General features: G+C 46.7%; 7 protein-coding genes and 1 long non-coding RNA gene across 55 annotated transcripts in view; 6 read left to right on the top strand and 2 right to left on the bottom strand.

Annotated features, from left to right (window-relative positions):
* The window catches only part of HUWE1 (HECT, UBA and WWE domain containing E3 ubiquitin protein ligase 1), a 101,515-nt gene extending 99,769 nt beyond the window's left edge, over positions 1-1,746 (top strand). For all 21 annotated transcript variants that reach the window (XM_083419133.1, XM_083419145.1, XM_083419151.1 and 18 more), the window contains 2 exons: positions 261-451; positions 1,218-1,746. In XM_083419133.1, the coding sequence (XP_083275259.1) occupies positions 261-451; positions 1,218-1,320 (294 nt within the window). In that variant the 3' untranslated portion in view covers positions 1,321-1,746. The remainder of the gene's footprint in view (positions 1-260; positions 452-1,217) is intronic.
* Positions 1,747-14,391: 12,645 nt separating this feature from the next.
* Positions 14,392-29,090, top strand: LOC310667354 (uncharacterized protein). 2 transcript variants are annotated; one of them, XM_083419514.1, is made up of 13 exons: positions 14,392-14,594; positions 15,407-15,578; positions 15,767-16,011; positions 16,474-16,610; positions 18,088-19,786; positions 19,994-20,162; positions 22,141-22,391; positions 23,117-23,247; positions 24,228-24,465; positions 24,684-24,819; positions 26,572-26,819; positions 27,964-28,100; positions 28,193-29,090. In XM_083419514.1, exons 1-13 carry the CDS (start codon positions 14,534-14,536, stop codon positions 28,460-28,462), a joined length of 3,894 nt encoding a protein of 1,297 aa, XP_083275640.1. In that variant the 5' UTR covers positions 14,392-14,533; the 3' UTR covers positions 28,463-29,090. The 2 variants fall into 2 exon arrangements, with proteins under 2 accessions (XP_083275640.1, XP_083275641.1); XM_083419515.1 differs by having other exon boundaries at positions 15,407-15,485.
* Positions 29,091-34,337: 5,247 nt separating this feature from the next.
* On the top strand, positions 34,338-66,914 carry LOC310667408 (semaphorin-3F-like). 8 transcript variants are annotated; one of them, XM_083419693.1, is made up of 19 exons: positions 34,338-34,495; positions 35,262-35,455; positions 36,840-36,977; positions 45,373-45,533; positions 45,871-45,933; positions 46,473-46,592; positions 47,546-47,639; positions 48,296-48,415; positions 49,159-49,298; positions 52,576-52,690; positions 54,390-54,459; positions 54,577-54,721; positions 54,990-55,212; positions 55,718-55,806; positions 55,902-55,943; positions 56,205-56,362; positions 57,410-57,477; positions 64,454-64,587; positions 64,868-66,914. In XM_083419693.1, the coding sequence occupies exons 1-19, from the start codon at positions 34,353-34,355 to the stop codon at positions 65,330-65,332; spliced, it is 2,682 nt and encodes an 893-aa protein (XP_083275819.1). In that variant the 5' UTR covers positions 34,338-34,352; the 3' UTR covers positions 65,333-66,914. The 8 variants fall into 8 exon arrangements, with proteins under 8 accessions (XP_083275819.1, XP_083275820.1, XP_083275822.1 ...); XM_083419694.1 differs by having other exon boundaries at positions 64,457-64,587; XM_083419696.1 differs by having other exon boundaries at positions 34,478-34,835.
* A 2,178-nt stretch (positions 66,915-69,092) lies between these two features.
* KDM5C (lysine demethylase 5C) lies at positions 69,093-90,776 on the bottom strand. Of its 14 annotated transcripts, none has more exons than XM_083419322.1 (28): positions 89,740-90,776; positions 86,893-86,970; positions 85,876-85,998; positions 85,418-85,588; positions 84,987-85,118; positions 82,477-82,545; positions 81,944-82,067; positions 81,674-81,855; positions 81,119-81,277; positions 80,785-80,904; positions 80,419-80,577; positions 80,109-80,290; positions 79,369-79,531; positions 79,163-79,282; positions 78,773-78,967; positions 78,491-78,672; positions 77,156-77,280; positions 76,568-76,715; positions 76,209-76,305; positions 75,696-76,054; positions 75,394-75,532; positions 75,120-75,299; positions 74,884-75,024; positions 73,605-74,144; positions 72,118-72,175; positions 71,714-71,913; positions 70,061-70,264; positions 69,093-69,944 (listed from the first exon to the last, which is right to left on the bottom strand). In XM_083419322.1, exons 1-28 carry the CDS (start codon positions 90,256-90,258, stop codon positions 69,936-69,938), a joined length of 4,878 nt encoding a protein of 1,625 aa, XP_083275448.1. In that variant the 5' UTR covers positions 90,259-90,776; the 3' UTR covers positions 69,093-69,935. The 14 variants fall into 14 exon arrangements, with proteins under 14 accessions (XP_083275448.1, XP_083275440.1, XP_083275450.1 ...); XM_083419314.1 differs by having other exon boundaries at positions 84,987-85,121; XM_083419324.1 differs by having other exon boundaries at positions 69,093-69,941; positions 89,740-90,775.
* Positions 90,777-98,363: 7,587 nt separating this feature from the next.
* FAM3A (FAM3 metabolism regulating signaling molecule A) lies at positions 98,364-113,942 on the top strand. 7 transcript variants are annotated; one of them, XM_083420658.1, is made up of 11 exons: positions 98,429-98,699; positions 102,283-102,404; positions 102,652-102,762; positions 105,535-105,558; positions 106,587-106,700; positions 107,943-108,066; positions 108,305-108,363; positions 108,465-108,515; positions 109,874-109,958; positions 112,591-112,717; positions 113,010-113,942. In XM_083420658.1, the coding sequence occupies exons 2-11, from the start codon at positions 102,392-102,394 to the stop codon at positions 113,103-113,105; spliced, it is 804 nt and encodes a 267-aa protein (XP_083276784.1). In that variant the 5' UTR covers positions 98,429-98,699; positions 102,283-102,391; the 3' UTR covers positions 113,106-113,942. The 7 variants fall into 7 exon arrangements, with proteins under 7 accessions (XP_083276789.1, XP_083276784.1, XP_083276787.1 ...); XM_083420660.1 differs by having other exon boundaries at positions 98,561-98,579; XM_083420659.1 differs by lacking the exon at positions 98,429-98,699 and adding an exon at positions 98,793-98,893.
* Positions 113,943-121,389: 7,447 nt separating this feature from the next.
* Positions 121,390-123,339, top strand: SLC10A3 (solute carrier family 10 member 3). The gene has a single exon (XM_083420345.1). It carries the CDS (start codon positions 121,620-121,622, stop codon positions 122,910-122,912), a length of 1,293 nt encoding a protein of 430 aa, XP_083276471.1. The 5' UTR covers positions 121,390-121,619; the 3' UTR covers positions 122,913-123,339.
* A 3,249-nt stretch (positions 123,340-126,588) lies between these two features.
* Positions 126,589-131,460, bottom strand: LOC310667979. The gene is made up of 2 exons (XR_014506504.1): positions 131,323-131,460; positions 126,589-126,863 (listed from the first exon to the last, which is right to left on the bottom strand). It is a non-coding gene; the product is annotated as an uncharacterized lncRNA (long non-coding RNA).
* Positions 131,461-132,931: 1,471 nt separating this feature from the next.
* Positions 132,932-139,988, top strand: UBL4A (ubiquitin like 4A). Its single transcript, XM_083420828.1, has 4 exons — positions 132,932-133,224; positions 136,114-136,219; positions 138,401-138,606; positions 139,716-139,988. The coding sequence occupies exons 1-4, from the start codon at positions 133,177-133,179 to the stop codon at positions 139,824-139,826; spliced, it is 471 nt and encodes a 156-aa protein (XP_083276954.1). The 5' UTR covers positions 132,932-133,176; the 3' UTR covers positions 139,827-139,988.
* The last annotated feature ends 426 nt before the right edge of the window (positions 139,989-140,414 follow it).

Below are 140,414 nucleotides of genomic sequence, written 5' to 3' on the forward strand. Positions count from 1 at the left end.
GTTTGATTTTGGAACTATGTTTGCCGCTAATCACACAATGAGGTGGCGCTTCTCCTGTCGAGCATATATCACCACTACCTCCTGCTTGGAAGGCAGGAAATGTGTGACCCCATCCCTTCCGCAATCCTCTCCCCCTATTGGCTCCTCTTTGTGTTGGTCCTTCTGGGCCCTTCACTTCTGGAGGCCTGCAAATTTCTCATGTTCTCAGAAATGCCAGCATCTCTGACCCCGGTCTCCACTCCTTTTGTCCTTCTGCACAGATTCAGTGGTTCTGGCGAGCCCTGCGCTCCTTTGATCAGGCAGACAGAGCAAAGTTCCTGCAGTTCGTCACAGGTACATCCAAGGTGCCCTTGCAGGGGTTTGCTGCCCTAGAGGGCATGAATGGCATCCAGAAATTCCAGATCCACAGAGACGACCGCTCAACAGATAGACTGCCTTCTGCTCACACGTGGTAAGAGGCAAATGGATAAGCCCATTGTTAGTGTTCAAATTATAGTGTTGCATTATGCAGGAAATATTTTTATGTCAGTGGAAGTGTGTCATATAATCACCCTAACTCCAAGAGGCCCTCCAAGCTTCTGTAAGTGCTAGAATTCACTGGTTATCATCTTGAGCCATAACACGTATACCATGACACTGCTGAAGGTTTTTTCCTATGAATATCTGTAAGGGCCTAGGTATTTTACAGGAGCTTCTCTTCTATCAGTTGCTCCTATACATAGAAACACAATTGGGGATTTTGTGAGCCGGGAAGGGAGAAAGGGAGTGAGTGTGTTTCTAAAACAAAGGCTATCTATAATTTCAGTCATGAGTCAGTGGTAAAGTCCTAAAGAAAGAGGTGCCAGAACTCCAGTTTTGTGCCTTGCAAATCCAAATCCCAGATGGAGAGTTGGATGGGGTGACAATTGTTTGGGATAGACATTCTGCACATGTGCAGAGGATTGTTCATCACTTCCAAGGGCTGAATTTTGACCTTCAGAACAGGTTCTTGAGCTTTCCTGTGGTTGAAATTAAACATTGCTAAGAATCAAATGTGAGCAGGCTGTAGATCTGTAGGTTTTTGTCAGTAAAGTGAGCACATCCTACAGATTAAGATTTCTGGCCAGTTTGGGGAGGGTGAAAGTGTCTTTTGCTCTCATTATGAAAAAAGAAAGGCATTGACTTTGCAATCAAGCTGCTTGGCCCCACCCCCTTACACTGATGCTTTCTTCCTCCAGTTTCAACCAGCTGGACCTCCCTGCCTATGAGAGTTATGAGAAATTGCGTCACATGCTGCTACTGGCCATCCAGGAGTGCTCGGAGGGCTTTGGCCTGGCGTAAGGGTGGCTCCAGCTGCCATATTTTTCTACTGTCAGACTTGGGGAGCAACAGGAGGGAGTGGAACTGAGCGACGCTGCTCCCCCTTTTCCAACCACCTGTGTGTGTGTGTGCGTGCCCTGCTGCCCCCTTACTGAAGAGAGCCAGAGACCCCCAGCCAATCAGCCGTCTTCGGAGGTGGGGCCGGGGTGCAACCCGGAGAGAAAAAGACAAATTATATATATAAATATATATATATTTTTTGGTTTAGTTTGCATTTCTTAATTTGTGCTTGGAATGTGTTGATGAGGCGGCGGGAGGGAGCGTTTGGATTCTTTTGTTGGTCTCTTTCCTTGGCACCCATTTGCTGCTGGAAGGGAACCTAAGGTTTAAAAAATTCCAAAAAAAGGAAAAAAAATAAAAAAAATAAAAGCGCACTCTTGATAAGAATGTACTGTGCTTGTGTGTTCATTTTGGTAAGCGTGGAGAGTTCACCTGGCTTTGGGAAGATCTTCTGGAGATGAGGAAGGAGTCAGTAAGGCCATAGCTGAATGGTAACATACATGCTTTGCATACAAAATGTTCCAGGTTCAATCCCAGACGCCTCCATGTACAGCTGGTTAACACTTGTGACTGAAATTCTAGCAAGACGAAGATTACTCAAGTAGGATGGGAAGTCTCTTGACAACGTGCCCACCCCAAATAATGGTCCTCCATGTGGTTGTTTCCTGTCTGCATAATGTTCTGGCAAGCTGGGGTAGATCTTGTTTCTAGCACCTTTGACTGTAGTTCAGTGGTAGAGCATCTGCTTTCCATGCAGAAGGTCCCGGGTTCAATTCCCAGCATCTCCAGGTAGGACTGGGAATGTCGTCAATCTCAATATCTGGAGAGCCTCTGCCAGTCAGTGTAGGCAATACTGAGCTAGATAGACTAATGGTCTGACTTGGTATAAGGCAGCTTCTTGTGCCAGTTTTCACCACTAATTTTATTTGCTGGAAACGGGGTGTGTATATTCAACGTGAGAGGGAAGTAGCTCTCTTGATTTTGGCAGTTTCGGGAAGGCAGGGTGGCATCTCTTGTTATGTGTCAGAGGTAGCCAACAATAAATCACACAGAATATGTGGAGTTAACTCTTCATTAGAAGACACAAGGTGAGCCAGGCCTAATGAGCACAACAATTCTTGGTAGGTATTGCCCCTTTCAGAGGCTGAAGATCCGCACCTTCCCACAGCTGTCTAAATCTCGTCCTTTCCAAACAGTCTCTGCTCCTCTCCCTTCACCCCTCTTCTGGTCCTGGGCGACCAGGGAGATAGGTAGCTTGTTGCAGCAGGCAGTGGGGAGACATCCTAGCTTCTTCACCAGCCTGTCTCATCTCTGCCTCTTGGACTCCCTCCTCTGCTGCTTCACCTTCTGATTCTGGACTTCTCTCTGACACAGACCCTCCCTGCTCACTAAACCCTGTTACCTTTTCAGCTTCTGACACCTCCTCCTTCCAGGATTGGCCCTCTGACCACTCATCGTCATCCCACCACCATTCTCTGGGCTCTGAGCCTTCTTCCCTTGGTGGTTCCCCAGCCGGGGCCTCCAACCATTCCTCTGTGTCCAGCCAGCGCATGACATGCTTGTATTTTATGCGATCACTAGCCAGCATGCCATTTTGCATCCTGAGCAATCACACCCCACTTCCTTTAACCAGGTTTGTACCACACATCGCTTTGGCAAAAATACCTTGGAGTTATGTCTGAAAAGACAAGATGCTAAGAAACTGGCAATGCTTCTCATTTAACAGGTTGGGGCTTGAGTGTCCAACACAAGCTCCCTGTCCTCCACCCCACAATGCAATTTCCTGTCATCCTATTTCTATCCCTTCTGCCACGTGAGTCCTTGCCAGAAATTCCTCTGTGAACTCAGTGAACAATCTCGGAAGACCAGAATAACTTCTGAATCATTTATTCTGGGCACTGAATCTAAGAGTGGAGTGTTTTGTTATTTCCGAATACCTAATATTAATACATATTGCATCGCTACCTATTGTTTCTTGTTTTGGTAGAGGATTAAGACTCCCAGATTTTGAAATGGGTGGTCTGGTAGTAAGAGGGCAAAGGGGAATGGGGAAACTCTGGCTCTCCAAATCTTGTTGAACCGCATCTCCCATCATCTGTGGCCATTGACCATGCTGGTCCCAACATCACCTAGAGGGTCACTAACCCCAGCACTCCACCTGGTAAAACATCATTTGGAGGCAGTTAATGAGCCAGCAGAATGCTGATGAAACCTCTTGAATGGTTTTCTTATGTGAGAGGCAATGGCTTCTTGCCCACTCCTCCTTTCTGTCCTCTGAAAGTCTCTTTAAAATCTCCATGTCTCTTCCTTTCTGTACCCTGCTGTTTCATTTAGGGCAAAATTGAATGACGCTAGTACTTTCATGCTTGTGGTCAGCAGGGAGGAAACAAGTTTGTCCAGTTTCATGCGGGTGGCGCTGTGGGTTAAACCAAAGAGCCTAGGGCTTGCCGATCAGAAGGTCAGCGGTTCAAATCCCGGTGATGGGGTGAGTTCCTGTTGCTCGGTCCCTGCTCCTGCCAACCTAGCAGTTCGAAAGCATGTCAAAGTGCAAGTAGATAAAAATAGGTACCACTCCGGTGGGAAGGTAAACGGCATTTCCCTGCGCTGCTCTGGTTCGCCAGAAGCGGCTTAGTCATGCTGGCCACATGACCCGGAAGCTGTATGCCGGCTCCCTTGGCCAATAAAGCAAGATGAGCGCCGCAACCCCAGAGTCGGCCACGACTGGACCTAATGGTCAGGGGTCCCTTTACCTTTACTACTTTCATGCTTGTGGTCAGGAGGGAGGAAACAAGTTTGTCCAGTTTCTGTCTCCCCAGCTGGGCCTAATGTACAGATTTCTCCTAAGAAAGGTAAAACTATCATTCAGAGGAAAGGAAGATGAGCACTTTTCGGCAATCTGCTTGAACTTTTCAAAACGAAGTTACAGAGATCTGCACTGGGGAGGCAGCAGCCAATTTGCTGACTTTTTAACTAGTAGCGAGGCTACAGCTGGGCTTAACAACATGATGCCTATATCCTTAGGTTTTGTGAGTGGCAGGGGGAATGCTCTTGTCCTCTGTCCCCTTTGCCATAAGTTGGCAATGGGGATTACTGTTTCCTCCTCAAAAAAATGACACAAGAAAGCAAGTGGGAAGAGTGACTCCCACTTCCTCTTTTAGCTCTCTCTGCTTCTCAAGGCTCAGCTGAACAGAAAGTGGATGATGGGGGGATAGGAGGAAAAGGGAAGGGAAATGGCCTGACTGAGGAGAAGGCAGGGGCAAGATAGTGGTATGTCATGAAAAGAGACAGAGCAGGCTTCCTCAACCTCGGCCCTCCAGATGTTTTTGGCCTACAACTCCCATGATCCCTAGCTAGCAGGACCAGTGGTCAGGGAAGATGGGAATTGTAGTTTCAAAACATCCGGAGGACTGAGGTTGAGGAAGCCTGGAATAGAGCAAGAATGAAGGATGAGTGGAGAAAGAAAAAAGAGGAGTGTTGTCAGATTGGGTGAGAAGCAGAGGCAATGAAGAGCCAGAGAGAGAATTCATATGCGCACACGTTTAGCTGAGTCAGATGCAGAATCCTCTTGAAATTATTCACAGGTTACTCCTCCCCAACCCCCCTAAACAAAATATGTCTAACTAAACTGATTGAACTGTAAAAAATAATGGATCCAATGCTTTCCACCACTGACATGATACAAAAAGTGGATGGCCATAGACTCAAATAATATTTGCAAGATAGTCCCTCAAAGCCACCATTCTGTGATTTATTGGGTTTTTTGTTATCCTACATAAAAATCATGAGGATCCATGCCTTGAATCAGTGTTTTTCTGTTGCTGGCTAGCAGAAGATTAGTGTGGTGTTGTTGTTTTACTGTGTAGTACGCCAATGTAAGCTTTATTTCAGGAGGTTCCATTTTAATCCTAGTGGGACGCAGGTGGCGCTGTGGTCTAAACCACTGAGCCTCTTGGGCTTGCTGATCAGAAGGTTGGCGGTTCGAATCCTCACAATGGGGTGAGCTCCCGTTGCTCTATCCCAGCTGCCAACCTAGCCAGTTCGAAAGCATATCAGTGCAAGTAGATAAATAGGTACTGCTGTGGTGGGCGGGAAGGAAAACGGCATTTCTGTGCACTCTGACTTCCATCACGGTGTCCCGTTACGCCAGAAGCAGCTTAGTTGTGCTGGCCACATTACTAGGAAAAGCTGTCTGTGGACATAACGCTGGCTCCTCGGCCTGAAAGCGGTGATGAGTGACACACCCCATAGTCAAATTGGACTGGACCCAACTGTCCAGGGGTCCTTTACCTTTTTACATTTTAATCCTACTGGATGCAACCTTTACCCAGATCCTGTGAGAACACACAGAACGTGCTCTTGCTCTTCTTTCCATCTGCCAGGGGCGGGGGAAAGAAGCAACTGAAGAGGAAGTGAAGGCCATGGCACTCTCAAAATCCCAAATGGGCCCCAAACAGTTGGCAATCCTTGTGCCTCAGTATTGGCCATGATGTCTCTTTCCTGCTTACTCTGAGGCTGTTTTGCTAGTCGGGGGCAATACTCTTCCTGCTCAAGCAAAAGTAGTCAGATGCTGCAGAGTACAACTCCCATTACCCCTGACCATTGTCAGTACTAGTGAGGGCTGGGCTTTAGCCCAGTTTTAGTGTAGGCTATCCATATGCCAAAGTCTTCACTGTTTACTGTTTACTTCTTGGACTTGACAATCAGAAGGTTGGCGGTTTGAGGCCCCGCGACAGGGTGAGCTCCCATTGCTCTGTCCCAGTTTGAAAGCACACAGTGCAAGTAGATAAATAGGTACCACTCCGGCGGGAAGGTAAATGGCATTTCCGTGCGCTGCTCTGGCTTTGCCACATGACCCGGAAAAGCTGTCTGCAGAAGTGGACAAACGCCAGGTCCCTCTGCCTGTAAAGCAAGATGAGTGCCGCAACCCCAGAGTTGTTCACAACTGGACTTAACTGTCAGGAGTCCCTTTACCTTTAGTCTTGCTTCAGTTTTCCTTCCCATCATTCTTGGACAGTTTGCTCTTCCAGTCTTCATATGTTACTTTTTTTAGTCCAGATTCGGCTAGGCAGCCATGTTGGTCTGACTTTAGTCCAAATAACCTCATTCTGCCTGCTCTGGCAGCAGCTGCTCTCCAGCGCTTCCGGCCAAGGTCCTTCCTTCCCTGTCATGTTACCTTATTTAGCTGAAGATGCTGGGATTGAACCTGGGCTCTCCGCACACAAGGCATGTGCTCAGACCAGTTGGTTGGATAAAAATCATGTAAATAAGTAACAGAATGAATGCTTCCTCCAAATCATCCAGCACAATGGACATTGAACTCTTCCAGCCTAGCTCTTCTCCCCGACTCCCCCAGGCCTGCTGCCTTCTCATTACTGTCTCTTCCCCCACCCCTTTTTGGAGAAAAATATTAAGAGAGTCCCATAATACAGTAAAGTAATTCTTAGCCCTTACCACCCACAGTGGACACTTGCTCCTCCCAGGTCTCACCAGGGTCTTTTCTTTATCCTCCAGCCTCTCACCCTGAGAGACCGACCTTTCCCTTTCTCTCACATCCTCCATCAACCATCTACCACCCCTATGAGAATACAATCTCTAGGTGTTAATAAGGGCCCCAAACATAGGACTCTGAAGAAAGAAGAAAAACAAAAGGAGACAGGGAGACAAAAAGATACTAAAAGAAAACTGATTTTCCATCTGCTGGTTACATTAAAAAATATGATCATTCAGTCCATGCTAACATCCATCTTCTCCACTTTCTGTTAAACAATATTTATTTTAAGTCAAGGTATCTCATTTATTTTCTTTTTCCCGTGAAAAGACAAAGACGGATTCTCTAACTGTTATTATTGATAAATGTCAACCATTTTTTAAAACTTTACTTCTGTTAATTCCCACCACCATTACTCCATATTGAATGATAATAATTTCTTCTGTCCATGTCAATCTTAAAGTCTCCCCACTGTGATCACATGTTGGGCCAATATTCCATATTCCCCCCCCCCCCATTATACATGCATTAGGTCACCTCCAGTTCCATATGTTCAATTCTATTTCCTGTTGTATTTTCATTTCCTGTTGCGTTTACGAAAGTATCCTAATCTCATCATCTATGACCTTCCATTTGCTTTTTCTCCAGAAAGAGTAACCATAGTTTTAATAGCATCAGTCTCTAAATTCACTCCAGGTCATATGCAGAATATTATCTCCCTGCTAGAACTAAAGGAAGGCCAGGACTAAAGTTTTCCTAAAGTTTTTCCCCCCTCTCAACGCTACCAGTACCATATCTGAATAATTCTTCATCTCACCATTTTTATCTTCTCCTTCTCCAAATCTTTGTGTGGAAGTCATTTCCATTTTTAAAATTTAACTATTTCATGATCCAGTCCTGCCACTTTTTCATCAATTTGGTCTGAATTCTCTGAGTGTTCCCCATTTCCATTTTCCATATCATATCTCTCTGGCTCATTTTCTTCATCAAACATTGATCTGATCATTATTAATTGTTCAGCCATCAACTATTGAACAATACCAGCGGTCACTGGGAGATCCAAAAGTACCTTAACCATACTGAATGCTTTTGATGTACTAGATATTATTAGCAACTAAATCCCCCTTAATATTTCCACAGCTGCAACTGTGTCTTATCTCAAAGCAAATTCCTTTCTCACAGCTAATTATGATTGCTTTACTTTCAGCTTTTCCAGTTCTCTGGTGGCAGGAAACAGAAAAAGGATTAAGGATTTTTCGCATATAGGGGGTTCCTCTCATCTGTTTAATCTTTCTTGTCAACCATAAATTGGGCTTTTCACTCTGCTTTAGACACTTTTAACAATCAGTTTCCTTTCTGTTTTTCTCAATGACAGAAGGCAGTACTTTCAGATCCTAGATTTTATGCAGCAGATGGAGTGGGGTTGGGGTCTGTCCCAGAAGTGTTTCAAAAAGAGAGAGTGCAGTTATTTCTTACCTTTAAAAGGTGATTACTCGGCATTTGGGCAACTCTCAAGCTTGCTAGCTTGTTTTAACTCCCATCCAAGCCATTAGGCATAGACATTAGGCTTTTTGATCCAGGCATTTTGAGGTTGACTCTCAGTTCATCCTTATCTCCAGTGATTTAACAGTCTATCTGGAGATAGTCTGGAGGGGCATCCTTTTTTTTAAAAAAAAACAAATTTCTGTTGGTTTTTAAACAAATACAAAAACCATTAAGCACTCATCCAGCAGTACATCTAACAGTGTTTGTTCTATCCATTGACTCTTGACATAAACTTCCCATTCAACGTTCAAACATATTACTTAATGTAACCTCTCCAACTGAAAATATTGAACTGTTTGTATAACGAGGTCTTGATATTTGTCATTAACAAGCTTTAAAGAATGGGGTCCATATCTCTTGGAAGGTGTCTCTATTCGTTATGCCTTTAATTGCTCTCCTGTGTCTGGTGACAGACATTGCTGTATCTGGAGGGGCCTCCTTGGCGTCTCCATAGGAGGATTCTGATGTGTTTAACCAGATTCAAATCCTTATTCAGCTATGTTGTTCACAGGGTGACCTTTATCAAATTGCTATTGTGGAGTCCAACCTACCACCCAGGTCTGTTGTGAGGTTAAAATTAGAGAATCCTACGTATGTTGCCTGGAGTTCCTTCCAGGAAGGGTGGGAAGCAAATGCTATAAAGGATGTCCGAGACACAGAACATCCTGCTTAGTTTTCCTAGGCTGGCTTTTGAGAACTCTTGGGGAAGTTAGTACTTCATTATTGAGAAACATTTGTTATTTTTAAGTAAAGCTCAAGTCAAAACAAGTAATGCTTGGATGCAGAACAGTGTGTGGCTGTAACTAGCCATTTATGATATATGAGAGTGAGATAGCCTGTATATAAGCCTGCCTTCTAATTTGCCTCTTGGATGAGAAGCACTTGCCCGTAGCCAAACCACCGACATGCTAAGCATTGCAAAGCCCTCTTTAATTGGGGAGGGGGAGCAACTGTGTGAGCTTCATATATGGCTTGAATTTGTTCTCTCTCTGCCTCAAAGGCATATTGTACCTTCATGGTTATAGGCTAACAGTGCAGCATCAAAAGCAGCTGTAATAGAGGAACACACATCTTTAGTACCACCAGAGGTGCTCACAACCTCTAAGGAAGGAAGCAGCAGCAATACATTTGTGGCTGTTTTTTGAAGAGCCACCTAGTGCGGTTCAGCGCAGCATTCTTCCCTTAAGAAAAAGTTTTTATTGAAGACTTTGTGTTACAAAATAAACAAATAAGGGAAAATACATATAAAGGTAAAGGTACCCCTGCCCGTACAGGCCAGTCGTGTCCGACTCTAGGGTTGTGCGCCCATCTCACTTAAGAGGCCGGGGGCCAGCGCTGTCCAGAGACACTTCCAGGTCACGTGGCCAGCCTGACGAAGCTGCTCTGGTGAGCCAGCACCAGCGCAGCACACGGAAACGCCGTTTACCTTCCCGCCAGTAAGCGGTCCCTATTTATCTACTTGCACCCGGGGGTGCTTTCGAACTGCTAGGTTGGCAGGCGCTGGGACCGAGCAACGGGAGCGCACCCCGCCGCGGGGATTCGAACCGCCGACCATGTGATCGGCAAGTCCTAGGCGCTGAGGTTTTACCCACAGCGCCACCCGCGTCCCCTCAAAATACATATAGCATCTTCATTTTCGATTCATAGTCTTTTCCACAACTTAATGTTCAGTATGAGACACTAATGTCATGGACATATTGTGGTGGTGGAGAAGAAAGAGGGGGAAGAGATGGGGGTATCGTTCTATTGCTTAGTGCTAGACCGCTAGACTGCATCTGTTTGCATTTCCCCCTCTCGGCAGCTCTTAAGTTGGTCCAGTGGCCTTTTTGTTTAGGCAGAGTACCCAGGAATTGGGGGGGGGGGGGTTGAGAAGTGGCAGAACAGGATAAAACACATTTAAAGATGGAATCCTGCATCTTTGGCATGGAGTCACATTGAATTCAAGTCAAGTCAAGTAACCTTTATTGGCATCACATAAGAACATTCAGAATACATTCAGAATAGCTAGGCCAGTGCAATCTCGTCGCCACCCCAACGGCACAGTCACCCGCCAAAGGGCAGAAGAGGCGAGCAATCCGCCTCATCTCTGAGGGTTTCCAGCAAGGGCAGGATCCTGTAGCTTACTTCGGCGACAAAAAATCAAATAGAGGAACTTAGCTACTGTCTTGGTGAGCTCCTGGTCTCTCCCCTGTAATAAGAAGTGCATAACCTCCGTCTCTGGTTTCCATGTTGGAATACATAGATGGTCTAGAAATCGTTGGCGGAGATCATCATACATTTTACAGTTAAGGGCCATGTGAGCTAGAGTTTCCACCAGGTGGGCATCGCATGGGCAGCTCCTATCTCCTTCTGCCATACCCGCGAACCTACCCCAAAGGAGGTTAGAAGGATTAGAATTGAACCTAGCCAGCATAAAGGCCCTTTCTTGCAGATTAAACAAAAATTGCAAGTAATTAAGATTAAATTCCTGCACCCAAGAGAGTCGAAAAAAAGAGGGGAGCATGTTTTTTCCGCAGCTGAGATTAGTTCCTGGCGATCTATGTCCCACAGCCTAGTTTTTCACATGGTCTTGGCGACTGGGAAAGCCACAGCGCCCAGGAGATCCTCTAAAAGCCCGAGTTGCCGTATCTTTGTGCAAAACAGTTGTAGCCCTGGGGAAAGGAAGGAGTCACATTGAATTGAATGTGACTTACTTAGGAAACATGTATAGGATTGTTTGCATCCAGCACAGCTCTGTCCTGAGCATGAAGTGCCAGTTCTAAACAAGTCTCACACGCTGGATGTGAAGGGTAGAAAGAAGAATGTGCGTGTGTGTTTGTGTGTGTCAGAAGGATGACTTCCTAGTATGTCCTCCTGTCGCCCTTTTGGAAGTCCATGATGAAGACTTGTCATCCTCCACCCCATGAGATCTTTCAGCAATCTTTGCTCTGGTGTCCCGTTTTCCCTTTGCCACAGAAGCAACGTGAGGGTGGAAGAGGATCTAGCTAGACGGCGCACCCTCGTGAGACTTAAGCAGTCGAGGAATGCAATTATTTTGTCGCTGGAATTCAAAAGTATATTGGAATTTGAAGGGCAGCGCTTCCCCCATGTTCATGCACGTCCCGTCCCCCCACTCCAGTCTGCTGGCCGAGGACAGAAACACAAACATGTCTGCATCTTGCCTTCCCTTGCAAGATAGCCTCTGCCCCTAACTAGTCTTATCGTTCTGTTCCCAGTGAAGCAGCCATTCCTACATCCGCAGACGGTTCTGCTTGGGAAAACCTATGTTGCTTCTTCATGAACCGCAAAAAAAGCGAAGAGTTGAGGCGGGGAAAATCTTCAAGTGCCAGTTCCTTCGTAGCCATCTTGAGGGCGGCGGGGTGCAAAGGCGCCCTCAAGGAGAACAGTACGGGGCCGACGCCATCTTTAGAAGGGGCGAGGGGACAGATCCCTAGGTGGCTAAGGGCTTGCTTCGCCCACTCGCGGAAGGCCAAGTGGGAATGGCAGCTGTGGGGATGGTCGCCAGGGAAAGCACCCTGCGCTGTTGACTCAAGGCTCTCTTTTGAACATTTCAGGTGGCCTGAGGGCAAGTTGAAGTGTGAGGGGAAAGCTGGCTTTGCCCACCTCACTGACCCATGTGAAAAATGACTTCTCTCATGGTGGCAGTCTGAGAGGAAAAGCGGGGTGATAACAACAACAACAACAACAACAACAACAACAACAACAACAACAACTCAAAATATCAAACCCCGGTGACTAAGAGCAGGAATCTGAAGCTTGGGGCAGACCTTACTTTTTGAGAATAAACACAAAAATGCTATGTGGTATTTAGTTTTCAGTAGGCTGCTCTTTCTAAATAATGTTTAACATACACACAAACCTGAGCCCTTTGAATGTGTTGAGTTGGCAACTGAAAAAATAAGTTCAATCGTACCAGCACCCTAAAACCAGGTGACTGTAAAATTTGTGTGAATTTTCTCTTAATAAATCCTTTCTGACCCTCCACTATTTATTCCATTCTAGGTATGAACACAGGTATTTCTTTATCTAAACATGTACACCTAGAAAAAGATTGAAAGGAATTGCACAAGAGCAGATACAGTATTATAAACATATTTCACAGTGTGGGGAAACGAGGATTGTGCTTTGGGTGGGGGAGGACAAGGGAACATCAAATCCCACCCATCTATGGGTTCCAGATATAATAAGGGACCAGAATACAGCAGCTGCATTTAACTTTATGAAGATCACCAGAGTACTCAAAGCTTAAGCCCAGCTGAGCTAACTCTAGCTGTTTTCCTTCAACATTACCCCACTTCCAGGTCCTGCTTAAAGATAGTCACAATACATATATCAGCCTTTTTTTTTTAAAGGATCTTGTGCAAGTTTGCTCTCATGCAATACCTCTATCAAAATATTGCCCCTGCTCCAGTGAGGAGGTTCCTTCGACCAGCCATTTACTTTCCAAGAATGAAGCTGGAGCAGAATGAGTGCAAGTTTTCACAGCCTTTATTGGGGTTCATGGCTCCCACAGCCACCACTCCAGCCAGCCTCCACAACAGCCTGGTTGTGGCAAGTGGCCGTTGAGTTGCAGATATCAGTCGGGACATTCCACTTGAGCACCAGAAATAAAATGGCTAGGTTATGATCCTTAGCTGAGTAGCAAAACAGATCAAAGGGGGTAGCGATAGAAGCCAGCCGCATGACAAACTGCCCACTAAAACTAAGGAGCTTCAACATCAGTGACTGCAGATGTATAACATGTTATACTTACTGGATTTTGTGTGCTAAGGAGCAATTAATATTAAATGGGGTGGGGAGCATGGGCTAGTTTTCTGATGACATCACCTGGATACAGTAAAAAACTTGCATGCATGAGTAGCACCAGAGCTTTTTTCGGTCTGGAACTCAGTTCCGGCACTGCTAGAAAAATAGCACTGAGTAGCACTCATTCCACAAACTCATCTGGAAGTGCCCCTTAACAGCTTACACTGATATGAGTAGGAGAATTCCATTAATGAACAAGTACAGCTAAAGCATGCTAATTTGACAGTACCGTGGTACCTCGGGTTACAGACACTTCAGGTTACATACGCTTTAGGTTACAGACTCCGCTAACCCAGAAATAATACCTCGGGTTAAGAACTTTGCTTCAGGATGAGAACAGAAATCGTGCTCTGGTAGCGTGGCAGCAGCAAGAGGCCCCATTAGCTAAAGTGGTGCTTCAGGTTAAGAACGGTTTCAGGTTAAGAACAGACCTCTGGAACGAATTAAGTTCTTAATCCAAGGTACCACTATGTGTATTCACACAGCAGTAGATAACCCAGCCCTGTATTAAACACTAGCAACTAGGAATTCAATGAAAGTGAGAGAACAGGCCTGTGGAGGAGAGATGGAACACTCAGTACTCTCCACACATGAGAGAGCTCTCCATCCTTCCTGTCTGCCTCCCAGTAGGCTAGTAAACATTTTTTGCAGGTGATTGGTAACACCTGTGGCTTTATTTACAAGGCTCAGAGGACCCTTATTTTAAATGCATCGTATTCTAGAGTGTAACAGTGTCATAAACATAATTAGTATCCCTAATTTCAAACTACTGCCCTGTTCATAATTGCACAACAGTTCTGTTTTAACATACAGGTCACAGTTGGGAAACCTGTGGTCCTCCACATGTTAAATTCCCCCTGCTAAATTCCAATGTCTGGGAATCACAAATGGGTAGAGTGCTGTTACACTCAGGTCCTGTTTTGGCGCTTCCCATATGTTTCTGGTTGCCCACTGTGAGAACAGGTTGCTTGGACTAGGTGAGCCAGGTCCAGCAGGCTTTCCCCATGTTCTTATGTTTCTTGGATTCCAGCTCCCATCAGCTCCAGCCAGTGCTGGGAACAGCAGCATCTTTGAAAGAGAACATTCAAGGATCAGAAAAGGTACAGGAACACTGAAGTAGAGTCTTAAGGCATGCTAGAATTCAAAGCAGTTCTCAGGAGTTCTATGGAGTTGATGTCACAGGTGAGTCTTTTGTGAGCTTAAATGTTCCATCCCAGACACCCCATGTGCTGACTCCCTGCCTCAGTGGGGCCTGTGGATTTCACTACCTCTTCTCATCTTCCCTATGAAGCACCTTTATGATCCCAAAGCCTCCCTCTGCCATAGAGAGGAAGGATGGAGCTTCTCCTTGGGCTCTCTGCCCTTTCCCAGTTGTTTTTGTCCTCCTCCACCACCTGTAAGTGACCACAGTCAGAGCTAGCACACTTGAGTTCTGTTCCCCATTTTATGGGAAGCCAAAAGGCTTGTGCAACCCAGAAACTCTTTAGGATTAAGTGGTATAACTGAATGGGAGGTTTCAAGTACAGAACATTAGCCCCTGACAATGAACTATGTATAAAGCTTATTTTTTAAAAAAGAAAAGGTCCCATGTGGCGTTCATTTGCACAATCATTTGACTAACCTGTACCATATTGAGGGAGGGTGTGCAATACTGGTTTACATTAGAGGTTAACTCTAGAACTGGCCTGGAGTGTTGGTGAGCCATCAAAGACTCCTCCATTGGGGTTAAAAGGCAAAGGTAAAGGTACCCCTGCCCGTACGGGCCAGTCTTGACAGACTCTAGGGTTGTGCGCTCATCTCACTCTAAATGCCGGGAGCCAGTGCTGTCCGCAGACACTTCCGGGTCACGTGGCCAGCGTGACGAAGCTGCTCTGGCGAGCCAGTGCAGCGCACGGAAACGCCGTTTACCTTCCCGCTAGTAAGCGGTCCCCATTTATCTACTTGCACCTGGGGGTGCTTTTGAACTGCTAGGTTGGCAGGCGCTGGGACCGAACAACGGGAGTGCACCCCGCCGCGGGGATTCGAACTGCCGACCATGCGATCGGCAAGTCCTAGGCGCTGAGGTTTTACCCACAGCACCACCCGGGTCCATTGGGGTTAACCACAGCTCAATATCCAAAGCCCCAACTAAAGTATATATTACACATTGTACCACAGACAAGATGCAGGGAATGGGAGATCCTACAATATTCTACTGTTCCTCTGTAGTCTGTACCATCCGACATCCCTGGACGAATTGGGACAAGTCTCCCTCCCCAGAAGAGAGAGAAGCCCTGGAAGCACCATGGTTAGTGAACATATTTGGCAATGGCAAAAGGTGCCAAGGAGTTGTCCTGAGCAGCTGGTGGGTCCTGACAGCAGCCAACTGCTTCCTACTGATGTGAGTAATGTGAGAGATTGGAAGTGCTTTTCTCCTGATGGAGTGCTAGCTCTCGTCCTAAGATGGTTGGTTCTGAAATGAAATAGAGTGCCTGAACAATGAACAGGCTGTTGTGGAGTAAGGTCTCGCCATTCAGGATCTGATGGCTATGGTTGATTATTAAATGACCTTCCATGTTTGCCTTGCAGGCAGCCGAGCAATGTAGAATTCACTGGCGCTCACGGACGTTTCAGCACCAAGACAGTGAGCCAGTTCATTTCACACCGGGGTTTCAGCTCTTGGGATGCACCACCCAACAATGACCTGGGACTCATTCTGCTTGGCCAGCCAGTTGATTTAAGGAAACCAGACATATGGCCAGCTTGTGTCATTCGGAAAGAAAAACCCTATGACACACAAGAGGAATGTAGGATTATTGAGCGGAGACACGGCGGTGAGTTTGGAGGTGCCCTGTCAAGGTCTGAGGGGGTTGTGCTAGTGGGGAAGGTGACCACAGCCCAGAGTCAAAGTCATAGGTACTAATAAGTCTGCAAGTTATTTAAAAAGACTAAGTGTATGTGTCACATCTGTTAGAACCACTATACTCAACTAATGTGTATTTGGCACATAGTTTAATATATTGAGAGTGTTGGGGTGATTATTACTCAATTATATTATTGTATAATTATATTATTATATAATTATATAAATTATATATCTTAGGGCTATGGAAATATTAGAAAAAATATGGTCAGCGAAGGCTTAGAAGTTAGAGAAGGCTATGTAGGAGAATTTGATTTTTTTAAAAAACGCATGCAAACACACGCACAGCACAGAGACTGATGAGTGCTGGAGTGGATCCCTGGAGTTAGGCTAACAGGCCTTGCAGTTTATAGTCATCTCTCCTTCTTCACAGGCTCCTTCAGATGGTCAATGAAAGAGATCATTGTGCATACTTTGGTGACATCGGAATGTGCCAAGCAATGGCCTGACGTAGGCAAATCATGGAACTTGTGTGTTTCAAGAGAGGCGTCTAATGACAGAAACTGCATGGTAATCCCTTATGAATGGATTCAGGGTCGATTGTGTGAATGGACACACACACAAACACACTTTACACCAACCCTAGTAAAGGTAAAGGACCCCTGACAGTTAAGTCCAGTCACGAACGACTCTGGTGTTGCGGCGCTCATCTCGCTTTACTGGCCGAGGGAGCCGACGTTTGTCTGCAGACAGTTTTTCTGGGTCATGTGGCCAGCATGACTAAGCCGCTTCTGGCGAAACCAGAGTAGCGCACAGAAATGCCCTTTACCTTCCCGCCAGAGCGGTACCTACTTGCACTTTGACATGCTTTCGAACTGCTAGGTTGGCAGGAGCTAGACCTGGCCACAAAAAATCCTTCCCATTGATCACGTTGGGGAGGAGGGATTGAACAATGGCCACTTGCACATAATTTTTTGTCCAGACCACATCTCCACAACAGAGTATATGGGGTGCTTTCTGGTAATGGGGTGGATATGGGGTGACTCACTCATCAACCCATCACAGCTCATTACCATTTGTATATAAATCCCACACAGGGAGACCAGATAATAGGGTGCACAGCATGTGTCTGTATCTCTCTGACTTCATGTTGTACACATAAGGCTCACAAAAGGGAACCTTGGCCATGGGAAACAGGTAGAAAGGGTACTTTGTACAGAGAAGAAGCCTCTTGTACAAAGCAACCTGTCTCCAGAACAACCCAGGAGCTTAAGCATGGCTAACATTTCTTCTCTTCCTGGATCCCTTGCCAGGTGCCTTTTCTCTAGCAAATGGGGTATCAGGACAGAGCACTTCACACAATGCTATTGTTGTCATATCTCTTTGCATTTTGGGGTCCTTGTTCAAAATTCAAAAAGGCAGCGCCATATGAGAAGGGTAGCACTTCCCTCATACTTCAGCAACGGCCAGCAAATTGCGATTCTGTATTACAAACCAACTCTACCTCCTCAGTTCTCTAGTGGGTGTCCATCCTATACTTCCCTTTTCTGGTCAACATTTTGTATATGTGGGAAGTTAGATGTAGTCTTATGCTATTTGATAGGACCAATGTGATTAGAAAGGAACTATAGTCAGCAGAGGGGAAGGGAAGATTGGCCCAGGTTTGGAAATACCAGAATTCCAATGGGATTTTTTTTTAAGTGTGAACAAGTGTATAGGACACCAACAAACATTACCAGAAAGCACAAATAGTTATGTAGGAGAAATGAAGGGCGGGGATGACAGGGACACCTTTTCTTCATTCTGGACACATCCTGTCATGTTTCACCTGCTGGTGCAGACAGGAAACAGCACAATCAAACAAAATAATTGCCTCTTCATGCCAACTGCAGCATAGCTGAGGAGCTGGGGGAAAAAAACTACTGAGCTCCTATGCTTCCCAAGAGGCAGCCTTTCTTACTGCTTTTAGTGGCACAGACCCTTTTTTATCATCTGCTTTAGTTGTCTCATTCCATATCTGATTATCATGCTCTCTTTTCTGCTACAGGTGTCTGTAGGCAGTCCTGTGATTTGTCGTGACCCTGGCAGCGGGCACTGGGAGGTGATGGGTGTTGTGTCCCAGAGCTTACACGACTGCACAGCTCCTATCCTGGCTTCTCAGATTTTATCCCATTTGAAGTGGCTGAGTCAAGAAGGGGCACTTGGTCCACAACTGAAAGATAGCAAGACCACGAATGGTGAATTGTCTCCCCCAGCAATCACACCATTATATGCTCTGTCTGAAACAGGAGGAAAATTATCTTCAACAGCTGGAGAATCTGTAACATTCCCAACAGGCGTAGTATTCACATCAAAAGCACAAACAACCACACAAGTCCCACAAGCGTCTATAACACCCCCAATTGTAGAACAAGAATCTGAAGCAGTTGGACCTGTTGAACCATCAGAAGTAACAGAAGAACCATCAGAAGTGGCAACCAACCCCCCACTGTTGGATTCTACCTTTACAAATGAACTCTCATTGCCAGAAGCTACAAAACCATTGACTGTAATACCTACAACTTCAGTGCACTCTGCATCTGCACTCAACAGACTACAGTCAGTAGTCACAATAGTTTCAGCAGATAATAATGTAAAATTTACAACATCCACAACAATTCAGAAAACATCCACAACAACACAGTCCCTCCCCAATATCACAACACCCCATGTAACACTTACAACTACCAGACACTCCCCATTTTTATCATCTTCAACAACTGGACAGACATCTACAATGGCCAGAGAAACATCTTCTGTAGTGTCTTCCACACTTGAACATCTATCTTCTGCAACATCTACAATAGCACTAAAATCCACAACAATGCAGAAGTCGTCCACAACAACAGGGCATTCGTCCACAACAACAGGGCAGTCGTCCACAACAGCAGGACAGTCGTCCACAACAGCAGGGCAGTCGTCCACAACAACAGGGCATTCATCCACAACAGCAGAGCAGTCGTCCACAACAACAGGGCAGTCGTCCACAACAGCAGGGCAGTCGTCCACAACAGCAGGGCAGTCGTCCACAACAGCAGGGCAGTCGTCCACAACAACAGGGCATTCGTCCACAACAACAGGGCAGTCGTCCACAACATCAGGGCAGTCGTCCACAACAACAGGGCAGTCATCCACAACATCAGGGCAGTCGTCCACAACATCAGGGCAGTTGTCCACAACAACAGGGCAGTCGTCCACAACAGCAGGGCAGTTGTCCACAACAACAGGGCATTCGTCCACAACATCAGGGCAGTCGTCCACAACAACAGGGCAGTCGTCCACAACAACAGGGCAGTCGTCCACAACATCCTCTACAACCAACCAAATATCTGTAACATCCACAATACACTCAACAGAAATGTCTGCTGTTGTACAACCACATATAATAATAATACCTGCTACCACTTCACAGCCACAAACGCCTCCTTCAACAGCCGTAGCATCCATACCAGACACTTATATCAACCAAGGTGCTCCTGTTCATATTGTTGTAGCTAGGCCACAGTTCCCCAAGAGTAAACGCGAGGAAGGCCCATCTCCTGGCCCTTCCCTAGCATTACTTGCCCCACCTAGTGTAACCATAATGCCCAACTTGCAACTCCCTGTACAGGTGACGCTGAAACAGTGTGAGATGGGACTGGCATGGGATGCCAACTCCCATACCTACCAACTTAACAAGATGGCAGTTCTTACGGATCGCAAATTTGGTGAGTGCATGTACTCCCCACCCCCGAAAAATAATAATAATAATGGGGAGATCTGAGGAACTGGTTCTGTGTGTGCCACCAGTTGCTCCCCCATCATTCTGTCGGGAAATAGACTGTGCTGGATAATATTACTTCAGACTTCTGTTAGATAATCTGAGAACTGAAGGCAAGCAAATTCATTTCTAATATGTTGGTCTTTCCCTTCAGGATGTGGGCTGCGGCCTGGTTTTGTGCCCAAATGCCCAAGCTGCTCTGAGGCTGAGTTGGGGGAATTTCCCTGGGTTGTTGCTCTCAAGCTGCCCATCCAGCATTTCTGTGCTGGCTCCATTCTCAACCCCTGGTGGGTTTTAACCTCAGCCAACTGTGCCAACCTTATGTAAGTATCCTGTTATTCAGGTTGATCTAGTTCAAGATGGGTGCATTGTCTTGGTCTCTCTCTCTCTCTCTCTCTCTCTCTCTCTCTCTCTCTCTCTCTCTGCATTTTCAATTTTACAGTACACCATACACATTTTACCTTATACTATTTTTTGCAGACTTCCCAACCTAACCTTCAGTGACATTAACATAATCTTAGTTTACTGCATTTCCGTTGTTTTCTACACCTTATTTTAATTCTACCAATTCCTTCGTTTTATTTTACTGTTGTTCAAACGGTTGCTTGCAGGCTAGTTGTAATATCATTTCTTTTTAGGTACTCTCTGAAATATTCCCACTCAGCCCTTGTCCTCCCTTCATCACAATCCCTTATTTTAGAAGCCATGCTTGCTAATTCTGCAAACTGTCAGTTTATCGAACAATTGCTCTTCTGTTGGAATAGCTTTGTCTTTCCAAATCTTTGCATACACAATTCTTGTAGCAACCGTGGCGTATAAAAATAAGTTACGCATCTTTTTTGGTAGCTCCTCTCCTATGATGGCTAGCTAGAAGGCTTCGAGTTTTTTTGGGGGGGGGGTGGGAAGTGAATTTAAACATTTTTTAAAATTCTTCATAGACCATCTCCCAATATTTTTTGATTGCTTGCAAGGCCACCACATGTGTTCTAGGGATCCTTCCTCCTCTGCGCATATCCAACAGAGTTTAGAGCCCCTTTTGTACATTTTGATGAGTTTGATGGGCATCAGGTACCACCTATACACAATTTTTAATATATTCTCCTTCATCTGATAACAAGCTGTAAAATTAATTTTTCGGTGCCATACATGGCATGGCAATTGCAGAAGGGGGGGAAACAGAATATTATCAATAAAATTGCAGTGGTAGACCGAAACTCTAAAGATATAAGGAATGAATTTCAATGGTTTTACTCAAAACTGTACTTTTATCTGCCCTGAATCCTTCAACATTCAGCTTCACTGGATGTCTCAAAGTTCTAGTGTTATGAAACACCATCCACTTCCTCCATAATCTTATACATTTCTATCATGCCTCCTTTTACACATCTTTTCTTTAAACTAAAAAGCCCCAGATGTTGCAAACTTTCCTGATAGGAAAGTTGCTCCATCTCCTTGATCATTTTGGTTGCCCATTTCTGAACCTTTTTCAGCTCTACGATAAATACTCTTTTTGAGCTGTGGTGACCAGAACTGTACACAGTATTCCAAAGGTAATTGACTTGAATAACTGCATTATGATAACAGCATTTTTATTTTCAAGTGGAATTTACCTTTCCACAGCTGCCACACATCTTCATCAAGCTATCCACTACGACCCCTTGGTTTCGTTCCTGGTCAATCACCACCACTTTGGAGCCCATGAGTGTATAAGTCAAATGAAGTTGTTGTTGTTTGCCCATGAATACACTGAATTGCATTCACCGTTTTACTGCCGTTCACTCTTACAAAATATATTGCTGCCCCAAGCACCTGTTTGCTACCAGTATTGCATCCATTTTAAAATGCTGAATTTTATTGTATTATTATTATTATTATTATTATTATTATTTTATACTGCCCTTCATCCTAGGGTCACAGGGTGGTTAACTAGCATGCTAGAACAGTGTGCATTTTTATCCTTCCCAGTGATTTCCAGACTTGTGCTGAGTTGCGCCTTAAAAAGTTACCCAGCCACCACACTGGAACATGTGTTCATAATTCTGCGCCTACTGAAGTAGGAAGCCCTTATGTAGCATTAATAACCTTCCCACCCCAAATATATGTCATTTGTTTTACATGTTGTGCAGGTGTTATGGGGCCACAGAAGCACATTTTATTTGATTGCATTTTGTATAAAGTTCACAGTTCATATAATAAAAGTTCAAATAACAACAGTGTCTACAATGGAGTGCTCGATACCTGCTTCCGCAACATGTTGTGGGTAGTTGCTGAAACTATTATGTTGCTGTATCTCTGTTTCAGAAAAAATTCAGAAGCTTTGGCCCTGGTGCAGGCTGGTCTAGTTGACATCTCCAAGGCAACGTACTCAGTGCAGACCCGCCAGTCTCTGACACACCCAAACTGGTTGGAGCACAGGGACCTTCACAACCTGGGCCTTTTGCAACTGGAGGAGCCACTGGAATTTGGTCCCTTTGTTGCACCCGTGTGTCTCTCAGACAAGGCAATAGGTGACTTCACAAATTGTTGGCTACCAGGCTGGTCTGTGCTGGAAGGTAAGTGGTGCACTTGCTTTCTGCTTGTACACTGTGATCTGAATTGCACAGGGAGGAGCTCTCTTAAATGACCTTGTTGGTTCTTCCAATCTCTGTGATTCTATGAGCAAGATTGCATATCAGTTAGTAGTTAGGGTCCCCAGGCTGGGGCTTGGAAAAGATACCCAAGAGAGATAAGTCTGTCTGGTTTTGTGCAGTGCCCTCTCATGAAATGATGCATGAAAGGTATAATGCTAGTGTCACATCACTCTTGCAGGCAGCCAGAGAGCTGTCTTGTTGTTTCAGATAAGTCTGGGAACATCAACCTTCCACAACTCATCTTCATGGACGCTCCTGTCCATTGTCCACTCTCTGTCCCAATATTCCTTTTCTTTTGCCCTGGTCTGGACTCTTCTCCTTATTCCTCTTGCCCACTTCAACTTTCAGCCCTCCTGTTCCCATCTGCTCACTTTCTTTATCCTACTATAGGGGTGGGGAACTTGCAGTACTCCAGTTGCTAAGGGACTCCAACTCCCACTGGCCTCAGCCAACATTGTCAAAGGTCATGTATGATGGGAGCTGTAGTCTGGCAACAGCTGGAAGGTGAAAGGATCCTCATCTCTGTGCCCTGCCACATCCTCTTGTGAGCCCTACTGGTGGTCATCACTGAGCGCATGGAGATGGATTTATGCTGCCTAACTTGAGGGCAGATGGTGTTACCCCCATATGTTCTCTCCTTGCTGTAGGAGGCCCTGCCGTGCTGCTGAGACATCCCTTAGACATCCTGAGCGTCACCAGCTGCGACCAGCTTGGGGAGCGGCTCTCCAACGCCATATTCTGTATCAAGGCTCAAATGGGCCCGGAAGGAGTCTGCACGGTGAGAGAGAGCTTGGGAGTCGATCATCATTATGACCCACCTCCACCGCTTTTTGACTCGGTGCTGATATCAGCTGGCTGTGGATTTAAAAAGTCAGTCTCCTCACCCATTTGTTAAACTGAAGAGGTTAAAAGACATAATTCCTGCCTGCCACACATAGCTCTTTCAGGTGTACAACAGCACCTAGATATTGCATGTTCTCTGTCTGTCTGTCTGTCTCTCTGTCTCTCTCATACTGCTATCATGGATCCAGTAGATGGGTATTTACAAATTAGCTTGTGACATGGTTTTACATAAAGTAGAGGCGGCATGTCGAAACAGGAAGTGCCGTCTTGCCCTGCCACTGCCGCTACCATACCTGCTGCCACCAGTGTTGCTTCTCTACCTGCCCTGCTGCCAACAGCACCAATTTTGGGTGAGATATCACTGAAATTGCACAAGATGGTACATGCTCCACAAGGTCTTGCAAAATTTCGGATGTGATTTCAGCCAAAATCGGCACCAGTACTAGCACCATTTCTGTGCCAGCAGTGGGGCAGGTGGGGCACCTGCAGGGCTAAAGCCTTGTGCGCGCCTGCTGTTTGAGGCAGCTACTGAGCCAGCTCTAGCATAAAGTGCCCCACAGAAAGCAGGTCAACTGCTGTTTGAAAGTGTTAAGTTGTGGGTGAACATATCAGACGACACAGCGATTCTTCAAACAGCTCTTGTTTATTCACAAGCCAGGACAGAACTGAACTGAAGGGTTCAGTCAGCCTGCTTATATAGAGCTCCAGTACAATGTAACTGTAACAATTTTCTAAAACTATCCAATCACTGAACGTCACTTTCGATCCCTTATTTGCATAACTATCTACAGTATCCCCCTGCTGGCCCAGGGTGAGAACTTCAGTACATAACAGAAAAAGTGTAATGATTGGGAAGTTTCTTTTGTACCTACTTCTCTTTCTCATTTTCTCTTCCTTCTCCCTCCTCCTATCCAGGGTGATGTGGGCTCTCCGCTGATCTGCCCTGACCCCCAGGGTGGGGCCTGGCTTCAGCTGGGGGTGCTGAGCAGTTTTGATGAAGCCTGCTCTCGCCCCTATGTCTTCAGCAGTCTGCCCCACTACCTGCCCTGGCTGGAGAGGACCACAAAGTTTGCAGGGTATCGTTACAATCGCACAGTTCCTTGGAAACATCTGAGGCCTACAAAAAATCTTAGGCAGCTACAGAAACCAGAGAGTGAGTGATAGCTTGGAATTTCTCATGTGAGCTGCTTCAAAACACATGTCCCTTCTCCCCCAGGTCACTGTGGCCTGTACCTAGGATGCCACAATGCCTTCCAGAGCACCCTGAATGGCATTCCATGTACATTTCCTGCTGTTTAGAGTTAGCCTCCCTTGCTCTGCTATTGTCCTCTCCCCCACCACACACTGACCCAGCCTCTTTGCCCTCTTCAGCCCTGGCTGCATGGATCTCAGCACAATTGTCCTTGCCCTGGCAAGTGCTCATCGCCACATGTGAGAATCAGAGCTGCGGGGGCTCAATTCTGAACCGCTACTGGGTGTTGACTACAGCACAGTGTGTTCAACAGACGTAAGTGATGCCCCCATTCTCGTGGCCTCCTTCAGAATCAGTGCCAAATGGAAGAAGCATGGCGGGCCAACTTAGGCCCACAGGCTAGAGGTTCTCTAGCCCTGTGTTAGGAGATCAGAGCCCATGCCCTTTGGGGGACTCTAGTTCATTATCAATACAGTAGTACCTCGGGTTAAGAACTTAATTCATTCTGGAGGTCTGTTCTTAACCTGAAACTGTTCTTAACCTGAAGACCATTTTAGCTAATGGGGCCTCCCACTGCCGCTGTGCCACTGCTGCACGATTTCTGTTCTCATCCTGAAGCAAAGTTCTTAACCCGAGGTCATATTTCTGGGTTAGCAGAGTCTGTAACCTGAAGCGTATGTAACCTGAAGCATATGTAACCTGAGGTACCACTGGATTCAACCATTCCGTGCTACATGGGAGGGTAGGGAGACATTTCATTACAGGGTGAATGTGAAAGAGGCACACCTATTTTGTTCACCTAGGCTGTAGGACATGGGTAGGCAAACTAAGGCCCGGGGGCCGGATCCAGCCCAATCGCCTTCTAAATCCAGCCCTTGGATGGTCCGGGAATCAGTGTGTTTTTACATGAGTAGAATGTGTCTTTTTATTTAAAATGCATCTCTGGGTTATATGTGGGGCATAGGAATGTATTCATTCCCCCCCAACAAAAATATAGTCTGGCCCCCCACAAGGTCTGAGGGACAGTGGACCGGCCCCCTGCTGAAAATGTTTTCTGACCCCTGCTGTAGGATATAGCTGCTCAGAGGGCATACAGGAAAGGGAGATGGCTGTACTCCGCAGCATCACCAATGAGCTCAGATAACATGAACAGAAGCAAGAAAAAGGCCCAGATTAGTTTTAACATAGGTCAACATCAAGTCTACCATAGTTTATGAAGGAGTTGTTACTTTGAATAAACTATGTAAACATAGCTGAGCCTGCTGCCTGCCCTGTCCCATCATTATGGGTCCTAAAGGTAAAGGTAAAGGGACCCTGACCATTAGGTCCAGTCGTGGCTGACTCTGGGGTTGCGGCGCTCATCTTGCTTATTGGCCGAGGGAGCCGGCATACAGCTTCCAGGTCATGTGGCCAGCATGACTAAGCCACTTCTGGCAAACCAGAACAGCACACTGAAACACCGTTTACCTTCCCGCCAGAGTGGTACCTATTTATCTACTTGCACTTGACGTGCTTTCAAACTGCTAGGTTAGCAGGAGCTAGGACTGAGCAACGGGAGCTCACCCCGTCATTGCGGGGATTTGAACCGCCGACCTTATGGGTCCTACCAAGAGCAAAAAAAATGAAGAACAAGAGACTATTCCCTGTTAGTGATGGCTAGTGCCCATTTGGTGCTTGGCAGGGGGTTGGACTCGATGACCCTTGTGGTCTCTTCCAACTCTATGATTCTATGATTCTATGACTGGTAGGGTGGTAAGCAGGGAGGCCACAATAGAGTTCGAGTCAATAACAGCCAGCGCCAACTGATTCTAGTTTTGTCCCCATCCTGCTCCCTGCGGAGTTCTGCAAGGGCAACACAGAGACTGAGGAGGAGGAAGAAGCAGACGGCCAGTGCCATCACCTGAACTGGTTGTAGCTAAGAGGGCAGGTGGGTAGGGGCTTAGGGCAGACTGAGGTTGGTGGGGCAGTGCCCCATTTAATGGCCTAGCCTACACTATTCCCTTTGCCTTGTTGCTTTTCCTTTGACCCAAAACAGAGTTATTCCAGGCCCCTCTTTACTGTTTGCAGGGACCCAGCAAACATAGCTGTCTTTGTGAGGCTGACACACCCCAAGGGCCACGCCAGAGGCATCCATGTTGCTGCAATTTACCCTTATGAGGAGACGGCACAGTACAGTCTCGCTGGCAGCTACAACGTGGCTCTGCTGCTCCTCCAGAAGCCCATCGCCTTTGACCAACATGTGGCTGCTATGGCGTACTTCCCAAAGGAGCCCTGGGATAGCTGCAAAGTGATGGGTCTACAAATGATGCAATCTGGTATGCCAGGAGACTGGGTGGGAGTGGGGTGGAGGGAGAGGGAGAGGAGAGAGGGACCTTGCTATTGTATAGGGCTGTATGCTCCAAGACTATTTCAAACAGTCTCTGTTCCTTAACATCAAATATCCCTTAGTACATTCATTTGGAAGCCCTGTAACGCTGCATCAAGTTGCAGCATGATTTGTGCAGGCAGCCAATGGAGCTTAACCTGGCTTTTGCCCCCAACTACTCTGTGGGTGTGCGCGCGTTTGCTTACACACACACACACACACACAGAGAGAGAGAGAGAGAGAGAGAGAGCTTGTGTGTGAACTGTAAGGATCAGCTGTGCTGAGTGGAAGTGGACAGTTCTTGAAGACACACCCACCAGGGACACATCTACTCTCCAAATCTACCGTATATTCCATCAATCTTTATGCAATGGCCATGGCTGCCTGCAAAGAATCCTGAGCATTGTAGTTTGGCAAGGGTGCTGAGACTTCTCAGCGATCCCTCACAGAGCAAAAAATCCCCAGGGTTATCTGAGGAGAAGGAATGGCTATTAAATTAGTGCAAGTGTATCAGAAAGATGTTGAGAGGAACTCTTGACTGTCACTGCCTCACGGCACCTCTTGTGTCTCCCTAGTAACATTTGTTAAATGACATGTTACATGCCATCATCATGCACATCCTTCCTTGCAAACATCATCCGATGAAGTACAGTGAAAAAACACTGAAAGCAATGATGATATATATCATGTCTTTTGTAGTTAAATGGCAGGAGGTGACCATATGTCTGTGGTAATGTGTCCCTCGCAATTAGGCCCCACGTTTATGGTGTAGATATGATGAAAGCATATGGCTAAAAGTGTAGGGAAGTGGTGGATTTTTCAGTGGTGCTAAACTAGATTATTATTGTGGTGATGGAAGCAGAGGTGGGGTGAGGGCACAATTCCTGAGGCAAATTAGTTCAGGATAAAATGGTGTGATTCAATGGACAAATGTAGAGTCCGGGGATTTTTGGGAGTCAAGGCTGGATTCTGACAGGGTGGAGCTTGGGGCATAGGATGCCATAGGATGGAGGAAGGATTCTGGAACTTTTCTTTCCCAAAAGTGGGAAGTGAATTGGAAGCAGTTTGCTGGCTAATCACCCATCTTTTGACAGGTGAAATTGGGGCTGACTCCAGCGCATACCAAGTCAAGGTGCTGATGCCCTCAGACTGTGCCAAGGAACATCCTGGGGTCAATCCAGGCATGTACTGTGTTGTAAGAAATAGCTCTAGCTACCTGCCTGGTGCTGCTGTGAGTATCTCTCCAAACAGCCTCCAACCAACCACTCATCTTCACACCTTGTGATAGGCCATTCTTGCTTCATTCTTTTCTTCTTCTCCCAGGTAGGCGAGGGTGCAGCCTTGCTGTGCCACTTGGAGGCCAAGAGCATGACATGGAGCCAGGTTGGCTTGATGAGTGAGCCCTTTCCGGGATCCCAGATGGTTGTTCTGTCCTCCAGCATCACCTCCTATGTGGACTGGATAGAAAAAACCTCCAGACAAGCGAAGCACCCATTTTTCCTGCCCCGTGGGAGAGCAGCAGCAGCCTGTGGACCAAGTAGCTGGATGCTCCTCCTGATCCTGTCATTGTTTAGGGAGGCAGAGTTAGGCTGAACACACATATTAGTGTGTTCTCATTCCTATTGAAGGTGCTGCGTTGGACGGTTCAGCTTCTGCAGTCGATTACCGGGTGCATGACTTTCCGTGCTGGAGGTGGCCCCGCTCTCCTCATCTCTTCAGGCATCATGGGATATCCACAACAAATTGCCAGGTGAAGGGCAGCTGCTACAGATGCCTCCAGCAGTGGTCTATCAAGTCTCAGCTGGGATGGCCCAGATGCGCACCTTTCTGGACAATGCCATAGCTAGAGGCCTGTCCCTGGGAGTGAGAGTCTAGCAACAAGTCTTGAGGCTACTGTGGACTTCTGCGCCAGCTATTGCTTCAGTAAAGGAACAAGCAACAAAAATGAGATGGAGATATTTCAAGAATATGTAAGGCATCATCCTAAGGACTTTAAGGGAGAAAGATAGAAAAACCATGGTAGACGTTCTGGAGAATTTTCCATACAATACATAGTCGACCCTCCAGATAACTTCTGATTTGTGCAGTCTCCTGTTACTTCTCCCAAGCATGGTATTCGCATAGAATATGTGTCTGCAATTGGGAAGTATAGCTGATATCAGCACTTGGACTATAATCTTATAATTAAAACTACGAATCAATTAAAAAAAATTCTCTCAAATACATTGTAGAGTTCAAGTCAGTACAAGGCCAATATAGGGCCTAGCGCTGAAACTTCAAGTTCTTCTTTTCCTTGTTGGTGGCAAGGAAAAAATACGGAGGTGGAGGTGTGTGTATGTACACACTTTCCAGATGCCATTATCCAGGTTTTAGGCAAGTATTCTTGGTGAGAGAACCCCAGCAGAGATTTACAACCACAAAACATGCAGCAAAGTAAAGCATTGAAATATAGGTTCTTAGACCTTTAAAATATGCCCTTGTGAGTTCCAAAATAGTCCCCTCTTTCGTTAGCATAGAAAAAGACCACATGTTTGGTAAGTTAAAAATGATTTGCTTGCAAACTCTTCAAAGGTTGGATTAATGCACTTTCCCCTATGGCATTCAGAAAATGTTACACAGGCAGTAAAACTTGGTTTTGTTATAAAGTGATGAAACTTCCTAAATTATTGGTATAGGAACATAAGAGTGGCTTGTTAGAGCCATGCGGTCTGAGCTTAGAGCAACCGGCTCAGACCTCTTTACATGCTTAGCTTCTCAGGTAGACTGAGGTACAACAATAGGCTTGTTTACCCTCCTCCCAAGGAGAGGGGGAGTGCCCTAGCCAAGCCTGGCAGAACAGCTTACTCTATGGCATTTAACCCCTTCATGCATTACTTAGACTTAAGCATGTTGGCTATATGAGGCTGGTTATCCCACATTTTTCATCCAAAGGATTCCCCCACAGGAACCATTTTCAGCCCCTCCCCCTTTTCTGGCAGAAACCTCACAGAGGCATGCAATAAGCTGTGAGGAAGTGGTTGGTGTGTGTTTGGGGTTTGGAAGCAAATATCTGTATGTCTGTACCTGGAACATGGCTTGTTGCTTCCATGGTCTGTATATCAGCTGGCAGTCTTTTGTGGGCTAGATTTGACTTGGGGGCTGTCAGTTGCTGACCATTGCCTTAAAGCAAGGGCAGGGACAGGGGGGAACCAAAGGACACTGGGAAATGTGGCAGGAGCACTTGCAGGGTCAGAGAAGGAGCGGTGGTGCATGTAGGTTAAGAGCAAGGGAAACAGCCAAGCAGACAATTACTGCAGACATGGAGGGGGGGGGGAGGAATACCTGGCATTCCACAGCCAAGGCCCTTGGGGCTGGAATCTGTGATTTACCTTCTTCCCCTCTGAACTGCCATGTAATTTTGAGTTCTCTTCCCTCCTCCACACCTTGCCTACTTCCAGCTTTTATGTCCTGCCCTTCAAGCTGTTCTTGGTCACTTGCAGGCAGCCTACTTATTGAACACTCATTATTATTCATTTGCACAAAGGTTCTGGGGACCTCCTATGATGGCAGCTATTTACTGAGCATTCATTCTGATTTGTTTGCAGGGAATCTATACAATTGTTCAAGTCCACACCATAAATTTAAAGCTCTGTTAGACCACTTGAAGAACCATGACTTCCTGCAAAGAATCCTGGGCACTGTAGTTTGTTAAGGGTGCTGAAAACCCTACTCACATCACAGAGCTACAATTCCCAAAGTGGTTTAACAGCTCTGTGAGGGGACAAGGGGTCTCCTAACAACCCTCAGCACCCTTAACAAACTACAGTTCCCAGTATTCTTTGGGAGAAGCCATGGCTCTTAAAGTGGTAAGATAAAGGGACCCCTGACCATTAGGTCCAGTCGTGACCGACTCTGGGGTTGCGGGGCTCATCTTGCTTTATTGGCTGAGGGAGCCAGCGTACAGTTTCCGGGTCATGTGGCCAGCATGACTAAGCCACTTCTGGCAAACCAGAACAGCGCACGGAAACGCCGTTTACCTTCCCGCCAGAGTGGTACCTATTTATCTACTTGCACTTTTGACGTGCTTTCGAACTGCTAGGTTGGCAGGACCAGGGACCGAGCAACGGGAGCTCACCCCGTCGCGGGGATTCAAACCGCCAACCTTCTGATCGGCAAGTCCTAGGCTCTGTGGTTTAACCCACAGCACCACCCGTATCCCCTTAAAGTGGTATAATGATGCATAAAATGTATGTTGTGAATATCACCATTAAGCAATTGTTATCCCACATTTCCCAGTGTATTTCCCTTTTACTCTCATTATTTGTTATTTTTTAAGCCTGAGCACCAAATCCATCTTAACTGCATGGCCTGAATTTCCCAGTATGCAGCTGATTCCCACTTGCAAAATTATCAGCTGTCTGGAAGTGCCCTGTTCTCACAGACACCCTCATCTTCTGCTTTCCACTTTATGCAGGAGCCAAAAACATGTACCAAGTTCTTCTCAGGAAAGGTGCAAAATAGTGTCTTCTGCATACATTAGGCATAGCTACCATATTTGGAGTGTGCAAGTGACAGAATCCAGGAGTTCTGATTCTCAGTCCTGGCCTCTGCCCTAACTCCACCAGATCCACTGTGTCAAGGGTTGCCTTCACAGTATAATTAACTGGGCGATTCAGCCAGACGTTAAAGACAAAAGTCACACCCACACCAAACATTTAAAGCACATGTCTATCCCTGAAGAATTTATCCCCAAACACCCTTAACAAACTACATTTCCCAAGATTCTTTGAAGGAAATCATGTGCTTTATATATACTTTAAGTATAGATATAGCTGAGAGAGAATCTATAAAATCTCATCAGAGACCTTCTACATTTACAGGTTTTCAACTTCACCTCTATTCTCTTCCAGACCACAGTCTTGGGATAGTGAGGAAACCTTCAGTGTAGATCTGTATTTGGCCCACATAACGGTTAGCCTGAACGCAATGTAGACAAGGTCTAGAAGTCTCTTTCTGGCTTTTCCAATAACAGGCTCAACTCCCTTGCAAATTTACCTGCAAGGGTCGAAAGTGAAGCTTGGAGAGTGCTTCTATGAAGGGCGAGAATGGATGCCCAAGTTGTTTTTTTCTCTGGGATTTGCCTCTGTTGTGGATTGCAATAGATTTCCTGGCCCAAAGAATTTGACCTGGGACCTAAACTCCTCTAGGGGGTGTGTAGGTTCCCCCCATTCCTTGGCTGGTTTTTCAGGTCCCATCTGCCTCCGCCCAGTTTGCGCTTCAGAGAGTGTTGCTAGGCACCCCCATCCCCATGGAACTCCTTCCGCCGGCACCTGCTGGCAGTGGGAATAATCAAACCCTCCTCCCCTAATCAGGCTCATTTCTCTCTCATCTCTATCAACACATCCTCTTCCCTCTCCCTTTAGTGATGCCCTCCCCTGCAGCCCCCTTCCATGAGGTTGGGGGGGGGGATGACCAGGAACCGTGGGAACCATTCCTGCTGTGTGTGGCATGCACACAGGATGGGGAGGGGGACAGGAATAGCTCATGCTTGGGCAGCAATTCCTAACAATAAGGCTGTAGCATGAAAAGAGGCATTTGCACTAGTCTGGGAAATCTGGGCATGGGGTGGGGGAGGGGAACTCTTTAGCACAGGGGAGGGAATTGGATTTTCCCAACTCTGTGCAGTACTGTTTTTCCATTTTTATTTTTGAAGGGCAACCTTATAAGTGAGCATGTTCCCATCTTTCTTTGCCTTTCCCACCTGCCCTGATTCTGTTTTTTTTACATTTGTGTTTTGAAATAGAAGGAGGCTTAAGCAGAAGGAAGGAAGGTGGTGAGAATGGTCATTCAGAAGCCCAATGTACACAAGACATTTGAAATCCTTCCAAACATACAATGCACAACTATAATCACTCACAAATATTATCTTCTGGCGTGATATTTTCTTAATACAAGAAGGGTGTTGGCTTCCTGTGCCTTTGAACAGAGTATTTTTTTTCCCCTTCTCAAGGTCAGTTTATACTGAGCCTTCCTGGGGAGAAGGTCGTATGAAGAACATCGGAAGCTGCTTTAGACTGAGTCAGACCTCTGGTCCATATCGCTCAGTATTGTTTTGCGGTGACTGGCATCAGATTTCCAGGATCTCAAAGGGGTCTTTCCCAGACCTGCTGCTGAAGATGCCAAGAATTTAATCTGTGTTCCAGCACTGATCTACAGAGTCTCTCAAAAAATGAACCTGTTATATATATACTAGGACTGTTTATCCATCAATCCCAGTATTGCTTTCTTCCTCTGACTGGAAGCAGCTCACCAGGTCTCAGGCAGAAAGTGTTCTTTCCTATCATCTGAATAATTTTAACCAGAGGTTAAAGTTGGGACCAGTGTGCTCTGCCACTGAATTATGGCTCTTCCCTATTAATTACTTAAATTTATATACCACATTTCATCCAAATTTAAATACCACACTTTATCCAAAGATCACAGGGCAGTTTACAACATAAAAACACAAAATGCTAACAACAACAACAATATGCATTCACATGGGCTGGAAGGTTGCACCCAAACTGAAGAACTACATGACTCATATTGGTCAATCAATTCAATCTAGAAGGCTCATGTTCATGGGCACTATCTGGTACCCAATAAATCAGTACTCTCTAAGTATTAGCTCAATAAAGTATTATTACATGACAATGTGATGTGCAATGTTTAAATTATGCATCCTCATCAATAGGCTAATGCAATGAGCAAGCTGCTAGGCCTCCCTTTTGCACTGTCCTAGACCAAGGTTCACAATGACACACTTTGTGAAAATATAATGGGAATCTGTGGTCCTCGATGTTGTCAGAGTGAGACGCCATCTCCCATCAGCCTCAGACAGGTAATAATCAGAGGTGGTGGGAGTGATGGTTCACCAACATCTGGGGGGGGCCACCCGTTCCCCATCCCTGCACAACACAAGACCATATTTGGTATAAATCATGTGTGCTGTGTTTCTTTTACAGTTCACTGACTCATGTTTTTTACATAGTTTTGTACTGCCTGTGGTTGACTACATTTACAGGCCTTTGCCTTTGGGGGTCTTTCGTTTAGAGTTCAATGTTTCTCCTGTACTGTAGCAAAGGAAAAGATGCAACAGCCTCACCAGAGATGACCCTGGAGGCATCATTAGAGCAAACTTTCAGGGCTGGATCTTGGGCTCGCTATGCCTTGTATGTAAGATGTGGTCCAAAGCTCAGAAAAGCAACCTCAGAACAGTGGTATGTTTGGGCCACCCTAAATGGTCTTACTGGGCAGTCAAACATTGAACAATAAAGTATATTATTTCGCTAACTTCAAAATGCGGTGAGTCAGCCCTGCGGTGCTCTGGGGGCTCAGACCTTTCCTGACAGCCCCACTTTCTCAAAACCCACTGGGTCATAAAGAGTAGAGATGCATGGGGGGGGGGGGGGAGGTTGGAGAAAGAGACTTTCTTCGATTCTGCGCCCATTGAAGGAGGCAAGAGATGTGCCGCGCTGCTCCTGTGAGCTGCACTCCTGGAAGCTACATCCTGGGCTCTGTTGTTGTGCAAGAGCTGCCCCATCCCATCTCCGCTGGATGCCAAAGTAAGCCTGGCGCCATCCTGTCTTTTAAGAGGAGCTCGATCAGGTGGGTCGCCCGGCGCGAAGGGTGCGCTGGTGGGAAAGAGCTGGATTCTGGAGGGGGGGGGGTGTCCTGCCCACCTGTCAAGGCGTCTTTCTCGCCTCTCCTCCTCCAGCCGGATCTGCCCCGGGCTCCTTCCAGCACCTCGCACCCCGCCTTCTCCGGCTCCGCTGCCAGGGACCCCCCTCTCCTGGCCTCCCGCAGGTGCCGCCCTCCTCCTCGCTGGGGAGAGGCCAAAGGTGCGGCTGGCAGGATGCAAAGCGCTCCCGAGGAGGAGCGCGCCCCGGAGCCTCCTGGGCCCGCCTGGCACGAGAGGGGGCTGTTGTGACACACAGTCCGGGCGCAGGTAAAAGGCCTCTCTCAGCTCCTCCGGACTCCGGACTTTGCTCCTGGAGCCAGATTCTCTCCCCTCCCCCCCCCCACTACCACCCAAAGGCTATGGGGCAGATTTGGAGGAGCGCCCCATAGAAGGCAAGGAGGCATCAAAAACACGGGCGCAGGGCTGAGACCCCCAGCTGGGGAAGGTCTTCCCCACCCCCCGCCCATCTGCTCGGGGAAGGAGGGGGCGCCACCCCGCCCGCCCGCCCTCCTCGGCAGCGCTTCCCTCTTCGGCTCCGGGAGCAGCGAAGGGGTTAAGGCGTCCCGCCTGTCTCGGGAGAGGCGGCTCTGCCGCTCTGGCTCCGGGAGGCAGAGGAGGAACTTGCGCGCCGCTTAGCGCGGGGGGTTTGCCCGGTGGGGCGACGTGCAGCCGCTTCCCTTTCCCTCCGCGGAGTGACAAAAGCCAGGACCCCCCCGCGGCTGGGCAGGCGGCGGGCAGCGATGCGCCTCTTCCCTTCGCGGCGAGCGGCTCCCCTCCGGAGGAACAGCACCACCGAGAAAGTTTCGTGCGCGCCGGCCAGGGGACGCGCCCGCGGGCTCTGAGCCGCCGCGTTGGTCGGGAACCGGGAGCAGCGCGGGCGAGGGGTGGTGAGTGGCCTCTGAGCCTTGCCTTGCCGGGGACTCCGCAGCCCTGGCCACGATCCTGGCCCTGCTCCTTCGCCCCTTCTGTGTCCCAGGAACACCCCACCAACCTCCACTGCAATCCTCGCTTGCAACATTCCTCCTCTCCACTCCTGTTATTTATTTTTCCTCTAAAGCTGGGAGCGGGGGGAGCGCACACACTTTGCGCCGCTTCTACTTCGCTTCTCGCTTTGGCTCTGCACTTGAGTAGGACTCGCTCCCGGGAAAGCGCACGTTGGGGTTGCAACTTTGGTCTGAGATGCAGCCGCTTTTGGGCCAGGCAGCAAATAACGGGAGGCTTCTGTCCTGTTCAAAACAAAAGCGTGGCGGATCTGGGCTCGGGGGGCGCGGACCTGAGTCTGGCACCCGAGGGGGACACGGAGTTCTTGCGCGTCGAGGGAGAGAGCGAGAGACGTGGCCCAACATGCAAAGCACGGGCCCTGGATTTTGGGGGGTGAGCCAAGCCCCTCTGGCCCCTGGGGCCATTTGGGACTCCATGTCCCGGCATGCCCCGCTTCGCTTAGCTGCACCTGGCTCAGGTATGGAAGCGACAGGTTGCAGCACGTCGGCGGAACTAGGGACAGGACGGGGCAGAGAGAGCCGACGGGACGGGACTGGCAGGCGGATCAAAGCGCCCAGCCCGAGCCCCGCTGGCACGGCGTGGGAGCTGCGTGTGCTGGCGGGGCGCGCGGAGGGGGTGCTGCTGCTGGCATTGTCCCCTGGCACCTGTTGTGTGGCATGGGGAAGATTATAGCCCGGCCGGGGCTCGGGGAGGGATTGCTGCCGTTCCTGCCCCCTTGGGCTGAGAGTGATGGCGGCAGGAGGCCGCCGCAACATCGGTGCCCTCTCCAGAATGAAGGGGGCCGGCCCAAGGCCAAGGGCTCCGGGCGGGGCGCCGGCAGGGGGCGCCATTTCCCGGGGTCCAGGAGGAGTCCAATGAGGTAGAGTTTTTTTTTTGGGGGGGTGCGGTGGGCTGGGATCCAGCCCCCATTTGGGGACTCCCAGCCCGCGTCCCCCAACTTCAAAGTGCCGCTGGCCTGAGGGAAGGAGGGGAGAGCAAGAATGGCGAGGGGGGAGCGTGCAGGCCAGGCGGGCAGAGGGAGAGCGAGCCTTTGAAGTGCCCAGGAGCCGCGGCCCCGCTCGGGTTACAGCGCCTTGGCCGGGCGCCGGGTGGGTGGGCCGGGCGAGGCAGCGCCTTTGATCTGGCGCCCTCGGACGCAGCGCCCTCTAGGCCTCTCCCCGCCAAGCGCCCCGGGGCGCGCGCGTCTCCCTCGCCCGCTCCCTCGCCAGGTGCCCCCGAGTCCGGCAGAAGGAGGGCGCGCCTCCAGGTGTCTCTCTCTTCCCGCCACAGGTGTCCCGAGGACTCCCTCGGCCATGGCGCCCTGGGCACCCCCGCTGCTGCTGCTGCTGGCGCTGCTGCTCCGCTGCTGCTGCTGCCTGGGCCAGAGCAGCCTCGCCGGCGCTCCCCGGGTCTACCTAACCTACAAAGGTAAGAAGAGGGCGGCTCAGCGGGACTCAGGTGAGGCCCAGGGCTGGGGGTGGAGGAGGACAAGGCCCTGCGGGCGTCGCCTTCCAGGTGGGCACGGAAGGGAAGCGGGGGGTGTGGCACCACCGGGCAGTGCCGGCGCCGGGCTATTTTGCCCCCTGGGCAAGGCTAAGTACTTGCACCCGGCATCATCCCGCCTCCCAAATTGCTAACTTCACTCTTCAGAAACACATGTCTTGTAGACATAAGATTCTTCAAAATATAAAAGTAAAACATTATCAGGAATTTATAAGATGTAACCAAAACTAATCTGTATCAAATCGTGCCCCTCAGAGGTCTGCACCTGAGGCAGCTGCCTAGTTGGTCTAATGATAGTGCCGGCTCTGGTCCTGGGGCAACTCTGGGAAGTGGCGCTGCTTAGAACTGAGAACTCTAATGGAGGGGTGTGTGATTTTCATTGCGTTGTATCCAGTGTTAGCCCTGCTCAGAGCAGACCTGCTGAAATTGATGGACATTACTAACTTGGGTCCATTCATTTCAATGGGTCTACTTTGAGTAGAACTTAGTTGGCTACAGCCCATTGCATTTATTTTTTATTTTATTAATATCCTGTCTCGAGGTTCAAGGCAATGCATTGCACACAGTTCTGGTTCCCCTCCTTTTTATGCTCTCAACAACCCTGTGAGGTAGGGTTTAGGTGAAGAGGTAATGACTAGACTTCGCAGCTGAGCAGAGATTTTAATCAATCTCTCCTTAGTCCAACACTAACCATTACACAACACTGTATTTCCATACTAAAATGTGTATGTTTGCTTCTGTCAGCCAACCTAATATGGGGTTCTCATGGCAGCAGGCAGCACCAAAAGAGCAGGATAGTTAGGGCTGTCAGCTGGTGAAAGAAACCCGTAAGCTGATTAAGCCATGCAAGATTTTTAATCAATTGAGCAACTGACTGTATCTGCATATGAATAAAACTACAGTTCTGAGGCAGGAGTGTAGCATTCTTTGATAGCGGGTGCATGTGGGTGTCCCACAGAAGGTGCCCACCCCAGAAGAGGCATTGCCTCCTTGGGAGAAAGTTGGAAGGCGGTGATTCCTCTCATCTGAATGTGCTTGCTGCCTGTGAATTCAAAAATATGTGCATGGGTAAAAACTAGTGAATTATTCTAAATCTGCTGCCCAGTTAATAATAGTGCAGTATTACAGTGCAGGAGCCTGGTTATAGCTGCCAACTTTTCCCTTTTCTTGCCAGGAGTCCTATTCGGAATAAGGGAATTTCCCTTTAAAAAAGGGAAACATTGACAGCTATGAGCCTGGTGGAGGGGGTGTTTGGGGAGAGAGATCTTTCACTCCTTGAATTTGCACTTGAGTTCATCTTGAGGATCTCCACACGTGGCTTTCTCTTTTTTTATATAGTTAATTTTTATAGGCTTTCAAGAAGCTTTGTGAAAATGATTGACTGAAATGTTGCTTGAAAGATATGATAAGATTGGTAAAGTGCAATATAAATTTAAGAAATGTGAGTAGTAGTGATAATATGGAAAATTGTCAGATAGGCTGAGGGAAGTCTAAAAGATGTATATGTTAGAGGCGGATGTTAAATATGGATGGAATGTATATTGGAATCCACACGTGGCTTTCTCTATAATGTTCACTTGTTGTGTTTGTGCTCCAAGCTCCTTGGAATTGTTTGAAGTCATAGCCATTTATTGAGGAGGAGGAGATTGTGTGTTGATCAGTCAGAGGGCAGGCTGTATGGGAGTAAGCAGTGACGTGAAAGGAAAGAAGAAAAACAGGGGCAGATTCACAGGTGCTTGTGGCACTGGTAGGCAAGGGCTTTGGGTTGTGTGTGTAAAATGTAGGCAATCATTTCACAACTCTGGCATGATGCAGGGCCACTTGGGCTAGAGAGATACACAATTGGCTCTAAAACTTCCTGCATGATGTTGGGCCAGTCACTATCTCTGCTCCTAGCCCGCCTCACAGGGAGACTGTGAGGATATAATGGGATAATCTCCATGTGTGCTGCCGTGAGCTGCTCAAACAAAGGTGGACTATAAATGTTGATATCTGCCCGTGTGCAAGTGGAGGAGGACATGAAGATGCCCTTTTTGCATGCGGATGAGGCCCGTAAAGAACAATGCCACATTTCTCATCTCGAAAGTTGGTTGACGCAAGGAAGCATGGATGTTCCTTTTTGAGAACCACAGAACCCACAGTAAGGTGTTCTAGAGCAGGCATGTCCAACAGGTAGATCGTGATCTACTGGTAGATGGTGGGGTGTACCTGGTAGATCCTGGTAGATCTTTGGCCCCTCAGTGATCTCCTCCCCCCCCCAAAAGGGGGGGGGACAACAGTGGCTCAATAACTTTCCCAAAAAAGCTCAACAACTTTGGTCCATCCAATGACAGGGATGGGTAGATCGCTGCCAGTTTTTCTATATACTGTGAGTAGATTGCAGTCTATTGGGAGTTGGACATTCCTGTTCTAGAAAATAGGTACCCCTCTCTACCTATGTTTATGCTTGTGCAGTGGGTCCCTCCATGGGGCAACAGGAAAAGGTCTCCTGTCAGATCAGGAAATTTGTTTGTTGGTATCTGACCGATGGCCTGGATTTTTTTGGCTTGGAATTCTGGCAACAGCAACCAACCAGAATCCTCAGAGAGATTTGCAAGCACAGTCTGATGCCCATGTCCACCCCTCATTGTTAAGCCTTCTGATGTGGTAGCCAGAGAGATGCTGTTTTCCGTTATGGTGGCTGTGTTTTTGGCTAGTATGCCTAGAAGCCACCAGCGAAGTCTGTTTTCCTTATATTCATCTAATTGTGATTTTTTTAAAAATTGCTTTTGCTCATTGTAGCAGCCGCACCACCATGTGGCAATAAGTTCCATAGTCACCACATAATCATGCAGCCTTATTCCGGCAGCTGTATGTGTGTAGTCTCACAATAAGCAACACCTTTTCGTGTGCTGGCAAGTGTGTGAGCAGTTGGTTACACTTAAATGGGAACGTTCAGCCACAAGCAGATCTTTGGACAGGGATCGTCAACTATATATGTGAACTATAAAGCCATTCACACATAAGCAAAAGTGAACACATTCCCACAATGGTTGCCATGAGTTGTATGTATATAAGCAGCATTTTGTGCCATGTGTAGGACAGCATGAGTGGGCCATGCAGTCAATGTGCACAGGGCCAAGTCTGCTTGTGTGGATATCTCTCCCTGACGGCGTCCTATGCAGCAAATCATGTCAATTCATGTGCCAATGACACCTGCGAATTTGGCACAAGCGTCACCTTCAAGGCATGCCCTTGCATGCTGAGATACCGCCAGAAGGCAGGAAAATCGCCTAGACTGTGTTCTTGCTGTGGAAAGTGCCTTACTGCAGGTATATTTTTTCCCCAGTTGCACAAACGCAATGCCATTGTATGTGTGGGTCCTCTGCTGTCATGTTGGCTTCTGCTGCTGCCCTCCCCCCATCCCCAAATTCATCTCCTGTGACCTTGCTGGGTTCCCCCTACACTCTCTGTTCTCGGGGATTCCGGGATCTGGTTACTTGCCAGTCACAGGGGGAAAGGATTTCCCAGAAGGGCTTAAAATACCCAGCATGCCATACAGAGAGGAGGCTGCAACACACTTGGATGGATTCCCCTTTTCAAAGCACATTGTTGGGAAGGGGAAGTGAGAGAGATTGGGGCAGAGAGGAGATCGTTTAATTGCTGGGGGAGTGCGTGCCACAACCCCCATTACGGGCGCCCAACCCTCTGTTCTCTTTGCAGCCCCTTTCCCCTCCTTTCCTTCAGCTCAGGCATTTGGTGCCAGCCCAGCCCTTGAAGTGGATGGGTGTGCATGTGTGTGCAAGAGAGCGAGCGAGAGAGAAACATCCTTGGCCAAAGGACAATTCATTCCTTTTGGCAGCAGCAATCCTGCCTATAAAAGGCAAAGCCCTGAACACCACTCTGCCCAGTGTGTGCGTGCGCATGAATGCACACATGCATAGACACGTGTGTTTGCCTGTGTCTGTGTGCACCCATAGGACTGCATGTGGTGAGGACGCATGTCATGGATTGCAGCCTTGGGGAGTCAGTGATCTCATGTGGAGCCTGCCCAGCTTATGTTTCATGAAGGCAGGAGGGTGTGCAGTGGAAGTATGGCTGGGCATTACTATTTGGGAACAGTGTGGGGAGAAGAGTGTTGTGCAGTTGCTCTTTGTGAGCTGAAGCCGCTTGGTTGCTGCAGCCTAGATTGCACCGTGGGCTTGGCCAGGGTGTGGCAAAGATCTGTGCTGGGGGCGCAATGTTCTTTGTGGCTGTTCAACACGTCTGCCGCATGAAGAGCCCATGCACCTTTACAAGGCGGGTTCTGCTTGTGTGTGCCTTTGTGGGTTCTCCTGCTGTTGCACAATGTGGGAAGGTCACTTTTTTGTTCATGTCCAACTGATTGTCTACCCTGTGCCAAGGCATGGAACAACATTTTATTTTTTAGTGATATAAAATAGAACCAGTGAGCTTGGGGCAGAGGGGACATCAAGTTCTATTGCAGGGTCATTTGCCACTCATGCTGACTTCCAGAGGCTTGTCAAAGATCATGGCTTTCCAAAAGTGTTGTGGTCTTGCTGTGCTAACAGTAGTATGTGGATGCAGGAAGTGTCAAGGCAGTTTTATTGGGAAAAGAACATAGACCCAACTAGCACAGCATCCTCTTCCCACAGTGGCTAGGCAGATGTCTATGGGAAGCCTCAAAGCAGGAGCTGAGAGCAAAGGCATTCTCCCCACTTGTGATTCCCACCCACTGGCATTTCAGGAGCATCCCGCCTCTGACTGTGGAGGTAGAACATCGCCTTGGTGGCTCATAGCTGCTCATAGCCTTCTCCTCCATGAATCTGCCTCATCCTCTTTAGAAGCCGTCCAGGTTGCTGATGACCATCACTGCATCTTGTTGGAGTGGATTCCATGGCTCAGCTGTGTGAAGAAGGACTTCCTTTTGCCCACCCTGAATCTTGGAACGTTCAGCTTCATTGGGTGTCCCCAAGTTCTAGCGTTATGTGTGAGAGAAAAACTTTTCTCTGTTCACTTTCTCCTTATGCCATGCTAAATTTTATACACCTCTGCCATGTACAGTGGTACCTCGGGTTACAGACGCTTCAGGTTACAGACTCTGCTAACCCAGAAATAGTACAGTCATACCTCGGGTTGAAGTAGCGTCAAGTTACGGTAAGTATTTTCGGGTTGTGCTCCACGGAGACCTGGAAGTAACGGAGCGCGTTACTTCCGGGTTTCGCCGCTCGCACATGTGCAGACGCTCAAAATGACATCACATGCCTGCACAGAAGTGGCAAAATGTGACCCACGCAGACGCATCTTACGTTTACTTCAGGATGTGAATGGGGCTCCGGAACGGATCTCGTTCATATCCAGAGGTACCACTGTACCTCAGGTTAAGAACTTTGCTTCAGGATGAGAACAGAAATCGCGCGGCAGCAGCGGGAGGCCCCATAAGTTAAAGTGGTACCTCAGGTTAAGAACAGGTTTCAGGTTAGGAACGGATCTCCAGAACAAATTAAGTTCTTAACCCGAGGTACCACTGTTTTCTCTTACTTGCCTTTCTTCTAAACTCAAAGCCCCATATGTTGCCACTGTTCCTCACAGGGGCAGTTTGGTGGCCCTTTTCTGAACCTCTCCTAGTTCCACCATATTCTTTTTTGAGGTGAGACCACCAGAACTGCACACAGTATTTAAAGTGCTGTTGCACCAAAGATTTGTATAATGGCACAATGATATCGACAGTTTTCTTTCAAATTCCTTTCCTAATGGTTCCTAGCATGGAATTGGGGGGGGGAGGCAGCGGCGGCAACTGTTCCACGCTGTTTACACAACGTCTTAATTGAGCTATCCACTACGAACCCATGGTCAGGTAAGTGAATAGGTGTATTGGGGTAGGTGTTCAAACCATTTAAACATGTTTTCCACCAACAGTTATCCAGGGCTAACAACCAAGTGCTTTATTTGAGGAACAATGAAAATAAATTCAGTCAGCTGAAGTCTGGGATGAATGCAATTAGAACTAGTAATCTCCTAAACACATTCCCACTCAGCTAATCCCCTCTACCCTTCATCCTCTCCCCCCCTCCACTGTCAACCGACAAAATTTGATCACCATCCCGACTGTCAATCCACAACTGCCTCCCACATTTCATGCCCCAACTGATTTCCTCCAAACACTAACCCCAAACGTGGTTCGTTGAAAGAGGATACCCACCTGGTTCTAATAAATGTCTGGTGACAGTTTTTAATACCTTCTCTGTGTGGAAACGGACAAAAGGAAGTACTTATTCCCACAGCACTTACTCAAACTGTGATATTTGCTTCCACAGGATGTGGTGACAGCCACCAATTTAGACGGCTTTGAAAAGGAGATTAGACACATTCATGGCGGATAAGGCTAGCAACGACTACTCGTCATGATAGCAGCTATGTGCTCTGAGCTCCAGTCTTTGCAGGACAACAGCAGGAGAGAGAGCTATTGCACTCATATTTGGTGTGTGGGCTTCTCAGAGACCTCTGGGTGGCCACTGTGACCACAGAATGCTGGCCTAGATGGGCCTCTGGTCTGATCTAGCAAGGCTCTTATTAGTGGCACATCTCTGGTCTGGATATGCATTTCAGGGAGTCTTCCTGTACACTCCTGACAAAGTTGCCCAAATGCCTGTGTGCGAATACAGGAAATGATGCCTGTTTTTTATTTGTTTGGTTTTTGGCTGGTAGAAGTGTCCCTCCACCTTGGCTGTGCAAATTAGGGGCAGCTTTCAAAGTATTCTGTGTATTGTTGTGGTGGAGACACATCTAAAACACCATCCGTTGCCACTGGTGGGCCCAATCAAGGAGAGAAGACGTGAGGGGTTTTCAGAGCCCCAAAAGGTCCTTTTCCTTGCAGATTTGTGTTCCTTAGCAACTATGCCTTTGTTTACCCAGCAACAGAATCACCACATGAATTTCCCCAGACAGAAAAAACAACAGCATGTTATTTCCAGAGAGATTCCAGATTTATCCCGTGCAAACGTCATAAACACATTCTTTCTCCAAAGTCTCTGGGGACCCATATAGACAGCCTCCCAAACTGCTGCTGGTATGGCAAGAGCACCCTGTGGTGTTTCTCCCCTTCCTGTCAGAGGAGAATATTAAGGAAGTTGTACCTTCACCTAACACCTAGTAATTAATTATCATAACTGACAGTTTCCCACTGGTCATTATATAACACCCAGTTTTCATATGGCACAGTTGGGGAGTGTGTGACCCTCCAGATACTGTTGGCCTCCAACTCCCATCAGCTCCAGCCAGAATGGCCAAAGGCAAAGGATACTGGGAGTCCAGCAACATCCAGAGGGTCACAAGTTTACCGCCACCACGTCGTTTATGACTGAAAAACTCTCCCATGCCCTCTCAAGTTGCTGCTTATAATGCCTAAGAAATAATCCAGTATTGCTTGGTTGTGTGTATATCCCTGAAAGGGGTCCCCAGCACTGCTGGTGTATGCAGTGTTATATAATGGTCATTGTATACATCAGATATGGGTATGCGTGACACACCCTGCCCTGGGCATCCTGCCATGGGGCTGCCTGACATTTATTGCAGGGTGGGGGATGATAGTCTCCCACCTGCCATGTGTTAATGCTTGGGGAATTCCACCAGGTTCTCCGGGTTCTGTCTCCGGCGTTCAGACTCAGTCGGTCGGCTGAATTGGAGCAGAAGGAACAGAGGAGAGGGCCCTGGAGTCCTGCTCCTACACTTACTTTTGTTCCTTCCATTTTAATTGGCTCTCAATCCCTCATCCCACTCAGGCTCCTTTCCCTCCCCGCTCCCCACCTGTCTCCCTCTCTGAGCTCCCCGGAAATCTGCTCTTCTGTCCACTTGTCCACAGGGATTAGGCCAATTTCTGTCCCTGGTCTCTGAATTCTTGTCCAGACTTGGCTGCAGACAGTAGCTGGGCAAAGAGGCTGATTGTCCTCTGGCCACATCCCCAAGGTCACCGCAGGTGGGAAGCTCACCAGGCCACTCTCTGATCTTCACCTCTGGAATGTGGCCAGGGGGATTGCTGGGGGATTTAGGCTCTTTGCTGTACCAGCCGCTGAGCACCCTCCCCCCACCACCCACGTCGGCTCCGCCTTAGCCACTTCATGGGACCAAAATACCCCCTGAGCTCAGCTCAGCTCGGCCTGAGCCCAGACCAGGGATCACATAGATTAGCTTGCTCCCGCTGCTGCCCATTCTATGGGGAAGGCAGCAAGAAAGAAGGGGGATGAGGACGCTTGAGACTTGCCTTCCTTTTGGAGGCCAGTGGGCTGAGGGAGTGGGCTGGCTTGTGGGACTGACCCTTGACTCCGAGGATGTATCTCCCCAGAACTGCTGGAGACACGCACTGCCCGCCCCTTCAGCTTTTCCTTCAACACAAGCGATTATCGGATCCTGCTGATGGACCAAGACCAGGAGCGGCTCTACCTGGGGGCACGAGACTTCCTGGTGGCCTTGGATCTTCACAATATCAACAAGGAGCCGCTCATTGTAAGCCCTGCTGCAGAGGGCCTCAAGGAGAGTCGCGCTGGGTCAGAATGAAAGGGGCCACATTGCCCAGGATTTATGGGGTTGGGCTGTGGTCCGCTGGATGCGTCCAGAAAAGGCTGGGTTTGGTTGGTGGGGGTAACATGGGAGGAGGTGAAGAAGAACATGGGATAGGCTGGAGCAGAGGCAGCCAGGGAGATGGGCACCCTGGATTCTTGGCCAAGCTTCAGAAGGCAGCTAACTGCAAGTGCGTGAAGGCCTGGCATGGAGGGAGAAATACCTCTAGTCTCTCAAAGCCAATCCCCATCCTGTTCATCTCTCTCTGTCTCTCTCTGCACAGATTCATTGGCCAGCACTTCCCAGCCACCAGAATGAGTGTCGCCTGGCAGGGAAGGGGCAGAGGGTGAGTCGTAGTTGCTGCTCCACTGCTCTCTTCTTATCACCCTGGGTATCACCTCACAACCGCTAGTGGGGTTTTTGGTCTAAATGCCCCAAATCCCTGTGGAAAGACCATTTGTCAATGTGGCTATGGCTGTCCCTGAATCCATCTGACTCCTTATTTTAGTTTCTTACATTTCTATCCCGCTTTTCTTCCATTGTGGAACCTGAGGAGGTGGCATGCATGTGGTTCCCAGGACTTGCTTACCTTCAACAAGATGATGTGCCTTCAGGAATACCCCTGGACCTCCCGGGTTTTCTTGTGTACTTCTAAGAACAATATTACCAAAAAAACCCAAAGCTGTTACCTCCATGGCATCATCTTTGCTATCCATTGATCCTGCATAGCCTGTGTTTCTGAGCAATGCCCCCCACCAGAAGTCGGCTCCCCTTCCTCTTTATTTTTTGGGGAAGGGACAGGGTAAGAAAATGGGGGTTGAGCCAACTTCTGGCTGCCAGGAGGATGTCTGCCAGCTCATGCCCTGTTTCCTCTTTACCCTCCAGGGCGAATGTTTCAACTACATCCGGCTTATGCAGCCATTGAACCGCACTCACCTGTATGTGTGTGGAACAGGGGCCTACCACCCAGTCTGTGCCCTCGTCAACCGTGGCTGGCGCTCTGAAGTAAGCAGAGAACCTGGATTGCTTCCCGCTGGGAGGAGAGCCACTGCTCAGTGGTAGAGACATGATTTGTATGCCCAAAGGTCCAGGTTCAATCCTTGGCATCTCCAGGTAGAGTTGGGAAGGATCCCAGTCGGAAACCCTGGAGTGTCACTGCCAGTGAATGTAACTCAGGTGTGGGCAACCCATGGCCCCACAGATACTGCTGAGCTATAGCTCTTATGATCCCTGATCATTGGACATGGAGGCTGAGACGGATGGGTGTTGGCAGCCAACAACATCTAGAGACCCACAGGTTTCCCTGTTGTTGACCATAGTGAGTTAGAACACAAGAAGAGCCTGCTGGATCAGGCACATGACCCATCTAGTCAACCTTCCTGTTCTCCCAGTGGCCAACCAGATGCTTGTGGAAAACCTACAAGCGCGATTCGATCACAAGAGCACCATCCCCTCCCATAGTTTCCTGCCACTGGAGTTGAGAAACATTGATGCCTCCAGCTGTGGAGACAGAACATAGCCGTCATGGCCAAGAGCCATTGATAGCCATCTCCGCCATGAATTTGTCAGATTCTCTTTTAAAGCCTTCCAAGTTAGAGGGACCAATAGTACGCTGGACAAATGTATACATCCTATACCGCTAAAAAACATTCTGGGTTCTATAGTTTGCTCAGGATTTGGGGGCATTGTAGCTCTGTGAGGGGTGAACTACAGTGCCCAGAATTCTTTAAGAGGAAAGAATGTTCTACAAATGTGCTTTAGTGAGTACACAGCCTTAGTTTAAGGCAGTTACCTGTGTGAGCTTCTGAAGAGAGAGGGTACTTCTGAAAAGGAGAGCAGGTCAAGAGTGGGATTTAGTCCCTCCACAGTTTTGGAAATGAGCTGGGCTTTAGGTTAGGTGTTCAAGGTAGGTTTCCATGCTCATATTCATGCTCTCTTCTTTTTTCATCCCTTCAAAGGAGTACCTTTTCCGCATGGTGCCTCGTTCACTGGAGCCAGGGAAGGGCAAGTGCCCATATGACCCCCGGCAGCACAGCACGGCTGTGCTTGTCAGTAAGTGACTTTGAGTGAGTTTGCATGTGTCCCTGGATGCAACCCTGCTACCAGTTATCTCTATGAAGCACCAGTAGTGTTGTGCATATACGTGTATTTGTCTTTTAACTCTTGTTTTTCTTACAAGAGAGCTCCAGATGAGTGTGATCCATCTTGCTTGTCAGCATATAAATGGCCACAGGTTGCCCAATGGAGCCAGAGACCATGTCATTGTGTGTTTACAGCCACCATTGTTTGATGACTTGTCTTTCTCTTGCATTTACTAGACATGCTGCATTAGCTAAGCAGCCAGTTAGCGCTAAACAGCTGATTGGCAGGGAACAAGAAGCTGCTGAGGATGTTGCAGGCCAAGAAGACATTTTCCACTGAGGGGCCATAACTTAGTTTCAGAGCACATACTTTGGAAGTATAAGGTCCCATGTTTAACCACAATTGAAAGGAGATTCGAAAGCAGGGTTAGGAGACCCACGTCTAATGTTCTGGATTGCTGTTTCTCAGTTAAGGCAGACAATACTGGAGCAGATGGACCAAAGGTCTACGCTCTTGTACCCAGTTCCCTTGCCTTCAGGTTTGCATCGGCTATATGTCTACATGTGTCTCTGTGTCTATTCGACTAATGCTGCCATGTGCCTCTTCCACCATTCTCCTCTCCCCAGATAACACACTGTATGCTGGAGTTCATGTGGATTTCATGGGCACTGATGCTGCTGTGTTCCGAACGATGGGGCCTCGACCGGCTGTGCGCACCGAGCAACATGATTCCCGCTGGCTCTATGGTATGAGGCTGATGGAGGTAGCCAGAAGTGGGTGGGGAGGAGTGCTGGGATAGCACACTGTGGATAATGGCGAGAATTATGGCTCACCTCCTGTGGCGCGAGTGGCACAGGTAGCAGGGTGCGTGTTGTGGCACACCTGGAGAGCCTTGCACTTGGCAGTGCCATAGAGGCGAAACCTGCAGCCCAGCCTGCTTCTCCTCTGTTAGGCTGCTGCCTGCCGCTCAGCTCAGCAGACTTACGCCCATCCTCATCCTCATTATTATTTGTGTTCATTTGTCACTTTTTTCACAAAAGTGAGTTAAAGTGATTCGTGGCATTAAAAGAAACATTAAAACTGAGTGTACAAAGAGCAGACTATGAATCTGAATGCTCATCATGCAAAAGGACAGATCCAACTCACCCACCCCGTTGAAAAAATTAGCATTACCCCAATGCATAAGAATATGTGTTATAACTAAAGCAAGCTTTCTCAATCTCAGCCCTCCAGATGTTTTCGGCCTACAACTCCCATGATCCCTAGCTAGCAGGACCAGTGGTCAGGGATGATGGGAATTGTAGTCTCAAAACATCTGGAGGGCCGAGGCTGAGGAAGCCTGGACTAAAGTGTAGAAAATGTCCTAGATGTTGTACTTGGCTTGTTGTGGCACGCTTTCGCCCAAAGGTTGGCAGCCACTGGGCTAAAGTGTTTGCTTGCGCTGCCTAGTGGCGGACCAAGGTAACGGCACTTTTCCCCTCCCCACCAGACCCTGTCTTCCTCCACGCCCGCGTCATCCCCGACAGCTCCGACCACAACGATGACAAGCTCTACTTCTTTTTCCGTGAGAAAGCGCTTGAGGGTGCCGTGGGGCCTGCTGTGCTCGCTCGGGTGGGACGGGTTTGCCTGGTGAGCGACGCTTGGAGTGGGGGAGACACCCACCCACACGGTTGAGTTTTGGCTTGAGGCATGGGGAACCAGGCTGAGAAAGATGGAGCAGGCCGGGGGCTGCCGCCTGAGGGGTGTGTGAGCGTGTGTTTTGCTGGTGGCGATGGCTGTGTCCCCGCTCCTGCAGAGCTAAAATTGCACCTGGAGATCCTAGAAAAGGGTTCCAAATTCTGGGCTGCCTTAAGTGTAGCTAAGTCAAGTTCCCACTAGCCTTAGGATTACTGCTTGCTCAATGGGACTTCCCCCCATCCTACCTTTGAATACATCTAAATTTCTTCTAGGGTTCCTCCAACCCCCTGGAGCAAATTTTGGGGCACGTGTAGGGGGAGGAGATGGGGAGGGAGTCCTGTTGTGCTAGTGGTAACCCACACACTTACAAGATGAAGTAGTTGACTACAATACAGTGAGCTGGGTTTAATAACCAGACAATGCTGTACCGTACTATAGGAATTCAGAGGCAGTATGGCAGATGCTGCTGTTGGGGAAATCTAGCGGGAGCTGCCTCATGCCTTGTTTGTAAACTCCCCAAGGAACAGGATAATGGACTAGAATTGTCATTGGTCTGTTCCAGCAGGGATCTGCTTTGGGCCATATCACTCCCTTTCAGCTAGTGGACTCTGCTAGTCAGTGTCAGCAGGATTACAGCACCAAATTAGGCAACTGAGGAATAAAAGGGAGGTGTCAGCATGCTTGGGAGAACCTCTAGAGTTTACAGAAGTGCAGGCTATCTTTGGCCGGGCATGTGTTTGTGCGTCAATGAAGAAACCAACACAGAAAAGCTAACAGCTCAATGAACACTCGGTGTCTGTTGCTGTTGGGTGTGTTGTGGAAGAGAGCACTATTAGCGGGCTGGAACCCTGAACAGGAATGCTCCCCACTTCCACATTACTCTCTGCACTCCCACAAGCACACAGAGATGCAGACACGCAAGCAAGCACGCTGGTCCTGTGTGCCAGTTGTGGCACATCTGTGCACCATAGCGAGCCTGTGGAAGGTGTAGGTATATGCACAGCCATTCTGGTCTTCGTTGTGCACAGGTTGTGACCACAACTAACTCAAATGTTTTCTTGCAAAATCCCTATTGAAATTCATGGGAGCTTGGAAAAGAGCCCAGATTCCCTCATCCTTTCATTGTGGCTTGTGCAGGGAACTTCCTGGTAGATTGTGTGTGATTAATATTTTAAATTTCCCTGACAACTCACCACATGGCCACTGAAACCCTGTCATGTGATTAGGGAAGAGCCATTACATTCTGAGTTACAGGACATTCATGAGGTTCAAACTGTTGTTCAGGTCTGAAAATGCTCTCAATTACATTAAGTACAGAACCCTACCCAGCGTGGGGGGAACCTGTTTTACTCAGCCTAGTGATTTGCCCAGCAGCACTTAATAAAGGCTGCCTGAACTGGTTACCCCAAATCCTTGCTGTTTTTTAAAAAATAATTTTATTTTTTATTTTGACAAAGTAATAATAATAAATAAAGAATAAAAATGTGCACCCCACCCGCAAGACCATTCCATTGTAGCTATCCAACATCCCAAGATTTCAACACCCCTTTCCATTCTAACAGTACAAATTCTACAAACCCCTTCCATATCTCCTCAAAATCATTTCTCTTGCATATTCCCCGTCTTACCTTAATAGCACGTTAATTTATCATAAATAAATAAATAAATAAATCATTAACAAATTTATCCCACACCTCTTTATACCATTCTTCCATTTTATATTTACCTTGCCCCTTCCACTTCCTGGCTATAATAATTCATGCAGCTGTCAATAAATTTGTGAGCAAGTCCTTCATAGCCTGTGAACCTTCCACCCCATCGTAAATTGATAATAATGCTACCTTTGGACTTTCGGTCAGCTTTTACCCAGTGGTTTCTGTTATCTCCTTAAACACCCTTTGCCCCCAAAATTGTACGTATTTATACCTCCACCACATGTGAACTTAATTCCCGGTTTCCTGGCATCCCTTTTACTTACACTCTTGTCCCTTTGGCCAGTTCATTTTTATTTTTAAACTTTTCTTCCTTATTTTTCAATAATCAATAATCAAGGTATAATCAACGAAATAATCAACGAAAAGTGGGCCAGACCCATGTGCTTTCTTTTTGTAACCTCTAAGTTTTTCCAGAGTGTGCTGTGAGTGGGTGGTGGGGCCATATATTTATAGCACCGTAGAATTGTTGGGACCAAGGACAATCTAGTTCAACCTCCTGCAATGCAGGAATCGCAACTAAAGAATCCCTGACAGATGCCCACCCAACCTCTGTTTAAAAACCTCCAAGGAAGGAGAGTCCTTCACTTTCCAAGGTCCACCATAGTTCCTGATTCTTTTAACTGTGTAGATCTTGAAATGGTGCCACTTCAGATACCAGCAAATTCAGGTCACACAATTAAAGTTGATTGTGAAGAGCTCTCCTCTGGAAATTAGTGCTCACCCAACTGTCTTCTCTATGGGTAACAGTGCTATTGCTGAAAAAGAGTTAGAGCAGGGGCAGACAGAAAGACCAAGCTGTGTTGATAGATCTCTGGCTGATTTGCAGTGGATCAGCAAAGGTTTCAGAGAGTACCCTGTTCCTTATTTCTGTGTTCCCCCGCCCCACCCACCAGCCACTATTTTGCACACTGCTCTGATGGGTGGACCTTGATGTTTTGGTTAAAAAAAAAGATACAGTTAAATATTTCAAGCCTGAAGCCTGCCCATCCCTGGGTTAGAGAATTTTGATCCACCCCCTAATTGAATCAACTAAGAGTCTCCTGCTGCTCTTAGATCTCCAAATCCTAGGGTCTCTGTTTGGCTTTCTCTGCTCCTCTGTGATAAAACTTTCCTACCATTTCCTATTCCATGCCCTCCATGTTCTAATTTTTTTTAAAGCTTTCTGATTCTTGCTTTCATGCTGGTGTTAAGGCAAGAGGTCCCAGTACAAATGATGGCTTTCTTCATCTTCCAGCCCAGAGGTGGCTGCTGGATCTATTGTTCTTCAGGGGTGAATGAAAGCTTCACCCCTGACCCAATGCAGATTGCAAGTACATCACCCTCTTTTCTAGAATGGGAGCATACTGGATGGCGGGGGAGAACTAAAGCCCCCCCCCCCAATATCCTAATCCAGACTGGGCTCTACATGCTGTCTATTTCTGCAAGAAAAGCTGTGCACTCAGAGACCAAGCATGTGATTCGCTTTGGCCACTGTAGGGATTAGCTGACAGACCCTTGTACATTTCCCTTTTCAGAATGATGATGGCGGGCAGCGCTCTTTGGTGAACAAGTGGACGACTTTCCTTAAAGCTCGGCTTGTCTGCTCGGTGATTGGAGAGGACGGCGTGGAGACTTTCTTTGATGAGCTCCGTGAGCTGCTGTTTTGGAGAGGGATTTTGTTTTGGCGGGGCAGAAATTATTTATGTTGGCAGCGGGAGGTTAAGGCCATAAGGATTTCAGGTTCCACCCTTGGTGCAGAAACCTGAGGCTTAGTGATTGTCTCTGTGTGTGCAGGTGACTGTAAGAGGGTTGAGGCACAGGAGACAGAATTGCACCCTAACCTCTGGAGAAAGAATTAGCTTGAATGACTTAAAGCCAGGCGTAACCACAGAGTGGCCATTGAAATATCTTGGCTCTGTCAACTTCAAGGGGTTCTTGAGGCCATTCCAAAAGACATCTGCCAAGATGCTTCTTGTTCTTAGCATTCCAGGTCAAGGTGGAAGATCCCAGCCCTGTGTATTCCAGTGGCCATTGGGATGAAAAATGTTTTTCTTCATTTGGCCATTTGTAGATCTCCCTAAATTCACTTTGTAGGCAAGGATGGGGATCCTGTGGATTCCCAACTCCCATCAATTCCATCTCCAATGTAAGCAACCTATTTCTCTGGACTTGATCCATTCCTATGACCCTTTGGAAGGAACCCTTGGATTTCCATGTGTGTTCATAGAATCATAGAATTGGACAGTTGGAAGGGATCTGGGGACCACCTGGCTTGAGAGCAGTACATGTGAAAAGGATCTAGGAGTCTTGGTTGACCACAAACTTGACATGAGCCAACAGTGTGACGCGGCAGCTAAAAAAGCCAATGCAATTCTGGGCTGCATCAATAGGAGTATAGCATCTAGATCAAGGGAAGTTATAGTGCCACTGTATTCTGCTCTGGTCAGACCTCACCTGGAGTACTGTGTCCAGTTCTGGGCACCACAGTTCAAGAAGGACACTGACAAACTGGAACGTGTCCAGAGGAGGGCAACCAAAATGATCAAAGGCCTGGAAACGATGCCTTATGAGGAACGGCTAAGGGAGCTGGGCATGTTTAGCCTGGAGAAGAGGAGGTTAAGGGGGGATATGATAGCCATGTTCAAATATATAAAAGGATGTCACATTGAGGAGGGAGAAAGGTTGTTTTCTGCTGCTCCAGAGAAGCGGACACGGAGCAATGGATCCAAACTACAAGAAAGAAGATTCCACCTAAACATTAGGAAGAACTTCCTGACAGTAAGAGCTGTTCGACAGTGGAATTTGCTGCCAAGGAGTGTGGTGGAGTCTCCTTCTTTGGAGGTCTTTAAGCAGAGGCTTGACAACCATATGTCAGGAGTGCTCTGATGGTGTTTCCTGCTTGGCAGGGGGTTGGACTCGATGGCCCTTGTGGTCTCTTCCAACTCTATGATTCTATGATTCTATGATTCTAATCAAACCCCTTGCCATGCCATTTGTTCGCTGCCATTTGCTTCGGTATGTCCCCCTAAGCCACAGCACAGATGTAACTGAGAGATACATGCAAGGTATAGGCACCAACTTCTAGGGGCTGAGGTCTATTTGGCTCCCAAAAAAATATTTGAGGGGGCTGCCCCCCTAAAGTTGATGAGCATTGCCATTCAAATGGTGTGTGTGCGTCTTGCGATTGATTATGCAGGGCAGAGCTTACCCCCCTCCCCCAAATAATTGTATTCAAGTTGTCACACCTGATGCAGGGGGTGGCCATAGGCTAGATGGGGACTGGCAATCTTTCCCGCACAACCTACCCACCTCCCTGAAGAAGCTCTGCCTCTTTGTTTCCCTCTTCCAGGTGACGTTTTCCTGCTGCCGACTCAGGACGAGAAGCACCCTCTGCTCTATGGGGTCTTCTCCTCATTGGGGTGAGTGAGCACCCCGTGGTGGGGGCAGCTGGGCTTCAGTGTTGGGGCCTAGCCTGCTCAGCAGGCCTTGGGCCTCACACAGGTGTCTGCCCCTTTCTCCCTTTTCCCTTCCTCCAGGTCCGTGTTCCGTGGCTCTGCGGTCTGTGTTTACTCCATGGCCGACATTCGCACAGTCTTCAATGGGCCCTTTGCCCACAAGGAGGGACACAACTACCAGTGGGGCCCTTACACAGGACGGGTGCCCTACCCGCGCCCTGGAGCTGTGAGTCACCAAGGCCTCTCACTCCCCTGATGTGTTATTCCCCTCAGCGCCTGGATTTCACTGTCTGCCTCCCTTTTCTCCTCCCCTAAGCTCCTTGCGATTTCTTCCTTGTATTTACCCCCTCTCCTGCTTTACACTCAATTGTGTGTTTCCTTTGCATTATGGGGTACAAAGAAGGTTAGCAGGGTAGGGTGGGGAAAGCTGGACCCCTACAGTTCCCCCCACCCTGGCCAAGATTCTGACTCTACTCCCCGGCTCTCTTTCTCAGTGCCCAGGAGGAACCTTCACCCCAGGACTTCGCTCCACACGTGAATTTTCGGACGAGCTGGTGACGTTTGTGCGTGCCCACCCTCTGATGTACAATGCTGTTTACCCACTGCAGCGCCGCCCCCTGCTTGTGAGGACCAATGTGCCTTACAGCTTCACCACCTTGGCCGTGGACCTAGTGGATGCAGTGGACGGGCGCTATGAGGTTCTCTTTCTTGGGACAGGTAAGTAATGGGTGCTATAGTTGCTGGAGAGTGCTTAGCTAGGGATGCTTTCTGACATTGTCACTCTTCAGCCACCCCCACCGCCCCCATCAGACAGGCTGTGGTGGAAGTCACCTAGAAAACTCACCTCTTGACCTGTTCTTGTTAAAGGTGCTAATAGGTGCTTCAAGTGCATATTGAATACCACTGAATTCCCAGCTGTGACCTGAGTGACTTTTCTTTTTCTTAATTTCCCCGGTTGAGTGGGAAAACTGTGACTCTCCAGATGTTCTCAGACTACAACTCCCATCATCTCTGACCATGCTGCTTGGGGCTGAGGGGAGTTGGAGTCCCACAACCTCTAAAGAGCTACACAGGTTCCCCATCCCTAGCGTAGGGTTTTGAAGGTAAACACCAACACCTTTGAAGTTGTCCCTAAATACCGTCCACAAGCAACCAGTTCCGCACTGGAGTAAAATGTCCTCCATAGCTTCTGAAGGAAGATGTCTGGGTCTTCTTCCTCCAGACCAGGGCACAGTGCAGAAGGTGATTGTGCTGCCGAAGGAACAGGGCAACTTGGAAGAGCTGACCCTGGAGGAGGTGGAAGTGTTCAGGGTGAGTGAACACGTGGCTCCCTGTTGTTGCTGCCCTAACACTGACACCTGTCTCTGCCCTTCTCAACGTTGGCCTCTCCTCTTTTTGCCTTACAGGCTCCAGCGCCTGTGAAGACCCTGTGGATATCCTCTAAACGGGTAGGTGGTTGAGGTACCTGTTGCTGAGGAGCAAAGTAGGAGATGAGCACTCTGGGTCACTGCTCTGACAGGGGTGCAGGTGCCTGAAGGACCTTGTGGGCTTAGTCCTCCAACTCTGAGAATGGAGGTTAGGATTCCGCTGCTGTTGCACAGAGGCTGAAGACCAGGCTTCGTCTTGTAGGAGGCAAGCGGGTGGTCTTGCAACAAAAGGAGAAATCCAGGTTCCCATTCAGCCGCTGCTCTCTCCTCTCTGCTCTGCAGCAACAGCTGTACGCCTCCTCAGACGTGGGGGTCTCCCAGCTGAGCCTCCATCGATGCCGCGAATACGGTGAAGCTTGTGCCGATTGCTGCCTGGCCAGGGATCCCTATTGCGCTTGGGATGGGCAGCGCTGCACACGCTACAGCCACACAGCCAAAAGGTAACATCCTGAGAGTGCTAAGTTGGAAATGCAAATGCCGAGGGAAGGAGGGAGGGAAGCGTGAATGTAAGGAGAGGTGGCAGGTTGGATCAGGGCAGTGGTCCATTGAGTTGAGCGTTCTGTTCTCACAATGGCCAACCGTGTGCCTGTGGGGAGCCCCCAAGCTGGACCACAGCAATTCAGAGACATACTTCCTCTGCCAGTGGAGGCTAGCAGCCACTCCATGGATTTGTCTAATCATCTTATAAAGCCATCCGTGTTGGCGGTGACCATCACTATATCTTGTGGGAGCGAATTCCATTCCAGGGTTAGGGCTTGCTCTTTGCTCTGGCAGAGGCACCCAAAAACACCACTGGCAAGGCCACTTCTACAAGGGCTATTTACTGCCATCAGGTCTGATCCCTGAGCAAACGTACAGTGGTACTTCGGGTTACAGATGCTTCAGGTTACATACGCTTCAGGTTACAGACTCCACTAACCCAGAAATAGTACCTTGGGTTAAGAACTTTGCTTCAGGATGAGAACAGAAATCGTGCGGTGGCGGTGCGGTGGCAATGGGAGGCCCCATTAGCTAAAGTGGGTTAAGAAAAGTTAAGAACAGTTTCAGGTTAAGAATGGACCTCCAGAACAAATTAAGTTCTTAACTAGAGGTACCACTGTAATGTGTGACTGTGGCTGTGGCAGGAGCATCCCTGGCTTGACGGTTCTCTCCTCCACTCTCAGATTGGTCTGGGCTGCTCTGAAGTGGCTTCCCCAGCCCCCTTGCTGCCACCAATACTGAGATTTCCTCCCCTCCCTGCCTTGCCCTATTTGCCTGTGGTGTGTCCCTCCAGTGTGGACAAAGGGCCAATAAATCGAGATGAGCGCCGCAACCCCAGAGTCGGCCACCACTGGACCTAATGGTCAGGGGTCTCTTTACCTTTACCTATCATCATGATTATGGTTGGTCGTTGTTTACTATTTTCCCTTAGCTGCTCAAAAGAAAGTCTCAAAGAAGTCTCCTGGGTTGGAAAAGGGAATGAGTTTGACCTCTTCCCTCTCATTTAGGAGGAGCCGCCGTCAGGACATCAAACATGGTGACCCTTTGCGGCAGTGCCGGGGCTTTAATGCCAAAGGTAAGTTTTCACAGCACCATCCCAGCCTTATCCTCCAAGAGTTTGTCTAATCCTTTTTTTAAAGCCATCCAAGCTGGTGGAGATCCATAGTCCATAGTCCAGCTGTGTGCTGTGTGAAGAAGTGCTTGCCAGCAAATGTGCCGTTTCCCTTAACGCAAATGTTGACAAAATTTGGCAAGTCTCGGGAGGGCTGCGTGGAATGGGAAGTCCGGCTCCTCTGGGGATCAAAAGGCAGAGGGGAGCTCAGTTCCTAATTGCCACAGGAGGAAAGGGTTATCTCAGCTGCTCAGACCAGGACATGCCTGCTCAGCACTCTCAAAAGAAAAACAAATCCACTGATTCTGTAAGGAAGGTAATGTAATAAAGGTTGAGAGAAAACTCTCTGTGGTTTGGCTGCTGCAGCAACTCCTGGCTTTATAAAAGCCAGCTCTGTTGCTGAATGAAGAGGCCATAGCACATAGGATGAATACAGAAGGTGTCAGAATCAATCCCTGGCATCTACAGGTTTTTTGAAAAGAAGGGTTGGTTTAGCAAGTGATGGGCAAGGCTCTTGGCTGAGACCCTGGAGAGCTGTGGCCAGAGTACTATACTGAGCTGGGTGGATAAATATTCTGACCTGGCAAAAGGCAGATTCCTTTTCCCCTAAAAGTAATGTAATTCCAATTTAGAAGGGTAGGATTGCATATGCTGTGTTAAACATAATGAGGATTTAGAAGATAAATTTGAAGGTATTTCTTCTCTGCATTAAGTGTCAGAGGACGATCTAGATTAGAGATTGGTGGGGGTGGGAAATGAACTGAATTGACCATTGAGGATTTACTAGTGCAGGGGAGGTGGGTGCCAGGATCTTCAAAAGGGGAGCACAATGACCTTCTAGTGGATTAGGAATGCAGAGTGGGATAATGCTAAGAGCCAGCACTGAGGTTGTGCAGGGGAAAGTGGCATGGGCAAGCAATGTGATCTCCACACATGGGAAGCATTTGGGAAGCATTTGTCTAAGTTGGCACGAAGCCCTCCTGATATCTCTGCCTGGCCTTCAGGAGTCTTCCCAGGCCACTTTTGATACCCCTTTTGTGCTTTTGCCTGGGAATGTGGTGGGAATGTGTCCTTGGAGCGTGAGAACTCTTGCTTGCTCAGATAAAGCATGGAGAGAGGTTGGGTGGAGGTAGAAATCTTGTCTTTTGGCTGGCTGGAATGTAGTCCGTTGGCAAAAGTAAGCATCTCTGCCCCCTTTGGCTTCTGTCACTGCCAACCACCAACAAGCCTCCAGAAGGTTGGCCATGGGGGAATGAAAAAGATTCCCCACCCTTGTGAGACATAAACATTACTACCCCTATGCATGATACTCCTGTAATGGAAGAGTAATTCTTGCACAATGGCAAGATGGGCTGCCCCACAAGAACTGCTGCGAGTTACCAGAAGAAATGCCACCTGTGATGGGTTGTGTATGCTGGTTCTGAAAGAGAGTCTTCCTCTCTAATAAAGTTACAAGGTGCTCCAAACCTGTGTTTCTGTTTCATCCTTTTGGTGACAAAGGTGAAAGATGGGAGAACCTTTTAGAGTCTTGTTTTTTAATTGTTTATTTTGAATAATATGCTCAATTTCTTTGTTAAAGACCCTTGAGGCCATGGAAATCATATAGAAGTATAAGAAGAGCCCTGCTGCTTCAGAACAAAGGTCCGCCTAAGTCTGGCATCCCAGTCAGATTCTCCTGGCAAACTGGCAAGCAGAGCATGATGCCAACACAGCTCCGCTGCTTGCCCCACAGTAGTTGAAATTCAGCCTCTGAAAGTGGGTGTTCCATATAGACCTCATGGCTAACAGCCATGAATGGAGCTACATCCTCTGTGACTTTGGCATAAATGACTTTAAAGGAGGATTAGACAATGGCCTTCACCTTGTTGTGAGGCAGTGAATTTCATAAACTAATGATGCACTGGTTGAAAAAAGTGCTTATTTTTGTCTGTCCGGGGATCTGCTGCCCATGAATTCCATTGGGTGGCCTAATGTGATGACAGAGGGAGAAAAACCTCTCTACCTACAACATGCGTAATTTTATGAACCTCTGCTGTGGTTCCCTTAGTTGTCCTCCTGCATTGTAAGCCACGAAGCAATCAGACACTTTAGGCTTGTAGTGATGATGCTTTAGCCCCTTGATCATCTGAGGTTATCTTTTTCTGCACCTCTTCCAGTGCTGTGCTCTGCTGAGGTGGGTTCAACTAGGACTGTATGCTGCTCTATCCTAGTGACCTCATTGCTACTTAGGTGTAGTCTGCCTCCTTCCCTCCAGACAAATCTCCCTAAGGATTTGAGGGTGGCCTGGTGGGTCCACAGGGCTTTGCTGAAGTAGATTCAGACTGATCAGCAATAGTCTGGGGCTCAACACAAAATCTTCAGTACCTTTGACATAGGGAATTTCAGCAACAGTAAGTGGTATTCATATGTAGCGCGCACACACACACACACAACCTTTATGTACCACCAACCTCTAAGCAGTTTGCAAAAAAAAAGTACAAATATGGCAAATATGGCACCTATGGCAGTGCTAATTCTGCAGATCAAAGTGGTTAAGTGGGCATACATGGTGTGATTCCACAAGTAAATAGTTGTGTTGCACAAATCCACACACGCGCCCTTTTTCATATGAACACTGGTACATGTGTAGATACGGCGTGTGCCTATGTTCAATGTGACATGTGAACAACCCTCTATTCCCAAGACCTTAATAATGTGAAGAGAGCCTGCTGCATCATGCCAATGGGGCAGCTAGCATCCTGTTTTCATAGTGGCCAACCAGATGCCTAAGGGAAGCCCAAAGGACCTGAGCACAACAGCCCTCTGCCCAGCAAATACTTTCCCCCTTACACACTTCCTTGTGTTATTATTCCTTGTGTTAATATCTAGTTCCTTGTGTTCAGTCTAGTTCCAAGATGTCTGGGAGGGTTTATAATTTTTTTGACAGGGGTTAGTCAGATTGCTTACACCTATGCAGCTCTTGGGCTTCCCTGCTTATGAAGAATACCTGAGGGACATCATCGCAGAAGGAAAGACAGTCTACTTTAGAGGCAACAGAAGAGAATGGGGCCAACACTATCAAGGCTTATCATCAGGAAGGCTTACTAAAAGCCTACTCCTCTTGCCAACTGAGTAGAAGCACTTGCCAAGTCATTTCCTTCCTTATTGTTATCAGTGGCAGCTTCTGACCAAGATTCTTGCAATTTATTTACTTTTTCCAAAGAAATTTGTCTAAGGCTGGCCCCAGACGTTTTGGTTCCTGAGGCAAAGAACAAGATGGTGTCCCCTGCTCCTCACACACAAACAGATTGGGGCTGAAATTGAAACAAGCTTAGCACTAGCAATGGGACAGTATCTTCCAGTTTAGAGGTTGCGGGGTAAGCCTTAGGCCACACACAGCTCTGGTTGGCAACAGAGGGGAATGGCTGATGTTCTCAGGTGGAACATAGGCAGGCACTGCTGCAGAACACACACTTGTTGCCTGCGATGATTGCCCGCCTCCGAGTGAAAACACTGGTGGAAGAATGTGAGATGCAAAGGTTATCTTGACTGATGCCTGTCTTCATGTTGGTGTTTCCAGAAATACTGTCTTAGTCTGTTTCAGCAAAGACAACAAACGTTTTGTGGCACCTTAAAGAGAAATACTTTATGATGGCACAAGCTTTGATGGACTCAAGCCTCCTTCCTTAGATACAGTGGTCATTTTTGGTGTACTTTGCTTTTGGAGTGTGGAAACTGTCGCAATGAACAAGGCCTTCTCAAGGAATAGGAATGGAGGAATTGTGGTCCTCCAAATGTTGTTGGACTCTAACCCCCATCAGTCCCAGACAGCAGAGCCAATAATGGGAGCCAGGGATGATGGGAGTTGTAGTGCAGCAACATCCAGAGGACCATAGATTCCCTATCCCTCTTGTAGTTGGGATTTTGCACCTCTAGGCCAGCTCTGAGAGGATTTGGCTGTGATATCAGTCATGGTCAGGATGTGTTAGTTGCTAACTCAGTGGCTGACAGTTTCATCAATGGGAGAAATGGTATGCAAAGCTTAATTTATTTTAAAGTTGTTTTGTACTTTCCCTGGAGAATGTTTCTTTATCACTAGCCTGCCCCTTTAGCAGTCTCCTGGGCCAAATCTTATGCAAATTGTGGCAAAGCAATCTACCTTTTAAGCCAGATCAGGATGGTCAAGATGTAATCATACAGAGTTTTGCTGAAGTGGTGTTTCCAGCTTTACTCGCTTTCCTGCCTTAGCTGGCGCTTCAGTGGGGCTGTGAGATTGTGAACATCCGGTTACTGCTTTGTCAACTGTACTGCAGGATCATCTCAAGCTTGGTAGGTTTGAGGATCACAGGAATCTCAGCTATCAAAGCAGGGTGTGTGTGCTAGTACTTCTTGCTATTCTCAGCTTATCTGAAGGTTAAATTCTTCTATTAAATTCTTGGATATCAGGAATTTCTAAGTGTTGCTTGCTTGCTTCTTCTGGCTGCAGGAGTGTGTTTTTGTCATATGCCTATTCAGATGCAGAATGTTTTATCTTGGGTATACTAAAAAGATGCTACATCAGTTCCACAATGAAGGCATTCCCTTATCTCAAATTGTCAGTGAACACTTCCTAAGAGCTAACTCTGTACATCCCTGTTCCTGGACTTTTCTACATTAATTTGGCAATTTTGGCAGTCTTTCTGCATTGTGAGGTGTGGTATCATTGGTAATGGTTGTCATTCCTCTTGTCCTCCACTTCAGAAATTAGAAAAGTTGGAGAGGGGAATGAAAGGCATTTTTGATGGCCCAGAAGATACAGGATACAAAATGGAGTCTAACTAAAAGGAAGGTGGGCTGAAATGTGGTAGGCAAATTTAGTCTCCACAGCATTTCTGATCTCTAATAGGAAAGCAGCAAATTTCTGTTTTTTATTTAATTTTTGTAATTTTTGCAACTGAGGATATGTCCCCATCCAAAGCAACACATTTTTAAACAGATATGGTGGGTATTTTTTGTCCATGATTAGCCTCTGTTGAAGTTGTGACAAAGGACTCTCCTAAATTTTTGTAATACTGCTTGAGCCTTACTTACACTTTGGTCCAGAATCCAGCACTAGCTCTTTTCCTAGTGACTGACTTGGCTCTGTCACATTTAATGCAGATTCAGCAAAGTGTGATCTCCCAACGTATTTACTGCTTGCCAGGTGGTTGGCAGCTTTACTAATCCTCCATTGGAAGACTTATTACGATGTATCTAAATCAGGCATAGGCAAACTCGGCCCTCCAGATGTTTTGGAACTACAACTCCCATCATCCCTGAAAGCTGGTCCTGTTAGCTAAGGATGATGTGAGTTGTAGTCCCCAAACATCCGGAGGGCCGAGTTTGCCCATGCCTGATCTAAATCAAAGGCACCATTGGCTTTTCGTGTGTTTTTCGTGGGTTCTTGAACAACTAATTCCTATCTGGTGGAAGCACTGGAGAATGAGGGCTGCTTGTAGGCGTTCAGTAAGGCATCACTGATGTGATCCATAGCTCCTAATGACCGAAGTGCTTTTAATATAGTTCATAACATGCTGTTACGGCTTTAGATAACTGAACCCACACCACTCTCATCTAACAAGACTGGGATGAAATTATGTTAACTTTAGAAATGTCTAGCAGAAAAAAGCATTGGTCCTCCTGGATTTATATTCCCAACCATTGAACAAGCTGATCTGGTTGGGCCTCTCATTAACTGAGCTCATTGCTTTGCTTTTGAAGACTTACCAGAACTTGGCCCTGTCTGCACATCTCCCTCACAGGTGCAGAAGTGCTCTGTTTTGTGCTAAGCTATAATGCTTGTCATTTTACTGCCTTTCCAGGAGCACTGCCTATATTCTACTCAACATAGGTGTAGCCTAAAACTGGCTGTGCTGCAGGTAGCTGTACTTAGTCACGGTGCCCAGTTCCAAGGCTGTGGGGAATTTCTACTGCTATCTCTAACTACATGGAACAGAGATGAAGCTTTGGGCAACACAGATGTGGTGTAGGCATGGGGGACTGGGTGATGACTGCTGAATTCTTGAGTTAACTATTTCTGCAGCAACAATTCTGGAAAAGCAAACCTATGTGCTAACCAAGTAAGACAAATTTGCAGAACATACATGTCAGGGGTTCATGAGCAGAGGCACAGGAAAGGGAGGAAATAGAGAGCGAGGGGGAGGAGTCCAAAGGAAATGTTAGCGATGACAGCGGTCCGAGGTCTCCGAGTCTTTCCAGCGAATCGGAAGATTCACAGAAAGGGGCCCCCATGGTCAGGGCAAGGGGGGTGCCGAGGGGGACACCCCAGGAAGAAGGGGCCAGAGGGGACTCAGAGAGCAGCAGTTGGAAATCAGGACCAGCGTCCACACCAGAGTGCAGTAGGGGGGAGGAGTCCCAGGCATCGGGATCAGGAGGCACACTGCCAGCGGGAGGACATGAAGCAGGATTGGCCACGCCTCCATCGGGGAGCGAGGAAACGGTCAAGAGGAAGGTTGAAGGCTGCGCGCGCGCGCCAAGTTCAAATGTGCAGGAGGGCGGCACAGTTGGCAGCCCGGATAGGGAGCCAGGTCCCAAAGCCCGCCGGAAAGAGCGGGAGGAGTCAGAGGGGTCAACGTCAGCGTCAGAAGAATCCAGGAAGGAAGGGACCCCGGGGGGTAACAGGACCCAGAGGAGAAAGGAGAGACGGAAGAGGTGGAGTAAGGCTAGAGTCTTAAACTGGTGTACAGGGGGCGGAGATTCAGATGGAGCTTCGCCGATCTAACCCTAGACGTAGAGCTGGGGCGCTGCGGCTGGAAAATGGAAACTGTACTTCAATAAAGACTTTTGTACATTACTGCCAGCTAGCGTTGGTCCTCTGTGAGCTGGGACCTGGAGCCAGCTCTGACAATACAGAATTACAGTGGGGTTATAACACTCAACAAATCCTGGACTTATTTGCAAACTTTTTTTTTTTTTTTTACAGTAGAGCAACAATTACATGAGCAGATTCAATATGGACTAGAAGGCGGAAGTGTATTCCTAGAGTGTGAACCACGATCTCCCCATGCCTCCATCAAGTGGCTTATGCAAGCTGATAATTCTGACAAGCGCAAGGTGGTAAGTCCCTCATCCTGAATAACCTTTAGCTATGAGTGTGTGGACTGTGGAGATGTTAAACTTTTTCGGGGGGGGGGGGGAGTAGTCACACTGACATTTGTCTTAAAAAAAAAAGCAGTCTGATAGCATCTCTGACATGAGGAATGTTGGGAGCAGCTTTTACTTATCTCACAAAAACTGCAGCTACACTAACTGATGCAGGAATTTACGGACAGAGTGCAATTTCTAAAGAGAAAATTTAAATCCCTTCAGTTACCTCACTCCCTTCTTCCCTTTGCAGCTGCCCCGTGATCGTGTGTTGCTGCGCACGCCCCAGGGTGTGCTTTTAGGCCCGGTGACACCGGCTGATGGTGGGCTCTACCAGTGCATAGGCACAGAGAACAGATTCCGCCACACACTGCGCCGTCTTCGTTTGCACGTACTTCCACATGCCTTGCTGGAGGGGGCCATCACCCAGGAGGCCCCTGCTCTTGGCATTTGCGAGAGCTACTGGCGACAGCTCAACAAAGGCCAGGATACACGGCGCAGTCGGAGCGGCCGCCAGTCCCACACTGGACCTAGTCTGTGGGACTCGGAACAGCAAAGCAGCTGGTACAGAGCCTCCCAGCACTCTCTGAACTGGACCAGAAGTAGTCCCCAGCACTCCCAAAGAAGCAGCAGCAGCATCAACAGCAGTAGCCGCCGCCGCCAGCACCACCACCGCTCCAAGCCATGGACAGGCCACCATTCCCCTCCTCGGAGTTGAGCTTCAGGGGAGGGGAAAGAGCGGGGAGAGGATTTGAGCCCACGTTCTCTGGCGTGAGAGAATGACATTCCAAGGGACTCTTTGTAAGAGATGGGTGGATACAGAGACGGGGGAAACCTCTCTCCTCCTCAAACTGAGGGGACAGCACTGATGCTAATAGTGTGTGTTGTGTTGTGTGTCCAGGCTAATTCCAAGGTTTTGCAGGACCAAGGCTCACTGGCTTTTCCCACAGCTGTAGATATATGACCAGTGCAGATTCCAGGGGCTTTGGTTTTAGAGTCTATTTTTTACAATGCTCGTTCACTCCCACCCACCTACCATCACCACCCCCGCTAACATGGCAAACTGTTTTTCCTACTGTGATAGGAAAATGGTGGGGCTTCCTTTGACATTAACCTCGTGGTTTATTATCCCTCTGTTACAGGAGCAGACTGCAGAGAATAAAAATGCCAGTTTATTTTCTAAACAAAATGCAGAGGGCCATGGTGAATTTCTGAAAGTAACAACATTCCTGCACAGTGATCCTAAAATTATATTTAAAATGTAGTTGTAATGCCCCATCCAGTTAGATCAAAGACCTACCGAGAATGGGAGGGGTCAACACCAGAGAAGGATAAAAAACATGTTATTAAGCTGACTTTTACCTTGGCTACAACACAGGTATAAAACTGACCCTTACCCTTGAATGGAAGCAATCAACAGACAGATCTATCCTAGGTTTTGTCTGGTCTCTGGCCAAATAAGCAAATACAGTTAATTTGCATGAGTGGGAAGACCAATTGCTCTGTATATTTCAATATCCAACTTAGGAAAATACTTTTATTAAGTGAACCAAAATGTTATAAAGGTTTCAAATTCTTTAGAATGCTTCTTCAGGTAAACAAAAGCAGGGAGTGGAGAATTGGCTAGTGCTGAAACCACGGAGACTACATTTAGTCAGAATTGTAAGATGGAATGTGGGAGGATGTAGCAGACATTCAAATGAAACACAGCTAGGTAATTTGCAGGTTTCATCCATCATGTGTGCCTTTTCTCCCAGCAGCCATAGATGCAACCTGAAACCTGCAACTATAGCATTTTATGTAATGTGCTTTATATACCGCTTAATCATCAAAACCTCATTGAATCATGGAGTGTTCCCAAAGTCATCTAGTCCAACCCCCTCCAAGGAAGGAATCTCAACTAGATCATACGGTTCTTTGCCTTGGCAATGGTTCCCGCAAACACTGCTGGTCACCAGCAGAATGGGTGCATTTATGCCTTTTGCCATCCTTGGTGGATTGACTGGGCTCTCATTTCATAGTCTGGGGAAACAAGTCATCAGGCTCAAGTCTCTCATTTTAATGTCTGCCACCTCCTTCTACATGCCACCATAAGACTGACAAATGCTGACGTCTACAGTCCCCCCTGCTTTGCTTGCCATCTAGCCTGATGCGAGTGTTCTGGATAACAATTTTGTGAGAGTTTGGTTGGGTTAAGTTGTTGCTCTAATGTGAAGTTTGGAATTTTTCTTATAAGACAAGGCTACTTTTGCTTATTATTATTTTTTTGAGTCCTGTATAAAATGCTTGTTGAACTGAAATGCAGTAGCAGGCTTTGGACTGCAGGTTATTCAGATGATTGGAGTTCTCCAGCTTTTCTGTTTTGTCTACAGCAGGAAAGACACCCTTTTACATGTTCTGTGTGTGCAGACTCCTTCTCCCCACGGTAGGGGAACTGCCTTATGCCTCAGTTGTAAGAGGGTTCTGCCTACACCCCTGCAGCCCCGCCTTCAAGTGCTGGACCAAGGAGGAAGGGTAAGGGGGAAAACCTAGCAATGGTGCTACAAAGGCTCCAGAAGGACATGTATCCAGCTCAAGAACCAAAGGTTTCCCTGATGGATCAAGCCCCATCTAGTTCAACATTGTGTTTTGCAGAAGCTGCTGGAAACAATACCCATCTTACCATCTCCCCCCGCCCCCCCGCCAAAAAATCTGGTGTTCCAGAACACTGTTTCGGCACATGTAATTTCCATTAAGCTTCTATTGTTGATGGGTAGCAATAGCTCTGTCCTCCACACATTTATGTAATCCTTTTTAAAAGCCATCGAAGCTTGGTGCTATTATTATAACAACTAAAAGCACATTGTGTAGGCTAGTTACACATAGCATAAAATAGTATACACCTCTGTGGAGGCCCCTTTTGAAGCTTTGCCCTGACTCCTTGGAATTTCACCATTTTGAACAAGTTGGTGCTATTTGCAGAACTTGGCTACTTACTATTCCCTGCCTATAGTTTGATTAAAAATATTACATAGCATCAATTCTAAGAGGGACACTTAAAACACTACCGGCTGCTCTTCTCCATTGTGAAAACTACTCAATCACATCTACCCTTTGCTTCTCCCTGCTTTATAGCCAGTTACTGGTCCATGGGAAAATTCTTCCTCTCATCTCTCACTGCAAAGCTTTCCTACGAAGCTATGGGGAGGGACAGTCAAAAGCATTCTGGAATCCCAAGCATCTAATGCTGATTGGTCTTAGCTCAGTGTTCGAGACACTGAATTCCAAAGATGTTAAGGAGGCAAGACTTCCTCCATGTTGATTCATCACCAGCAAGGCCAGTCCTATGTAGACTTAAGTATCTTAGTCTTAAATAATGCTTTCTACCAGTTTACCTGGGGAAATGGCTTTCTAATTTCCTGGATGTTTAAAAACCCTGTTATTCCACTGCCTGCCTTCAACTCCTCTCCAAAAAAAGGAAAAAATTAATTTTCCTGTTTTACACAAAATATCAATGATTTAATATTGGAGGAAAAATGGCTTGGTTAAAGTGTCATGCAGCCCAGCCCAGCTGATGTTAATATTTTATTTGACAATTGAGTTCTGAAATATTATCCTTTCTCACCTCTCTTTAACATAGCTTTTCAGGTGCACTCGCTGTTAAGTCTCAAAGATCATCTGACACAGAAAAATCTATTAACCTGGCTCTTTCTGTCTTTGTTCAGTACCCTTCTGTCATCTACTGCTCCTTCTACTTCTCTGGGCTTTTTGGGGGGTGGCAGGGCTTCTGAAGTATTAAAAAAAGTTTTAAATATTCATTTTCAGAGCCATAACAATTTGCCCCTCAAATTCCTTCTTTGTGTCTTATTGGCAACGTATGTAGGTTTGGCCTAAAGGACTTTCTCTTTTCTTGGTGATGTGCAATTCACTACTGGAGGGAGAGCAGGGCTTGCTACAGCTAGAGTATGGGAAACTTTCAGTCAGGAACCATGTGCCAATGATGGGCCAGGCTGCTGCCAAAAGTGGGCAACCTTTTTCTCTATTTTCCTGACACCCACTTCTCCCTAGAGACTGCTACGGAAAGGGACAGATTACATTTGCCACAGGACTGAACTGATCAATTGTGGAAATTTCCACTCCCCTCCTTCTCCTCTTCTGGTAGGTTCCCCACCATCACCAGCAGTATGGGATTAGGCTGACAGCTACATGCGGCCCTTGGGCTGCAGGTTCCCCACTCTGGCTCTACAGTGACTATAGGCACCTGGAAGAATCATGTCACACTATTTTTTTACTGAAAACTAGGGTGCCAGAACTCAGAATTTCAAAAGGAGAAAGCAGCTAATCAGGGCTTCTCAGTGCTCCACAGCTACCCTCCTACATAGCAGGAAGTTACAAGACAGGAGCAGTCACTAGACCTGTGCATGCCTACATTTTACATGACAACTGCTAAAAGCACCCCTGACGGATGAGGTGGCACTCACCCCCAAAATCCAAGTAAGTTCGTTAACCTCCAAAGTTTAATAATAATAAAAAATCATAATACAATAAAATAACACACCCCTCCCTACCCTCAACAGCCCACCCTCCCCTGCTGGAAAAAAGGAAAAACACTAAAAAGAGAAAGACAAAAGGACTTTAGTGTCAGAGCCTGAGGCAGCATGGGGCCCATGATTTGGGGTAGGAAGGTCAGGGTGGAGTAGAGGCTGGAGTGGATCGGGAAGATTCCTTGCCCCGTCCACCACCCTAAAGAACAAAGTGGTTACCCCAGTTCCTATAAAACCCAGCAGGTACCAGGAGGAAGATAAGGGTGTTTGGGGAGAGCTGCCCCTCTGTGCAACAGGAGGCGCTGCCCCTGTTGTATCTAGGGAATGCTGGTACGAGGAGCAGGGCACTGCCCTTAAGAGGGCACCTGACTCCTTTTACTGCCAGAAGCAAGGAGCTGGGGGTTTTCCCAGCACACACTGCTATCGCCACCCACAACAGGTCTCTGCAAGGCTCTAGTCCTCACAGCAACAGGGTGCACCCTGCTGCTTCCACCAAAGGGAACTGGCGGGTCCTGCATTTGGTGCCCATGGTGACCCCTGCAATGCCTCCCCCTGCCGAGGTATCAACAATACAAAAGGAGGAAAAGAAGAAAATGAAATATTACATCATCTGAAAATAGTCTGGTGCAGGGCCAGTGCTGAGTCCGGGTGGGGGAGATTGTAGCCTCCAGCTTCTGGGACTAGGTGCCTCCCCCCCATGCAGAGTGCTAGTCAAACCAACAGGGTGACATGGGGCTGCCAGAGTCCCTTGCAGTGCAGTATAGTCCAGGAAGGGGAAATCCAGGCATCATCTAGCCGTCACAACTGCTAGGAAAAAGGAAGACAGTTACTACACATTAACTATTCGCCTGACTTAAAAAAAACAAACACCAAACCCCTGAGTGCCCACTACTAGCTCAGAACATGCCCCATTCCACATTTACCCCAACTCCATTGTGGCTGCAATCTGTGCCTGCTGCAGGGGGAGCCCCACCCTGAGGCAGCGCTGGGTCTGCCCCCCGGATCTTCTTTGGCTCTAATTCCTCCTTGGGCAAGGGTGGGTAGTCGCCGCGCTCTGTCTTCCGCTTCCGCCTTCGCTCAGAGTCTCGGCCTCTCCCACGGGTGCCACGCCGCTCTGCTTGCTCCAGCTGAAAAGGAACAAACAGGAAAGCAGGGGCTGACAAATCCTGTTTTTCTGATGCTTATGTGGGGTTATTACATAGTTTATGCCTCTTACAGATACACAGTGTAATATCCTAGCCTACTGCAAGCTTAGGGACGCGGGTGGCGCTGTGGGTTAAACCAGAGCCTAGGACTTGCCGATCAGAAGGTTGGCGGTTCGAATCTCCGCGACGGGGTGAGGTCCCGTTGCTCGGTCCCTGCTCCTGCCAACCTAGCAGTTTCAAAGCATGGCAAAGGGCAAGTAGATAAATAGGTACCGCTCCGGCGGGAAGGTAAATGGTGTTTCTGTGCATTGCTCTGGTTTGCCATAAGCGGCTTAGTCATGCTGGCCACATGACCCGGAAGCTGTATGCCGGCTCCCTTGGCCAATAAAGCGAGATGAGCGCCACAACCCCAGAGTCGGTCATGACTGGACCTAATGGTCAGGGGTCCCTTTACCTTTTACTGCAAGCTTTGGCTTAATTTCATTTTTTTTTTCATGGCAGAACTACACCACAGATACAGATCTGTCATGAGGGCACTCATCTGTGCCTGTGAAGTTGCTGCAGCCAACTCACTCAAGGCTTTGCAAAAGTATTCAAACTATTCAGAAACCCAATATTGGGAAAATGTGAGAAATGTACAAAGTACAACAATGGGCAGGGTTGATTTCCTTGATGCCATATACAGCAAGACCAGGGTGCTCCAATTCTGCCCCTGGGTGACTTCCAGAGAATATCACAATTGCTGCAGTTACTGCAAAATGCAAAAAGGAAGAAAAAGGATGGATTCAAAGCTAATTCCAAGATAATCCTGTGCAGGTAATTCTAATACCTACATAGTAATCAGTTGCTTCTACAATGCTGTTAACTTATGACTCAACCCCTCTGCACTGACCTGCATGATAAGCCCTTCCTCAGGCCCCTTCACACAGGTAATGCAACTACAGGCGCACTTATTCTACATCTGAAGTCTACCACTTTTTCTAATAAACTGCCTTCAGCTTTTCTGGATTCTAGAAGAAGCCATGTTAGGAAAAGAAAGAATGTTGCTGCACTTTAAAGACACAACAAATACGACATTTTTAAAGGTGCCCCAAGGTATTTCATTGTATTTTTGTTTATTGCTGTTAGCTGAGCACCTTTTTTTTTGAAAGGATGGATACAAATGTAACATTTTTTAAAAAAAAGAACAACCAGCTGCTCAGTTCATGAGCGACTCCAGCTTTGATAAAGAGTCCCTTGAGGTATGAATCTATTCCTAATTCACTGACAAATGCCACATCCACGAGTCGTCCTCCAACACTCCTGTGATGCAGGAGGCCATAATGAATTCATGGCTAGTGAAAGAAGTCCCAACAAATAAGGAATCAGATCAGGATTTCTGATGATAATTAGAATATGCCCCCGGGGGGGGGGGGAAGCATGGTCACTTACATCTAGCAGTTGGTGGAATTTGTCGAGCTGGGGAGCAGAAGCAGCCTGCAGCAGGCGCCAAATGCTCTGGCTCTCATCTAGCGTCACCTCCAGAAGATCTCCCTCCATTAGCAGCTCCTCCAGGGGTAGGCGAATGGCATCTGTCACCTCCAGGACAGGGCCCTGCAGCCGTGGCAGGTAAGAGCAGAGTGTCTCCAGGTCTGTGAGAGGGGCAGAAAGGCAACTGAGGAGAAGAAACAGCTAGAATCCTCTGCTGCACAACAGGGCTAGGACTAATTTCCCCAAATAATTGTTAAACCAGGCAGACACCAAAGGTGCCTAAAAATAAGGGGAACACTCAACTACAAACTTCCTAAATTCTACGTAGGGAAGCTGGCAAAATAAGGGCTTTACTAGAGAAATACCTGAGGCACAGGAGCCATTCTTTTCTGGAGCTGTGGAGTCTCCGTTCTCCAAGGAAACCTGGTTGAGGAAAAAGAAGATGCGTGATGAAATGGACTTCCACGTCACAAATGCAGTTTCTGCAGAGAGATTCACTTGAGATCATGGTAGTCAAGGCAAGGCAATTCAAAAGATGTATATTACATCACACTTTGTCATGTTCAAACCTTTGAGAGACAGAGTGGCTAAACTGGTGTGATAGATTGGAATGCTCAGCTGTTTAAAGAACAAAGCAGTTGGCAAACCAGCTTTTGAGGGAAGAAAGTGGTAGGTTTGGGCGAGGCTGAAATCTCACACACAGTCTGAGGACTGTAAGGAGGTCCCAGGACATGAAATAGCTACGGAAAGAGGGGTTCAGAATAGGCAATACAATGAGAGACCTGTAGAAAGTGTCAGGAGAAAAAGGCTTGCAGAAAAGCAGAGAAAACTAGGAATTGAGGCAAGAGACTAATCAAGAAAAGCAGAAAAGGGCACTGAATGAACTTTTCAGTGCTTAAGGAGAAGTGCTGCATACTAAGTGAGGGAGAGAGAGAGGAATGCTGGAGGTGGTGGTCCAGAAATAGGGTGGCTAAGACCAAGTGGGACAAACTAGACAGTGGCCTGAAGAACCAATGGGTGATGGATGTGGGGCAAAATAACACACAGTGTCTGGCGATAGGACAACTGCGCATTAATAACAGGAAGTGGGCAGGCAGGGGTGTATAAGGACTAGATGCAGGAAAATTCTGGCAGCAGTGGCTTCTCCTGTTATTACAGCAGTGTGGCAAGGGAGATGAAGGCCAAGCAATAGGGGTGGGAGATGAATTTCACATAATGATCTGAATCAAATAATTATTTGGTTTCCAGAACAGATGAAAAGATTTAAGATGCAGAAGCTGGCAAAGAATTGTATTTTTCCAAGTGGCTCCATTCTCTTGCATATTAATGGCTCCAGCACTTCTTTTTGTAAAAAAGAAAGTAGATTATTGTTCCTCCTTATCTCCCTCCCTACAGTATCTTTTTGTAATTTATATTTTTTTTTAAAAAAAAACAAAATTACCAAATTCTTCGAAGGCCCCAAATACAGTAAAGTGTATTCAGAATTCTGCCAGTAGGCGTGGGCACTAACAAATATACAACAAAAGAAGTTTCTTATTGCAAAGGCTGCAAGGATGAACACCCACCATACACCGACTGCACAACCGTACGAAGATTTCACTGCCCTTTCTACACTGGAGCATGTGGATTATAACCATCAATCTCATTTAGATACTTATTTGGACAGAAAATCTATACATTTACTTTTTATTGTTATTGCTAAGCTGACGTTTCTACAAAATAAGAACATTCTGCCACTGGAAAGCAAACACACCTATGTGAAAGACAAATACATGCCCCACACTTACGCTCCCAATCCAGACTTGGCTAGTTAGCACTAAAAACCAACCCATCTCCCCCTGTACTCACTTACCTTGGTCTGTTCATTACAGCTGCTCTCTTTGAGAGCACCTGCCTCCTTGGCCGAATCTCCAACCAGTCGCTGCCGCAGCCCCGCCAGACGCTCCAAGGCAGCTGCTACATCTGAGGAGGCTAGGAGCTGGCGGGCACGGTCCTGCCATGTAATGGCTCGCTCTGTCAAGCACTGTAGAGCTTCTCCCTCAGGCAGGCGCACAGGAAGCTTTTGTAGGGCTACAAGCAGAGCCAGGATCGTCTCCAGGCGGGGCCGGCGAGAGCGCTGGCATAGTGGGCAGAGGAATTTTGCTTCCCATTCCCACCATGCAGGAGAGGGGCGGGGGTTGCCAAGGCGGGGCCAAGCCACACAGGTGGTGTGGAACCAGTCCTGACACAGTTCACACTGCAGCATAGCAGGGCTTGGAGGCTGGGAACATACACAGTACTGGCCCCCAGGAGAACTGTGCGTTGATGGCACAGGCTTCTGGGCATTTGACTGACGTAGGCGTAGGATCCCCGCTTTCTCCTTCTGCTCACCTTCTTTGAAGGCCAAGATCTGCTGGCACAAGGTTACATAGTCGTGATTACACAGAAGTAAAAACTTAAGCAAAATCCCATTCTCCTCACTAGAACCTAATTTCCCCTTCTCCAAACAAGGTACTACTAGATTAGAGATGGGAAATCTGTGGTCCTCCAGATGTTGCTGCACTATCTGGCTGGGCATTTATAGGAGCTGGAAGGTTACAGCTACCTCATCTCTGAACTAAAGTAAGTTATTAGCAGAAATCCAGACATGCTACCCATTTCCCAGATTCTTCAGTACTCATCTACAAAAGGACAAGTCCATCATATCAATTTTTATATTTCAATATTTCAATAGCAATGCAGTCCTACTTACTTTCAGAATCATTAAAATTTAAATATGGACCTCAGCAATATCTAAAGCATTGCTATGATTTTATTTATACAATTCAATAAAATCATAGCATAGCATTGCTAAGATTTTGTTGAATTGTATCAATCATTTTGATGAATTTGTTGTTTGCTTTATTGATGTGTTACTGTGTTTGATGGTATAGTGATTGCAATGTCTGTTGTTTTTTAATGTTATTGTGATGATTGTGAGCTGCTTTGAGCTCAGAAATTTTAGATCAAATCAAATCCATCACCATTGCAGGTGAAGGTATGAGAAATAATCCTACCAACCTGGGGCTAGTTCAGAACCAACACCTCTCATAGGAGAAAAGGCCCCAGATCCCATTCATAATACAAACAGCCCTCTCAAGCCAGCCACTCACAACGGAGCCAGGGTCCCTGAGGTCTTGTGCTGAGAGGCCCAGGCTTTCTGTATCAGATTTGTATAGGCCTGGTTCCTTCTCCCGCTGCCACTTGGTGCGTTTGACACTGTCCGAGTCGGCATCAGCACATGGGCACAGCACCTGGGAGAAAGAGGCGAGGTATGAAGCCTTTGATTCAAGAGGTCAGGCCCTAGAATGGCATCCACCCATCTCACATGCACAACACCAGCACTAACCTCAAGTAACGTGTAACAGGAATTCTTTTTGAGAAAGGTTTTGGAAGCCTTTTCCCGCCAGGAATGTGCAGTAGCCACTTGCACTTCTAAGTGACGCAGTTCCTCCAGACGCACCGGCAAATCCCTACCCACAGCTACAAGCCCCTCCAGGTCATCCAGGCAAGGATAATGATCCCCATTCTGTAAAGAGGTTATAGTACATATTGAAGAGGTTACTGTGTGATTCTGAGGCCTTTACAGCAAAGTTACCCAAATCCTCAGGGCTACAGCACACCTGGATCTCCTCAACATCAGCAATCCAAGCCTGTGCCTTAGAAAGAGCCTCCTTGAGTGACAGGATATTGGGCAGGTGCACTGGGATGTTCTCTGCCTCTTTGATGATGGCCTCTAGTGTAGCTGGTGGGTGCTTCTGCCTGCAAGTGATGGGGAGGGAAGTCATCAGACAAGGATTTTCATGGGCATGTTTTGGCACATACACAAATAACTAAGTTCTGTTGAGGTGAACCCTCCCAACAAGAGCTGTGGATACCCAGGCATCTGAACTCTTCCCTGTCAACAATGGTGCTTAAACCTCACCTGGCCTCCAGGCACATCTGGGCTTTTTCCTCCCAACGCTGGGCAATAGTGAGTAACTCCTGTAGTTCAGCCATAGCTTTGTCCACAGCAAGGCTAGGTGCAACCCCACAACCAGAGGTGATGAGTGCTCTCATAACAGATAGAGTGACTTTATCTTGGGGTGAACGCAGAGTCTGCTTGACCTCCTCCAGCCAGACAGCCTGTTGCACCTGTCTCTCCAGTAGTTCCATCTCTGGCACCTCCACCCCTAGGCATGTTCCCTGAGCCAGCAGTCTGTGCAGCTCTGGGGAGTTGCCTGGGAGATCCTGTAAAGCTTCCTGAACCTCAGCTTGGAAAGCTTCCACCTTCTCCAACACACCCTAGAATATGATACATATCATCAAGTCAGACAGATTCCTTTACAGTCAATGTTTCACCTAGAAAGCAACACCAGTCATCATATTGTGCTCCCAGTGGAGCACAATATATCTCCAGTTGTGGCAGGGGGCCACAATACACCACCAATTATCCCACCTGGACTTCTTTGATTTGGTGCATGACACAAGGCAAGTTGCTCATTTGCTCTAGGAAAACACGTAATTCTTCCACTGTCATATGGACTGATGGTTCCCTGTAAGAGCAAGCAGGAAAAAGGACAGAATGCACTTAGCAGCTATAAAGAGAGAAATACAACAAAACTTGATCCCACAGAAAACTACTGAAGAAAACAGCCACCTCACCAATTAAGTACAATTAAAACAAAGAAGAGTATCCCTGCACCCTGGAAAACGGACTGCCTCAGCCCAATGGACATATAAAGCTGGATGCAAGACTATGCCATCCACACTTTATATTGTTGTGTATAAAACTCATTATCTGCAGTCTTCACTCACCCAGTTTCTTGGCTGCTTATCAGACCCAGGGCCTCTGAGACACACTTCTCTGCTTCACTCAAGCAGCTTTTGAGTCGATGAAGGAGCTCATTCTCAGGGAACTTCCTCTCACGTGCCTCGGACTCCAGGGCACGCAATTCCTCCAAGGCTGCAAGAGCAGACACACTTCATGAAGTTCAGAGCCAATTACACCTCTTCAGCTACACCTCCTGCTATTAACCTCAGGAATCCAGGTCAGAAAAAAGCCCATGAGTTGCCAAAAGCTTTCCAACGATTGTGGGATTCTTGTCTCTCAATCAATGGGTGACACATTACCTGATTCCCAGCTCCATCACTCTCATTCTGAATTTTATGCTTCAGTTCCTACTACCGTGTCCCACTTGTCACTGCTTTTCTCACATTCTGCTTTACAAAAGGAAGCCCTAATGCTTACAGCAAGGGTGCATACTTTCTGCTCACATCATACCTCAGCCTGTATGCAGGGCCTTGGGGGATAATTGCACACTTCCCCACTGAGACCATAGAGATTAACCTTATTTGTTAGAAGACACCAGTGCCTTATGAAATAAGAAGCCCAAGGTCACTTACTTCTTTTGCGTCCGTCTTCGACCTCCAAAGCAATTCGAACCTTGTTGGCCCACATGTCAAAGCACTCAGCTCGAACCTTCAGCTTGTGTAACATGGCTGGGAGCTCATCCAGAGTGTACCGATACCTGAATGGAGGAGTAAAAAGAAGGGATCAGTCTGATCTAAAAATCAGAGCAAAGCCCACAAAAGTCAATTCATCAACCCTCAAATCATACCTAACAACCTGTACTGAAACTATTATTTCCTCCTCTCACAAAGCAACACACCATCTTTTTAAGACTTTGAATGCACCTACAATTTATTTTAGTGTCAATCTTCCTATCACTTTCATTGTGTTGTAGTTACTAGAGTGGCTGGGGAAACTCAGCCAGATGGGTGGGGTATAAATAATAAATTATTATTATAATAAATTATTATTATTACTAATGGCTACTGCTTATCACTTCCAAGTTAGCATCTCTGAAAAAGTGAAACCTTCAGCATTCCTATTCTGCAGCCTTTTTACAGACAATAGGTTTATAGGAGCACTTCAGAGCACTCTTAACATAGTAATAAGGTATCCTCCAAACTTCCACATGCAAGCCTGAAATGTCAGGCAGGCACAGATGTGCCATTATCTTGCAATGCTCTCAACAAGTTTCCCAAGCCCACCCACCCCTTTTCCCCATGGTGTCTCCCAACCCCAACATCTGAGTCAGGGTACCAAGATGCTGCCGTGTGGACCATTGGGGTAAACACATCACTCCTAGAACAGTTGTGACTGTTGCCAATTTTGTGTGCTAGACAGATGGCTGCCTATGTTAATTTCGTTTTTGAATGAAGCGTGACAGTCATGACGATTTCACCTATACAGAAGCTGAGCCTAGTAACACTTCAGGAGTCATAAACCATACATTTCCCTGTGTCCAACTCAGCACCTCTCCTCTAAAGTGACACCAAGAAAACAGTCTTGAGATCTTAGCTGCTTTTAAAAAAAAGCAGTGTCACATGTTTCCAATGCTACAATACTCAAATCAATGTAAAACACCTAGTTCAGGCCTTCAGCACTGAAAGGGCCAGTCAGCCAGATGAAGGGAAACAAATAAGGGGTGGAGACAAAGAACTTGTTCAAAATAACTCGTTTACATGTCTTGCATTTACATGTCTTTTTGCTCTGGCTGGTTAAATTACCTGATTTCTTCTTTTCATGTGCTTTAAACTGATGTTTTGTTGCTTTTATGTAATTTTTTGTTTTTGTTTTCTTGTTACACACTGCTTAGAGCTTTTTAGAAGTCTAAAGTTGTTTATAAATGCATTTAAATGAATAAACAAAGCAGTCTACTTCTTTCTGCCCACCTGAGGTACTGCTTGCTGCTGGGGCACTTGCAGAGGTCATTGATGTGGTAGAGGCAGACAAGACAATCTGGACAATCATAGCAAGCTAGTGCTGACAAGAAGCATGTTGTCTTGCACTTGTCGCATTGGCGCTCATCATCTGGGAGCAGCTCAAAGGCCTCCCGCTCTGCCTCCGTGATACCCTGGGGTGGGAGGAAACAATGATCAACTGCTCAGGAATCCACAGCTATCATACAATTGTTCCCTGCCCCTGCATCATATAACCATCATATTTCCCTGCACCTTGTCAAGAAGAGCCTTGCGCAATTTGCGCTCCTCTTGCACCAGAATAAACATCTCTTTGTGCACAGCAGCTGCCAAGTTCAGGTCCAGCTTCTCAGGGCAAGCAGCCATCTTACAGATAAGCTCCTCATGTGAGAACACACAATATCGACGGAGGCGGCGGTAGTGCTCAATGCACTGGCGACCAGCTGGCAACTAAGAAGAAAAAGAAAGAAGTCCATTCGTCAAGACAACTGAGGATCTCTGGCTCCCAGGATTGTCAGGTGAACCTTACATACACCACAGTCATAAACTGCAACCCACGTTCCTCACCCTGAAGTCCTGCTTTGGTAGCCCACCACACTCTTTCTTACAAGAAAAATATTCTAAAAATGCAGAAATATGACTCACCCAGTCAGCAGTACAGAAGTTTACTGCTTCAGCAAAGTTATAGCCCTGGTTGAAACCACTGTGGTAGGCTCTAGGGAAGGTAATGACAAACTCTCCAGCACACTGGTTGGTTCGGACAACCTGCAGAAGCATACAGGGGGAAGCAATGAGAACAGGGCAGTGCAAGGGAGACACACATACATGCTACAGACAGATAGATTACTCACTGGGACCCCATGAGCCATGAGTGTGTTGGGGTTCATGAGCGTCACCAACTGGTGCAACAAGTCTGGCTGACTCTCAAACAGTTCTGGGGTCAGCTTCTTCATTACATCTTCCAGATGTTCAGCAGCAAATGATGGGACCCCATACCAGGTTTTGGGTTCACCCCTGAAAACGAAATTGAGTCAGGAAGTGCTGCTTTCAGCTATCCTTAAAATGTGGGAGAAGGCAGCCTGAGCATCCATTGATTCCCAGCCTCAAAATGCCCCCTCAAGACATATGGTTACTGAAGTGTATAGAAAGAGGGAAATTTTATTTCAGGCAAATTTTGTCTCCCAAACTAGTTCACATCAAGGTTCAAAAACAGGTGGTAGTGAAGGAAGTCAGAAAAAGAGAGGAAAACTGACAAAGTAACAACAGAAAGCGTGCTCGCTGCACTGCTTATTTTAAAGACTATATAATGTGAGCTCCAATATAGCAGAATTCTTTCTGGGGTCCTCTAAATTCCATGCAAAGTGCCATGAAAGCGGACGTGTTCACTGTTTTCTCTTTCATTTGTCTTTCTATTTAGATTTAATAAAAACAAAACAAAACATTCTTTCACCCTTATTTTTAATTTTTAAATGTTTACTGTTTGTAATAGTGACTTTCTTACTTCCAACTTGGGCAGCCTTTAGAGAAGCCTTGCACTAGACAAAAAATCCGGCCTCAATGTCCCCTCCCCTCCCCACACCAGATGTCTTACCAGTGGAGGTAGTTAATAGAGTAACTCCAATGATCCTCGATGTGCCAGCAGAAAGCAGAGAACACCATGCCCACGTAGAGCCATGGAACTTTCATGCCCGATATATCAGCATTTATGTGGCATAGCACTGATTGCTTCAGCACTGGCATCACATTGAGGTTCCAACCGCTAGCTGCATACTCCTGCAATCACATGTAGAGAGCTAAGAAAGAGGGTAAGGCTAGTAGTACAATGTAAGCCTCAAGTTACAAAGGGTGAGGGGCTTAAGATATGTAGGCAAGACGACATCTGCCTTCAATAGGGTACACACCGCTTCCTCTGGAGAGAGCTGCCTTTTGCCATCATTGATGGGGAAGCCACTTCCAAATTCCTTGGAGTGGATATCAGCCCCATACTCCACTGTTACATCTTCTTCAATGCTGTTTACTAAGCGCCAGAACTCCTTTTCCACCAGCTCTGTTGGCACCATCTGGGAAAAGAAGCAGAGGAAGAAGTCAAGAATACAGACCCCACATTTTTAAACTCAAGACACTAGAAACTGCATGGTAGAATCTGCAAAAGAACAGGATGCTGTGTTCCTTCCTTCCAGCACCCAGCATGTTCCACAACCTTCCCAGAAATAAGTTGGGTCCTACTAGCCCATGGCCTAGCCTACAGTGAGGGTACTGTGACTCACATGTACAGGCATATTGAAATAGTCTGCCTTGAAAGAATCTGCCATCTCGCCAAAGCTCTGTAGTGTGTACTCTCGAGTGGCCTGCTCAAACCCAAAAGCCTCTGGGGGGCGCTTGCATTCCTATGGAAGAACAAAGACAGAAAAAAATAAGTAAAAGGATTCAGACATGGCCACTGCCCCCTCCCACCAAATTATCAATGATGATCAGGTTAGCAGTAGAGTCATAATTATTTTTTAATCAAAAACAGATCCATTTAGATCCATTCTTCACATCTAGACATGCAAGAAATGTTCCACTGTGCCTGCTGTCAAGAGGCAGAAAGGGACCCCTTACCGCCATGACACATTTAGGACACCTCCAGACGCCTTTTGGAATTTCAGGTAAGGGGGGCAATAGGCAGAAGATGTGGTAGTTGTCATCACAGCCATCACATAACAAGAGCTTGTCATCCTCATCTCCCCGTGCACAGATACGACAAACAAAAGACTCAATCTGGAAGAAAATGGAGCAAACCCTAAGCACTCATATAAGAATCAAGAACATGTGTCTGCTAAACCCCATCAATGGTGTTTCTTTGACAGCAGCCAACACTGCATGTTCCAAAGGAAAGTACAGGGCGGTGATTCAGCTATTGAATACAAGCAGGCAAAGTGTGACTGAGGTCACATCTCCCTGCAACCAGCATTTATTAGTCAGTCTTGATCCATCCCATCACTGATAAAGAGGAAAATGAGATCCTGAGACCTTGAACGAGAGAGAGGAGGTAACCCGCCCTAGATGCCCTCCTCCGCCAACTTAATGCAAGGATACTTAATGCAAAGGCAGGATATAGAGGGGCAAATGGAGGCCACCTGACTAATGAGTAGGAACGCAGAAGATTCCACTTACAAACTGAGTGTTGTGGTTGCGACGCAGGCGCATTGTCATCTTGGTGCAAGGTTCTGGACTGTGCCTCAGCTCCTCCTTCATGTTTGCATAGCGTCGGGGTGATGCGGGCTCCAGCTTAGTCTCTGGAACAGGGGCCTCCTCTTTCACTATCACTGTTGGAGGGCACTCAGGCATCTCCTTGTCTATATTTGGGGAGAAAAAACCTTAGGAATGGAGAGGGCCGACTCTGCCTCCGGCTTTTCAAATGCAGGGCTAGCTCCCAATTCCCACCTTTCTTGCGCATATTCTTGTCCTTGGCCACAAGCCCCAAACCGAGCATTTTAGGCCCAGCACCATAAATCTGCAGTTTCTTCAGTTCTGGATTCTTCTCAATGTCTTCCTCTGTTGGCTCTGGCTGCAAGGAAGGTGTAATTAGAAAGGGGATAACTATATAAGGTTACCAGCCTTAAACGGTGTCACAAACACTCGAAGAAAGCAGCAGCAAAGGAAAGCAACAATAGAAGATAGACTGGGGAGAAGAACTGTTGCATAGGGAGAACAGGATAATGCAAGGATAGTGCTAAGCTGTGACTGAGCTCCTGGGGCAGAACCTCACATTGTGCAACAGAATTCTTGATTACATACATCCCTGATGTGAAACATGCCATACTGCAACATAAACAAAAGTCAAGAGTGTATTATGGGAGATTTAGTCTCCTTGGGCCGTATTTCTCATTCTATGTGGTCTATGGACTTCCAGCCATGAAGCAGGATAAGTAAGAGTAAAAGAGAGGCAGGAGAGATGGACAGAACAGGAACTGTACCCATGCTTGAGGCGCTCGCTCAGGTAACAGAGCTGGGGCGCTGGGAGGCTCAAGGCACGATTCGGATTCCTGTAGGAGGACGACAAAATGTGTGGGGAGTAGGGATCAACAACAGGGCTGCAGGAATTTTAATGAAGGGAGTAGTACTGGATTGTAATGAAGGAGATGGCTGCCTGGTCTATGACTCCTTTTTCTTGAACATCTAGAAATGAAAGGAATTAAGGTGCCTTACAATTGAAAGCCATCTGCTACAATGGAGCTACAACTGGTTAGGCTTTACTCTCCCCTGGAATTCCTCAAGAATTTCAGGGTAGTCATGGTGGGGGAAGGGGCAAGAAGAAAAGGGGAGGAAAATAACAACTATTTTTTGGCTCATTTTACTGATGGGGAATCAAGAGGGGAACTATTCAGCAACACAGCAAAGCCTAAAACATAGGAAGGGAGAAATAATCCTGAAATTTTAATTCTTACCATCACCCCTCATCCTCTATAGACACCCAAGGCACCGTAATGTAAATTAGCTGGCCCTTCACATCTTTAAACCATGCTGTCACCCTAGTTCTTTCAGTAATTTGAGAGTAGGAAAATGTGGATTTTGAGCTATCCTTTCACTGTAAACAGACAGTGGGGATTCTAATCCATATTCATGATGAAGACCATGGAATTATGAGGTTATTTCAGATTAATTCGTGCCAAAGATCTAACTTTGTTTGCGAGACATAACCCAATAAATTTCCATGCTTCTAAAGATGAGCAACTTCCAACCCCTTTACTATTATCGGCTGTGTCTTTCATTTTATAACTGAAAACAAAATATATGAGGCTACGCTCCAATTGCACACTGTTAACCACAAGACTCATGTCCCTGCCAACCCTGAGAAAAGTTCTTAAAAGGTTGGGCCAAGGACATCCAAAATGTTGTTTGCTCTTCATAATCCTGCTCACCCGCTGAGATATGGCAGAAAGGTCTTGCTCCATGTTCCACCACTGCCTAAAGCAGGGACGGGGAACTCCCAACTTCTGAACCAGATACAGAACTCAGTGGAACTCCTTCAGGCTCGCCAGTTCCACTCCCACCTATCAGCTGTTCATCAGGGAATGGCTGAGAGGGAAAACTGCTTTGGTGTTGTGCAAAGTGTGCAAATGCAGAACCTTTCTTTGCAAGAAGATCAGCCAAGAGGTAGTCTTGTGTTCCTGAATGCATGAAATGAGGCATTGAATACCTGCAAAGCAGGGCCTGAAGTTTAGTGATGCATTGAGGTTTTCTGCATTCTTTGGCTGGTATTATAGGGTGTTTTTTGTTTTTTGTGTGCTTTTTGCAGTCAGGATAAAGGGTTTTGAAGAACTTTTTTTTTACACTTTTAAAAACAAACTAGAAATGGTGAAACTAGAGCAGATTTACTAAGAATTAAACATACGTCTCTGTTTCCATGGAAAATAGCTTTTCATGTGAGTGTGTGTGAATATGACTGTGTGGTCCGGCTCCATCCACTTTTGGGGCTGGTGCTCCCCGCCCCGCCCCCCCCCCCCCGGTACTGGAATGCAGCTGACAACTTCCCACTGGGGTAATATGGTTTTTCACCTATGAGTTTTCCCTACCTCTGGAAAAAAGGATAGCAAGTGGCTATGCAGGACAGGGCTCCCTCAAGTTGCAGCACCCACACTCTGGAATGCTCTCTCTTGTGAGTCTGCTCTACCCCTTCCCTCTACGAAAGACAGCCTCTTTAGGCAGGCCTTCATCTTGGAATAATCTGCACTCCACAAACCAGCATATTTTTATCCAACTCTTAATGACATGGTGTCTGCTGTTCTCTTATTGAATCTTTATCATATTTTAGTAATTTTATTGCATGCCACTTTCAAAGAAGCTGCTGCAAAGCAGCTCATGTATTTTAATTAATAAAAATGCATAAACACACCTGTCCCTTGAACATGCTCTAAACAACTAGATTCAACATTTACACATACTGTACTATACAGGTACAAGAACAGTAAGATTTTGCTTTCTTAAAACCAACCAACCAACAAAAAACAACAACTTTTTAAAAAACAAACAAACCCAAAACTACATTCCAATAAATCTTTAGTGGTTCTCAGCTGACTAAGGCTTAAACCTACATTGTTAGCTCATAAAGATGAAGCACGCACACAAAAATTTGAGGCAATATCCCTTCTATAGAAAAGAACACCCACGTTTGTAAACTCTCATTTACTTGGTCTTATCACCATTCCTTTCTCTTCCTGCCATAGAAATTTAAAATCACTGAGCTTGTTCCTTCCAAAAGCAATGCTTTGTCCCAGAAGAGCCAAAGACAAACATTTCCAGTCTTTAAGACCTGTGAGGACAAGACTTCTTTATGTGGGAGGGATGCACCCCAGCAGGTCTAGGAAGAAACAAGGCTTTCTGCAGAGTCAGGGAGATGCATGTGTGTAACAGCCCTGGGAGTTGGTGACTGGCCCAACCCAGAACAAAAATTGTAATTAGGGCTGAAGGTGTGTCTTATACTCACCTCCTGCTGCAGACGCTTGGCCCGGCGCCCATAGCTGTTGAACTTGGATGGCTGAACCGATTGGCGCAATGGGATGCTGTGTGGCTTATACTCCTTGTCTTTCTCTTCGTTGTCAAATGGATGGGTATTGCACTGCTGGGGGAGAGTAGAATTAGCACCAAACAGACCTCATGACTACACCGACCCCATCACTAGGAATCAGATAGCAAGTGCTTAATTCAGCTCTCCCACAAGAGCAAGAGACTAACACAAGGGAACACATGACATCTTTGTGCAGCTCAAGTCTCTGCCTTCCTGCCTACAAAAAAATCATTTTCCAGAACAGAATAGTTCCCAAGGGGAATGCATTCATGAGGTTCCAATCTTTCCTATAAGCATCTAAAATAAGGAAATGGCAAGCGCAAAGAGGTTTTAAGAGATCTGCTACTCACCACCAGGTTGGCACCGGACTGGTACATTTCATAAGGGTAGATTATGCGCTCATAGTGGGAGCGAAGAAGGGATCCAATGTTCTTCCCCGATGGATAGGAAAGGCGTTGAGCCACTCGTGCCCACCGCCGATCCTTGCAGATGGCTTCATATCCACCTTCCTCCATCACAATCTGGAATACAAAAATACTGAGAAATACTATTCCTCCCAAGCTTGGCTAATTTCACACAATCATCACACAAAAGGAATGCATATTCCAGTATCATACTTGGTTTTTCCTATCCCTGTCTCCAAATCACGATCCACAGCAACCCAAGGCTGAGCCCTGGCAGTCCCTTCACCAAACCAGTAATGAAATCCATCCATTCTACCATCCCTTTTAAACTTTACATATTATCTCCCATCTCTGTTTTAAAGGAATAGCTTATTTTCAATGGAGGAATTTAGTTTCCAACTTACTTTGCTGAGGCTGTACAAGTCAAGGATTCGCCTCTCTACATTGGGGATTTTCAGTGCAGAACCTTGGATTTCCCAAAACTTTGCAATCTGGTCTAAATAGTTCAGCTTCACTCTGGTCTGTGCCTGGCAATAGGGACATGACAAACTGCAGTCAGCTTTTCTCATATCAATGACTTACATTAGTTTCCGACTAATCATGGAATCTTTCAATCACCAATTACTGACCTCTAACATATTTTCATGGTGCCATGATGAAATCAGTTTTGTAGATAGCAGACACACTCATTGAACTGGGCTTAGACATGTGCACTATAGTAATATTTCAACTTTTCTCATCTACATAGCTAAGACTTTAAACTTTGACTACTTCACTCCAAAAAGGAAGCTAGAGTGCTAGGTCACTATCTCACACCTTAATTCCCTACAGCACAATCCTATGTAAGTAATTCTCAGTGCCTCCAACAGGGCTTAACAAGGGCATTTAGGATTGCAGCCTCAGAATGTTCACTTATTTCACCAAGTACAACTCAAGCTGCAATCCTATACACATTTATGTGGGAGAAAGACTCACTGAATTCAATGGGGCTTTCTTCTGAGTAGACATGTATAGGATTGTACCATCTTGCCAGTACCTTATGCACATAAATCGTTTGAAAAGTACAAGAGAAGAAAGAACAAGAGCAGAGAATCAGAGATACTCTAATTAAAGCAATGAAGATGTGGGGAAACCCTTAAAATAAATTGTAATACAATTACTACAATACAAACAAATATACTACATACAAAATTGACAGCCATTAAACCCAGAAATCCCACAATTTCTCATTATCCTCCAGGATGCTCTCATATTTCTCGATTATATTAATTTTGCTGCAATTGATTAAAGGCTTCTCCTGATAACCTTTTCCAGTACCAAAAAACAAGAAGGCACGGCATCTGTCTTAGCTAGCCTATTCATTCTATCAAAAATATGCAAGGAACCTTACAGTCCTCTGTCTCTACACTTGCAAGACTCACCTCTAGTTCATTGAGCCTTTGTATTCGTGGGGTAAACCGGAAGTTATCCACTTCCACAGCAAAGGGAGGCTGCCAGTCCTAAGAATGAGAGGGAAAGATGGTGTGGTTAGGATCCCAATGCTCTGTGTGCACACATGTAAATCTTTTAAATCTAAACAGCAAGAGATTCCAGTACTTTTGCTCACAACACACCATCATGAGCAAGGATTAAGCTAAATATCTACGTGCCTTGAAACTCAGAAAGTAGCCTCACAGGATCCCATTTGATTTTAAGCTTAGACTGCTTAAGCACATTAGTTAGATTAAAAACAGGAAAACTTTGGCAGAAGGGGGAATACCCTTGATGTAACAACAAAACAGCCCCCCATACACAAGAGAGATCAAGCAGAGACACAGCTGACACTTGAAAGAGGCCTAGCTTTCCACATGGATGCCTCCTAGTGAAGCATGAATGCATTAGGCAGTGTAAAGTGGTGCGCATGTGTATGTCTTCATCTTGACCATTTATACAGATAGAAGCACAGGACATCATCAGTGTCTCTTTCACCCATTAGCAATATTCTTCCCCAAGGCACCGGACATACAGGAACTGAACTATGCTGATGCTGATACACAGGCACTTCAAGGGTGGGGCAACTGCTTATGGTCATCAAATGCCAGACATAAAGACAAGGAAAGGCCTGTGAAGGAGAGTGTGTGCGTGAGAGAGAGAGAGAGAGAGAGACAGACAGACAGACAGAGACAGAGAGATTCCAGGTCTCGTAAGAAAAGTGGGTCAAATTGATGGTTACACATTTTAATTTCGATCAGCTTGAACAGCCACCAGGATTTGTGTCCCCCCCTTTCCGATATGATTCATATAAATATGGGCTATTTCTTGGACTTGTGGCAGCAAAGAATAGTATTTTATTGGTTTCTAACAGCATAACTCAACTAAAAAAAACAAACTTAAGAGGCAGGCTAAGTTGGAAAAATCCTGTTTTCTCAGTTGTAAGGCATTTTATCACATTGCTGATTTCTAGTGAAATGCTTGCTTAAGGAATCTACAGTGCCATACATTCTACTAAATGTTAGCACACACAAAAAATCATAACAAAGATATCAAACAGTAATGCCTCTTAAAATTCCAAAACCTAAAAATGGAAGAGGAAAACCAAACATGCTAACAAGACAACTCTTAGGCACCATTGTCCAGACTCACATTGTCCAGGTTCCCATCCTACATCAAGCTTGACTACAGCAGAAACAGTTGATATGGAGGACACTGACTAGTTTGAACTACAGCATATACCTCTCTAGAAACAAATGTGGAACAAACCACTTGTTCAAAATGTTCCATTTTACCTTTACAAAAAAGCTATTCACTGGACAGACGTTGGTACACTGACTAAAAACCACAATAGCTTCTCAGTGAAGAAGAGAAAGAAGGGTGGGTGGAGTTGTTTCAATAGCTTAAGTGCGACCAGAAGGCAAGAAATGCTAAAACAGATGGGCCCCCTCCTCTAGACACACCTACCTGAATTCCATTTCACCATCTCTTCTGGTCCCACAGAAGAATCAAAACTCTATGCAATGCTCCGTTTGATACAATCTCTGCTAGAAAAGCAGCATTGCTCTAATAATACTTACTAGCCTTTCCCTCTACTGCTTTTTAGACAAAGTTTATGTCACTTTGACATTACAGAAATGCTTTCTGTTTTTGGGGTTTGAAATCTTTAGGCTATGACCAGTTCCCCTGCATCAAAATAATACAACAGGGAAAGAACTAAATAACATACATGCAAATCAATAATATAAGCTTAACCTCATCACTGTTGAATGAAACTGTTAGCTGTAGTGCAGTTTACAGCTGAGGCCCAGCAAGGGAAAAACTAAGAAATTAATGAGACACCAGAATGTAGAAATAATCATGAAGTAATATAAGCAGGAGATAACCCAATCTACAACTTCTACAACTTTGCAAAAGAACAAGCTCTACATCAAAACACACATTTCACCACATCTTGACAACTCAATCAGAAACTGAAGCCTCTTCCAAGCCCACAAAAATATGACAAAGGTTGATACAAATACTATGAAGACAGAGAATCAACATTCTTCCAAACAAAGCCAATCACTCCATCAACTTGCTCATCTACTCAGCATCCATTCACTGATTATGTCACAAGTGATGCTCCAATTTGAATGCAGATGGCTCAGCTCCCAAACAGCATGCTGGGCATCACTGCCTCTAGCATCCACAGATGCTACGTATCCATTCTTATTATCATGCCAAGACAAGCATCCCAAAGACTAAAAACACCTAATGTGGTGATCTCCAGATATTGTTGGACTACAACTCCAATCATCCTTGATCTTAGGCCACCCTGGTTGGTGCTGATGGGAACTGGAGTTCAACAACCTCTGGTGGGCACTGGGTTGGCTCCCACTGCTATGACTTGCTGGAAGAACCCAAATATTTCAAACCCACCAAGGCCATACATCTTCCACACCACACTCTACTCCTTCCATAACTATGACAGCTGTCAATAATTCCTTTCAGGAGTTACAACAGCCCCATACATCCTTAAAGTCATGTTATCCACACCCAAGCTCTGTCACTGGTGCTTCTTGAAATTGAACTCTCTCACCCACTGAAAGGGGAGCACCCCAATATAATTCCCACTCAGTCTACTCCACTTGCGGACACTAGCCCCAACGGCCCTCACCTGCTCTAAGCACCTGCCTGTCGCACACCAGGAACCTGCTGCTCCAAATTCCGCATGCCCACTGGCAGGCACGGGCTACTCCGAAATCCACAGGCGCCCCCCAACTCGTGTCCCCTTGCCCACAGTATTCCATACTTACGGCAGGAGGGCGGATCTTGCAGATGCCGCTCTTCTCTGCGATGGGCCGGATTTTCGCAATGTAACCTAGTGGGTCGCTGAATTCAGCCCAACTGGGCTCAAAGACGGGACACTCGGGCGGCGGCAAGAAATCCTCCGGGGGCAACGGGGGTTCGGCTTCCCCTGCCCAGGCCGGGCCGCGCTCCACCCACTCGCCTTGCTCTGCCCCCCACAGCCCCCGGTCCGCCTGGTCCGCCCCTTTGGGCGCCCGAAGAGCTCGATCTCCCCGGGGACCCCCATCCCCTTGCTCAGCCTTGTCGCCCCTGGGAGCCCCTCGCTCCCCCTTGGCAGCCCGCTCGGCCTTCTCTGACCTGGCTCCACGCTCCCCACCATCCCCGTGCTCCCAACTCTCGCCTGAAGGGCCTCTCTCCGCCCTCGAACCCCGCACCCCTCGCTCCCCTTTCTCCTCGCGAGGCGCCCAGTCTCCCGGGCCTTGGTCTCCCGCCTCGGTCTGCTCGCCCAGCTCCTCCCGGGACTCCATGCCCCCCGCCCGCTCCTCCCTCCCGGGGCCCCTCAGGGGGCCATACCCGGCCCCTCCCCCTCACTTGAGCCGCAGGCCTGACTGAAGAGGGTTAACTAGGCCGCTCGGCCGTAGCGGTTCCCCGGGGTCGCCGCTCCCCTTAGCCTTGCTCCCGCCTCCTCTCCGGGGTCTCCCTGGCGCCTCTCCGGGCCCGGTGCCGCTCTCACAGCCCTCCCTTCCCGGACTCAGGGCCTGCCGGGTCCCCTCGGCCTGGCAGCCGCCGCCATCTTGGACTTTCTCAATACCCTCCGCTGAGGCTGTGCCATCAACAACAAAGCGTCTCCCTCCGCCACTCTCCTCAGGTACGAAAGGAGCCTCCCCCAAATGTCGCCGCGCGCCTCTAAAAGGACCTATCTCATGCAGGAACCCCCATCCAAACGGCTCAGCTAAGTGCGTTGAGTTACGTCGGGAGCTCCAGAAGCAAAAGAAAGCAGAAGAAAAAGTCCCTCAGGGCCAAGGCGGAAGGATTCAACCAGCAGGGGAATGTGGTTGCTGGAACTCCTTGCGCACGTTTAAAGGGCCGCATCGCGCCTGCGCCAGAGAACAGAAAACAGGAAGAGGGGGGAGGACGGTCGAGTGGGCGGGGCAAGTGCTAGCCCCACCCATTCAGTTGTCAGAGCAGCCTGAACCTCGCAGCTGGTTCGATTCAGTTCAGTTTCTATCAGCAGGATCACTAGCTGCATATTGTTGACAGACTACCTCATGCGGACTCCTTTAGGCGTATGTGCGATGCGTTTAGGAACAAGGCCAAGTCAAACTTTTGACTCCCGATTCTTTGCAATCTATTGTTCAAATATATCTTGGTCCAGCAGCTGGCTTTTCCATTTTAATTGCAGTCCATCCAACAGAGTTCAGCATGAGCTTCTTCAGCGCACGCAGGGCAAGGCAATCTTGTCCCTAAGAGAATTGCTATAATATAGAAGTTTATTTCTTGGAGCTTGACAATGCTGGAGGACAATGGGGGTGGCGACAAGCAGGGTAGCAACTAAGATGTTGGCATGTTGCTGCTGTATCCTGGTTTCATAATTTCAGAAAAGTATTCTATTAGATGTTCCTTTCTACACTCATAATGTCTACAAGGGTGTGTTGCATACTGCTTGTGGAACAGGCCAATGCTTATCACTGATGCAATCTATCCTTATTGTTTTTCTTTTTTTTCTTTTTTTTAAGATTACATGGAAATAGTGAAGTTATCAGGGGCCCTTTGCCAAATATCAGTGGGCAAGGAAAATTACCAAATGCCTAAAGTAACTGGGGTCTCAAACAGGTAAGAGACTTTCTCAAAATAGATTAGGGAAAATAACTTAGGATTCTGCCTATATCATAAATGATATAGAGTGGCTGGGAAAACCCAGCCAGTTGGGCAGAGTATAAATAATAAAATGATTATAATGATTATAATGATTATTAATGCTCATTTTTGTGGCTATACCACTTCAAGAACACTGGAGTATATTTTTTTCATTTTTTATATAAAACAAACAAACAAACAAACAAACCTGAAGTTCATTCCCATGTTTACAAAAGAAAAAAAGGGAGGGAGATGTGACAGAGCACTGCTGAGATCCACTGAACCCAGAAGTAAATTCCACTCTAGGGAGTCATGCAGTGCCAGGTTAACTTTGTCTTGACACAGGAGTTGTAACACTGATTTTGGGTATTTGAGTAATGTTAATTTGGCAGGGAGAACTTATTGAAGTTATTTATTGATCTGTTTATTTATATTCTGCTTAATGCCAAAATAGGCTTCCAATTGGTTTTCAAGTAAAAAAACCAATTAACAATGAACTCAGTATTTCATCTAGGCATTTTTTGTTTGTTTTCTCTTCTGCTATGAACCCAAAATTTCACTTCTGCTGTACATCTTCTGTTTTTTCTCTAGGGCTTCCTGATAGCCTAATGAGGAATTTAAATTAACATTGCAGGGTCTAACTTACCTCAATAATTTTTTTTGTTAAATTCTACTTTTGAAGCATGTTACTAGTAAAATTACTTTTTAAAAGTTAAACTGTAGTCATTTTGAAATCAGTCATTTACTTTATTTCCAGGTAGGTCTTCAAAGGGGGCTTTTCAACCACAATAGCAGATTGATAGTGGCAAAATTTGGGGGCGGGTGAGATTTGTGAAGGCTTGATATATTCCACCATTATAAAAGCCTGGATGTTCTAAAAAACAATAAAATGAAGAAAACATGTCTAAACTTTCTGTGATTTATCATGACATACCTACGTGATGAGTGCTATGAGCTAGCCATGTTTCAGGCAGCTATGTTGAGAAATGGCTAAAATGCAACACTTTAAATCCATTTCCTTTCTTCAGCAATTTTCCTTTTACGGCCATTACTCCACATAAAGTTCCTTCTATCTCCCTCCCCCCCCAAATACATATATTTTGAAGAAAAATGGTAGAGAATATTGCAATGGTCTTGGTTTTCCCATGTTTGTGAAAACCATAATGCCCTCATAAAGATATGCATGTTTAAAGCTCCCATTGTAAAACAGGGCAAATCTTTCAACCCAGGCTCGGTGTCAGATTTGTTTCTTCTCAGATTTGTACCTCGGCCCGGCAGTCGTCTTGGTGCTGGTCAGTGGCAACCTGTGCCTTGTGCATTCAAGTAAGTGCCAGGGCGGGGGGGGGGGAGGTGGAGAGATAAAAGGCCCCTGGTGGTCTGGATTGGCAGCACAGAAGCAGTGCCTCCCACATGCCTGGCACGATGCCCCCACCCCCTAAATCTTGGACCTAAGCTGGCACCTCTGGTTAAGGGAGCTAGGTATGTTTAGCCTGGAAAAGAGGAGACTGAGAGGAAATATGATAGCCATCTTCAAATATCTCAAGGACTGTCACATGGAAGATAGAGGTGAGCGAAGAAAGTATACCTGTCCTTAAGCAAAGCAAAGCAAAGTGTGTTGAGTCCTGGGGAGAGCTGGGTAAGTTGTCCTGTTGAATGTGGAAAGCTAACTGCCTACTAGCAGAGCCAACTGCCTACTAGGAAACTTTCCCTCCCATAGAATTATAGTTGGATGATCATCTAGTCCACCCTTCTGCAATGCAGGCATCTCAACTAGATCATACATGACAGATGGCAATCCAACCTCAGCTTAAAATTTTTCAAGGGAGGGGAGTCCACCACCTCTTGTGGGAATCTGATCCACTGTTAAACTGCTCTTACTATCAGAAAGTTCTTACTGATGTTTAGTTGAAATCTCCTTCCATTGGTTTCAGTCCTAGCCTTGAGAGGAGAGGAGAAAATAAGCTTGCTCTGTCCTTGTGTTGAACCGAAGGTGAAGTGTTCCAGCTTTGCTAATGTAACCTTGGTAGTCAAAATAACCCCACCATTAATTGGTAGCAATGAGGTCATATATGTTTATATTCAGTTGCTTTGATATAAGCTACCATACTTTTCACTCTATAAGATGCACCAGACCACAAGACGCACCTAGTTTTTGGAAGAGGAAAACAAGAAAAAAAATATTCTGAATCTCAGAAGCCAGAACAGCAAGAGGGATCGCTGTGCAGTGAAAGCAGCAATCACTCTTGCTGTTCTGGCTTTTGGGATAGCTGCGCAACCTGCATTCGCTCCATAAGATGCACACACATTTCCCCTGACTTTTTAGGAGGGAAAAAGTGAGTCTTATAGAGCAAAAAATACGGTAATTGGCTTGCTGTGATGTTATCCTTATCTGTGGGCTTGGGGTGCTGGGCTCTGAGCTCAGAAAGGCGAACTATTTGTAAGACTTGGGTATTTGCCACCTATGCCATCATTTGGGCAGGTGAAGTGATGGAAAATCCCAGACAAAGAGGGTATGGAGTTATGCAACCCCCAAGCCAAGGAGAGAAGTAACTTAAAAACCTTTAAGAAGACATTTGAAGGAAGCCCTGTGTAGGGACTTTTTTATTCTTTAATGTTTTTATATATGTTGGAAACCGCCCAGAGTGGCTGGGACAACCCAGTCAAATGGGCAGGGTATAAATACAAATTTTTGTAAACCTAATTTACCCTTCCTACATATTTAGGGCTTCTGAATGAATACTGACTCCCACTGTCCCCAATTATCATTTAACTTTTTCCTGCCCCCCCCCAGCTGTCCCAGCTTCCTTTTTTTTGTTTAGTCATTTAGTCGTGTCCAACTCATCGGGACCCCATGGACCAGAGCACGCCAGGCACTCCTGTCTTCCACTGCCTCCCGCAGTTTGGTCAAACTCATGCTGGTAGCTTTGATAACACTGTCCAACCATCTCTTCCTCTGTCGTCCCCTTCTCCTTGTGCCCTCAATCTTTCCCAACATCAGGGTCTTTTCCAGGGAGTCTTCTCGTCTCATGAGGTGGCCAAAGTATTGGAGCCAGCTTCCTACTTACGTACAACAAACTCTGGGATGGGTAGTTCATGAAAGACAGAGGAACTATTTGGATGCCGTGCTGCCTCTTACCTTCCTTTTGCACTTTTGAGCAGTGTGCGTGTATGTGGCAACAGTATACAAGGTTTGAACCACTGTATTGCAGGAACTCCTGGAGACCAGCAGTACACTGTGCAGTGGAGGGTGCTCTGTCATCTGGAAGGTGCCATGGGAGCACAGTCCCATCAGTGCAAGTGGATTGGCTCCTTCCTTGGAGAAGTGACACAGGGATGTTGTCACCACCATAACCCATTGTAATAAGAATTTTAAGGTCTTAGGCATATAATAAATGTTCATAAATGTACCAAGCAAACACATACATAAATATATAAACCACATGCGGCAGCTGTAGCATACATGAACAAATTTTGATCTCCCATTTTAATTTCTGTTCCTATTAAGCCTAATAGACACGCTTCCGGTCTTTTGGGGAAAATATATCTAAATTTTTTTTTAGTTCATTATAAATTGATTCCCAATTTTTTTTACCATATCGCAGGTCCACCATATATGAAAATAGTCCCCATCTGCCTTTTTACATTTCCAACATTTTCTTTCTTTTTTTTCTGTACATTTTAGCTAATTTTACTGGCGACAAATGCCATCTATACATCATTTTTAGCAAGTTTTCCTTTAGAGCAATGCATCCTGTAAATCTCGAACCCTCCTTCCATAATCTTTTCCACGCATCCAGTTCAATGTTATGCCCAATATTGATTGCCCATTTTATCATTGATTCCTTTACTTCTTCGGCTTTTGTATACTATTCTAGCAATAAACTATACATTCTTGATAAAATTTTATCTTTACAGTCTATTAACTTGATTTGGAATTTCGATTTTTTATCTTCGAACCCATTTCTCTTTTTATCTTCCTTTAATAAGTCACTAATCTGGTGGTATTGCAGCCACCCTGTTAACATCTTTTCAATTTGGTCATATGGTTTGAGCTTTATCCCTTGATCTTTTTTTAGTAATATCCTCATATGTTACTCTTTCCCCTTCCATGTTTACTTTTTTTGTTGTCAGCACCTCAATTGGTGATATCCACCACGGTGTCTTTCTTTCCAGGAGGTTTTTATTCCGATCCCATACTTCATATAAAGATTTCCTAATCACATGGTTCAGAAAACCTTTATGTACCTTTACTTTGTTATACCATAGGTACGAATGCCAACCATATCTATTATCGTGGCCCTCTAGATCTAATAGGTCAGTGTTTTCTAAAGTCAGTCAATCTTTTAACCATACCAAGCACGAAGCTTCATAATATAAAGTCAAATCTGGTAAATCAAAACCTCCTCTCTCTTTCTTATCTACTAGTATCTTCTCCTTGGCCTTTTCCCCTGGCCCAAAGTACAAGATACCAACTATCCAGGAGTGGCAGGTCAAGTTGACAGAATATGCAGAACTTGCCAAACTGTCAGGGAGGATCTGTGACCAGGAAGATCAAAGATACCAAAATAACTGGTAAGAAGAACTGTAAAGAGGTCAAGACACTAGCAGGATTGACATAATACCTCCAATGTATAATAGTACTAATATGAGAATGATGTGCGCGATGGAAAGGGGTTTAATATACCAGTTGTGGGGAGGGAGGGGGGTCGCGACTCTGCAGAGGCAAAGGGAATGTATGGTGTCATTACAATTTATTGGAAAAGAATATGTAAGGAAAAGAATAAAAATTTACTATATACACACACACACACACACACACACACACACACACCACATGTCTGAAGCAGCACATGAAGACAGTCCTGAAACCATTTTAACTCTCCCAAACTGACCAAATGTTTCTGTGCAAGGAAAGAGGGAATGAAAAAAACCTTCCCCTGTCTTAGGAATTAAGTAATTACCATCTCAAAGGAATGAGAAGACTACCAGAAAAGGCAATCAGATAAGGCATTATCAGATAACCTGGCAGACAGGAAAACAACAACATTCAGATTTCTGTTGTAGACCGCCTCTTCTGTGATCTTTGTATGATGTATGGAGAGGTGGTCTTGAGCTCCAGGGCAGGGAATTTCAAAATGGCTATATAACGGCAAGCACACATGGGTCGTGGTCCTCCTCCTCTCTCCTGCGTGTGGGGGGAACACCCCGTTGCAACAGTTTAATAAAGATCAGGCTTAGTAGCTGCTTTGCTTCTCAATATTCTCTGGTTGGCCTCTGTTATTTTCTCCTACCGATGGAGAACCTACAAAGGACTCAAGATTTTGTTTACAACACCATAAATGGTAATAGACAACAGTGTTGCCACTACTTTAGGGTTGCCATATGTCCAGATTTTCATTGTTTGAAATATGGCAATCATACACTAGTTTTGGATGTGTGCTTTTTTTTTTTTTTTTACTGCGGCTCTGCCCTCTCTCCACTTATGTGCTGGGAATATATATAGTGCATGTTGCAATACCACTATTGTGCTGGCATAAATGTCCCTCCTCCCTTGTGTAAGTGGAGTAGAAGAGCCTGTGCTTGTGGCAAGGTGAGGGATGGGGAATGCACAGATGTTCAGACCTTATGCCAAACCAGTGATAGGGATCCTGTGGCCCTGCAGATGTTGTGGGACTAAAACTCCCATTGTGTAATAGCTGCCCCTGGTCCTATTAGTGGTGACCCCCTTAAAATACTGAAACTGAGCTTGCAGTGAAAAATGAAATCTGAATTTTGGAGGATAAAACAATGCAGCTAACACCAGCTACAGTCCCAAATGCATGTGTATAATAAAGCTACTTTAACTTGCAACACCCTTGACAAAGTTCAGCATGAGTCACCCAGATGTCACAGTGCAATATCTTAGGTAGTTAGCATTATAAAATTTTAGGTTGCACAAACATAGCAGATACACACTCAACAGAAAACCAATCCTTCACCCTTCAAAATTTAGGAAATGTTCCCTAAGAAAATTGCACCTTATTTTAACACACAGAGCAATCCCAAAAAGTCATCTTGGCTCTCCTGATGACTCTAAATATTTCCTCTACAGAAGAGAAACCTTTTCCAATAGTTCTTTCACTTACAAATCCTAGGGGCATATTTTGTACATGAATAGGGTAGGCCTGTGACCTGGATTCAAGAACCAAAGCATTTACCATCTCAAAAGAATGGTCAGACTGCCCAGGTAATGTAATCAGTAAAGCATTATCAGAAATCTTGGCAGACAGGGGAGAGCCTCACTCTCAAATTTCTGTTGTGTAGACCACCTCCTGTGATGTACACATGATGTCTTGAGGGTGGTCTTTGGCTAAGGGGTTAGGCAATGTCTTTAAAGGTTCCTGCACACTTTTGCTCTGGGTTGCTCACCTCCTTGCAAGAAGGTGGGGGGACTCTGTTGCAAACAGAAGAAATAAAAGATCTGCCTTGCTTTCTATGGATCTCGCCTCCATCCATTCATCTCTGACCCATGATGGACTTAGGGGACTCAGTCCCTTGGGGAATTGGGCAGCAAAAGCCACCCCCCCCCCCATTTTTCCTGCAACAATAGCTATGCGACTTTTGAACATTTATTCATTGGAATTTTTTTTTACTGCCTTTTTGCTAAGGCACCCAAGACACTTTACCATTGTAAAGCACTATATAAAGCGTCGAGAGGCGGAGACCTCTCATGCCAGCATTGGCGCCCGCCCTGCCGCCTTCCCTCAAGGCGCCCAGGTAGCGGCAGCCTCAGGTGAGGTGGGGGAGCAGCTGCCCCGGGACTCCCGCTCTCAGGCCTCGCGCGGTTGATGGTCCCGTCAGGAGCAGGCGGTGTTACGGGCGCCGCTCCGTGGAGCTGGCGCGGGTCGTCTCCGCTGCCGCCTCTGCCCCGGGGCGCTGGGCGGAGCCGGCGGGAGGAGCCGCCGCCGCCGAGCTCCAGTAGCAGGAAGATCCTTCTGGAGGCCGGATCCGGGTGAGGCGGCGCAGGAGCGGCGGGATTCGGAGGCCTCTCGGAGCCGCTTTTCCAGGCCGGCGCCTCAGGGCGAGAATCGAGGGGCGCCATGAGGAGGAGATCGCTGGGCGGGGGAGTTGAGTATGTGGGCCGCCGGACTTTGCCATGAGAGACGAGGGGGCTGCCTTGGGGTTTGGGGGCGGGCGGAAGGGACGGGGGTGCGCGAGGGGTTGTCGGTGGATGGTCGAGCGAGAGCAACGCGGGGAGCCGTCTTCCCTCACGACGAGGGCCCGGCGTCCTTTCCAGGGTCGCGGCGGCAGGCAGAAGTGCAACAGGTCTCGCTTCCCTGCAGCATCTTCTGCGTGGCGACTGGCGGGCGGGAAGGAGGCTTCAGGAGCTGCGCCGCTGCCGCCCGTGCAGCTGTTCAAGGCTCGGGGCCCGCCTGTCACCTGAGGGGAGGGAGGAATTTTTTTTTTTTTTTTTAGAGTAACGTGGGGAGGGGTGAAGAACAAGTTGGGGGGTTGAGCTCCGCTGCCCCAAAGATCCAGCTTGGAGGGAAATCCGAGCAGCTTTAAATTCTCTCTGTGTGTGTATCAGATTCCCTTCCAGTGTCGAGCGATGAGTGGATCATTGGCTCCCCAGCCCCGAAGCTGTAGGGAGAGAGGTGATCCAGAGCAGGTTAAAAGGAAAAGAGCCCCGGGGTCAAACAAGGAGCTCATGGCAATTGTGGCAGGGCAGGCCCCACCACCATATCCTGGGCTCAGGAAAGATCTCAAGGTCAATTCAACTCCCTAGAATTCAGGGGGTTGTTATTAACTACAGTACTGTGCAATTTCTTTGAGGTGATTACCCATTTTTTGCCCCTGTGGCTTTTGAGGACAAATGATGATGTGGAGCAGAGAGGAACAGGATTAGCCAAGATCCCGTGACCAGAGAGATCATAGTGGAGTAGGAACTTGAACCCAAGGCCAATGCTGCTAATATACAGTGGAAGCCACTTCAAGCCTGGTCTGCAGACAGGCAGCAGAGTGAGAGGGTGATAGAGAATTCGGAGGTTCTGCAATGCATTGTACCACTTCACTCACTAGGCCAGAAGCCACATTCTTTCCCCAAAACTCTCCAATGTAAACAAGCAAGTGAACAGAAACCACCTAAAAAACATAGCAGAATGGGAGGAGAGTTCTAGCCCAGGTCTCCCTCACAGTCTACTGTGCACCTGTTTTTTGTTTAATGTGAGAGAGCATTCAAAACATTGCTCCTGCCAAAAAGGGTATAATCCATCCTACCACCTCGTTTTGCTGTAGACCAGGCCTCACTGCTGTCCAGTGAGTGGTTTGACAACATTTCTGGGACATTCCTCAGTCACTGCATCTCAGTTGTAAAACATCTTTGCCATGGTGACTTGCTGAAGTCCTCTTTGTGTGTTGGATTTTTAAACAGGACAAAGACATGTTTAAAACAGAACACAGTTGTTTGCACAGCTAGCCATAAAGATTCCTGCTGTGTTTACTTTGAGATTGGACAGTGTCCAGTAGTTACAACTGATTAAAAAATGTAGGTGCAAAACTCCTATCTTGAAGTCTTGTAGTATAATGCCTACTTTGAAGGAGCTGCACTGGTTACAGATAAGTTGTCAGGTGCAATTCTTGGGCTTATGTTGACCTTCAATCCAAACCCACTGATATTTGACTAAGTCCCATGGAACCCAGGGAGACTAGCTAGGGTCTTGGGTATCTGGAGACTGGATGTGTCTGGATACATCCAAACCTGCCTTACAGGTTTAAGAGGAAGTCCTATTGGACATACTATTGTACTTTTTCGGGTTTCTTCTTTTTGGATGAGCTAGCATGCCTGTAACTTTATTGTCCAATAATTGCACAACTTCAGTTGTACTCACAGGAAAGTTTACGTTACTGAAGTTACTGATCATAGTTGGGTTTTGAAAACATTTGTTGAGGGAGTTTTGGGGCAACATTCTTTCTTGCCCACCTTCTTAAGCTGGAGGCCAACTCATCTGACATGGAGATGCACTTGTTAGACAGACTGGCCCTTCATTCACCACCATTCGGTATCCCCTCCTCAGCCCTAATTGAGTTGCACATTGAGTTGCACATTTATTGCCCACAATAATTAAGTATCCAAGAAGAGCGTCATCAGAATTTTGCTCTTGAGAGAACTGAGCAATAAGATTCTTGGGAACCACTAGGAAATGGGTTGGAGCTTGTGGGGAAATGTCACAGAAGGCAAGGCACTTATTGTCCTCGAAGATAATCTTCCCTGGGATCTCTTTGTGGGTGAACTTCCCAAAGATAGTGTTTCTGCCTGGCTGCACCACATGTGCTTTGCTGATCTTGTCAGCCATCGCTCTCCCCACCGCCTCTCCTGCTCACTTTTTGTATGTTTGACTGAGGGGTATTGCAAATGTTGGCTTAGTAGCTCTGAGCTGGAGAGAAAGAATTCAAAACTCATTTCTGTCATTCTACCTTTAGGGGTGCAACAAATGCTTCTGATGCTAATACAAGTCCAATGATAAACTCCCCCCCCCCCCCCCCAGTTCGGAGCTGGGGTAGAAGGCAAGGATGAGACACTTCATCCTGTTGTAACATAAACAAAGGACAGAGTCTGGGACTAGAATAGGCAGGGGTTTCACCCTGAATTTTTGTCTAGCTCCCAGGTCACTCAGAAAGCAGTGAGATGCTAGGTGCCTCTGAGGTCAGGGAAAGCCAGGTCTGTTTGTCAGTCATACGCCATTGAGGAATTGGCAGGTATAATTGTGGTCCGTTTATGGTTGGCAACAACATGATTGAGGGTTGTGATGTTCCAGAAATGGAATTCCCCTGATTGGTCTAAATACTTAGGAGGTTAATGAAAACTATTCATTTTTAGAAGAGTATTTGGATTGGTTTAGCACAGGGTTGGGAGACTTAGCATCCTCCAGATGTTGGACGCCAGCTCCATCATCCTTACAGCAGCCAGCATGGCCAGCAGGTATAGTGGTTTTTGTGTCAGACTATGACCTGGGAGACCAGGGTTCCAATCTCCACTTGGCTATGAAGCTCACTGGATGACCTTGGGCCAAACATTGCCTCTCAACCTAACCTACCTCACAGGGTTGTTGGGATTAACTGAGGGGGAGAACCTCTTTGTGATATAAAGACAATAAAGCAATAATAATGGGAATTGTAGTCCAACTACACCTGGAGGGTACAGGTTCCCCTTTCCTATGGGTTGATGGGGTTTTTATGCAGTCTGATGTTGATATATTTTATTTATTCATTTCATAAAATTTATACATATATACCACTTGATTGTAAGAAAAAGCCTCAGAACAGTTTTAAGTAATTGAGGGTTTTGTTTTTTTACAGATTCATTAATTAGTACATAAATTATTCTTAATGGTTTGCCACCACAGGGGCCTGCATTGACTGTTTTGGCAGAATAAATCTATTTCAAATAAAATTAAAATTGGGTTTGACTGTGGCTCCCTGCTGAGAGGGCAAACCAGGGTTTGTTGCTGTGTAAATGTATGAAATGGCCCATAGTCTGGAAATAGTACAGGATTGTTATCTTGGTTGTCTCGTTGGGTGCTGTGAAAGTAGTACTTTAATATTTGTTTGACATTTTTGTGTTTATGTTTTTTTGAGTAGTGCAGACTACAGAATGGGCTGTTTGCGTTTTAAAAATTCTTTGGGCTGATTCAGATTACCATTTCTGATCTTTGTAGTTTGAAGGGTGCATGTGACTAACCCATCTCAGAATCCCTCACCTGCCCTGGCACTTCAGGAGCCTAGTAGCATTGGATTGTCGCTGGTTCCGGACACCCTCAAGGGGCCATGAGACTAGCAGGTGAGTTTTAGCTTGAAAGAAGCATTGAAAGATTTAGCTTGAAAGAAACATTTAGATTTGGTTAAGACACAGAATTGCAGCACTTAGCCAGTGATATCAGATATGCCTTTTGGAGCCCTTAAGCTCCTGGGACAACAAGGGAAAGATGTAGTAGCAAGGACTGCATTATGGCGGCAGTTAGGTTCAATCATTCAGGGGTTTGCTGGTGTTGTTGCAGATCTGACTTTGTCTGTCTTAACCATCTCAGGTCCCCTTCGTGTTGTTGTGATCGTCTTGACAGCAGGACTGACCTGGATCCTTGTCAGCGTCTTGTTGGGTACCCAGAGTGGCTTCTCCCGCCTGCAGCAGTTCCTCAGGAGTAAGAACCAGAACAGCTAGGAGTGGGGATGGGGGCTATGGTGGTGAAGGGTTGGAGCACTGGGTCATGGCAGAACAGTTGCCTTTGCAGCTGCCACTGCCTTACCTGTGCCTGTTTCTCCATGCTTCACTCCCAGCCATGTTGCTGGGTTCAGGAAAAGGAGAAAGTGGACAACTATGGTTGTTAAACCTGGAGCAGGGATTGGATCTGTGGCCCTCCAGATGTTGTTGGACTCTGATCATCTGATCATCCCTGGCCATTGGCTATGCTGGTTGAGGCTAATAGAAGTTGGAGTCCAACAGTCTCTGGAGAGCCACAGGTTCTTCATACCTGATCTAGTGGTGGCTGTGTGGAACTGGCAGCAGAATAACTGGAAGGCTAGGGTGATTTTTAGATTAGCATTGCATAGGTCTAGTAAGAGCTATTAGCCATGAGATCCAAGTGGACCTTTTCAGACAGTGTAACTCCAAATACCAGCTGCTAGGGACGGACAAGGGGAGAAGGCCCCTGCCTTCATTCATTTCATGCTTGTCATCTGCTCCATGAGGGCTGCATGGTTCCACTGTGCTATGGCATATTGTATCTGTGAGTGTTTCAGTGTCTTGGGCTAGCCCTACATGGCCCTAAAAAAAGAAGTGAGATTAGAGACCTTTATGGAGCCCAGTCGCAGGTCACTAAAGTCTCTGTGCCTATAACATGTGACTTTAGAAGAGTAATTAGGCTTAAAACAGAAGCTCCCTCATGGCAAAATCTTCTGACATTTACTGAGTGCAATTTATTTTCTGCTGATGTTTTCACACTTACTTCCTCAGACATGAGATGTTACTCTAATGAATAATTCCAAGAGTACTAATTATGTACCTTCTGCAGAATTTGCACTTACTGTTCCAATGCAGTTTATTTATTCCCCCCTTTCCCTGCCTTGCTAATTTTTGTAACCCAAGGGAGTTGAGGGCCATGTACATTGGCTTTAACACTTTTCCCCCATCAATGTCCCTGTAAAGGAGGTTAGGCCAGCCTTGTATTTAAGCACTTGTTTGTTAGCCATAGCATGTAGGCTGGTAGAAGATGGACAGGGTGCACCATCATGCCTCTGAACCTAGCATGAGATCCAAGCAGGCTGCTGAGATGGGGGGCAACTGTCTCCTTCATGCCTAGTGTAGAAATGCTGGAGAATATACAGAGCTTAATAATATAGATATAGATATAGATAGATATAGATATAGATATAGATATAGATATAGATATAGATATAGATATATCCCAGCCATCTGGCTGGGTTTCCTCAGCCACTCTGGGTGGCTCGCAACAGAATTAAAAGCATAATAAAACATCAAACATTAAATACTTTCCTAAACAGGGCTGCCTTCAGATGTCTTCTAAAAGTCAGGTAGTTGTTTATTTCCTTGACATCTGATGGGAGGGCGTTCCACAGGGCGGGCGCCACTACCGAGAAGGCCCTCTGACTGGTTCCCTGTAACCTCACTTCTCGCAGGGAGGGAAACGTCAGAAGGCCCTTGGAGCTGGACCCCTCAATTCCTCCACTGCAAACCCCCAGCAGGCTACTAAGAAATTTTGGATGCTTATAACTTTTTGTGAGCTTGTTTACAAGTTTGGGTTGGATCAGACAGAAAGTGATGGACTTAGGGTCACTGAGTGAGCTTTGTGACAATGTAGGGGAAAGATGGGGAACCTGTAGCCCTCCAGATGTTGTTGGACTCCACCTCACATCAGCCTGAGCCAGCATGGTCAGTAGCCAAGCCTGATAGGAGTTGTAGTCCAACACCTGGAGAGCCACAGGTGCCTAATCCCTGAAACATAGATTTGGACTCTGAAGACCCATGTTGAAGTGGATAGTGTCAAACTTGATCACATTTATTTATTTATTTATTTATTCATTCATTCATTCATTCATTCATTTGATTTATATACCGCCCTTTATCACAGCTTATGTGGAAATGCAGGAGCCATCCCATATGGTGTTTTTTTAACTGACATAATTAAATTTTACTAGTCAGAGTAGGAGTGGGAAACCTGTGGCCCTACTGTTGCTGGACTACAACTCCCATCATCAGCCTGGGGCTGATGGGAGTTGTAATCCAGCATTGTCTGGAGGACCACAGGTGCCCCATCCCTGAGCTAAAGTGTGATCTACATTTTTTTCTGGCACCTGAGATTTCACTCCTGTTAAATGTCTAGACCCTACATCTGAATCCTCATTTGCCTAGTTCTTATAGTGCTTTAGAGATGTTACACATTTATTTCTTCAGTGATGGAATATATGTATGCTCAGGTAGCCTTTGGCACCCTTGGTTGCTTGGCTGGGAAGTTCTAATCTACTTTTCACCATAAAGAAGCTGATTTTTCCCCTGCAAAGCATTACACTGTTATTTTAATGATGAAATGGAGACTTGTAAAAAGTGATTTTGCAAACTGGATAGCTCAACCTAGTGATACAAGCCACATAATTTCCAAGTTTGCAAGAAGAGTGTTTCTTTTCTTGCTTTTTGAGTACCGCCTCCAAGCCTTAGAATTTTATATATATCTCCTGACCTAGTATGGCATTGTGATGATGGGTGGGATAAAATACTTTAAATAAATAAACCGAAGAGGATTTAAATCAGTTCTTTGGCACCTGTCCTGTTGGGGTGTTTTGAGGAGTAAAAGAATTTTAATCTTGACATATTGCTGCTACATCCTTGAAGTGATGAGGCAAAGCACAAGATCTGGAGTGGATCTTGCTAATACAGCTGTTTCTTTGCTTCCTTGCAGGTCCTGAGAATCCTCCTACATCAGGTAGATGGCTTTGGCTACATTCTTATGGGGTCTACACTAACACACACCTGGTTTGCAAACCCATCGTTCACTCTGACTTTGTTGGAAGCAACACAGGTTTTGGAGCTTGGGCACTCTTAAACTGTGTTGAACTGTTCTGCCACTTAATGGAGAGACTTTTTAAACTTCCCATAGTGCAACTGAGATAAACCAGAGAGATCCTGCTTGTTTCACAGTGCTGATAGTCACTTTGGATCAAGGAGAAGGCAAAGGGAAAGAGCAAGGAAATCCTCGGGGGGAAATGGGGAGATTTATCTCATCATAGCCCATCATACAGCATCACCAGCTGAGGGGCATACAGTTTGTCATGTAGCACCAACCACCAAGCAGTGGTGGGAGACCAAACAAAATGCACACAGAAATTAAGGGGGTGGCAGAAAGAAGTCTTCATTGGCTGTCTAGGACAGTTCTGTGCTGTATTGCGGTTCTCAGTAGCTGTCTGATAGAGTGGGGTTCAGTTTGGGGTGGCTTTGTGGTATAGCTTAAGATAAAGTGGAATCATTAATTTCCCTTAGCAGCGGATGTGCTTTAGTGACTCCCTGCCACTCCACTGTGGTAGGAAATGAGTTTGTGGTGACCAGTTCAGGAGGGATTATGTTGTACTGTGAACTCCAACTCCCATCATCCCTGGTCGTTGGCTATACTGGCTGGGGTTGATGGGCATTGGACTCCAACAGCATCTAGAGCAAAGTTTTCCAAACTTTTGATGTTGGTGGCACATTTATTACATGCATCATTTCACGACACAGTAATTCAGTTTTACTAGCAAACCAGAGGTTAAACTAACCCCTTTCCAGCCCTGGGAGAAGCACAAGGAGCATTTGTGCGACGCGCTGACACACTAACTTGTCATGACACACAGTTTGGAAAGCTCTGATCTAGAGGGTTTGCCCATCCCTGCTTGTTAGGGTAAGTGGGAAATGAGGGTTCCACATCTCTTTTTCTTCTGCATCTCCTCTGGCTCTTTATGTGTGTTTTGCCATCCCTAGAAAATACTGGTTTACCTCAATGTCCTCGGGTTATTCGCCAAGAATTGGCCAGCATGCTTGATGAGATCAGAGTGGTCACGGCAGAGAAAGCAGGCAGCAACAGTAGACGCCGCAGTGAGTTCAGATGAGCTGAGAGAGTGGAAGTAGAGGATAGTACAGTGGAGCATGTGAAGGCCTGTTCAAAGCAATACTTATTCCCAGCTTTCTGCTTTTGGTCATGCTGGCTGGGGAACTGATGGGAGCTGGAGTCCCAAAGGAACACCCAGAAAGCCTCATTCCTACTTTAAGAGCAGGTTCTGGCCTGCCCTAGCTGTCAGAAGAAGAAGTGTTATCATAGTTCAGTCATAGAGCACGTGCTTTCCATGTAACTTTCTGCCGTCTTTGGGTTTAAAACAATGTTTGCTTTGATGTCAGGAAAATCCACAACCCGGCCTCTTGGAGAGCTGTTGCCGGTTCCATGCAAAAGTCTCCTTCAGATCCTGGCAACAGCTTTCCTTCAGCTGGTCAAAAAGTGGCTATCAGTGGAAGGGAGATGCCCAGACATGGGGTGTCTTCCTCAAGACAGGCAGGGTTAATTGATGCAGCTTTGAAGCCTGAGGCAGGTAGAGAAGGCTCCACCCTGGTTCCTTCCCTGCCTTGCCCAAGTTCAGATTAGTTACACTTGCCTCTCTTGGCCTTTTTTTTTTTGCCTGGTCCACTCTTAAGCCTTTTATCTTTCTTGTCTAGTTTTACCTTAAAACTTACTTGCCTTGTTGTACAGCATTCCTTATCCTAATAGAAAAAAGCCCATTGCCTCTGTTATTCCCCCTCTGCTATCCCTTCTTTTTTCCTCCTTGCTAGAATTAGGGGGGGGGGGGGGAGAAGGATGGTCACTCTTGCAGTGAGAAAAGCAAAAGAAAGCACAAGTCAGCCTACCTGGGGAGGAGTGAGACAAAAAGCATCACTTAGCCCTGTGGCATTGGCAGCCATCACAGAATCTCCTGCAAAGCATTCCCAGAGAGGATTGCCCCAGGAATTCCATTATTATAATGTATAAGGTGGGCAGGATCTTTTAGGTGACGTTCACTGTTGTATCTTGGGGCTGGATGACTAATCACTGTTGTGCCTCTCCTCACCACCGGCAGTTAAGAGCAATGCAGCAGTTGGGCAATGCAGCAGGGTGGGGTTGGGGAACCTGTGGCCCTCCAGTTGTTGCTGGATTCCCATCCTTGACCATTGACTCTGTTGGCTGGGGCTGATGGGAATTGGAGTCCACAGATTGCTCAGCTCTTGACAGGGCAAGAAAGCATCCTGTTTGGCACAAAAGGGTACTTGTAACGATGGGGCTTTAGGATTTCTCCTTTGCTGTCTGCTTAGAACCTAGGCCTAAGAAGTACAAGTGTGGCCTTCCTCGGGCCTGCCCAGACAACTCGTTCGCCTTCCGGATCATGAGCGGTGCAGCTAATGTCATTGGGCCCAAGATCTGCCTTGAGGATAAAATGTGAGTCATTGCCACTGAGGAGGACTGTGGCTCTCAAAGCCTTCCTGTAACCTACCTGACTGGAGGTGGTGATGCTCATGGGCTGCATCTACTTGCTCAGGTGCAATCCCCTATGGGTGGCTATTGGAGTGGGGGAAGAAACTAGGGGAAAGCCTTACCAACCAGATGTGACCCCACTCTAGCCTCACTTAGATCTCTTGATGGGACATTTTCTGACCAGCCCTGATCTTCCTTTCAGGCTAATGAGCAGCGTGAAGAACAATGTAGGCCGGGGCCTGAACGTTGCACTGGTGAATGGTAAGGTGGGCTTTTGAGAGGGTGGTGGCCATGAGTGATGTTGTTGTAGGGCAACATAAAAACTAGTCACCAACACTGTCCTGTTCTGCTCTGCTTTGCAGGAGTGAATGGAGAACTGATTGATGCAAAGTTCTTTGACATGTGGGCAGGAGGTGAGTGTGCTGTGTTGGTAGGAGTTTGGTACTCAAGATGGGGCAAAAAGAAGGGGAGATACAGGGATTATTTGAGAAATCTTAAGGATGTGTTCCAATATGGTTATGGGGGCACAAGCAGCCTTTGGATTTGGAGGAAGGCAAAATAATTTTAATAATAATAATAAAAAATTTTATTCATTTTAAAACATATTAATTGTCATACATTCCACAAAATTTCACCTCTTATACAATCTGCATTTCTTAAATTCATATTGCCTTTAATTATCATAACTAACGTCATCCTTTTCGTTCAATAATGCAATAATTCAAATTATTCCCCTTACAAAACTTCCTGCAAACCTATAAAAGTAATCTGATCATCACAATTACTTTTCAAATAGTCTGTAAATTTACGCCAATCTTCTGTGAATGTCTGGTCCCGCTGGTTTCGAATTCTTCCCGTTAGTTTATCTAGTTCTGCATAGTCTATCAATTTTAGGAGGAAGGCAAAATAATTTCAAGGAAGGTTGCCATGTTGACTAACATGCACTGGATTACAGAAGATAGAGGCTGCCTAAGAAGAGGCTGTAGCATAGGGTTGCTGTCACTCTATACTGCTTTTTCACCAGGCCAAGAGCTCTGGGCAGGAGGCGGAACAACAGTGGATGGATTTGCAGGCTAGGTCTGTGTGAACAGGGGCGCCTGAGGCTGTGCAAATAGCTTGTGGTGCTGGTGCATACTGGACCTGAAAGGAGACCAGAATGTGCTTTGACACCCAGCACAACTCCGGATGCTTGATGGGGGGAATGGGCCCTGGGTCAAGCAGAAGACCCAGTACAAATGCATGTGCTGAAGGTTCCTCAAAGGTCAAGACACTGTAAATGCATCAAGAGGGCACATCCAGATTGCAACATATTGATGATGTGGAGGGCATCCCTTGCAAAGGAACAGACTTTAGGGGTCATGGCCATAAAATAATTGCTTTGCACATTGATCACGCTTGCATATTTTCTGTGTTGATACTTACACCCTTTTTTGCACAATGTATTCCTAATTTGTCTCTGCTAGTACTGGGGAAGGGCTAGAGGTTAAGCAGATTGCTGAAACCTCACACCTAACCCCTGAGAATTGTGTCCAGCCACCCTTCTATCATCTAATAATTCAACAGGCATTTCCCACCTGCACTTTGGAGCAAATCTGCCCCAACCACTTTGGGGTTTTTAAAGTTAAGTTTTTCATAACGCTGAATCCAACACCCTATGCCACCAACTCTGCAGAATTGTAGCTTTTATGCAAACCTTTGGTCTATGACACTTGGGAGGAACAGTTGTTCTGAGATCTTCTTCCATTCTCCCCCTCTCTCCCTACCCTTCCAGATGTGAACGAGTTGTTAAAATTTATCCGGCCACTGCATGAGGGGACGCTGGTGTTTGTGGCCTCGTACGATGATCCTGCCACAAAGTGAGTGTTAACGGGGACAGCCAGCACAGGTTATGCTCAACTCATGTAGTAAAAATGTCCTCAGCCTGAAAGAAAGCTACCTAACTTATATAAAACTAATGCAAAGCGGGTGTTGGGGAGGCTGGGGAATCCCCCTCTTAACAGGTACTCAAGTAAAATTGGGAGTGTATTGAGAAAAGACTGCCGTTCGTTGCATCTGTTTTTCGATGCCTAGCATTTGAGACTCTGAGATCCAAAGTTGGTCTCCTTCAGATGACTGAGAGGGTGGACTATCCTGTATCTAGCATGGGGGCCACTGAGGGCTTATTCAGACCTGCATGCCCATGGCTTGATTGCTTATCCTTTGGTTACTCAGCCTTTGTGTCCTGAACCGCTGGCCCAAAGGAGGGATCATGGGAGTGGTTGAGTGCAGGTATCCTGAAGAAGGATGTCAAAAACACCAGAGTGCTTTATTAAAGAAAGGAGTAGACTTATTGCCTGCCAGGTCTCCTAGCCGTTACATGTTCAAGACAGACACAGCAGCAGGGAGATGGCTTGTCTGCACCCAAGCAAATGTGCACACATTCTTTATATACAAAGCAGCACATCACTTTGTGTAGAATTTCCCATCACTTCAGCAGCCCTGATGAAGGCGTAGCTTGGCAAATATCCAAGTCTTACAGATAGCTCCCCTTTCGGGGCTAAACCCACAGATAACGATAGCATCAAAGCAAGCCAATTAGCTTATATCAAAGCAAGTGAATATAAACAGTGCTTTTTTCTATAAAAACAGGTTCAGGAATGCTGCCCTGTCCCTCCTGCTTCTGCACCAGTGGAAGAGGGAGGGCTGCTGTGTGAACGGGCAGAGATAATACGCAAGGAAGAAGCCTCCCTGTGTGGCTGCTCTGCAAGCTGCCCTGTCCCTCCTGCTTCCGTGCACAAGCAGGAGGGGCAGGGCAACTCTATGGAGGGGGAATAGCAGATGAGCAGAGAAGATTTTTCCCTGTGTGTCTGCTCTGCAAGCTACCCTGTCCCTTCTGCTTCCTTGTGCAAGCCGGAGAGACAGTGCGGCTTGCAGAGCTAAGGCGGGGAGGCTTCTTCCTGCGCATCAGCTGTTAGCCTGGGAGGCTGAAGAGCCTCATTAAAGCCCTGGTGCACCTCTGGCTCATGAGAAGACCCTCTCCATTGCCCATAAAGGATGTCCTCTTTGCGCTCCAGGGAGAATCTTCTTGTGAGACAGAGGTGTGGCAAGAGGTGCCGGAACAATTTTTATTTATACCCCGCCCATTTGACTGGGTTGCCCCAGCCACTCTAGCCATATAAAAAACGTAACAAAACATTAAACAATAAAAAGTCACTATACAGGGCTGCCTTCAGATGTCTTCTAAAGGTTTTTAAGTTACTTCTCTCCTTGGCTCGGGAGTTGCATAATTCCATATCGTCCAACATATGTTACTTTGTCGACCACTTCACCTACCCAAATGACAGCATAGGTGACAAATACCCAAGTCTTACAGATAGTTCCCCTTTCTGAGCTCAGATCCCAGCACCCCAAGCCCGCAGAGAAGGATAACATCAAAGCAAGCCAATTGTTGTTGTTGTTTAGTCGTGTCCGACTCTTCGTGACCCCATGGACCAGAGCACGCCAGGCACTCCTGTCTTCCACTGCCTCCCGCAGTTTGGTCAGACTCATGTTTGTAGATACGAGAAAACACTGTCCAACCATCTCGTCCTCTGTCGTCCCCTTCTCCCTGTGCCCTCCATCTTTCCCAACATCAGGGTCTCTTCCAGGGAGTCTTCTCTTCTTATGAGGTGGCCAAAGTATTGGAGCCTCAGCTTCACGATCTGTCCTTCCAGTGAGCACTCAAGGCTGATTTCCTTAAGAATGGATGCGTTTGATCTTCTTGCAGTCCATGGGACTCTCAAGAGTCTCCTCCAGCACCAAAATTCAAAAGCATCAATTCTTCGGCGATCAGCCTTCTTTATGGTCCAGCTCTCACTTCCATACATCATTACCGGGGACACCATGGCTTTAACTATACGGACCTTTGTTGGGTAATGAGATAAGTGTTTGAAATATGAAAACATGAAATATGAAAGTTCCATCTGATTGGTAATGACTCCTCCACACAGGCAATGTGTGATGCTTGATGCTGCAATTTTCAAACGATGGGCATGCATGTATGAATAAGCTTATAAGAGAGAGGGTTTGAAAATTAAGATATTGTGACTTTATATTATGCTTTAGGACAGAGATGGGGAAGCAGGGGCCCTCCAGGTGTTGTTGGACTCCTAACTCCCAGCAGTCCCAGCCAGCATGGCCAGTCGTTGGGCATGATGGTAGTTGTAGACAAGAAACATGGTTGGGGCACTGGTTCCCCATCGTTGGATATTGGATCAAAGGGAGATTCCCAGACTTGGTGCAGGACAGGGCTTTTTCACCAGAAGGAATAACTTGTGTTTAAGTACAACTTCTCACACCACTACAGCACTTGGATGGGAGAAGAAATTCCAGTTGAAAGTCTTGCTCTGTACAGTAGTTTCTTGGCACCACACTGAACTTTTTCCAGAAAGAAGTATGCTTTACTGTGTTGATGGGACCAGAGGAGTGAATAGTAGAGGTTTGTTTACTCACATTTTCTGTTCCCTCTAGGATGAATGAGGAGACCCGTAAAATCTTCTCAGAACTGGGCAGCAAGGTTGCCAAAGACCTAGCTTTTCGAGATAGCTGGGTTTTTGTAGGAGCCAAAGGGGTGCAGAACAAAAGTCCTTTTGAACAGGTACTGAACCATTTTTCCTTTTCGCAGATATCACCTTGAAATGTCTGTATTTCAGAGAAATCCTGAAATCACTAGCTCACACATGAGGGAAACTGGAGCACTCCAGATATTGTCGGTCTCCAACTTCCATTGATTCTGACTTATTGGCCATGGTGGCTGGGCTGATGGGAGGTGGAGCCCAACAATATATGGAGGGCTGGAGGTTCTCTACCTCTGCCTTAGATAAAACCTGGGAGGAGAAGCAGAGGAGTGTGAAATATCCATGTAAACCCTGATTTTGTTATTTTCATAGCACGTCAAGAACAAAAAGAGCTCCAACAAGTATGAGGGTTGGCCTGAAGCACTTGAGATGGAGGGCTGCATTCCACAGCGAACTGCTGAGGTCTAGCGATGACCTGTTTCCTTGAAGCCTGCGGTGTCTTTTTGTGGTGGGGGAAAGGTCCTTGCTTGTCCACCTGTTGTTGTCTTCCCATATGGTGGCAGCTATCCATTCTCCTTCTCTCCAGCAGCCTCTGCCTCAACTAGGCAATCACGTTTTCCTTTCCAAAAGGCACGTCTGGCCCAAACCCTGGGAAAGGAAGTGAGGTATATGTGAGGCCACCCCCCCCCCAACTCTCCCCTAGTGCCTTATTTTTCTCTTGGTTGGAAGAGCTCATCCTACTTCCCCTTTGCCTGTTGCTCTGAATGTGATGAGCAGATTGGTGCCCTCTGCTCAGAACCTGTGCTCAGAGGAAGCAAGTGTATTTATGTGACAGTCTTTCTTTTTCCACAGTGATCTGCACACATGGTGGGGAACCTGTGGCCCTTTGGGTGTTGCTGGACTCCAGCTCCCATCAGCCCCAGTCTGCCCTGCCTGTGGTTATTGGGTGATAGGAGTTGTAGTCCCAACTACATTGGGAGGCCCACAGGTTCTTCACTCCTGCGTTAAAGGGACCACTACTTTTCTATAATAGTTTATGTCGTTTAAGTTAGTTCTTCCACTACTACAGACACTAATATATAGGAGGAAGGGGATTAAGGACAATCCTTTTTTTGGTTTTGGTGAATCTCTTGAAAAATGTCAAGTTGCTGTTTCCTGAAAGACAATGTTGGTACTTAAACTGTGATGGGAATTGGAGATGGATCACTGTTCATGCATTGTTGTGGAAAGGAATCAAAGCTGAGTTACTTTTTTTTCAGAACACTTGTTGATAAACGGTATCTCCAATAAACAATGTGCACAGCAGCTGTTGGTTAATTGTTGTTCTTTCAAGAGCAGAACCAGTGCTGTTCCCTTGGGATCCGCAATTAGTGGCCAAGAGAGCGATTGCACTCTTGTAAACTCTTCCATTCCTGCTTGAGGTAGAGTCTGCAACCAGCATTTTGGCCTTCCTCTGCAGATAATGCCTAATCTGCCCTTGGGGAGTGGGATCCTAATTTCTTTCCTGTTGCAGTAGGAGGACCCAGCTCACACATTCTTGGAAGGAAAGGATGCTACCTATGTCTGAACCTGGGCTACTGCAGCTCTTTTAATAGCTGGGGTAGGGAGCCTTCGGGACTGAAGACAAATGCTTCCCTTGGGACTCTTCCCAGCCCTACCCCCTCCTAGTCTTGTTTTGTGCTCTTCTTGAGTGTTTTTGTCTAGCCTGGCTAGAATGTGTCCTTGGCTCTGATAAAGCCTCTTGCTTCCCTGGATGGAGGGAAAACAAAGAAGAGTGTGAGTAGAAACTAGCCTAGTGTACAAAGGTAAAACTTTACATTCTTTGCTCTGCTCACCTTTGCCTCTGGCTTTGCACACAACTGAGTTGCCTAGAGCTGAATACAGCTGGTAAGGTTCTCTAGCCCTTTTCCAGGATTTGGGCTTGCTATCTTCTCCCTCACCTGTTCCCCTGCTTTCTCCCCAGCATGTACCCTGTCCAAGGTTTTTCATCACCGCAGGCATAATGTAAGACTGTGCACAGAGTTATGGTGATCCAAATCATGTTGCCACCAGATGGGCTTATCCACACCTTAGTTTGCCCCAGCACTTTCCTCAGGAAAACCCTCTGTTTAGCCCTGAATTGGAACAAATGGCAGTCAGGTTTTCTGTGGGCTGCCTTTGTTCCAATTGAGCGCTAAAGAGTAGGATTTCCAGGGGAAAGTGGCAAAGGCAAAACTGCTCAGACTTGTGCCTAGAAAGCACAGGACAAGCAGCAGGGTGGACAAGCCTGTTGTCCTCTGTAACTGGGAGCAACATTCAGAAGGGGGAAGCACTTCTACCAATCTCACAATCACCCTGATGCTAGGGACATACCTGTGTCTCTGTGCTGAAGACTAAACTGGATTTTACTCACACTTCTTTTTTAAAAAGCTTCAACTAGCCACTTAAGTTGAAGAAAAAGTAGCCACTGCTCCACTCCAGTATTCGCTTCTTATCATATTGGTTTTTTTCTCAACATCACTGTGCCCTTAAAGGTGCTGTTTGCATTCATTGGCACCTTTGAGGGTAAATAGCAGCTGAGGAAGGTGACTTAGGTTAGGAAACTGGCATGGGACCTTGTGAACTGCCCTGAGATCTACAGATTAAGAGCAATATGCAATTTTAATAATAATAATAATACTGGGGCCCCAATCCAGATCAGCAGCTTCTTTTTCTTTAAAATAGTGGCCACGACACATGTTTCTAGAGTGTGAATAACATGTAGTTTTTCCTTGGATCATGTCCATAAAAGCTGGGCTGGCTGCACCCTATGACTGCTGTTGTGCAGTTTTAATAGAGCATTTAGGGAAGCCTAGCTTAAACGAATCACTTTTGCCTGTTGAACAGAGAGCAAAAGGTGTCCGCGGACAGTACCTACAGAAGAAGTTCCAGGTAATCTCAACTTTTGCCTGCCCGGGATGGTGATTCTTCTGGATCCATAGGTAGCCATTATTTCAAGTATTGCCAACACCTGGGGCAGCCTTCCCCAGGCTGGAGTCCTCCAGATGTTTTGGACTCCACCTCCCAACTGGCCAGTGATCAGCAATGATGGGAGTTGTAGCCCAATGATCTCTGGGGAGTACCAAGTTGTGGAAGGCTGACCTGGGTCAATCACTTTCTGCTGGAAAGGGGGGAAGGAAACAAAGATATGCTGCCTTGGGTTTACTGGTGCTCTTCACATACTTATGGTCATCTAAGGCACAGATTTGCAATCAGTTTTCGTTAGTAAAGAAACAATACCTACCATGCCATGCCTTATGCAATAAATTCCTTGTGGGATGGGAATGGTTTGAGGAAAAGAACTTAGACAAGTTCCTTGAGCTGCAGAAAATCAAGATGCATCAGAGGAGCAAGACACAGAAGCATGTCTCATGCTCAGTGGAGCCTGGTGCAAAAAACAGAATTAAGAATATGCTGGCTCTGGGCCACTGCTGAACAAATGGATTTAGTTTAAGTGCCAGAACTGAGCTGAGCTCACAGTCCTTCCATACAAAAATCCATTGTTATTACTGTTATACAATAGGGAGTCAGAAACCTTGCCAACTTCTCACCCAGTGATTTACCAATGGAGCTCGCTCTGCCTTCTGCTGGTGTCAGTGACCAAAGTAAGCACACTGGAGAGAAGGCGCTGCCTTGTATGGAGTTGGACAACTGGCACATCTAACCCCTAGAACAGTTGATCTGCTGACAGGAGCTCTTCTGGGATTTGACCAGGGGTTTCTCAATTCTGCTTTCCAAGACTAGCCACAGGCTCTAGGGTGCTCAAGGCACCCCTAAGCTGTCTCCCTCTCTCTGTCCCCTCACACTTTTTGCTATTGACACGTACTTGGTAGTCTCCCTCAACTGGGTTTTGTTGCAGCTTTGTGACTTCTGAGTGGGCACCAACAAGCAATGGATTGAAGTAGTTTGTTCCCCTGCCCCCTTTCCCTGAAAGCAATTTTAAAGCAATTATTTTGGCCCACCAGAGTCCCTCATCTTTGCTCACAATTACAGTGATCATTACCATGCAGACAAAATACGTAAGAAGAACCAACCTAGATCAGACCCAAGGCCTATGTAAGCTGGCATCCTGTCTCCACAATGACCGCCTTTGGCAGGGGGTGAAACTAGGCTTTATTTCACCTGAGTCAAAGACCCTGTTTGGAACAAACACACCCCATGTGCATTTGCACACACACAGGCTGGGAGCCTCAATAGAGCCCCTCTAGAGGCTTCACCCAGGGCAAAAAAACAACAACCTGGCTAGCCTCCCCGTAGTAATGGCTCTGCTTTTGGGAAGTCCACAAGTGGGGTTTTACATGCAGGCTAAACTCCTGAGTGGTACGAGATCTCGGGGATACCAATACCTTGAGTGTGCTACCCTTAGAAATAAGGATGCTAGAGACACATCTTTATAGTACATGGTTTTATTTACACACATCTACAGGTTGAGTATAGGATGGAAAGGTTCACAGCATTAACACTCAAACACATCATGCTCCACCATTAAGTTTCCAGACTTCCACAAAAGCCAAAGCTGACCTAGCTGATGATCAACTCTCCTCCGACATTCACTGATGACATCACCTCAAGGGTGGGCGGCGACAGGGAACCTGTCCACTTTTTGCTCAGCTTCTGAAAGCATCTCCAGTCATAGTTTCTGCAGCAAATTAGTCACTTGGACTTCCTAGTCATGCAAAGAGATGCTAAACAGGCCTGGCTAGAGCTATTAAGAGACTGGTTTGACTACTTCAGTAGCCTTTCTTTCTTCAGAATATCATTTTACAGATATAAAACTACAGGCTTGGAGGGAACCTACAGACCTAGGGGTCTGCTAGGTTGGCCCCCACCCAGGAAAGGGCGCAAAAATCACACCTCTCCACACCAAAACATCTTGCCAAAGGTGCACATGACTGTGTGTGTGTACCAATGCAGTTCCTTGCCAAGGACACAAGGGAGCCTAGGTAGGCCTCTGCCCACAGATGATATCCAGACCACCAGTCCCCCCAGTCCTATAACAAGGGGATGAGGGCAATCACCCCCTCCTGCTGTTCTTCTCCAGTGACTGGAACGCAGATGCACAAAGACTAGAACTGCAGCAATCAAGCTTGTCAGTCATTAAGGTGGTTAAATTGGTATACTTGTTACATCTTTTGAAGGCCTAATCATAGGAGCTTTTAATAGGTGATGGGACTACAAAGCAGGAGGGAAATATCTTGAGATGGAGCTATAAAACAAGGAAAATTATGATTGCAGTCCCAATCATAATCCCTACGGATGTTAAAATTTAAAAAAAACACAGACAGGTAAACCATGTGTTTTGAAAAAACCTCCATTGTTATCAAGTGCCATTTGTTCCACTTTAATGTGGTGGTTTGGAGTGAGTTACATAATTTAGCAAGTTGAAACAATACAGTCTTGTGGCTAATAGTACAATCCTATTTCATATCATAGCTGTCAACTTTTCCCTTTTCTTACGAGGAATCCTATTCAGAATAAGGAAATTTCCCTTAAAAAAAGGGAAACGTTGACAGCTGTGTTTCATATATATTTAGAAGCAAGCCCTGTTTAGTAAAATAGGGATAGCACTCAGGTAAATACGTACAGTATTGCAAAAGACATGATGAGTAAAGTGCTTTGAGCAATCTGGTATATAAATCACAGAGAATCTTAGAGTTTGAGTCCCAGGATCATCTACTCCAACCCCCTGCAATGCAGGAATCTTTTTGCCGAATGTGGGGCTCAAACCCTAAGATTAAGAGTTTCATGTTCTACCAACTGAGCTATCGCAGATCCTAAATATTAAATTCCATCTATTATCTTCTATCAACCTCTACTTAGCACATCCTCTGGTGCCATATTGTCAGGAAATGGCACTGGGAGGACTCTGCTTGCTTTTTGGTTTTCTTCCTTGCGTTTATATCTTCCCCACAACATTGCACAAGGGGAACAATGATTAAAGTCCTCCCTCTCATCATCCCTGAATAAAAATAATAATCCCAAACCCTCTGCTTGAGCACAGGAAATACTCTAACTAAATGCATTTAATTGATACAAGTGAATCCGTAATCCCAGCAGAGCAAAAAGCCTCTCAATCCCATCAATCCGAGGATAGAAGGCCTTTAAATTGCCCAATCGAATAAAAGGATGAGCATAATCCTTTCCATCACATCACCGCCTAATCCCATTGGGATAGTTAGCGGTGGAGTGCATCCGTTTCTTCCAATCAGCGCTCAGCGAGTTTCTGATCCAGCCAACCAGGCAAAGGGTTTTTGCTAAACGGAGCAGAATGTAACTATTAATCTCCCATTTAGGACAGACGTGGTTGTCCACTTCCTCCAATCAGAACCCAGAGTGCCCCTATGATCCTATTTATCGAGGCACAGAGGGAGCTTAATGCCTCCTGCTGCTCTCTGAGATTTAAAAACACACACGAGCCAACCAACCAGCGCACGGCAGGGAATTCTTCTTGCCTATACCAGATCCGAAGTGTTTTTCCTGTTGTTCTCTGCGCCTAAAGAGCATTGATTTATTTTTTGCGGGGGAGACTACAAATCCCAGCATGCCCTGCTAAACTCCCGGGTTGATCCTGCCATGAATTCGCATTCAGTTGGTGTGGGCGGGGCTATGATTGTGACGCGCCGCCACCCCCGGGGGGCGGAGTCGGAGAGGAAGGCAGGAAGAAGGAAGGAGGAGAACGCAACCAAATCCAGCGGCGGAGTTCAGCTCTGGGGCGGCGGCAGGTGAGGCGGTGGGAGCGCGATAGAGGCGGAGGGGTCAGACCAGGGCAGATTTTCGGGCTGAGGATCGCGGCTTCCCTGAGCGCTCCTTTGCAGAGGACTTGTTTAATTGACGGCTGGGCAGATAATCGGGAGGGAGGGGGGCAGCTGCCCAAGGCTCTTGGCTGGATCGTTGCTGACTTTGGGGGGTCTTTCTTTGGTAAGACTCTTGTAGCGGGTTTCTTGGCGGGGGGAGGGAGAGAGGGAGATAAGAGGACGCACTGGGGGGGGGGGGTGAAGGGACGGGCCGCCTCCCTTTCCGGGAAAGTGGAATCGGTTTGGAGGAAAGTGTTGCGAGAGGGCTGCGAGCTTTTCCTCTTGCCTAAGAAAAAACGGGGCAAGCGAGAGAAAGCAAGTTTTGTGGCCAGCGGGCTCTTTCCCAACAGGTGTTTATGGCTCGGAGAGAGAAGTGACTCAGCTGAACTGCAGGGGAAGCAGGAGAGCAAAGCGGGGGGGGGGGCTGCTCGTGCCCCGCGCCTCCTTCTCCCCTTCGTCTCCTTTCTCGCTCCCACGCGCGCCCTCCCTCTTCCAAAGGGGCCACTGAGTGCAATGGGTGGGGGGCCAATTCCCGTGGGAAACACCTTGCCCTCGTGGGCTTTAAACATGCTTGAGGAGTTGGAAACACTTCAGGCCTGGACAGAGCAACTTAAAAACATGCACACCTCAGATAGAAAGGGAAATTGTAGCAGGTCAAGCCAAAACAAATGGAACACACCTAGAGCGAGAACATTTATGGCAAGCCTGGTGCTATTTAAAACAATCCTGAGATGGAAAGGCAGGGGAAATCATTGTTTAGTCTTTCTCTGCATAGGGGAAGTGGCAAGGTTCTCTCTTTTCAAAACTACCTGCTGAATTTAAAAGGGAGGTTAAGGGGAAACGTACTTCCTTGTCAGGTTTTTAAGAAAAGATAAATGTAGGGCTGCCCGGTGTAGTATTGCTGCCCTAGGCAAGTTGAAATGTTGACACACTGATTGTTATGCTCGTCTTTACTTTTAACACAGGGCAGCCAATGAAGGTCTGAGGGTTTCTGGGCTGCTGCCTAGCTTGAAAGTGCAGGCAGGCGCTTCTTCATACCATTGTTTAGCTATCTGGGGCAGGCACCCCTGAAATTTGGGTGCCCCAGTGGGTTGCCTAGCTTGCTTTTTTGTTGGATTAGCTCTGTTGAGCAAAGGGTTGCATAGACTGGGAGCACTATGGCAATCCCTCTGTCCCTCTCATAATCCTGATTATGTCATCCACTCTCCCGTATTCAAGCCAGCCTGTGAAATTGCCCCCAGATGGGGTTTCCTGGCCATGCTCATTGTCTCAGCACCCACTCTGTGGGCCTTCCTGCCTTAGGGTCAAATGAATGAGAGCCCTCCTTGTTCCAGTTGTTGGGAATGGAGGGAACAGTGGAACAGGAGGATCTGTGGCTGCAAGACTGTTAAAGATTAGAAGGTTCTGCAGTTTGTATTATGACAACCCTCACTTGGGATGCTCTAGGCCAAGATTAGCTAAACTCACTGGCCGTTGGCTGGGGCTGGTGGGAGTTGGAGTGCAGCAACGTCTCGAGGGTGTCACATTGCTATAGGCCCAGAATACCCTTCCTTGGGTTAGGACATGGGTAGGCAAATTAAGGCCCGGGGGCCAAATCCGGCATAATCGCCTTCTAAATCTGGCCCACAGACGGTCCGGGAATCAGCATGTTTTTACATGAGTAGAATGTGTCCTTTTATTTAAAATGCATCTCTGGGTTATTTGTGGGGCCTGCCTGGTGTTTTTACAGGAGTAGAAAGTGTGCTTTTATTTAAAATGCATCTCTGGGTTATTTGTGGGGCATAGGAATTTGTTCTTTTAATATATATATATATATATATATATATTCCCCCCACAAGGTCTGAGGGACAGTGGACCGGTCCCCTGCTGAAAAAGTTTGCTGATCCCTGGTAGGAGATCAGATGAAGTGGTTTACTTGGTCATGGTGTGTGTGCCTCTAAGAATTAACCAATGTTTATTTCCTTGTAGGTGAACACTGTGCAGTGTGCTAGAACACTCTGCCTCCCTATCCACTCCCTGATTAGGTTGGATGCTTCTGCGCCATCACTGTTGCATCAGCAGAGGGTGCCCTTGGACCTGAGCCCAAAAGGAGAATGGCCCCTGCCCAGTGAATCCATGTTTTGTCCATGCTGGAGAGGGAAAGAAGTTCTGCATGGAATGAATCCTTTACATGACTTTGCCAGCCAGCTGCGCCATGGGTGGGGCAGCCCTCTTCTTCCTCCCCCTGCTGGTGGCTGGTTGGGCTCAGGGAGCGACTGCTGACAGCCCTTACCTTAGTGTGGGGGACGGGACAGCGTTGGAATTTGACTTCCCTGCAAACAGCCGTGGTGTCTTGCTGGTTTCCTGCCGCTATTCAGGGCCCAACGCTTGGCTGAGCGCGGAATCTCTGGAACCTACCGTTGTTGCCGTTGAGAACGTCAGCGCTTCCTGGGGAGGAGGTTTTATGGTTGGGTTTCAGTCCAGCTTAGCTGGCCTAGCTCCTCTGCAGCTGCAGCTGCTGGAGCAGAACCGGCTTATCGAGAAAGCCGATTTCCAGATCCGTGTCAGTGCTCCAGAGCCGGTGGCATCGTCAGGGCTGGGCCACTTCTCTGAGAACCCCATCCTCTACGCTCTCCTGCCTCTCATCTTCCTCAACAAATGCGCATTTGGCTGCAAGGTGGAGGTGGAGGTCCTGTGGAACCTGGTGCGCCAACCCCACCCGGTCATGCTAGGCATACTAGGCCAGTTTGTGGTCATGCCGCTGTACGGCTACCTCATGTCCGTGGCCTTCTCCTTGCCTAAGCCGCTGGCCTTGGGACTGGTCATTTCTTGCTCTTCACCTGGCGGTGGCGGTGGCTACCTGTACAGTCTGCTGCTGGGTGGCGACGTCACCGTGGCCATCTCTATGACCCTCCTGTCCACAATTGCAGCCACGGGGCTGATGCCGCTGTCCTCGACGTTCTACGGCTGGTTGCTGGGTGCCCACGAGACTCTCCACGTCCCCTTCCTCAAGATCTTCATCACCCTGCTCTTCATCGCTGTGCCCATCTCCACTGGCATGTTGGTCAAGTGCAAGCTGCCTCGCCTCGCCCGCCTCCTGCTGCTCCTGATCAAGCCGTTCAGCTTCACCCTCATTATAGGAGGACTCTTCATGGCGTACCACATGAGCGCCTTTATCCTGGCGAATGTGCAGGCCCCGATTGTGCTGGCGGGCGTCACTGTGCCCCTCTTTGGCCTGTTGTTGGGCTACTTGCTAGCTTGGTGCTTAGCGCTGCCTGGGCCACAGCGCCGGACGGTTAGTATTGAGGTTGGGGTACAGAACAGCCTGCTGGCTCTGGCTGTGCTGCAGCTCTCCTTCCAGCGGGCCCAGGCTGACTTTGCCTCGCAGGCTCCTTTCATCGTGGCCCTGAGCAGCACTTCAGAGATGTTGTTGCTGGTTTTGGGGAACCTGGCGTACAACAGACTCTGTTCTGCTGGCTCCTGAGTGCTCCTGGGTGAGGGGAGGCAGATACCAAAGATGTCAAAACATTGGCTGTGGCCTGCAAGAAGAGACGGATACCATAGGCCTTAGAAGCTGGTCTTGGGGCGCTTTCCCCCATCCCTGGGGTGTGGATTCCAAGGCCTCAGCCTCTCAACCTTTCAAGGGGTGGCTTGGGTACCAAAGGGGCCCTTGAAGTGAGAAGCACACACCTCCCAGAGGCTGCTTGTGTGTTAGGAATCCACGTCATCTGGCCTTTTTGTTTTCTTTTTTCTTGTCTACTTGTTTTTCTACACAGCGAGTGGTGCCTCTGGAGCTTAGAGCTAGAGCTGTACTGACTGTGGGGTGGAAGATGGGGGGGGGGGGAAGTGACCCATTTCTTCTCTCCCATTCACCAGGGATACAGGGTTTGAATAAAACGAAAGAGATAATATGTTCTGTGTGGCTGTCTTTCTTCTTCTTATTTCCTTCCAGGAGCTGCAGAAATGGGGCTTTGTGGAGTGATGGGCAGACGTGGAGGCAGCCTAGGAGGATTTTTTCACATTTTTTTAAAAAAGCTAGTGCCCCTGAAATGTGTTTGAAGGCTTGGCTGAAAATGTCAGAAACAAATAAAAACTCCAAAATCCACACTTGAGTGATGCCTTTTATTGCGGCCAACCAAAATGTCACTTGTAGGAACTAATAAAGGTGTTGCCCAACTGTGGATTTTGATTATTATTATTATTTTCTTATAGACTGAGATGGCTACCTTTGCTTTTTATATAATGAAGTAAAAAAATTTGGAGTTGGGTGATTGTTTTTTCCCCCCAGAGTATTACAGGGAATATGAGAGGGACTTTGTAGTCTCCCTCCCTGTGTGTGCATAAGTGTGTGTAAGAATATATATGCATCCCCTCTACTGTTGTCTCTGATAAACAAATTTCTTATTAATATTTTTGCACTGTTAAACAAGTTTTTTAAATGGAGACAATGAGGAAGAGTATATGCAGACCATTCTGTCACTCAGCAGCCTGAACAAAAGGGACTCTACCTCTGGCCTGTGAAGAGCCAGCTCTGCTGCCTCAACATTCAGTATCCTCCTAGTACAGCAGGCACTAACCTGTTGGCCTCCGGCTCCAGCACGGCCAGTGGTCAGGGATGAAGGGAGCTAAAATCCAACAACAGTGGGAAAACCACACGCTGGCCACCTCTGAGCTAGTTCAACTTCAGCTCTCGCTACTCATGCAGAATGCTTGCTGAGTATAGATCAGAGTCTGCTGCCTTTCACTATTTCCAGGCTGGCTGCATCTGGCATACCACAGGGGACATGGTGGAGGGTGGTGGCATTTGTGCCCAGTCCTCTTGTCCAGCACAGTTTGTTCTGAGGGCAGTGATCGTTTGCTGCGTTGAGTGTCTCCATTAAAGGTGTTTGATCTTGTGCCAGAGGAAAACAGTGACTTTACTACTACTAAACTGCCCTTCTCACCCGTCAGCTTAAAGAGTTCAATCTACTTTTTCAACTATGGCCCCAAATCCATTTTATGGGCCACTTTCCCTTTCATCACCCCCCTCACCCTCCCCTGCACTGCCTGGTTGGGTGGACAGTGCTGGAGATGAATTAACAATCAGGCAGAGAATGGAGTAGAGTAGGACACCCACACCCCTAAACTGAGAGCCCCTTCTGTGTTGTAAGTATTCTACGCTTGGTGGGGAGAGGCATGTTCTGCTCCAAAAGTCTTCATGGAATGGTTTGTTTCATTGTTTGATAGGGCAGTAAGAATGAGTACTAGCTAATGTTTGCAATCCTACCCGCACTAGGGAGTAGGTCTCATTGAAATTCAGTGGGAATTGTTTCTGAGTAAATATGCATAGGATTACATTGTAAGTTTGAGTAATGGTTGGGGTGTGCGTGATGGAAGTTGTAATCTAGCTTTGAAGAGGAAGTTAAATGAAAAGGAGAAGTGGTATCATAGATGCATCCTGGAAATGGTCAGGGGGGTGGGGTTTCAACTAATGAAAATTGTGGGATTAGCAGGATGTTCATAACGGTTCCACATCTGTGGATGAGGGTTGCCTAAGGGCATCAGATGTATAGAATTCAAATTCAGTCGTCATAGAGCTCCCGTATCCTTTAATTCATTGCTGGGCATTATCTTTGTCGATTTGCTTGGCTATTTCCATTACTTAAAGGTGGGTGTTGGAGGACGGTTACTTTCCACTCTCGAAATAACTTCTTTGTGGTCAGGTGTCGTGTTTTTCTCTCCTCCTTGCATATCCCATGTCAGCCCAGATACAGCTGCTCTTCCAGGATGTCTGCATCAATTTTACCAACACCTCCACTCAGCAGCCCCGTTGGGTAGCAGAGCTGGAACCTGCTCACCTAAGAGCTTCTGGGCAATGTCTTTATTAACATAGGCTTCACAGATTAAAAAGAAAAAAGTGTTGACATGAAGGCCACTTGGTAGAGCCCACCTAGAGTGCCAAGTGTACCCAAAGGCAGGCTGTTGAAGGGGCGGAACTAGCAGGACTGCCATATTGTGCTTTGCTAAGTAGAAGTGGTCGGCTAATATTTCCCCACCCCTGCTGATAAAAGGAAAATCCCATATCCTCTAAACTCCTCTACTTCCCGTGAAGGGAGTATGAGATAGGGCTTGAAAGGCAAGATGGGGGGACACTCATGTGTTGGAATAAAAGTTTTTATTGGGGAAGTTTTTATGAGGCCTTTTTGCTTATTCCCCCCCTTTGATATCTTTCTTAGTTCCCACAGCGTTAGTGGTTGTGATGTGTAGACAGCCATTCAAAGGAGCAGGTTGAAATTTGTAGTTTGGCTTAGGAGTTTCTGTGACTATGTTAACACAAAAACTGTGGTTCCATATAAGTATATTATTATTAATTCCATATCAGCATCTGTTTCTACAAATAAATAAAATGTGTAGATTAGCAATTGGGAGTAAATGGCTGAAGGGCATAAGAGGCTCCTGCCAAAGCCTCTGTGGCTATTTACACAGGGCAGCTACAAAGGTGAGGAGTTCTTCTCAGGCAAGATATTGCCCAACTCATTTCAGGAGGAATACCTTTGAAAGCGCGGGTCAGGGCTGGGTAACACACCATATATTCAAAGCCCCCACACCCCAAATCCTGGTAACTGCACTTTACCCTTCGCAAAGCATCTTAACAAGCTGCAGTTCTCAGGATTCCTTTACATGCAGCCCAGTCTGGGTGTTAGTGGGCCCAGTTTGCACTTTCAGAGCACTGGGCAGCCTCTTAAATGAGGTGAGCTGACTGAAGGTACTGATCAGACTGGCTGACAGCCAACCTGATTCATGTTTTCAAATGTGTCCCTCTGGCCACTGACCCATGGGGGTGGGGAATCAAAGCTCCTCATTGATTTTTCTTCTGTAGGTTAAGGAATAAGACTTATTTATCTGAAGATAAGCAGGCCCACATTAAAAACTCTTGCTGCTCTCCCCATATTCTACACCCACTCCTAAAATCTTGAATAATGTGGAATATCCCACAATCAGATGATGACCAGTGGATGGTTGATAGATTGTGGGGGAGTGGCTCATAGTTTTAGAATAGTTCTACAAATCTCTTCATCTTGTACTCCCCACATGCATAGAGCTTCGATGGTCTTTCTCAAACCCCGGCCTACGACTGCTGAGCTCTGATTTTTCAATAAATGAAAGCAAAAATATAAACATTTTGTGCAAATACATTTATTATGCATTTGTAAAAGTTGCAAGAAACCCCATCAAGCTTTTCTTTGGGGGAAGTTATAGAACCGTAATGCTTATTTCTGAGAACCGGACTTCAAGGTGGTGGAGCTTTACCTCAGGTGTTCTTTGGAGTGGTATTGCCAGCCAGGCAATTGGATTGGACGTTGTATCGTGGCAATGCCTCCACTTGTTTTTAAAACTAAGAAATGCAATCATAACATGTCTAAGTCTGGCATTTCTTTTTCTTTTGTTGCTTTGCCTAAGATATTGAATCCAAAAATACAGGCTATTCAGCACCTGCTCCCACCATGCACACAGATAAATTATACACAAATACCTATATATTATTATCCTTTGAGTCAGGTAGGAGGCAAAAAAAAAGGAAAGAGAGACTGATAAGTGGAAAGGAATGAAGAGAACTAATTTGAGGGCAAGGTTAATCTAACTTGACAGGGCAGGTGGAAATGCAATCCGCTCGGCACACCTGTGCGTGCATGCACACGCCTGCAGTGGCACTGTAGACAGGAAATTTCCATGAGATAAGATCACACTCCGTAATTACCTCCAGTTTACAAACGAAAAAACACCTTCTCCCTCTGTAACTAGAGACATATATGCCACAACAGTGGAAGATGATTCCGCAATATCAGCAGCATTAACGGATGGAATACAATGAGATTCACAAGTACCAGACTGGCTTTATTTCTGAAAGAATGAAAATACTGTCCCTGTCTGGCCACTACAAGCATCTCCCAACACATGAAAAAAATACAAGGGGGGACACACTCTTCGCTAAGATGTGAAACTGGTTAAATATCAGTCTTTACAGAGGTTGCCAAGCTTTTGGAGCATGTGGACACATTTGCAAAGTGGAGAAACCTCGCATACAAGGCAGCCTATTGGGGAAGGACCATCGCTCAGTGGTAGAGCATCTGCTTTCCCAAGTTCAATCCCCACTGGCATCTCCAGGTATAGCTGGGAAAGAACCCTACCTGGAATCCTGGAGAGCAGCTGCCAGTCAGTGTGGACAGTACTGAGCTAGATGTACCAAGGGTCTGACTCAGTAGAAGGCCACTTTCTATTCTATTGACTACAATGAAGTGATTGTTTCAAGGTTAATTTCAGCAGGGAGAGGGTAGGTGGACACTGGGCTCCAGAGAAGGCCTGGGTGGTCTTAGAGGAGTACTGGGAGGGCCCAAGTTGGCGACCCTGTAGGTATTTCAAATATCAGTTTTAAAACTCTTATTCCTCTGGCACAGGTATTTATGTGCAATGCTATTTATTGATGTTGAAACTGTCTCGATTGATTCACTTGTGAATTGAATCGGATCAGAGATGTTTGTTTTTTAATCACAATAGATGTGTTAATTAGCTGATCAATATGCTACAATGTCTGTGACTGAAAAACTTTGTGTTTCAGATTCCAGTATCTTTTGTTCCAGCCCAAGTTTCACCCCTCTGCAGATATCTTTCTGAAGTACTACCTGGCTGTGCCTTCCTGGCAGACAGCTGTAGCAATATCCCAAGGGACATGGCTAATTGTGGTAATAAGATTTTACCTGCCTCAGATCCCAGTGCTGTTACCTTCCTGTTGTTCAATCCATGTGTTAATTAGCTCGCCATGGTAGACAGAATAGGCTTGAACTGGTGCAATGCCAATTCAAATCCTCACACAGCCATGAAGCTCACTTAGGGCTCATCTACACTTACTTTTGCTATGCACTTTCCAGACAGAGGTCTGGGCTTTCCAGGTCTGCATCTGAGCAGGATTTCCCCCCGGTGCTTTCCCCAGGAAAACCAGCATTTCACTGCTGAATCATACCAAATGGCAATCCATGGAAACATGGCACAAAAGGAAGTGTGGATGAGCCCTTAGTGGGCCTTTGATGACCAACCAACTAGAAAACTACAATTGAAACAGCACCACTAGTTGTTCTGCTGGGCTTGGGATTTATGCAAATAAAATGTTTCCTAGGCCCTCCTTTATATCTATGTTGTGAACTTCTCAAAACTGCTGATGCCATGCTGACAGCAAAGTATTTTCTAGAACATGGCAGTATAACTGGCAGTGGCAATTTGAAAAGTCCAATATGAAGAAAGGAAGGTCGCAGGAAGTTGCCTTATACTGAAGCTGCATACATGTCATACTTTTGAAGCACATTTATATTTCATGGCTTTCCCCAAGAATCCTGGAACTGTAATTTGCTAAAGGTGCCGGGAACTGTGGCTCTGGGAGGGGCACATTACTGTCCCCAGGATTCTTCAGAGGAAGCCATGTGATTTAAATATGCTTAAAATGTATGGGGTGTGTGCAGTCTCGGTATAAGGCAGCATCCTATGTACCTATGATCCCTCCTTCCTTCTGTTTCAGTCTGGTATTCAGAAATGCTGCTTGTGTGCAGTGTGTGCTATAAGGGGACTTGAACCCCTGCCCCTGTAGCAACTGGGTTACTGCTGCCTGTTCCACTGGACTCTTGGGAGGGTTTGATTATTTTTTATAAAAAAAAAAGAAAGATTTTTATTGCAATTTAAAATTCCAGGTACACATCAACTTTTTCTTTACATTAACATACATCTTCTACTTTATTCTTCTACACATATGTGCATACTCTAAATAATAATTATTGACTTCCCTCTACCTCTTAACAACTTCTTCTCTATTTCATTTTCTTTTGTACTGTGTCAAAATCCTACCAACCTTCTCTTTATCTATAACTCCTCTAAATATTTTATGAAATTTACTCTAAGCACATCCAAGTTTTGATCTGAGAACCATGTTTAAACATATAATTTTTAAAATAATCCCATTCTTTTTTGATCCTTAAGCTCGAGTGATTTCTTATTGCTTCTGTCATGTTGGCTAGTTTGATATACTCACACACTTTCTTTTGCCATTCTTCCTTAGCTGGAATCAAATCCCCTTTCCAATACTTGACAATTAACACTCTAGCCCAGGGGTTGTCAATCTGGTCCCTACCACCCACTAGCGGGCGTTTCAGGATTCTAGGTGGGCGGTAGGGGGTTCTATGGCACAAGCTGAATCCTCCTTCCATCGAGCACCAGTAGGCGGTAAGGAAATTTTACCATCAAGAAAGATGCATTAGTGGGCAGTAGGTATAAAAAGGTATAAAAGGTTGACTACTCCTGCTCTAGTTGCAGTTGCAGTTGCTTTTTCTTGAGATGTTTGTTGTCATTATGCCCGGTAAGAAGGCCTCTGGTCTTTTGGGAAATGGTTGTCTGAGCATTTTCTTTAATTCTTCATAGACCATGTCCCAATTTTTTAAAATCTGGGGACAGGTCCACCACATATGATATAGGGTACAGGTCCACCACATATGATATAGGGTTCCTTCCCCCTGTTGGGAGAGGGGGTTTGTGTGCTGTGGTGTTGTGTGTGCAATGGGGCAGAAGGCTGTCACTGGGGTGTGCCTGCAGCATCTATCCTTCCAGTTTGTGATTTGTGTATGTTTGCTCAGCCCAACAGTTTACTACAGAAAACTGAAACATAAATGAATTGGATGAAGGTACAGGGGGGATGCTTATCAGATTTGCAGATGACACCAAAGTGGGAGGGGTACCTAATACCACTGAAGACAGAATTGGGATTTGAGATTACTTTAACAGATTGGAGAACTGGGCCCAAACTAACAAAATGAATTTCAATAGGGACAAATGTAAGGTTGTGCACTTAGGCAGGAAGAACCAGGTGCACAAATATAGGATGGGGGACTCTTGGATGGCCAGTAGTACATGTGAAAAAGATCAGGGGGCCTTAGTAGACCACAAGCTTAATATGAGTCAATAGTCTGATGCAGCAGCAAAAATATCTTCTACATCAATAGAAGTATGGTGTCAAGGGAAATCATAATAGCACTCTATGCTGCCTTGATCAGCCCACACCTGCAGTACTGTGTGCAGTTCCAGGTACTACAATTTAAGGATACACAGGTAGATGCAGATATATAAAGAGAGACCATTATTTGTGGTGCAACACCCCTTTTGCTTGTATTTATTTTTGATTCAGATTTGTCATGTCCAATGGCTAGTACAATAAAGTTGGATTGAATTGGATTGGATATTGATAATCTGAAATGTGTGCAGAGGGCAATCAAGATAATAAAGGGTCTGGAAACCAAGTCTTATGATGAATGGTTGAGGGAGTTGGGCATGTTTAGCCTGGAAAAGAGGAGATTGAAAAGAAATATGACAGCCATCTTCAAATGTTTAATGTGGTGTCCCATGGAAGATGGCGCAAGCTTTTTTTCCTCCAGCTCCAGAGGCTAGGACTCAAACCAATGGCTTCAAGTTAGAAGAAAGGAGATTATGTCTAAACATCAGGAAGAACTTCCTGACAATAAGAGCTGTTTGGCAGTGGAACGATCTCCCTCAGGAGACTGTGAGCTCCCCTTCCTTGGAGGGTTTTAATCAGAGGTTGGATGGCCATCTGTCATGTATGACCTAGCTGAGATTCCTATATTGAACTAGATGACCCTTGGAATTCCTTTCAACTCCACAATTCTATGATTATGTATTAGAAGTTTTATTTTTATAAAGAAATACTGTATTTACATGACCCAATCCAAAAGGAAAGAAATAGGGCCATTTAAGTGTGGTTGTCCTGTTCCATAATTAGTGTACTCTCGACTGAAGCCAAAGGTAAGATATTTATTTCCAGAATGGCACACTGACCAAGGGAAATATGTAATATACAGTCATACCTCGAGTTACAGACGCTTCAGGTTGTGCGATTTCAGGATGCGCACCACCCCAAACCCAGAAGTACCAGAACGGGTTACTTCTGGGTTTCGGCGCTTGCACATAAGCGCCAAATTGCAACCCGCGCATGCGCAGACGCGGCGCTGTGGGTTACGGAGGTGCTTCCCGCACGGATCACGTTTGCAACCCGAGCGTCCACTGTACAATATATAAAATACAAAACCAGCTCACATTGCCAGTCTAACAGCAATTGGCTATAAATAATGTATATAACAAATCACCTGACAAAGCAAATCAATTAGTAATATTACAGATTCACTTAGAGCTATTACGAATTCCTGCATACAAGTTACCACACAAACATCTGCTTTACAAAACATAAATCAGGTTCCCACCAATGATGGCTTTGGTGGAAACCAAAATGGAAAGTGGAATTTTTATGTGACAGTGTCCAAAATTATGAACAGGAGACATACCCAGAAAATGAAACCACTAACATGGACATAGGTATGTTCCTAGTAGTTGCTCCAGTCTTCATAGACCAAGTTGTTCTGGTTACCTGTATCTAGTTCTGGATCTCTGTGATCTCGTTTCTCTGCTAACCAGTGTCTTAATGTTATTGGAGAGATATAACAATATCGCCAAGCGTCCCATGCTGCCCATATTTCCAGTGCAATTAGCACACTCAGAGTGAAGGGGCTTAGGAAATGAAGCAAACTTTTAAAGCAGGGCTGAGTTATGTTCCCATTTTGTTCAAGTGTTTTGAAATAACCATGCCCGTTCGCTCCCAAAAAGTTGTATCGCTTGCTAGAGGAGCCTGTTTCATCTTTGATTGTTAAGAAGAAAAGGTTTTACGGAGAAAAAGGCAGTCCAATTTATCAGAATGGAACACTTCCCCATGAAGAAAAGCTATATAGATTACAGGTGTACTTTGGATCCCCAACGCCTTGCAAGTCAGCATATTTATCTATATTTTCCATTTTGTCTTTATATGCAATACGGTTCAAGCCTTGAAATAAAATTATTTGTCAGCATAACTTTTGTGAAAATTATTTATATACTTATTTTAAGACTTCAGTTATCCCCAGGGTAAGAAAAAGGGTGGCACATTATCTACCTGGCTCGGGCCTCTGCCTGGCTCTACAAGGCCCTGGCGGCACAACTGCTGTGTTTATGTCAAAGCACTTCAACGAAGGACAGCTTCGAGTCCGCCTGGATTTCGGCCTTTTATATTGGCTCCATTTCTACTGATTTCGCCCCGCGCTTGGCAGATTTTAAGAGCCGCGATCTACAATCTGAAATCAATTAATCAACTAATTAATTACATAAAATTTACACACTTCAAAAACCCTCAAAGCGGTTTACAAAAAGATAAAACAACAGAATCAGGGGGGGGGGACCTCACAACCCTACTTTAAAACATACACAAGTTAAAATACCGAAAATGAAAATAAAATTACCTCCGCTTTCTAAGCATCTTACTAAAGTCTCTCAGGCTGCGACCCCGAGTCGCCCTTATTCCCGCTCTACCCCACCTCCTCTCTATGGTTAATCACTCCCGGGCACGTGAGCCTTTGCATCATAGAGTTTCATATGACGTGAAAGAGGTTGGGTTTCGCCGCGCCCGCCGCCTTCCGGTCTCTCGGACTCAACTTCCGCCTCTCTGGCCGCTTTCTCTCTCTGGCAGCTTCAGTGCGCGTGCGGCCCCCGTCGAGATGCGAGGCCTCGGCGTCTTCCTTTCGCCTACGTAGCTTCCCTTCGCCGCGCCGCTCTGTCTTCCGGACAGCTTCTTCCGCGCGTGTCTATGGTTCAGTTAAAGGGGCCGCTTCTGGCTTTCCGAGCTGCGGGGTCCCGAGATGCTGCTTACGGTGAAGGCGCTCCAGGGCCGGGAATGCAGCCTCCAGGTATCCCTCCTCCTGTTGCTCCCGGGCGGTGGGATGCTGAGTCAGGGGCCGAGGCCCGAGCTGGGTGTGGGCTGTTGCCTGGGTGTAGCCCTCGCCCGCCCCAAGCCCAGGGGCGACGCGGAGAGGAGCCACCGGGAGGACCTGGCCTGGGGGAAGGAGGCCGAGGGCGGCGGGAGCGGGTGGGGGGCCGGAGGGCAGCGAGGGGTCCCTTCCAGGATGAAGAGAGCACAGCACAGGTTATATTTTCTGAGAATCCTCCGGAAAAACAACCTCTCAAAGGCCCTGCTGGTGGCATTTTAGCATTATACACTGTGGAGTGTATTAACTTATGGTCTGTGTGTGTGGTTTGGGAGCTGCACGGTCAGGGGAAAAACTATGCTGTCCAGGGTTGTCAAGACTGCGGAGAGAATAATTGGGTGCACTCTTCCCACCTTGGATCAAATATAAGCTTCCAGGTGCCATAAGAAAGCTGCAAAGATAGCGCAGGACAGTGCGCACCCCAGAAATGATCTCTTTCAGCTTCTGCCTTCTGGAAGAAGGTTCAGGGTTGTAAAGACTAGGACTAGCTGCCTGAGAAACAGTTTCTATTCAAATGCGATTTGGGTTTTAAACACAGTGTAAGGCAGTCTCCAAAGGAGTGTATTGCATTTAATTATGGGGTATCAGAGTTTTTTTAGGGACACGGGTGGTGCTGTGGTTTAAACCACAGAGCCTAGGACTTGCTGATCAAAAGGTCGGCGGTTCAAATCCCCAAGACGGAGTGAGCTCCGGTTGTTCGGTCCCTGCTCCTGCCAACCTAGCAGTTCGAAAGCACGTCAAAGTATTGGCTTCCTCTGCCAATAAAGCGAGATAAGCGCCATGACTGGACCTAATGGTCAGGGGTCCCTTTACCTTTATCAGAGTTTTTAGGGGGCTAACAAGGCTGGGATAGCTGGGATAGCAGGCTTGTTGGGTTTTGAATGTTTGATGTAGATTTTTTCAATTTCGTTGTTCTGTATGGAACAATGACAATAAAGATTATCGTATCATATGCACTCTGGAGGTGGGGGCGCCTGAGCAGATCTGATACCTCCGGCCTTCAGCTGTTTCTCCTGCCGCCTTTTTCTTCCTCTGTTTATGAAGTCGAATTCAGCTCTGCAGCTGGAATATTTATTTTCATACAGTTATAGAACAGTAGAGTTGGAAGGGACCCCAAGGGTCGTCTTGCTCCTCTCAGTCTCCTGTTTTCCAGGCTGAACATACCCAGCTCCTTCAACCGTTCCTCATAAGGCTTGGTTTCCAGATCCTTGATCGTCTTGGTCTCCCCCCTCTGCGCATGTTCCATCTTGTCAAATATCCTTCTTAATTTATGGTGCACAGAACTGGACACCAGTTGTGTGGTCTGACCAAGGCAAACGTCCCACAGGCATCTGGTTAGTCACTTTGGAAACAGAATGCCGGACTAGATGGTTCTTTATCCTATCCGGCAAGGTGGTTCTTGTGCTTTTAAACCCCCTCAGATTGTACCTTGAAAAAAGATTACTTCCTTCCAAGGTTGGAACATCCAGTAATGTTAGAAGTACATAAAAAATGTGTTTCATTTTTCATAAATCTCAAGTGATTTAACAGTAAAAAAATCAACAACTAAGACAGTTTCTCATATAAGAGCAAAACAATCTCCACTTAAAAGAACTGTTGAAAAATCAGAAGGTCTTCAGCAACACCAAAAAGACAATAGAGATGATGTCTGTCTGATATGCAGTGGGAGGGAGTTCCAAAGGATAGATGCTGCCACACTAAGAACTCAGTTCCTACATGGTATGGAACAGACCTCTTGCTGAGATAAGTGTTTGCAAGAGGCCCTCTCCTACCGAGTGCAGTGGCTCGTTGGCTATATAAAGGGTGAGACTGTCTTTTAGGTATCCTGGTCCCAGGCTATATAGTAGAGTTTGAGCATCAGGACCAACACCTTGAACTTAATATGCATTGCTCTTCCTAAGCATTGCACACACGTGAACATGGTCTTTCTTATAACAAATGCTTAAGGCATCCCTGTATTTATAAAGATATCAGTAAATGATAATAGTATTATTGTCATGTTACAGCTGGGGAACAGACTGTCAATGGTTTCAAGATAAAACAGAGATTTTAACTATGAATTTCCAGTTCGTACCTTATACATTCAAACCTTGGCTCCCGAACGCCTCCATTTTGGAACGTTACGGCTTCCAAACACTGAAAACCCAGAAGTAAATGCTCCGGTTTTCAAACGTTTTTCGGAAGCCGAATGTCTGACACGGCTTCCGCTTGAGTGCAGGAAGCCACTGCAACCAGTCAGAAGCCACACCTCAGTTGTCAAACATTTCGGAAGCCGAATGGACTTCCGGAACAGATTACTTTCACCAATGAGGTTTGACTGTACTTTCTACCTTCAAGTGATATCAGCATTTTCATGCCTGGGAGAAAAAAGGGCCAACACTAATTTAAGTTGAAAAACACTATATGCCTACTTAGTAATATTATTTAACAACTACCTGGGAAGCAGAAAATATTCATGCTGTGAAAAGCTGGACTTACTGATCTTCTACCTTTCACAGGAGCTTTGCCAGAAGGAGGAAGATAAAATTCCAGCCATTAATTTAGCATAGAACAAAATTCTTTCCTGTGGACCAATTTGTCAATGGGGCAAGCTTCTTAGAGCAACTGGAGGGGGGTGGGAATTCACTCTGAAAAGGACCTGAGAACGGACAGGTACAGTAAGTGTAGTGTATATTACTGAACAAAAGGTTTGTTCAGCTCTTCTAGTTCTGTGCTTGACCAGGACCTATATTCTCCAGCATATGAAAGCCCTTGCTCTGAGCCTGTCAACTTTGGGGGGCAGCCCCACTTCATCACATTCTTCCTTCTCAGGTCTCCCCAGATGAACGGATCTCCTCTCTCAAACGCTTGGTCTCCGAGAAGTTGAATGTCCCAGTATCCCAGCAGCGCCTGCTTTTCAAAGGCAAAGCTTTGGCAGGTGGGTGCTGATGGCGGTTTGGTGTGACTGTGTTGCTGGGCCTCTATGTTAGAGTATGGCAAGGCCAGTCCTATCATTAGGTAGAATAGCTGCCAGGTGAAATCATTCCTCTTCAACCAGGCCTTTGGGTAATTGACATCTGATACCCTTTTAAAAGGGACGCGGGTGGCGCTGTGGGTAAAGCCTCAGCGCCTAGGACTTGCCGATCGTCAGGTCGGCGGTTCGAATCCCCGCGGCGGGGTGCGCTCCCGTTGCTCGTTCCCAGCGCCTGCCAACCTAGCAGTTTGAAAGCACCCCTGGGTGCAAGTAGATAAATAGAGACCGCTTACTAGCGGGAAGGTAAATGGCGTTCCGTGTGCTGTGCTGGCTCGCCAGATGCAGCTTGTCATGCTGGCCACATGACCCGGAAGTGTCTTCGGACAGCGCTGGCCCCCGGCCTCTTAAGTGAGATGGACGCACAACCCCAGAGTCGGACACGACTGGCCCGTACGGGCAGGGGTACCTTTACCTTTACCCTTTTAAAAGTGTGGTGGGAGAGGGGTGTTATTGGTTTGTTTTTCTTCTTATTTTTATTATATATTTTCTGTTTTTTATATTGCAATTTTATGTTGTGGGATCTGCAGATGAAGGGCGGTATACAAGCTTAATAAATAGTAATAATAAAACGAAGCAGCGGGCGGCAGAGTTTATTGAAAGGGTAGTAAGAAGTTTATTTATTATTATTGTATTTTACTCTCAGAGTGAGGTGTTTGTGGGATTTCCTGTCTTGGACCAGACCTGACTGTGTGTGAGGGAAGGAGGGCATCTTTGGATAGGAATCAGTGGGATTGGTTTTGGGGCGTGTAAGTGGGGTTGTAAATGACCAGTATGTATATGTAAGAGATTTGCATTGATAGAGGAAATGCAATGTTTGAAATTCAAGAAAGCTTTTATCTGTACTGAAAGTATATTTTCTTATGCTTGCAACCTTTCTAAAAAAATTGCTACCTACAAATGGAGCTTGATGACTTCCTTTCATTTCCCTAATGTCTTCCCGAAGCATCCCAGCTATAGCTCTGATTTGTGCTGTTTTTTGTCTAAGCCTTTTCAAATTTCATTTGCCCTTATTTCATTTTGAGACTCATGGCAGTGAGATTTGTGACATGTTTCATAGAAAAGAATAGTCTCTTAAGATTTGCCAATATGCCCGCAAAAAACCCTGCTATGTCACCGTGGGGACTGGATGTTCTGTGACAATATGAAATAACCTGGTTTTCATAAGCCAAAACACAGATTTATTTTGCAGCAGATATTAAGAATCTATAATCTTTGCCTTTATGGGGGGCATATATTTTCTGCTGTGAACTCACAGCAAATGATGTTTTGACTTTTAATGCAAATGGAGATGTGACTAGCTAAGATTGTTGGAAATTTAGCACTCAAGATGAACAACTCCCATAATAATAATGATATTAATTCATTGCATACCCTGCTCATCTAACTGGGTTTCCCCATCCATTCTGGGCAGCTTCCAGCATAATAACAGCACAGCAAAAACACCAGACAATAAAAACTTCCTGATACAGGGCTGCCTTCAGATGTCTTCAGAAAGTTGTGTAGTAGCTTACCTGTTTGACATCTGATGGAAGGGCCTTCCACAGGGTGGGTGCCACTACCAAGAAGGCCCTGTACCTAGTTCCCTGTAACTTCACTTCTTGCAGCGGGGGGACGCACTCCTGATCATTGGCTATGCCTGCCTGGGGCTGTTGGGAGTTGTAGTTCAGCAGCAGGGGTGCCAACTTGAATAAAATATTGGGGTGGGGGGAGCTAAGCCCCACCCCACATAACTGATCACATGACACAACACCCACACCCACACACCATTTGAATGACAATGCCCATGAACTTTGTGGGGGCACCAGGCCCCTCAAATATTTTATAGAGGGAGCTGAAGGAACCTCGGCCCCTAAAAGTTAGCTCCTACATACAGCAGCATCAGGAAAACCAGAGGTTCGCCACACCTGCACTAGCTGGATGCTTTGCCCTTTAGTTTTCTGTAGTAAATTGTATCCTTCCAGTCCGTGCAAAGCTATGGCTGGTGTGAGTCCATAGCTTTGTGGCCCTGTGGAAGTTCTGGTTGCCAGAGTGAGGCCTCTTGCTGGCTGGCACCTGGCCTTTCAGCAGCTTGTGCTTCCTTCTCAGATGAACACCGTCTCTCTGATTACTCTATTGGACCCGAGTCAAAACTGAACCTTGTGATCAAGCCGCCAGAGAAGGCATCGCCTGAGGAACCTGGCCGCAGAGCTGGTCCCCCACAGAACCCTGTCATCTGGCACACACTGGCCCAAGTCCTAGGCAGGCATTTCAGCGTAGCTGATGCTGAGAAGGTGTTGGAGCAACTGCAAAAGGTAACTTTCTAACATTAGTGTCAGGGCCGTCTTGAGCATATGCAGCGCCGTGGTGCAAAGCTCCCTCTGGTGCCCCCCCTTGGTTTCCCAGAGTTTTTTAGGGAGGACGGCGCTGCCGGCGGGACTGGAGGAGGCGGGCAGCGTCTGGAGTGCGGCTCCGGCGGGGAAGAGGGGGAAGTTGGACACAACGCTTCCTGGCTCAGCTGGCCGCTTTGTGCCGCGGTGGCCACCGCAGATAGAGGCTCTGTGTGTGGTGCTGCTTCGGCGCGGCATGGCGGAGGCGGGTGAGGGCGGCGAGCTGATGCCGGGAGGCACGCGTCCAGCCTCCGCCTCTTCCCTGGCACCCTCTAGAACTTGGCATCCTGTGCCAATGGCCTCTATGGGTAAGACACCCCTGAGGAGTGTAGGTGGGAATCCCCTCAGGTTTGGCCTATTGGTTCCTGTGACCCTTGTGCAGCCTGATCCTAAGTGCCTTTCCTTGGAAGTAATTCCTACTGAGTTCAGTGAGGCTTACAGTGCAGTCCTAACTATGTGCCATGGAGGGGGGCGGGAATCTCATTAAACTCAGTGGGCTTACACCCAGGCAAGTGGGGTTAGGATTGCAGCCTTGATCTTGACTGAGTGTGCTTGTGTTTGCAGTTTCAGCCTGCAAAACATTATTGCTGTCTTTATCTTACTCAGGCTGCAGTTCTATACCCAGTTATCTGGGAGTAAGTCGCATTAAACTCAGTGGATTTACTTCGGAGAAGACATATATAAGCTGCTGTACTGCCGGTGTCCCAACAGCTCCTTGGGAATAACCTGCTTTTATTTGATGGCAGCGGGAGCTGAGAATGAGCCAGGCACCTGATTCATTCACACATATGCATCAAGTGTGTATGAATCAGACTCCAATGACTTGCCCAAGATCACCCAATAAGCAGGATTTTTAGCTTTTGTGTCCCACATCAAAATCTGTCACTGTATTTTAAAAGATTGCATTGGCTAACCTCCTGCAAATCTACACACACAGCAGTTTCTCATTGGGACCCTTTTAACTACAAAATGTGCTTCTGAACGCTGTGTTCAATTCTCTCTTTCTCTCTCTCCTCTCCCCCCCCCCATCCCAGGATTATGAGCGGAGCCTTCGATTACTGAGCTTGGATGACATTGAGCGCTTGGCCACACGCTTGCTTCACCCTGAGGTGGCTGAAGCTGTAGAAATGGGATTTCTGGATTAGCTGGTGAACTTGGGGACTGAGCCTTCCTTTTTGGACAGAGAGCCCCTGGGCAGGGCCCAGCTTGGGGCTTAATGGGGGCGATCCCTCTGGACTGCTGTTAAAGGGGCACAGAGCATCTGTAGCCACTCCCCGTCCATTAAAGGTGGTGATGGGTGAGACTGATCTACTCTGTCTAGTGTGTTCGTCCGAAGTGGGGGAATGACTCTTGGGGAAAGATTGCTTGCCCAGTACTGAGAGATGCAGCTGCCATTGGGGTTGGCTGCTGCTGTGTTTAATAATATGGGGGGTTTCTTTTTCATCACCTAAGCCTGGTTGCATCTAATAGATTAATATTTATTGTTGTATCCAAAGGCCATCCTAAAAATAAAGTTTACCAAAATTTTCAGATGGAAAATCAAATCTGAATAACCCAAATTTAAAATACAAGTTTTGAAAACCTTAATATTGATGCTTTCGTGTGTGTGTGTGTGTGTGTGAGAGAGAGAGAGAGAGAGAGAGAGAGCGCCAGACTTGCATTGTGCTGGGAGCAGAACGATGTTGCCTTTTCGCAAGTAGAGCAGCCACTGAATCCAATCCAGTATATGCTCA

This window comes from Podarcis tiliguerta (genome assembly GCF_965153285.1).
Source record: "Podarcis tiliguerta genome assembly, chromosome: 17".
In the NCBI taxonomy this organism is placed as follows: domain Eukaryota; kingdom Metazoa; phylum Chordata; class Lepidosauria; order Squamata; family Lacertidae; genus Podarcis; species Podarcis tiliguerta.

Coding starts and splice junctions, on each gene's coding strand:
- LOC310667354 (XM_083419514.1), top strand. CDS start 14,534: ATGGAGCTTCTCCTTGGGCTCTCTGCCCTTTCCCAGTTGTTTTTGTCC. Junction 19,787..19,993: donor TCTTACGGATCGCAAATTTG/GTGAGTGCATGT, acceptor CTTTCCCTTCAG/GATGTGGGCTGCGGCCTGGT. Junction 22,392..23,116: donor AGGCTGGTCTGTGCTGGAAG/GTAAGTGGTGCA, acceptor TCCTTGCTGTAG/GAGGCCCTGCCGTGCTGCTG.
- LOC310667408 (XM_083419693.1), top strand. CDS start 34,353: ATGTGCCGCGCTGCTCCTGTGAGCTGCACTCCTGGAAGCTACATCCTG. Junction 49,299..52,575: donor GGGTGGGACGGGTTTGCCTG/GTGAGCGACGCT, acceptor TTCCCTTTTCAG/AATGATGATGGCGGGCAGCG. Junction 52,691..54,389: donor GACTTTCTTTGATGAGCTCC/GTGAGCTGCTGT, acceptor TCCCTCTTCCAG/GTGACGTTTTCCTGCTGCCG.
- KDM5C (XM_083419314.1), bottom strand. CDS start 90,258: ATGGAGTCCCGGGAGGAGCTGGGCGAGCAGACCGAGGCGGGAGACCAA. Junction 76,716..77,155: donor CGAAGACGGACGCAAAAGAA/GTAAGTGACCTT, acceptor CTGCTCTTGCAG/CCTTGGAGGAATTGCGTGCC. Junction 75,533..75,695: donor CAGATGTGCCTGGAGGCCAG/GTGAGGTTTAAG, acceptor CATCACTTGCAG/GCAGAAGCACCCACCAGCTA.
- FAM3A (XM_083420658.1), top strand. Junction 108,516..109,873: donor CTTTGACATGTGGGCAGGAG/GTGAGTGTGCTG, acceptor CTACCCTTCCAG/ATGTGAACGAGTTGTTAAAA. Junction 112,718..113,009: donor ACAAAAGTCCTTTTGAACAG/GTACTGAACCAT, acceptor TTATTTTCATAG/CACGTCAAGAACAAAAAGAG.
- SLC10A3 (XM_083420345.1), top strand. CDS start 121,620: ATGACTTTGCCAGCCAGCTGCGCCATGGGTGGGGCAGCCCTCTTCTTC.
- UBL4A (XM_083420828.1), top strand. CDS start 133,177: ATGCTGCTTACGGTGAAGGCGCTCCAGGGCCGGGAATGCAGCCTCCAG. Junction 136,220..138,400: donor CAAAGGCAAAGCTTTGGCAG/GTGGGTGCTGAT, acceptor CTTCCTTCTCAG/ATGAACACCGTCTCTCTGAT. Junction 138,607..139,715: donor TGTTGGAGCAACTGCAAAAG/GTAACTTTCTAA, acceptor CCCCCATCCCAG/GATTATGAGCGGAGCCTTCG.